The sequence below is a fragment of the Pelophylax lessonae genome, assembly GCF_965119305.1.
Source record: "Pelophylax lessonae genome assembly, chromosome: 4".
Taxonomy (NCBI): Eukaryota; Metazoa; Chordata; class Amphibia; order Anura; family Ranidae; genus Pelophylax; species Pelophylax lessonae.
Window position 1 is genome coordinate 193,767,994 of NC_138771.1, and position 140,361 is coordinate 193,908,354.

The window sequence follows — 140,361 nt, forward strand, 5'->3', positions numbered from 1 at the left end:
ATGTCCACACATCCTTTCTTACTATTAGCCATTCACAATACGGTAAGCACTCTCTCCTCTACGTTTCCTTGCACATTGTTTTCTCACCTACCAGAGGTGTTCATCTTTTTCACGTTTCCACTTCATTCATTTCCCATCTTCACCATTCATTAGCACTCCCCAGTAATTCATACATTCACCCTTCTGCCTTCTTTTATATTATCGGTTTAATTTCATTACATCAACACCATATCAGTATTTAATGAATATCGATTTATATTAACTACATAACTTCAATTATATTTATATATTTATTATACTATTTAATTCATAGTTCTATGACAGAGGTGGAAGTATACTCCACTCTCTATAGCATACTCCCCAATCCACCCACTTCAATTGCTGACTTACACTTGTCCCACACTTATTCCCATGTACTATATATCAACTTCTCTGTTGTATTAATTCTTCTTATTTTTATCCCTATCTTTACCTTCAATATCAACTATACTACATGTCCTTCCTTTATTGAACATATACTTTATCACTTCCATATGTGATAATTACATCCAGTATTATAAATTATATACATTACAGTGCCTTGTGAAAGTATTCGGCCCCCTTGAACTTTTCGACCTTTTGCCACATTTCAGGCTTCAAACATAAAGATATAAAACTGTAATTTTTTGTGAAGAATCAACAACAAGTGGGACACAATCATGAAGTGGAACGAAATTTATTGGATATTTCAAACTTTTTTAACAAATAAAAAACGGAAAAATTGGGCGTGCAAAATTATTCAGCCCCTTTACTTTCAGTGCAGCAAACTCTCTCCAGAAGTTCAGTGAGGATCTCTGAATGATCCAATGTTGACCTAAATGACTATTGATGATAAATAGAATCCACCTGTGTGTAATCAAGTCTCCGTATAAATGCACCTGCACTGTGATAGTCTCAGAGGTCCGTTTAAAGCGCAGAGAGCATCATGAAGAACAAGGAACACACCAGGCAGGTCCGAGATACTGTTGTGGAAAAGTTTAAAGCCGGATTTGGATAAAAAAAGATTTCCCAAGCTTTAAACATCTCAAGGAGCACTGTGCAAGCGATAATATTGAAATGGAAGGAGTATCAGACCACTGCAAATCTACGAAGACCTGGCCGTCCCTCTACTATCAGCTCATACAAGGAGAAGACTGATCAGAGATGCAGCCAAGAGGTCCATGATCACTCTGGATGAACTGCAGAGATCTACAGCTGAGGTGGGAGACTCTGTCCATAGGACAACAATCAGTCGTATACTGCACAAATCTGGCCTTTATGGAAGAGTGGCAAGAAGAAAGCCATTTCTTAAAGATATCCATAAAAAGTGTCGTATAAAGTTTGCCACAAGCCACCTGGGAGACACACCAAACATGTGGAAGAAGGTGCTCCGGTCAGATGAAACCAAAATCAAACTTTTTGGCAACAATGCAAAATGTTATGTTTGGCGTAAAAGCAACACAGCTCATCACCCTGAACACACCATCCCCACTGTCAAACATGGTGGTGTCAGCATCATGGTTTGGGCCTGTTTTTCTTCAGCAAGGACAGGGAGGATGGTTAAAATTGATGGGAAGATGGATGGAGCCAAATACAGGACCATTCTGGAAGAAAACCTGATGGAGTCTGCAAAAGACCTGAGACTGGAATGGAGATTTGTCTTCCAACAAGACAATGATCCAAAACATAAAGCAAAATCTACAATGGAATGGTTCACAAATAAACATATCCAGGTGTTAGAAGGGCCAAGTCAAAGTCCAGACCTGAATCCAATCGCGAATCTGTGGAAAGAACTGAAAACTGCTGTTCACAAACGCTCTCCATCCAACCTCACTGAGCTCGAGCTGTTTTGCAAGGAGGAATGGGCAAAAATTTCAGTCTCTCGATGTGCAAAACTGATAGAGACATACCCCAAGCGACTTACAGCTGTAATCGCAGCAAAAGGTGGCGCTACAAAGTATTAACTTAAGGGGGCTGAATAATTTTGCACGCCCAATTTTTCAGTTTTTTATTTGTTAAAAAAGTTTGAAATATCCAATAAATTTCGTTCCACTTCATGATTGTGTCCCACTTGTTTTTGGTTCTTCACAAAAAATGACAGTTTTATATCTTTATGTTTGAAGCCTGAAATGTGGCAAAGGGTCGAAAAGTTCAAGGGGGCCGAATACTTTTGCAAGGCACTGTATATACTATATCAATTATTTATTTACAGTGTATGACAGAATTGGAAGGTTCAATCTCCTTTTACTACACTCACCTGCCATCTATCTACCATGGGCCCTCATGTCGGCCTGGTCCAGTTGGACCCCTCAGCTCCCGGGTCAGGGACTTCCCACCGCCGCCCCAGTTAGCCCATTGCGACTCCAGGTACATTGGCCTGTAAGTATTTGGCACTCTTTTTGAGTCCCTCATATTTACAAAATATATTTTCTCATTATATTTTTGATTATTTTATATTATTATTTTTTCTTCTTTAATTGTTTTTTGTTTACTGTTTTTCCAATACAAGCATGTCTCTTTCGTTTTAGACATAGTTCTTATGCATTTACTCTGAAGATGCGAGTGTACAGCTCGCGAAACGCATCAGTTCAAGATGCACTATATTCATTTACTATGATATATGTATTTATGGCTATATTGATGAGACTGTGATATATTGTACCACTATAATGTATACATTTTGGGGTACACCATTATGTACTAGATGTATTTCCTATTTACTGCAATAAAAGCTACTCTTTTATTTATTTTATTTGGTTTCAGCTCCTCCTTTCAGCCACAGCTACACACCTCATATAAAGTCCCACAGGCCATTTCCCCTTTTTTCCTAATCTGTGTTAGGACATACATATTAAAGATTGCTGCTAACACTTAGGATATTACTCTGTAAATAAGCAAATATTGTCTATTATAATGCAGATTATTAGGTGGATAAATACTAATTAGTATTAGTAAAAATTAAAAGAAAAAGTTGCAACAAAGGCATCAGTGATGTAGAAGTACTCCCCTAGATACGCTTTTATCTGTAATTTCACAGCTTGTTGTCTAGGCAGAGGAGGAGATTAGCTAACAGCCAGGCAGGTAGAGCGAGACATTCCACTAGTCATTTCTGTGATCCTGTGATACTGTACACACACAACACAAGCTCTCAGGTGAACATGGTGAAAGTACGACTTCTCTTCTTTCTGCTGGGGGTTATAGGTCCTGGTAAGTGCAGTCCTTCCTACTAAAAATCCATACAATCAGTAGTGACTGTTTCTTAGTGTGATATCTGTTTATAATATAAAACAAGGAACTAAATCTGGTTATATTTTAATGTATGGCTGAATATTGAAGCATCAATCACAATCTTTTTTTTTTTCCATTATATTTTTGACACATTTGAAGATGTAGAACAGAAACTTTTGTTCTTTAAAAAATGGCTGTTTGTGAATTAGAAAATTGAAAGGTCAGTGCAATTTTTTTCTGTGTCTGGCATAAGAAAAGGCATGTAAGTAAAAGTTAAACACCTTGTAATTTTGTACAGAATGAGCAATCAGCTGGGGAATAAGGAGCAGTGGTAAGTATAACTGGTCCCCATGATAATATGATCATATAACAGTGCATCTTGCTCACCTCATTAGTAGTTCAATGAATAGAAATGCCATAATTAGAAAGCAATATGGCGAAGCTTATCCCACTAGATCAGCCTTTCCAAACTAGGTTTCTTCCTGAGTTGTAGCAAATTGATTTCCATCTATCCTGACCACAAAAGCTAGAGTGAAATTTTCCACTTACCACCTATGTAAGCAATCACTTCTATACTGACCACTAATGTTAGGGTATACTGAAATTCTCACTGATCATGCTAATGTACCTCAAGTTGTAGGTATAATACATTTTAGCAGGGGTTTCCGGATACCTAAAAACTATTTTAAGGGTTCCTCAGAGGTAAACTGCTCTAGACTTTTAATATAATTTAAAAAAGTAAGTAATAAAACAATATGAGCATGTTTTTAATCTGATTTTTATTTAGCAAAATTTGTGAAAATTAGTAAAATTTCAGTAAAATTAAAAAATAAAGCGAAATTCAGTTGTTTATTGGTGAAATCATTTTAGTGATCAAAGTAAGATTCTTGCTGTTTTATGCTGGGGCTTTTTATATACACAAAATCCTGAGCAGGGCTGCAGTTACCCCTCAGGTCCCTAGTTCTCCAGGATCATCACAGGTGGAGCAATTGATGACATTTTTATTGCATACTGGAAGTCTAGTTTATGTGTAATGGTAATCTTTCAGTGGCCCACCCTAATCAAAAATGGAGGCAAACTATAGGCTTTGTAGATTGGGCTCTTTACAGTATTTGTCCAGTTTATAGTTATATCCCTGTTACAGTTTTCTCATTAGTACTTAGACTAGTTAGCATTTACATTTTCTGTCATAGTAACTTCTGAAGCCTCTGTTTGCACATAACATGTAACTCATTTCTTTTATTGTACCTGCTAGGTAGATTCTGCATTTTTCTGATTGTTAGCTTCTTATCATGTTTTACTTTGTTTTACCACAGAAAAAATAAAATTTTAATTTGCTTTGATAAAACCTTCACTAGAATGTGCATTTGTGATTGCCTGGTAGAGGCGTTAGATTTTAAGCTGCATTCAGTCAAGTTCTTGTGTTAATGGCTAGGTGATATAATAGCTAGATAAAATAATAATACATTTTAAATTAATAAACTTGCCTTCACATTTTACCAGTTATTTTTTTTATAAATATTTTATTTTATTGCAGAGCACGAGTAGAACAGAGGCCACAAGGGTTGGTCTTTGAGTGGGTCATATAAATACAAAAATCCCGTAACATGAAATGATAATGCCAGAAAGACATTAGGTATTTATTGTTTGGTTGCCAGGTCAGTGGCTGTATAGATTAGATACAGTATCTAACTTTACAAAGAGGGGCAGATGACTCATATATTAAGGATAAATTAGGGGCTTGGCGTTCTTAATGGAAGATCAATTGCAGGATCATTTGCAATTATTCTAGTTAGGTACCATTTATTCTTTAAATTCAGCGGTAAGGGTTTAAATAAATGATTCACAAATGTCAAGGAGTTTTGTAAACCTGTATTTTTTTCTGTAGAGGGATGACTTTTCTAGAAAAATTTTAATAGGAAGCTCAGAGTAAATCCAGTTATGTAAATTCATCTTTTTTCGATTCTCGAGAGATAATAGTAAGAATCTGTTTGAAGCCTTTGGAAATCTTGATTCCAGGAATGTCTGTAATGCCAAAGAGTCTTCACTGAGGGATTATTGGTGGATAGTTGACTAGATATGCAGTAGAATATCATTCGATTGTGGTCAAGAATTATTTCATTTTAGGACATGCCCAAAAAGCATGGAAAAGGTCCACATCTATTTGGCAAGTGGAGCTTATGCCCATTACCTATGGCCAGTGTGGAGATGATGGTGATGGTAATAACATCTTTAGTGATGTGGGGAAGTCCAGAAAAGCAAGGCTTCCCGAATGAAACACAGTGAGATTGAGATTTGAAAGGAATACCATGACCCTGGCTAACAGTATTCTAATTTGGGAAAATCTGCTTTCTTTCTATGATATGTGTGCTCTGCTCAAGTAGTTATTAGAGAATTATAATAGTAAGTCGTAGGTACAAAAATTGACCTCCCATTATGTATAAAAAGTGTTTAAAGGAAGAATTGTCTCACAGTATGTGTATTCCTACAGCAAAAGCAAAAACACATTCTCCCTTTGTATTATGTGAGAAGAAAGCAAGAATAGAGTTGGCTGATGTGGGGTAATAGACTATCAGAGATACTTCCTACCTCACACATATTTATTAATCAGGCCCACTATATATATCCTGGCACTATATGTTCCCTGGTGTAAAATCAATATTGTTCAGGGCTCAGAGCAAAATTACTTTTCTTTTAGAAGTGTTAACACTATTTTGGTATTTTTTCATTTATATTGCTATAAGAGTAAAAAATATTTTAAAACCTAAATTTCACCAAAGGCAGAATATTCTTATTTATAGTATAAGTGGTAAAAACGGTTCCCTAAAGGATTATATACAAAGGTGCCCTTGGGGCAAATAACTTAAATCCTGTCAGGTTGTATTATACATAGCTATTTTATTGTCATTTATAGGCTAATGAATTAACATATAACAACCATCTAGAATTCAATGTACTGAAATCAGATCACTAAATGGGAAATGTTGATTGTTGTGCTGCATAAATTATTGGCGCTATGTAATTACCTGTAATAAATAATAAGTGATCACATTTTGGCTGGGTCTTCTGACTGCTGTCTCATGTCTTTGTTCTTAACATTGCTGTAGTCTGCCAATTTAAAAGTGTATTGGGCACAAACATTAGCAGCCTCACCAGGAATGTACTGAGTATACAGTATGTCATGTATGTAAGATTTTCACTTGAATAAGGACATTGTACAGCATAAGCAGAAATCATTACATTAATATTATATTTGAGATGATAAATGTCATGATATTTGTACGTATTTAAGGCCTTCAATGTCTACCTAGGATCTGTGAATCCTCTCTATTTGTGTGAGGTTTATAATCTGTATGTGAGGACCTGTGAATCATTTACACTCGTATGAGGCTCATATTGTGTACATGGGGATCTGTGAATTCTCTCTGTTTGTATGAGGCTTACACTCTTTACATTGGGATCTTCTCCCCAATGTTATAAGATTTTCACTCTCTACACAGAGATCTGTGAATTCTTTCCAACTCTGTGAGGAGTACAGTGTATACTCAGGGATCTGAAAAATCTCTATTCGTATGAGGCTTACATTCTGTTAATTGGGAGTTGGGAATCTTCTCCATTTGTATGAGGGTTACATTATATACCTGGGGAGACATAAATTCTCTCCATGTGTGTGATTCTTACTCCCTCTCAGGCCTACATTCTCTACATGGGAATCTGTGAATCCTCCTTATTTGAGATGCGTGAATATGCTCCATTATTATGAGGCTTACACTCTCTACATGGAAATCTGTTGATCATCTTTATTTGGGATCTGTGAAATCTGCCATTTGTATGAGGCGTGCATTCTCTACATGACGATTTGTGACTTCTCTCTATTTGTATGAGTGTTACACTGTGAAGATGAAGATTTGTGAATTCTCTCCATTTGTCTGATTCTTACTCCCTGTTCGTTTTGGGGGAACGGTTCAGGCCAAGGAAAAGTTCAGCCATTTGAGTGTTCTCCCATATTTTCTGTGTTCACACAGTCAATATGTTGTTAAGGAGCAGGGCGAGGAAGCTGGCCGCCGCATTCTGAAGAACGGATGAGTCATCAGCTGACAGCAGGGTTCCCCACTGACAGCTAAAAGAAAAAAAAATGCCTGTAAAAGAAAGAAAAAAAACGTGGGGTCCTCCCAGACCATACCAGGCCCTTTGGGTCTGGTATAAATTTTAGGGGAACCCCATGCCAAAATTTTAATAAAATGGTGTGGAGTTCCATAGCAGTCCTTTATTCGATCTGCATGCCTGGCAGATCAGGAAAGGGGGGGCGAGTGAGCAGCCCCCCCCTCCTGGACCATACTAAGCCACGTGCCCTCCCTCTGCTCCCGCCCCCCTAAAGCATCTTGTCCTCATATTGTCCCCCATATTCCCTTTAACAAGGTGGCCCCCAGATCCCGCCCCCCCCATGTATATGAGTAGGGGGTACTAATTAACCCAAAAAACTGTCAAAAATAAATAAATACACTAGACAAGTTTTTGACAAGTCCTATATTAAAACAATTTAAAAAAAATGTCCCCCAGGGGAGATCCATGGTCAATCACAATGCCCACTGCACTGCCTGACCCTGAAAAAAAAAAGCTTCGCCGGCTATGAAGGCTGACTGCCAAATGCCTTCTCCACCGGGTGACAGTTCTTAAAAAGGTAGGGGACGGGGCCATCTGGTGACATCACCTGGTGGGCGTGCCCCCCTGTGATGTCACAGACCGGTGCATGCTGGGTCGGTGATGTCACAAGGGTTGAGGCCACCAGCTGACATCACCAGGTGGCCCAGCTAGTTATGTATTTAAGAACTGTCACTCGGCAGAGGAAGCATTCGGTGGTCAACGAGTGCCGAGCACTTTTTTTTTTTCTTTTTGGGCTTCAGCTGTGCGGCTGGCATCATGATTGACAATGGCTCTACATCAGGGGACATTGGTTTTTATTTTTTTCAATTTTTTAAAATAAAGGACTTGTAAAAAACTTGTCTATTGTTTTTAATTTTCTTTGACACCTTTTTTTGGTGAATTAGTAGGGTTAGAATGTACCTGATACTCATTCACATAGGGGGGCCTAGATCTGCTGGCTCCCTTGTTAAAGGGGGCTTCCAGATTCCAATAAGCCCCCTGTCCGCAGACCCTCACAACTGCTGCTCAGTGTTTTGGGGCAGAGCCCCTCCGCCCCAAAGCACCCACCACCCCCATGTTTAGGGCATATGGTCTGGTATGGTTCAGGAGGGGGGGTGCTCGCTCGCCCCCCCCCCCTTTCCTAGCCTGCCAGGCTGTGTGCTCGGATAAGGGTCTGGTATGGATCTTTGGGGGGACCCCACGCCGTTTTTTTAAATTATGGCATAGGGTTCCCCTTAGAATTCATACCAGACCCAAAGGATCTGGTATGTACTGGGGCGGGAACCCCATGCCTTTTTTTTTTTTTTTTTTTAAATCTGTTGCCAGCTGGAAATTGCAACCATGAGGCAATATGAATGTGACTCTTTTTTTTCTTTAGAAATTTTATTTTTGCTGCATCATGTTCTATAAATGCTACAGATGCACCACTTTACAGACAGACTAAGGGGACACCCTAAGCACTATATTTAAAGGAATTTTGCATTTTTATTGTTTTACTTTAAGCATCATTAAAATGCTACTGTTTAAAACAATAGTTTAAAAAAAAAATGTTTGCATTAAGACATGTCCCCTCCCCCCCGGGCTGTACCGGTCCCCCATACCATTTTTATGGCCAATAACTTGCATATAAGCCTTCAAAATGGGGACTATTTATTTCTCATGTTTGGATCCCATAGACTTCAATGGAGTTTGCGGTTCCAGGCCGAAATTTTTCCCTGTTCAGGAGTTCTGGTGCAAACCGAACCGGGGGGTGTTCGGACCAAGTCTACTGCCTGTACACAATGATTTTAAATCTTCTTAATTTGTGTGAGGCCTACATTTTCTGTGAATCCTCTTAATTTGGGATTTGTGAATATTCTCAATTTATACAAAAAATACCAGTGCTATGGCAAAAAAAAAATGTGGTACCCAGCTGCTGCTCAAAAAGTGTGTCCCCTTTCTGCATGTACTATAATGTGTAAAAATAAATCTGAGTTGTGCTTTAAATCTCAACACATACTAAAATGATTTGGAGTTTTTTAGTATATTTCCAGATTTAAAGTGCAGCTCATATTTATTTTTACTCAATATCTTCCATTTGTCTGAGGCTTACACTGTCTACGGGGGGGGGGGGGGGATCTGTGGAGATCTGTGTGACTCCTACAATTTGTATTTGGAGATCTGTGGATCACTTAATTTGTGTGAGGCAAGGTTGACACTGTCTACACAGAGATCTTCACCTCCTTTCCATTGGTGTATAGAGGAATCTATAAATCCTCTTAATTTGCCTTAGACTTAGGCCGGCCAGAGATGGTTCGAATCTTGGCCAGTTCAGCAGGAACTGGCCGAGATTCGAACCATTACTGTGCAGGCTGAATGCACCAAGTTGATCGATCAACTTGGGTTTAACCAACCTGCTGGTTTTGGTTGTAATTATAGCCCCTGGTGATAATCACTGCCTTCTCTGAGTGGGGACAGCTTGCCCCTGTCAGGAGAAGACAATTGCTCGGCAGGGGGGATTCCCCTGACAGCACTGTCTGTGTTTATGAGGAAATCGTGCAAATGTCTTTCCTACAACCCATGGTTGCAGGAAAGAAATGTGCACTGTCTATGGATGGCCTAAGGCTGGGCATACATTTTACAGTTGTACACTGTTCCTTTACATTTACCAAAACCATATAATATGAGGTCAAACCTAAACACTTTCGATTTTTTGTGCAATCAGGCAGGCCCTTGCACTATATAGTTGAAGGCAAATCTAAAGGAAGTTAAATGAGAAAATTGTATAATGTACGACCAGCTTTACAGTCACCTACATGGGAACCTGTGAATCCTTTCTATTTTTGGGAAGTTATGAGTGTAGACAGTTGGCTTTGCCATAGGCTTTATTAATCTACAGCAAGAAAATAAAAATGTAGTCACTTGTAAACATTATTGTTTCCTGTACAAATATATTGTACCCTTTGTAGTTTGAATTATGCATTAGTTCATTGTGTATATACTGTATGTCGAGCCACTATCAGTGTTATGGAAATAATGACAACCCAAAGTTGCACGTCCTGTTACGTTCCAATATGTGTTCCTTTTGACACCTTTTCAGCAAATGACAAATGTAATTTAGTGGCAGCTTTAGTTCTCTTTACAAAGACTGACAAGGGTGAAATCAGCTGTCTTAGTGTGTACAGCTTAAGAAACAATATAGTTATGTGTGCATATAACTAGCTAATACTGTATATTGTATGGAAGCAGCAGAGAAGAAGACAATAGCTTTTATACATTGCATCCACCTGTAGCATAAGTAGTAGTGAAGTAAGCACAAGCAACATGTCACTTCAGCGTCATGCTTAGGCAACAGTATTCCTTCAAAATATGTGGGTTTTACTTGCTTTTAAGTGTAGACATACTTCCTAGAAAACAAATAACAAACTAGGTATAAAGAAAAGAGAAGGTTTCACCTCTGAGTAAATTGAGGGGTGATGAAAATCAGGCAGTTAAGCCTTGTTTTTAGGACCCCCCCCACAAGCTGCAAAAGCAGCCATATACACACGGGCACAAAGATTTGCATTGTGGCACAGAAAAAAATGATCCCCCAGTGTTATGTTTAACCACTTAAGCCCCGGAAGATTTTACCCCCTTCCTGACCAGGCCCTATTTTGCGATTCTGCACTGCATGACTTTAACGGACAATTGCGCGGTCGTTCGATGCTGTACCTAAACGAAATTGACGTCCTTTTTTTCCCACAAACAGAGCTTTCTTTTGGTGGTATTTGATCACCAGTGCGATTTTTACTTTTTGCGCTTTAAACAAAAAAAGAGCGTAAATTTTGCAAAAATAACAATATTTTTCACATTTTTTTATATGAAATTCCCAAAAAAAAGTAAAAATCTAAATTTTTTAACATTTAATGCCAATTTGTTTTCTGCTACATATGTTTGGTAAAAAAAATAGCAATAAGTGTATTTTGATTGGTTTGTGCAAAAGTTATTGCGTTTACTAACTAAGGGAAAGATTTTTGTCATTTTTGTTGTTTTTTTTTTAACGAGTAATGACGGCGATCTGCGATTTTTTTTTTTTGCTGGACTGTGACATTGCGGCGGACAGATCGGACCCTTGACTGACATTTTTGACACTTTTGGGGGTACCAGTGACATTACTACAGTAATCAGTGCTATACATATGCACTGTTACTGTAAAAATGACACTGGCAGGGAAGGGGTTAACTTTATTGGTGATGCAGGGGTTAAGTGTGTCCCTAGGGGCGTGCTTCTAACTGTAAAGGGAAGTGGCTAGTGGTGTAACAACAGAGACATACGATCCTACATAGCAGGACCGTATGATCTCTGTTCTTACACAAGGGAGAATAACAGGTGGCTTTGTTTACATCAGTCGCCTGCCTTTCTCCCTCTGCACTGGACGATTGCGAGTGACCGGCGGACATCGGGTCCACCAGTCACACGCGCGGGGATGTGCAGGAGCGAGCGGGGGCGGGAGCTCGCCTCCGGCGGCGCGCGCTCGCCTCCTACAGCCTCACAGGCTAGCGACGTAGCAAGTGGTTAAGCAAATGGGGCCACACTGCAATCATTTGCAACGCATGCAGTTGCAGGCTTTTAGGGGGTAATACAGGCAGTGAGGTGGCAACATAACGCCTCCTTACCGCCTGTCAAATGCTCTCCGAAAAGCGATCCACAGCAAATAACTCTTCAGAGGGTAGCATGTATAAACAATCCCTTTTCATAATGGTAATCAGAAACTATCCTGACCTCTGCAGCATGTGGGAGTAATCACTCCACGCTCTCATGTACAACTGCAAGATAACAAATTGATCAGCAGACCTCATGGCACAAAGTCAGGTTAGGATATAGTTCTTTGTAATGTTGAATTGCGCCACAGTTAGGATAGTGGTATGTACAGTAAGTTCTTGCTGTCCTCATGAGAAAACCAATTAGGCAAAACCTGGGTCGAGAGTATTCAAGGATGCTGGTAGCAGTAAACCCAATGTGAGTAAATAATTGGTGTGCACAGCCTATTGCATTAGTGCACCCTAGAGCACTAACACACATGCATGTGTATCAGCAGAGCAGTGAATGGTGTCAGTAGAGCAGAGATTGGTGTCAGTAGGACAGTGGACAGTATTGGTAGTTTCTATTTTTTTCTTTTTTACAATTTCATTTTTAATGATATTTTTTAATATTATTTTCTATTTTTTTTTTTACAATTTCTTTAGGAGTCTCATTGGGGGGCTTTAGTGAAATATCAAGGGTCTAAACATAGAAAAAGGGACTGAGAACAGAGCTCTGCACTGCACTGGTTAGTGAATGAATAGGAAGTGCTTTTTGCTGAGCGGCTTCTTGTTCATTCACAAACTGAAGCATAGTAAACATAGTTTGCTATGATTTGGTTAAGAATGCACACAGGAGCGATCGGTACACATCCCTCACTGTGTTCATTTATTCATCCATCCTGAAACAACCTCTGCAGCAGCCAGTGGGAGAAGAGAGAAGCTGGCAGCACTGCAGGGGGTAAACAAGGGACGCCAGGAAGCACCAGGAATTGGCACCGCACAGGGTAATTAGGGTGTGCCCAGGCACACCCACCACACCCAGTGCGCACACCTATGGAGTAAGTACATTATAATGGTACCTTTTAGTCCTGTACTATTGGGCTCTTTTCGTATGTCCCCAGAGTTTCCAGCGGATTACCTTTTAAGTATACCATTGGGGAAGTCTGCAAGACAGGGAAACTGAGGGGCCATAGTGACCATTCGGGATAACTACATGTGGAACAACGTTCCACATGGATTTCATATGTTCTGACCATCTAGATGGGAATATTTTGGTTCTATTTGTATCCACATGGACTTCCCATTGGTTATCTTCACCTGTTTTCCATGAGTGTTACAATGATACCCCAAGGAGAATAAAAATGTACTAATTGTGACACAATTCATCAGAAAAAGAGGAACTATATCCTGAATTTAGGCAGTGTGACAAAAAAGTGTCAACCGATTGATGTCTTGCATCTCATAAGTGGTTACTCTTACATGCTGCAGAGGTCTGGCAGGATGGTTCATGATTAGTGCGGCACTAAGGCCTCTTTCACACAGAGCATTTAGGGGTGTTTTGTGTTTCTTTTTTCTCTAAATGCCCCTCTATGTTAGCCTATATGTCCATGCACACATAAGCGTTTACAGGAATTTAAAGGCAGGAAAAAACCCAGGGCCAGTGTACTTAGGAGAGTAGCAATTTATGCTTGAAACACCTAAATGCGTGTAAACACATCTAAATGCTCTTTGGCATTGAACGTGTTTAGGCATGTCAAGCACTTGGGAATTCATTCCAATGACCAGAATAAAATATACTTTTGGCCAATGGAATGGATGAATGCCCAAGCACTTGACATGTGTACATGCAAAGCTTTGCTTTAAGCGTGTTTTTATTGCTGCTTCTTGCTCTCCTGAAGCATAGGCATCAGGGTGAGGAAAAAAAATGTCCTGTGTGCATAGGGCCTAAGGGGTGTATATTTATAAAATAATTGCATATAAATGTGTCCAGTGAAAGTGAATGGACATTCGTTCTGTGCAAATGGGGAAACATTTTTTATTATTTAGCTTTTTTCTAAATGTTTTCAGGAATGTTTTTTATTCATTTTTTAATCAATTTAAAAATATCTCATTTGCCCACCACTAGATGACTCTAGGAAGAAAAATAGGTAGAAATATCATATGATGCTTAGCAAGTCAAAAGATGAAAAAGTAGGTGAAGGACAAGCCTGAGTTTAGAAACAAAAAGAAAAGAAAAATGTAGGCCCAAAAAAAAGACTCACAGTGGATATCAGGATGCTAAAGCAGAACAAGGTAAGTACAAAGAGTAACTAAAGATCTGTAAGCAAGGGCCCAAGGAAGACTCCAGCCTACATAGAGTGCATTTGAACATTTTGCTCCTCTTGCATTCCTTGACGCATACTAGCATTCTTTACAAGCCCAATTCCAAAAACATTGGCATGTTGTGTAAAACATACATGAAAAACAGTGATTTGCAAATCTCATAAACCCATATTTTATTCACAATAAAAATCAGAACACATAACCAATGTTTAAAGTGAGAAAATGTACCATTTTAAGAAAAAATGTATGTAATTTTTGAAATTATCAGCAACACATCTCAAATAATTGGGACAGCACAAAAAAAGCTGACAAAGTAAGTGGTACTAACAAGGCAGAGCTGAAAGAACATTTTGCAATTAAGCAGATTAACTAATTTATTGGCAAAAGGTCAGTAACATGATTGGGTTTAAAAAGAGCATCCTAGAGAGTCAGAGTGTCTCAGAAACAAAGATGGGTAAAGGTTCACCAATCTGTGAAAAGTGGCATTTAAAAATTGTCAAATAATTTCAGAATAATGTTCCACAACAAAAAAATTGCAAAGACTTTAAATATATCATTATCATTCAACAGTACATTATATAATCAAAAGATTCGGAGAATCTGAAGACTTTTTAAGTGAAAGGGAGGGAAAGGTCCACTTTAAAGAGTCTAATAAATAAGTCACTGCATTTCTACAAAGCAACTTAACAAATAAAGGCGCTATAAGCAAATTTGCCAAAATATTGGCATGGATACCAAATCAATGTGGATGTAGACTGACACTCTCAACCTGTACTGAAAGGATGAGTAGAAACCAAACTTGCTGCAACATGCACAGGGTGAACAATGGAGTTTTAGGGGTATAAGAACCTGGGAGCAGTGAAGCGTGGTGTGCTTTTAAAGAAACAAACTACTGGAGAGGGTCACTGATAGGGTCACTTTAAGGAAACATATAGCGAGTTTGTACATAACGTATTTTCTGTTTATTATTGTCAGTGATGGGAAAAAATGTAAGTCAGTTTCAGTCAGTTTTTACATACATATTATTGCATATTTTTTGCATTCTTCTTTTGAGCCAGTTGTTGGAAGTTTGGGCACTGTTCTGCTTCTGCAATCTAAGCACTGAAAGTATGATCTGTATAACTAATCCAGTCGCGGAGAGATAGTTCACACTACTGTGATGCGCGATTCCAGTGCGGGTTCCCGCATCGCGATTCCAGTGCGGGTGCCCTATGCAAACCACTGCGGGTGGCAATACAAATGTTAATGACACCCCCAGATTGGTTTGCAGATTGCAGTGCAAACTGTCAAATGATGCAGGAATCCGATCGTATGGGTGTGAACACCCAAGCGATCTGATTCGAGTGCGGACCAAAAAAGGGTCCTGCATTGTTTTTGTTCGAATGTGACACAAATTCAGTCATACAATCTGTATGACTGAACTTGCATTGCACAGACATCACATGTGATCTGTACAGATGTGAATCACATACGATGTCTGTCATCGCAATAGTGTGAACCCAGCCTAAAGTGGTTCTAAAATCAGAAGGTTTTTTTATCTTAATGCATTAAGATAAAAAGCCTTCTGTGTGCAGCAGTCACCCCCCCCCCCCTCCTCATTGGCTGAGACAGCAGTGTGGCGCAAAAGGCTCCCGCTGCAGTCAATGAAAGTCAGACCGCGAATGAGGAGAGAAAGGGGTGGGGCCTGGTCATGGCTCCTTATCTGAATAGACACACAGAGCTGTGGCTTGGCTTGGGTGCCCCCCATAACAAGCTGCTTGCTGTAGGGGCACTCAATAGGAAGGAGGGGACAGGAGCACAAAAAGGAACCTGAGAAGAGGAGGATCTTGGCTGCTCTGTGGAAAACCACTGAACAGAGCAGATAAGTATAACATATTTGTGTTTTTTTTAGACTTTACTAACATTTTAATTTACAATCTCATTAGCTTGGCAGACAGTGACTCGATCCAAATGACATCTTTCATATCGTAGAAACTAGCTTTAATCCAAAACTTGTACAGATCATAGTAGATCAGGGTTGGGGAATCATTTGTTCCAGCCCCCCATGCCGCTGAGTCTGTGTCTGTCTCAGCTGAGCTGTCAGAACAGAGCCGAAGTTTCTTGTATAGTTCCGGCTCCATCCTGACAGTCTGAGTGACTCACAGGCACTCCACCTGTGAGGAGACTGACCAATACAGGAAGCATTGCCTTATCTTCCTCCAGCGTGGCGCTGCTCCTGAGTCTCTAGCCAGCATTTTCTTCTGCCAGCAGTACCCACAGCAGTACCAGCCAGCACTACCAGCCTGAGCCAGCAGTACCCACAGCATACCAGCCAGCATTACCAGCCTGAGCCAGCAGTACCCACAGCAGTACCAGCCAGCAGTACCAGCCTGAGCCAGCAGTACCAGCCAGCAGTGTACCAGCCTGAACCAGCAGTACCAGCCAGCAGTATCCACAGCAGTACCATTCTGAGCCAGTAGTACCAGTCAGCAGCACCCACAGCAGTACCAGCCAGCAGTACCCACAGCACAGTAGTACCAGCCAGCAGTACCAGCCTGAGCCAGCAGTACCCACAGCTGTACCAACAGCAGCACCAGTCTGAGTCAGCAGTACCCACAGCAGTAAAAGCCAGCAGTACCAGCCAGCAGTACCCACAGCAGTACCAGCCAGCAGTAACAGCCTGAGCCAGCAGTACCAGCCAGCAGTATGCAGAGCAGTACCAGCCAGCACAGCACAGTACCAGCCAGCAGTACCAGCCTGAGCCAGCAGTACCCACATCAGTACCAGCCCGCAGTACTCACATCAGTACTAGCCAGCAGTACCAGCCAGCAGTAACCACCAGCAGTACCAGCCAGCTGTACCAGCCAGCAGTACCCGCCAGCAGTACTAGTCAGCTGTATCCACCAGCATTACCCACCAGTAGTACCAGCCAGCAGTACCCATCAGCATTACCAGCCAGCAGTACCCACCAACAGTTATTTTCAAAACTTACATCCGCAAAGTGTCGACTGTGCTCCAGACTGACCGACCCAAACCTGGATAACCAGATGCGAGTAGCAACATCATCAATACCAGCTAACATCACACACCTCACCAAAGAGAAGCAGTTCCAGCCATCACAGAAGGGGTGAGTTAATTAAATGTTTGACCAAATATAACAGGCTAATTTTTAAGTTGATCATTTTGTACAGCCCCCGAATGATGTTATAAATATCCAAATGGCCCTTGGCAGAAAAAAGGTTCCCTACCCCTGTAGTAAATGAACATCAGACATGTCAAAAAATGATAGTGTGTCTAACTCCAGCAGAATACAGTACAAGTGGTGAATGGAGGCTAAAGCATGAAGACGAAGGGTAAGACTAATTACATAGAACATCCCCTAGCTACGGATTGAGGTAGGGACAAAATTATTTAAAGGCAAACAGACAATGTATGTGTACCATGATAGGCTCCTTTACACATTTTCCAGGCTCTCATGGGCTCATAAGCAGTGACCCATCTCTTATTGGATGGCTCAATCTGAGGTCTCAGTCAAGAAAAATGAGATAAAAGGCGGGCAATGGCAGCTATTACTAGCTCGTTCTGGTGTGTGAACCCTATGCCATGTATTAAAGCTGAACTCCAGATATAAAAGGCACAAATAATGTAACTATGCTAATAATGTTTCCATTTATTGCATATTTTAAATGCAAACAGTATAAGCATCTGCATTCAATGATGCATCAACATCTTGCAGACTACTGCAAAGAATGAGGAAGAGAGAAGCAGCACAAAGAGCCAGTCAGGTGTGCGTGCTGATGAGAGATGAGAGCAGATTGACAGAGATGAGGTCATCAGTCTGCTGCTTCTCATTTTATTGTCTAGCCACAGCTAGGCAGAGGCAAATCCTGTAAGTAAAAGTGATACTTCAGCAGAGAACATATGTAACATATGAGTAAAAGTAATCCGATCAGCTAAACAGCCACTAGATTACTTTTACAGGCGTCTTCCATGCAGGTATCATTCAGATATCCCCACTTAAAGGCCGGGATGTCATATGACGTACTGTGGTATGGAAGTGGTTAAGAGGACCTCTCCTGTTGTTCATCCCATGTGATAGCAAAAAAATTGACCAAAAAAATTTGAAGGTACAGCGTTAAAATATGTAATAAAATAAATAATAATAATAATAATAATAAAGTATCCCCCCCCCCCCGTGCTCACTTGCAAAGGCAATAGTAAGCATCGGTCCCACATGCATATGTAAATGGTGATCACACCACACATGTGAGGTATCTCTGCGAATGTCAGAGGGAGAGCAATAATTCTAGTGCCAGACCTCCTGTGTAACTCTAAACTGGTAACTTGTAAAGGCTTTTAAAGCATCGCCTCTGGAAATTTTTAGGTACCAAAGCTTGGCGCCATTCCATAGGTGTGCGCAATTTTACAGCGTGACATGTTTGGTATCTATTTAGTCAGCGTAACATCATCTTTCATATTTTACCAAACAAGCAGGTTTTACATTGTGTTTTTGAGCATTAAAATTTATTTAAGTGCTTTTTTTTTTTTTTTTTAAGTTGTGTTTAAAAAACCGCTGCAAAGATTTCATGTGACATACAAATATGCAACACCCAACATTTTATTGTTTAGGGTCTCTGCTTAAAAAAAAAATGTATAATGTTTGGGGGTTCTAAGTTGTAAAAAATACTGATTGTATGTAGAAGAGGAATGTCAGAACTGGCCCGGACTGGAAGTGGTTAGGCCTTTATCTTTCATTCCTTCCTTATTTTGGACTGTGAACTTAACAGTTTGGTATTTTCCACGTTGTGGTTTTCAGACTGTCTGGTGAATACATTTGCATTTCTTGGCTAGTTGACAAATGCCGATTTACCGCAGCCTGGTGTGAAATCACATATAGAATAAAACAATGGTGGAAGTTTTGTATACTACTAATCTTCAAGCATAATTCCCGCCAACACTGAAAGAATGTTTTGCACCTGAATACATCATTGTTTAATTATCTCTGTGGTTTTTTATATTTATATCTTCTTTGTCCATACTTATCCCACAATGTCCCTTCTGCTCATCCCATTACTATCTTGTTCTGGTTTATACAGAATGCAGCAGCTGTGCTGTTTTCCCAAACATTATATCTGAAACAACTTATATGTCCAACTTCCCAGATCTCAAGAGAACTTTATAAGGAACATGCAATCTAAATAACTGACCTTTTGTTGTACCTAACAAAAGCCCTGCCCAAGAATGACTCTGGTAACTGTTCAGCTCACCTATAACAAAGAGATGTAGTGAAACACCATCACCAGGGTATATTTTTTTCATTTTATGTTCAGTATTAATCACGGTTTAGATTATGTCCTTTTTTTTAACCACTTACCCACTGGGCACTTAAACCCCCTTCCTAACCAGACCAATTTTCAGCTTTCAGTGCTCTCACATTCTAAACGACAATTACTCAGTTATGCAACACTTGACTCATATGAAATCTTCGTCCTTTTCCTTTCCCACAAACAGAGCTTTCTTTTGGGGGTATTTAATCATCATTGGGTTTTTTATTTTATGCGCTATAAATTATAAAAGACCGAAAAGTTTGTAAAAAAAATGCTTTTTTCTTCGTTTCATTTTTAAAATTTTGCAAATTTAGTAAATTTTCTTCATAAATTTTGTACAAAATTTATACTGCTCCATATCTTTAGTAAAAATAACCCAAATAAGTATACATTTTTTGGTCTTTGGGAAGGTTATAGAGTCTACAAGCTATGGTGCCAATCATTGAAAATTTATCACACCTGATGCACTGACAGCCTATCTCATTTCTTGACACCCTAACAAGCCAGTAAAGTACACATACCTCCCCAATGACCCCTTTTTGGAAAGCAGACATTCCACTGTATTTAGTAAGAGGCATTGTGACTTTTTTGAAGTTGTAATTTTTTTCCACAATTCTTTGCAAATGAAGATTTTATTTTTTTCACACAATGGTTATATTACAAAGTTATTTCTCACCAGGACAATGGAAATGCCCACAAATGACCCAATTGTGGAAATAAAACACCCCAACACATAATCTAGGAGCTACAATGAGTCTTTTGAACATGTCATTTTTTTCCACAAGTTTTTTGAAAATCTGGAAAGAAAATGAAAACGCATTTTTATTTTTTACACAAAGTTGTCCATTTATAAGATATTTCTAACACATAGCATGCACATAGCAAAAATGACACCCCAAAATACATTCTCCTACTCATACTGAGTATGGTGATACCACATGTGTGACACAAAGCCTGGTCACATACAGAGGCCCAACATTCAGCACCGTCATTTCCTGACTTCCCATTACAATTTTGTGAGGCACTGTAGGGCACTGATAAGCACTGTAGTGGCACTACTACATGGATGAGCACTGATGTGGCATGGATGTGGCACGGATGAGCAATGATGGCATGGATGGGGAACGAATGAGCACTGATGTGGCATGGATTAGGCATGGAAAAGCAATGATGTGCCATGTATGTGACATGGATGAGCACTGATGTGGCACGGATGAGCACTGATGTGGCACGGATGAGCAATGACATGGCATGGATGTGGCATGGATGAGCACTGATGTGGCAAGTATGAGCACTGACATGGCATGGATGTGGCATGGATGAGCACTGATGTGACATGGATGAGCACTGACATGGCATGGATGCAGCATTGGGGAGCACTGACATGGCATGGATGTAGCATGGATGAGCACTGATGTGGCATGGATGTGATACGGATGAGCACTGATGTGGCATGGATGTAATAAGAATGACCTCTGACATGGTATGGATGTGGTACGGATGAGCACTGATGTGGCACGGATGTGGCACAGATGAGCACTGACGTGGCATGATGTGGCACGGATGAGCACTGATGTGGCATGAATGTGGCACGGGTGAGCACTTATGTGGCATGAATGAGGAACAGATGACCACTGACGTGGTGTGGATGTGGCACAGATGAGCACTGACGTGGCATGGATGTGGTACAGATTAGCATTGACGTGGCACGGATGTGGCACAGATGAGCACTGACGTGGCATTGATGAGCAATGACGTGGCATGGATGAGCATTGACGTGGCATGGATGTGGCATTGATGAGCACTGACGTTGGCATTAATTAGCACGGACATGGCATGGATGAGCCCCTACGTGGCATGAATGTGGCACGGATGAGCACTGGTGTGGCATGTATGAGCACTGTTGTGGCATGGATGAGCCACAGATGAGCACTGAGGTGGCTAGGGTGGGCACAGATGTGGCATGGATGTGGCAAGGATGGGCATGGATGTGGCATGGATGAAGCATGGATGTGGCACGGATGAGGAGTTTCTCTCCTCTCCTCGCACATTGTACTGATCGTTGTGTACAGTGTGTAAGGAGAGGAGAGAAATTAACCGGACATGCGCCGGTTTGTTGACAAGTGATCAATCTGTCATTGGACGGAGCGATTGCATGGTAAAGGGCCGCTTTCATTGGCCCTTTACCATGATCCGTGATGCGCCGAGTCCCCGGGACCCGGGGAACGCGGACACGTCCGTGTGTGCGCCACAGGGGGCGCGCGGGAAGTACGATTCTGGGAGGGCGTCGTTGTATGCCCTCCCAGAATTAGCCGACCGCGCTGTAGCCGTCATTCGGCTATGGCCCGGTCGGCAAGTGGTTAAAGTTAGGTAGATATTATATACATTGTTTCCAAAAATAGTGTTGCACTATTACATAAAACATAAATTCACGAAGAGTGCATAAATCATAATATTCTCGAATTAGAGGCCAGTAACTCAGATAGCCCAATGTAAATACAAACTCTTCACACCAAATGTGCACCAGCTACCTCATACATATAAAGATTACCAAACATTTAGACCCCACATCCTAAAAGGTCTAACCGTGTTTTAGAATGATCGATCCCACCTGAATGGATGGACAGCTCTAGCTCCCATTCTCACAGTTGTACTGTATGTGCCTCAAGCCTGTCACACTTCAGAACGGCATGTCCCACACAGCCACTGGATCGCTTTATATAAACTTGCCTCAGCGACATTAACACATAGCCAGAAAGAAGCAAGGAAATCCCATAATAAGGTAGTTAAAGCGTAACTCCACTTTTGTTGAGAAAAAAAAAACATTCCCCTCTGGGTAATCTATGTACATTGCAAGAATTATAACCTTTGTTGCAGATTCCTACCTATTGTTATTCTGAAGAGATACCCTTTAAAACAAATTTATTAAAAAACTGACAAGCAAAGCAATATCAGAGAGCATATTGCACGGCCGTCAGCTGTCCAATCAGACATGCCAATAGCACCGCTGAGCTCTGCCTTACATACGTTTCGTCTAACGGGACGTCTTTCAGGGGCAACGTACACAGAATTTTCAGCCAGCGAGTGGCATGTTCAAAGTAACCGCATAGGTTTTCTAATACATAATGACAGCTGTTATACAAAAGAGCAGGTGAGCTCAAACTACACACAGACAAGTTGGAGGAGGAACTACACATCCCTTTTTTTCCCTCTTTTCTAGCAGCAATAGGGCCATCCTTAAGATAATGTATAGTTTTTTTGGGGAATTTGTATATATTTAGGACTTTAAAAATGGGAAATCATTTTATTAAATGTATTTTATTCAGGGAAAAAATTGAATAATGCTTGTGAATTTTGTGAATATGAAACACTGCTTAAAAATGCAAATCTCACATTTACATACACAACTGAATTATCAGAGGAGTGTCCCTCTCCCCTCTCCTTTGAGGTCTCTTCAGGTGGCCCATACAGACTTTTAGTTTAATAACGTAGTTTAAAAGCAAACAGCTTTGTTTAGAAAACCCACAATGCATTGTCATGGCTGCACCCAATATTGAATTTTGATTTGTAAAATAAAGAATTTATAGAAATTAAAAAAAATCTATAAAACATTAGTTTAAAAAGTGATAAAACATGTTATTTACAGCATTTATGCAACAATTGGTGTTAACTATACACCATATACTGGAGGCATTTTTGTTACAAAGATTTTATTAATGTATTTTTAAAAAAATGTATAAAACCTCAGTTTATTAACTTGCAAGTTAAAAAAAAACCCTTAAGGTGCTTTGTACACATGGCTGTCTAGAAGCCATGCGTCCTTCACGGTTTTTTAGTGTACCCGGGGGCGAGAGGTGCAGTGCCTTGCTCCACTGCATGCAGCCTGTCATAATCTATGGCAGTCCGTGGCTGAACACGGCACCTTTATGAAGATATTTGCCAGCACACCAAGGACCCTCAAGTTGAGTCCAACCGTTTTTTTATTAAAGCATGATCACATCACAAAACAAGAGAGTGCAATGTTTAGGAATCACGCAGGACCCTTTCTTCAGGCATGTAAACACTTCTCCTGTCACTCCAAGGTGCACTAAAATGCCATGAGGGACACACTGCTCCTAGACAGTCTGTGCAAGGGGTCTTCTGCTTAGTTTTATTTGGAGATTAAATGTGACCCCCAAAGGCTTCAAGGTTGACTTGATCCTAAAAGTATAACTACAGTGGATATAGAAAAGAATCACCTCCTTATAATCACATTTTGTTGCTTTGCAGTCTGAAATGAAGACAGACACAATTTTTGTTTTATCCAGCTCTATTTACTCAGTGTAAGTTATAAGGTCCTTTCACACGAACGATCCGATCAGATCCGCCTGTCAGTTTTTTAGGCGGACTTGATCAGATCCTTCATGCATCCCTATGGGGCAGTGGATGTCAGTGGAGACACCCATATGGAAGAAAAATATATTTCCAATATATTTAGGAAAAACATTTTAGAAATATATTGAATATGGCCGAAATTGTAGCATTTCAAATATATTTCCAATATATTTGGGGGAAAAAATTAAGAATGTTTTTTTAAAATATATTTTAAATATATTTTTCTTCCATGTGGGCATCTCCGCTGACACCCGCTGCTATCCGATTCCGATCCTATCCGTGAAATCCGGACGGATGGAAACCCTATTTTCCATCCGTCCAGCGGATCGGATCTGATTGTATGAGAACAGACAGGCAGTCCGTTCTCATCCGATCCCCCATAGAGGACAGCAGAGATCTGACCGCTCCCTCTCCGCACACAGAGAAGAGACGGAGCTGCCATCCGCCTGCTCAGTGGGGATCGGCGGATCAATCCCCGCTGAGAAGCACGGAGTCCGCCGGCAGAGGGCGGACCGTGTGAAAGGAGCCATAACATCCAAGTAAAAGATATACTGTAACACCAACATGTCAGAAACCAAAGACAGAATCACCCACTGTAAAACCATAACTTGTTTTAGCTTTTAATAGAAATTAGAACGCTTGTCAATTGTGATTGCTGTCTATGCCCCTGTTAAGGAGATTCACCTTCTCTTTTTGGCCTGTTTACCATTATCATTGGACAATGAAAGTAAAAGAAAATTTTGGGTTGTCCCCAAAAAAGTAATAGAGGGGAAATGTTCTAATGGGGACACTAGTTCTCAGAGGCGGCTCTAGGCTTTGTGAGGCCTTAGGCAGAATTTAGACATGAGGCCCCACTCACCCCCTTTGCAGAGGTTAAGGAAGAACCCCAAGGCCGAGCATCTAATTACTGCTGCTTGTGTGGGTGGGATGTGTACTGTGGAAATCACATGGGATGAATAGGAGAGGGATGGGACTGGGAACCATGGGGTTGGGGAGAAAGAGGAGGGGGTAAATGATGAGGGATGGGTAGAGGAGAACTGGAGTGAAACTGAGAGATCCTGGTCTGTATAGTAATAAAAAAAAAAAGAAGGATTTGTGCTTGCATGAGGGGGAAAGACAGACAGACAGACAGGGGGACAGACAGGGGGACAGAGGGACAGACAGGGGGACAGAGGGACAGACAGGAAGACAGAGGGACAGACAGGAAGACAGAGGGACAGACAGGGGGACAGAGGGACAGACAGGGGGACAGAGGGACAGACAGTGGGACAGACAGACGGACAGACAGGGGGACGGGCAGACAGGGGGACGGACAGACAGGGGGACGGACAGACAGGGGGACAGACAGACAGGGGGACAGACAGACAGGGGGACAGACAGAGGGATAGACGGACGGACGGACAGACAGGGGGATAGACGGACAGACGGACAGACAGGGGGACAGACGGACGGACAGACAGGGGGACAGACGGACGGACAGACAGGGGGGCAGACGGACGGACAGACAGGGGGACAGACGGACGGGGGGACAGACGAATGGGGGGACAGACGAATGGGACAGACAGACGGACGCGACAGACGGACGGACAGACAGGGGGGACAGACGGACCGGGGGACAGACGGACGGGGGGACAGACGGACGGACAGACGGACGGGACAGACGGACGGACAGACAGGGGGACAGACGGACGGACGGACGGACGGACGGGCGGACGGACAGATGGACGGACGGACGGGGGGACAGACAGGGGGACAGACAGGGGGACAGACAGGGGGGCAGACAGGGGGGCAGACGGACAGACAGGGGGGCAGATGGACGGACAGGGGGGCAGATGGACGGACAGACGGGGGCACAATCGGACGGACAGGGGGACAGACGGACGAGGGGACAGGGGGGACAGACGGACGGGGGCCCGGGGGGACAGACGGACGGGGGGGACAGACGGACGGACAGACAGGGGGACAGACGGACGGACGGGGGACAGAGGGGGGGACAGAAGGAAGGACAGACAGGGGGACAGACGGACGGGGGGACAGGGGGGGACAGACGGACGGGGGGACAGACGGACGGGGGGACAGGGGGACAGACGGACGGACAGACAGGGGGACAGACGGACGGACAGACAGGGGGACAGACGGACGGACGGGGGGACAGACGGATGGGGGGACAGGGGGACAGACGGACAGACAGGGGGACAGACAGGGGGACAGACAGGGGGACAGACAGGGGGACAGACAGGGGGACAGACAGGGGGACAGATGGACGGACAGACGGACGGACAGACAGGGGGACAGACAGGTGGACAGACAGGGGGACAGACGGGGGGACAGACGGACGGACAGACAGGGGGACAGACGGACGGATGGACGGACGGGGGGATGGATGGACGGGGGGACAGACGGACGGACGGGGGGACAGACGGACGGACAGACAGGGGGACAGACGGACGGACAGACGGGGGGACAGACGGACAGACAGACGGACGGACAGACGGACAGACAGACGGACGGACAGACGGGGGACAGACAGGGGGACAGACAGGGGGACAGACGGACGGACAGACAGGGGGACAGACGGAAGGACAGACAGGGGGACAAACGGAAGGACAGACAGACAGGGGGACGGACGGATGGGGGGGACAGACGGACGGGGGGACAGACGGACGGACAGACAGGGGGACAGACGGACGGACAGACAGGATTGACGGACGGACAGACAGGGGGACAGACGGACGGGGGGACAGACGGACGGGGGGACAGACAGGGGGACAGACAGGGGGACAGACGGACGGACAGACAGGGGGACAGACGGATGGACAGACAGGGGGACAGACGGACGGACAGATGGACGGACGGACAGACAGGGGGACAGACGGACGGACAGACAGACAGGGGGACAGACGGACGGACAGACAGGTGGACAGACAGGTGGACAGACAGGTGGACAGACGGACGGACAGACGGGGGGACAGACGGACTGACAGACGGGGGGACAGACTGACGGACAGACGGGGGGACAGACTGACGGACAGACGGGGGGACAGACTGACGGACAGACGGGGGGACAGACTGACGGACAGACGGGGGGACAGACAGGGGGACAGATGGATGGACAGACAGAGGGAAAGACAGGGGGACAGGCGGACGAACAGACAGACAGGGGGACAGATGGACGGACAGACAGGGGGACAGACGGACGGACAGACAGGGGGACAGACGGACGGACAGACAGGGGGACAGACGGACGGACAGACAGGGGGACAGACGGGGGGACAGACGGACGGACAGACGGGGGGACAGACGGACGGACAGACGGACGGACAGACGGGGGGACAGACGGGGGGACAGACAGGGGGACAGACTGACGGACAGACGGATGGACAGACAGGGGGACAGATGGACGGACAGACAGGGGGACAGACAGACAGGGGGACAGACGGACGGACAGACAGGGGGACAGACAGACAGGGGGACAGACGGACGGACAGACGGGGGGACAGACAGACGGACAGACAGACAGGGGGACAGGGGGACAGACGGACGGACAGACAGGGGGACAGACGGACTGACAGACGGGGGGACAGACGGAGGGACAGATGGGGGGACAGACGGACGGACAGACGGACGGACAGACGGGGGGACAGACGGACGGACAGACGGGGGGACAGACAGGGGGACAGACAGGGGGACAGATGGATGGACAGACAGAGGGAGAGACAGGGGGACAGGCGGACGAACAGACAGACAGGGGGACAGACGGATGGACAGACAGGGGGACAGATGGACGGACAGACAGGGGGACAGACGGACGGACAGACAGGGGGACAGACGGACGGACAGACGGGCAGACAGACAGGGGGACAGACGGGCAGACAGACAGGGGGACAGACGGACGGACAGACAGGGGGACAGACGGACAGACAGACAGGGGGACAGACGGACAGACAGACAGGGGGACAGACGGACAGACAGACAGGGGGACAGACGGACAGACAGACAGGGGGACAGACAGACAGACAGAGGGACAGACAGACAGGGGGACAGACGGACGGACGGACAGACAGGGGGACAGACTGACGGACAGACGGATGGACAGACAGGGGGACAGATGGACGGACAGACAGGGGGACAGATGGACGGACAGACAGGGGGACAGACGGACGGACAGACAGGGGGACAGACGGACGGACAGGGGGACAGACAGACGGACGGACAGGGGGACAGACAGACGGACGGACAGGGGGACAGACAGACGGACGGACAGGGGGACAGACAGACGGACAGACAGGGGGACAGACAGACGGACAGACAGGGGGACAGACAGACGGACAGACAGGGGGACAGACAGACGGACAGACAGGGGGACAGACAGACGGACGGACAGACAGGGGGACGGACAGACAGGGGGACGGACAGACAGGGGGACAGATGGATGGACAGACAGGGAGACAGACGGATGGACGGACAGACAGGGGGACAGACTGACGGACAGACGGATGGACGGACAGACAGGGGGACGGATGGACAGACAGGGGGACGGATGGACAAGAAAGAAAGGAGGGGAGGGAGGGAGAAAGAAAGGAATGGAAAGAGATGGAGGAAGGGTGCCCCTTAGATCAGAGTACTCACTAGAAGGGATGGATGGATGGAGGGATCGGGATTCAGGCACCATCTTTCCTCTTCTTGTTCCTGGTCTGCAAATTCTTCCCGCCCATACCTCATCTTCTGAGATGAAAACTGTCGGGGAGTGTGGGCGGGGCAAGCACAGGTGGAGAGGTCGGGAGGAGGAGCAGAAGCAGCTCTCTCTCCTCCCCTGTCTGTGGTCTGTGAGGGAGAAAGTGTCAGCGCTGCGGCTCCAGTATTTGGCTGTGATCTGGAGATGTCAGTGAGCTCCCATTCCGCGGTGAGCTGCTCCTGATCACAGCCCCGAATCGTAGCAGATTCTCCTGCTTACAGACTCGGAGTCGGGACTGTACTGAACTGATGGCAGGGAGATCCCTGCTGCCAGCCTCAGAGGTGGCTCTGTAACTCGGCATATTAGGCGGCCGCGAGGCCTCTGTGAGTGCGAGGCCTTCGGCGACCGCCTAATTTGCCTAATTAGAGAGCCGCCTCTGCTAGTTCTGGTCACCTGGGGGTCTCCACGGAATTCCCTTACTATGGAGGGATTTCCTCTCGCTTCTTGTTTGGCTATGGGACAGGAAGTGAAGAGAAATCTCCACAATGGGACACCGATGGAAAAATAAATCTGAAAGGGATTATAACCCTGCCTTACTTTATCCAAAATAAAAAAAAAAAAGTTTTGCCTTTAGTTTATTCTTCTTAAATTATATACTGTAAAAAAGTTTTGCCTATAGCTTTATATTATATACTGTATATGTCCTGCTGTAGAACTGTAAGGCCTCTTGCACATGATACTCCTGTTTGAGCATCTACTCTTCAGACTTTTTTGTATACATTTGTGCGTATTTACGCACATTTTCACGTATATTACGTGCAATTTTGTGCACATACGTGCATTTTTGCACAAATGCGTATAAACTTTTTTCTTCGCGTTCTTGTTCCGCACAACGTGTAAATCGGTATTTGCGCACATTTTTGCGCATTTGGGCGTATTTGCGCATATTTGTGCACATTCGGGCGTATTTGTGCACTTTTGCGCGCATGAGGCGCAAATTACTGACCAACAAAGCAGATTTTTTTCTATTTTTTGTTTTTTTACTGAAGAATGCACGGCGCTTGTTTATGCGCCTGTGTGCATAGGCACCTTACAATTAATGGGCTGTATTTTAGCTCAGTAAAAAAAAAAACTTTACTTTTCAAGCTGCAGTGTGCAAGAGGCCTAAGAGCACAGTCTTGGAAACTATAAACATTGAATGAATGATATTAAAGGCTTGGCTTTAATAAAAAAGCAAAATACCAAACATGTTAAACTTACTTGCTCTGTACAATTGGTTTTGCACAGGGCAGCCTGATCCTCCTCTTCTCGGGTCCCCTGTCGGCGCTCCTGAACCCTCCCTCATGTTGAGTGCCCCCACAGCAAGCAGCTTGCTATGGGGCACCCGAGCCAAGTCACAGCTCCCTGTGTCCCTCTCTCTCCTGATTGGCTCTGGGGGCACCCGAGCATGCTCACTCCTGAGCCGCTGCTCTGTGCGCTCATTCACACACAGAGCGGCGGCTTGGCCCTGCCCCCTCTCTCTGTCATTGGCTCACTGGGTGATTGACAGCTGCAGGAGCCAAAGGTTCCCACTGCTGTCTCAGCCAATAAGGGGGGGTCCCCTGAGAGCCGAGGCTCTCATGCAGATCGCTGGAGGAAGATTGGGTTTAGGCAAGAATTAGCGGGCTGGGGGGGGATGCTGTACAACCCCCCCCCCCCCTCTACAATCTTTCATTTTCTTTGTTCCAGACTCTCTAGCTTCCTCTCTTCTTGTTTTCAGTCAATAAATCCTTTAGGTTTGGTTATCCCATAGTTGTTGTGTAAAACAGAAATAGCTTGCTCCTATATATCAGGATCTTAATGCTTTTGTACGTTTTAGGAGATGTTTTGCTCCCTGAAATAGGTTTACCAAGATTATAAGCAGAATGACCAGACTGAAACCCAGTTTTCTGTACCAGTTATTTTATTAAAAAATATTTATTTTTCAATAGATTGTTATTGGATTCTCACATACATAAATATCATAGTGCAAGGTTAGATGCAATAAAAAGACAATCTCCAGCTATACATTCATAACACACATACATGAGTAAGCAGGCATTGTATCCCCGGCAACAGGCAAGGAAGGTAGGTAAGAAGGCTACCAATTGCCTGATTGGGGCAAACAAAGCATCAAAACATTTCAATTTTATAATAATTATATAAGACCAAAAATCTAATGAAATTGATATTGCTCAAAGGCCCCAATCCGTTATCCCAGCTGACTGTCACAATGTCTGCAGGTGCTGGTTGGATTGAATACTGGCTCATTAGACACATTGAGGGCTACAACAAAATGCCACCTGGTCACACAGTGCCTCGGCATATAGTGAGCACCTCTTAGTAAAAGTTTATTTCAGCTTAGTATCCTACCTATGGAAGAACTGCCTCTAACATGTTTTGCGTACAATTTAGCCCCTTTTAGACAAAATGTGTTACAGGAGGTTCTCCCATGGGTAGGGGACTAAGCTGAAGCCATTCTTTACTAAGAGGAGCTCATTATATGGCGAGGCAGTGTATGGACGAGTACCAATTTGTTGTAATTATAAGAGATGTTTTTCAAAGGTAGGTGGGAGGAAGTGTTTGATCCAAGGTGCCCAGATCATGTCAAAGCTAACCATTCTGTGTAACCATTTCACTATCAATTTTTAAAAAAATCATGTTTTTTTAATCCTAGTCTTTAGTCCATGAAAGTTCAGGACCAGAAAACTTGATGCCCTAGCAATAGTTTGTTTAGTGGCTGTACAAATGAATACCAATGATTTAAACTGATAAGAGGAAATGTCAGTTTGTTTTTGGTCAAATAGGGCTTCTGGTGGGTCTGGAAAAAAAAGCCTAAAAGGAAAACTAAGGCAGTCATTATTGTATGATTATTAGTTCATCATCACATGGTGGTACTGGGGGGGGGGTTGCGCAAAAAGTACACCGTGCCACATCCTATGTCAAATATGAATAAAGGCAAAACATAGAGAAACATGGACTTTATAGGCACCCAATAGATTAAAAGTATATATTTTTATTGAACTGCGCATAGGATAGAATATAATTTCTTTAAACACAATTAAAAAGACAGGTATTTCAGAACATCAGGCTTGGAAATTGTCATTTAGCATGGGTCTGGTAAATCCTAATGTAACAAATATTAGATTGGTGGATGCTTGGGGTCCAGTGAGACCCAGACTGACTTGATGGAGTTTAGAACAGCCTGGTGTATCTCAACATGTTTTGCAAGTGATTGCTTCTTTAGGAGCTTGAATATAGTTTCAAATAGGTAAAAATACATATAATAAGTATAGACATATACATTTAGACTCACTAAGTGGGCGGTAACAAACAATATAAGACTTACAAAATATTCTTGGCAAAAATAGTAGAATAGGGGGGCGAAAAGCAGCATGGAGCGACACAATGGTGGGTACCAATGCAGATGTGGGTACATGTACATAGATGAAAACTTTTGTCTAAGGATTAAACATAGTACCTTATAATGCTATTGAATTGATACAAACAATACAGTTTTATATCAAGCATATGTATGGTAATTTTACTCAAATAGTACATTTGTCTAAGGGCTGAATTGGACGAGATTTGAACCGTGAATTAATCAATTTAGGTAAAACCAGTCTGCCAGATTTTACTTGTAATTATCGCTAGAGGTTGCTATAGCTGCTAGCAATGATCACTGCCCCGGTAGGGATGGCGTCTCCTGCTCCCCCCACCCCGCCAGGAAAATACAATGTCTCAGCAGCAGGGCACTGTCAGCACTGCTGAGGAAATCATGAGAATTATTTCTTGCCACCTGGGATTGCAGGAAAGAAATTTGTATGGTCTATGTCCTGCCTAAGGCCCCTTTCACACACTCCGTCCATCGGACAGAGTCCGTTTTTCTCAGCGGGGGATCGATCCACCGATCCCCTGCTGAGCAGGAGGATGACAGCTGTGTCTCCGCGCTGTGTGCGGAGACACAGCTGTCAGTTCCCCATGCATCTCTATGGGGGAAATCGGATGGGAACGGACTGTCGGTCCGTTCTCATCCAATCCCATCCGATCCGATCTGCTGGACGGATGGAAAATTGGGTTTCCATCCGTCCAGATTTGACGGATCGGATGCCAGCGGACATGTCTCCGCTGACATCCAATGCCCCATAGGGATGCATGGGGGGACCGTTCAGATCCGCCAAAAAAACGGACAGGCGGATCTGAACGGTCTGCCTGTGTGAAAGAGCCCTTAGAGTTTTGAAAGTGCTGGGAAAAAGAGCTGTAACATCGTCCAACACTGTTCCTAATGGAACATGCATATCCCGCAACAATTACCTAAAAGGGGCATATGAGGATCAGTGCAGAGATCTAAATAGGTCACTATCCACAAAAAGACTTAGGAAATAATATATAGAACTGAGGCTCACCTTAGGAAGGTGCAGTCATTACATCTAAGAATTGGTAAGCTGCAATATAATAACCTTCATTTTTAAGTTGTTTATTAAGTTCTTCTACAAAATAAAAAAATATACAGCACATACAATAAAAACAGCACATACAGCGTCAGTCAGTTCATGTGCCTTCACAGTATATAGCCAACATAGTTGCACAATTCCAGTATCGACCAATTTACATGTGTAATCAAATATTAAACAGCCGTGCATAAGCCAAGACTCCAAGGACTCATTACTGATCTCTTAGGGTTCAGCTGAGCGGAAGAATAAGGTTTGTTTTTTAGTATAGTGCAAACATATAGACCACCCTGTTTAATGGGGCAACTAAGGTGGGTTATGTTATAAAGAAATAACAGACCAGAAGAAAGGAGAGAGGAAGACAAGGATAGGAATTCAAAACTCCCTATATCTACGCCACCTTTACTGCCTGCTGTGTTTCAGCCATGATAATCATAGATAAAGATATGAGGAGAATGTAATCTTATTCCAGTAAAACCATGTTTTCCGGTGCCTCTCCTTTTTCTGTTTATTAGCCACTGCCAATGACTCCATAGTTTGAATTTCCTCAATTGCAGCAAACCATTGACTTATCAATGGGGGGTCAAGTACACTTCCACATACTCTGACTGCATTAATATAACAACTTTTGTTTTTTTTTTTTGTTTTGTTTTAATAGCGCTGTTTGGTTCTTTGCTACAGTAGCATTTACATCATGTACGCAAAGGAAATATTTCAAACGCTTAGATTTACAATCCTATTATTAACCAATGGTATCACTTTACCTAAATACACCGCTACATATATATACAAACGCATCTCAAAAAAACTAGAATATCATCAAAAAGGTAATTTATTTAAGTAGTTCAATTCAAAAAGAGAAACTTATATATTTTATATAGATGCATTACACACAGATTGATATATTTAAAGCATTTATTTTTTTTAATTTTGATGATTATGGCTTACAGCTAGTGAAAACCCAAAATTCAGTATCTCAGAAAATTTGAATATTACATAAGACCAATAAAAAAAAGTATTTTTAATACAGAAATGTTGGGTTACTGAAAAGTATTTCCATGTTCAGTATAGTATGCACTATACCAATACTTGGTCGGGGCTCCTTTTGCATAAATTACTGCATCAATCTGGCCTGGCATGCAGGCGATCAGTCTGTGGCACTGCTGAGGTGTTTTGGAAGCCCCGGTTGCTGTAAGTGCGGCTTTCAGATTATGGAGTTTAGGTCAGGGGAGTTTGCTGGCCAACCAAGCCCAGTGATACCATGATCATTAAACCAGGTATTGGTACTTTTGGAAGTATGGCAGGTGCCAAGTCCTGCTGGAAAATGAAATCAGCATGTCCATAAAGCTGGTCAGCAGAGGAAAGCATGACGTGCTGTAGAATTTCCTGGTTGAGGGCTGTGCTGAGTTTAGATTTGAAAAAAAAAAAAGTGGACCAACACCAGCAGATAACATGGCTCCCCAAATCATCCCGGACTATGGAAAATTTTGCATTTCATTTGGAAATCAAGGTCCCAGAGTCTGGAGGAAGAGTGGCGAGGCACAGAATCCAAGTTGCATGAGGTCCAGTGTAAAGTTTCCACAGTCAGTGATGATTCGGGGAGCCATGTCATCTTCTGGTGTTGGTCCACTGGGTTTTATCAAGTCCAAAGTCAGCTCAGCTCTCTACCAGGAAATTCTAGAGCACTTCGTGCTTCCCTCTGCTGACCAGCTTTATGGAGATGCTGATTTCATTTTCAAACAGGACTTGGCACCTGCACACACTGCAAAAACTGCCAATACCTGGTTTAATGATCATGGTATCACTGTGCTTGATTGGCCAGCAAACTCGCCTGACCTAAACCCCAAAGAGAATCTATGGGGTATTTCAAGAGGAAGATGAGAGACACCAGACCCAACAATGCAGCTGAGCTGAAGGTCGCTATCAAAGCAACCTGGGCTTCGATAACACCTCAGCAGTGGCGCAGGCTGATCGCCTCCATGCCAGGCCGCATTGATGCAGTAATTAATGCAAAAGGAGCCTCGACCAAGTATTGGTATAATGCATACTATACCCTACATAGACTTACTTTTCAGTAAGCCAACATTCCTGTATTAAAAATCCTTTTTTTATTGGTCTTATGTAATATTCTAATTTTCTGAGATACTGAATTTTGGGTTTTCGCTAGCTGTAAGCCATAATCATCAAAATTTAAAAAAAGGAAATGCTTGAAATATATCACTCTGTGTGTAACGCATCTATGTAAAATATAGGTGTTCCAGTTTTTGAATTGAATTACTGAAATAAATGCACTTTTTCATGACATTCTAATTTTTCGAAATGCACCTGTATATGTAACATAGAAACATAGAAACATAGAATGTGTCGGCAGATAAGAACCATTTGGCCCATCTAGTCTGCCCAATATATCTGAATCCTATGAATAGTCCCTGGCCCTATCTTTATGAAGGATAGCCTTATGCCTATCCCATGCATGCTTAAACTCCTTCACTGTATTTGCAGCTACCACTTCTGCAGGAAGGTTATTCCATGCATCCACTACTCTCTCAGTAAAGTAATACTTCCTCATATTACTTTTAAACCTTTGCCCCTCTAATTTAAAACTGTGTCCTCTTGTGGTAGTTTTTCTTCTTTTAAATATGCTCTCCTCCTTTACCGAGTTGATTCCCTTTATGTATTTAAAAGTTTCTATCATATCCCCTCTGTCTCTTCTTTCTTCCAAGCTATACATGTTAAGGTCCTTTATCCTTTCCTGGTAAGTTTTTTCCTGCAATCCATGTACTAGTTTAGTAGCTCTTCTCTGAACTCTCTCTAGAGTATCTATATCCTTCTGGAGATATGGCCTCCAGTACTGCGCACAATACTCCAAGTGAGGTCTCACCAGTGTTCTGTACAGCGGCATAAGCACTTCTCTCTTTCTACTGCTTATACCTCTCCCTATACATCCAAGCATTCTGCTGGCATTTCGTGCTGCTCTATTACATTGTCTTCCCACCTTTAAGTCTTCTGAAATAATTACTCCTAAATCCCTTTCCTCAGATACTGAGGTCAGGACTGTGTCAAATATTCTATATTCTGCCCTTGGGTTTTTACGCCCCAGGTGCATTATCTTGCACTTATCCACATTAAATTTCAGTTGCCAGAGTTCTGACCATTCTTCTAGTTTTCCTAAATCCTTTTCCATTTGGCGTTTCCCTCCAGGAACATCAACCCTGTTACATATCTTTGTGTCATCAGCAAAAAGACAAACCTTACCATCGAGGCCTTTTGCAATATCACTTATGAAGATATTAAACAAAATTGGTTCCAGTACAGATCCCTGAGGTACCCCACTGGTAACATGACCTTGTTCTGAATGTTCTCCATTGACTACAACCCTCTGTTGTCTGTCACTCAGCCACTGCCTAATCCACTCAACAATATGGGAGTCCATGCTCAATGACTGCAGTTTATTGATAAGTCTTCTATGTGGGACAATGTCAAAAGCCTTACTAAAATCTAGATATGCAATGTCTACTGCACCTCCACCGTCTATTATTTTAGTCACCCAGTCAAAAAAATCTATAAGATTTGTTTGACATGATCTCCCTGAAGTAAACCCATGTTGTTTTTCATCTTGCAATCCATGGGATTTAAGATGTTCCACAATCCTATCCTTTAATAGGGTTTCCATTAATTTGCCTACTATTGATGTCAGACTCACTGGTCTATAGTTGCTCGATTCCTCCCTACTACCTTTCTTGTGAATGGACACGACATTTGCCAATTTCCAATCTTCCGGGACGACTCCTGTTACTAATGATTAAATAGATCTGTTAATGGTTTTGCCAGCTCACCACTAAGCTCTTTTAATAATCTTGGGTGTATCTCATCAGGACCCTGTGACTTATTTGTCTTCACTTTAGACAGCAATCTTAGAACGTCTTCCTCTGTAAAGACACATGCATCAAATGATTCATTAGTCATCCTTTCAAGTGGAGGTCCTTCTCCTTCTTTTTCTTCTGTAAAAACTGAACAGAAGTATTCATTAAGGCAGTCGGCTAGCCCTTTATTCTCTTCTACATACCTTCCGTCCTTTGTTTTTAATTTAGTTATTCCTTGTTTTAATTTCCTTTTTTCATTTATATATCTGAAGAATGTCTTATCCCCCTTTTTCATAGACTGAGCTAGTTTTTCTTCTGCCTGCGCTTTAGAAGTTCTTATAACTTGCTTGGCCTCTTTCTGCCTAATCTTGTAGATTTCCTTATCTTCATTGCTCTGGGTTTTTTTATAATTAAAAAATGCTAGCTTTTTATTTTTAATGATTTGGGCCACTTTTGCTGAGTACCACAGTGGTCTCTTCCTTTTTTGCTTTTATTGACAAGTCTAATGCAATTTTCTGTTGCCTTCAATAATGCACCTTTTAAGTAGTCCCATTTCTCCTGGACTCCATGTAATCCGTTCCAGTCTGATAAGGACTCATTTATGACTAATTTCATTTTTGAAAAGTCTGTTTTTCTAAAATCTAAAACTTTTGTTTTTGTGTGGTGTGACTCTTTCATATGTATGTGTATATATGTACATATATACTGTGTATATATATTTATATATACAGTATATTCTTTACTTTTTTAACATTGTGCTTTTTTCTCTTCAAAGGCGGGGGCACATTGCTGTTTGATGGACTGCCTAACTCAACGACTGTTCAGGAAAACACTCCAGCTGGCACCAGGGTGTATTCATTCTCAGTAAATTCTACAATGGGCTTAGCTTTGCAACCTAAAATAATAAACACTAGTCCTCTCACTACAGCCTTTAGAGTTGATTCCAGCCCTCCCCTATATTATGTAAGTATTCCTGTGTAGCAGTTTTTTTCTATTCAACTAAATGTTAATGGGCTGATATTACTCATTCAATCATTTAAGCCATTGCCGATCCCCTTATAGGTTCTATAGGGCCCTAAACACATATGTAGATGATGTTTAATCTTTGTTAATCCAGCTAATCCAAACTAAATTAGCTCATGTTTTCAAAGTATTTGCAGAAATTCCAATATTTATCAAGAAACCCCTTAAACAAGAGTGTAGCTACAGTCAAAGCAGATCATCCACAGTTTTATGGGGCTTGGGGAAGGTTGATAGGGGGTCTAGGTGTGTAGTAGTAAGGTCACTAACATTACTGACTGCTAAGATTCAGTTATTGGAAAAAATGGGAGGGTAATGGGATACTTCACTGGGCAGCTCTACATATCATTAAAGTAGTATGTAAGGCAAAAAATAAGATCCTCTTTGCTCCCTTGTGGTTGTGAAAGTGTTTTGTTATATCTGTTCAAGTGCAAAAAATACCTGTTGACTTGATCAGAAACCCTGTGAGCTGACAACTCCCTGTACTCTCAGTCTGCGCACAAAGAGGGGTTATGGAGATGAAGAGGAGGGAGGAGATGTGTGTGTTCTTTGTAATCCAGGTATCAAACGCTGTGATGCACAGGGCTCGCTAGTGCACATGTGTTGGACCATGTACGGGTACGTCACCTAGACTGTAGTAGTAAATGTACTATGTTTTGGAGGCAAGCGGTTAAACAAAAGCAGCTATTACAACTTCCATAGTTCTACCATCATAGTTTCTCTTTAAAATACTCTTTAGCTTCAGTCCAGTTATGTTTAATACAGATCCTAAAGCCTCCTACTGCTACAAATATGGGATTATTATAACTGTATGTGTATAATACATGTAATAAAGCTAATGAGTATATTACATCCTTCATTAACTCACATGACTTGACTTTATATTTCTTCATTCTTTATCTTTATATTCATAGGAATGTCTTATTTGTTCAGCATTAAAAAATATAGTGTTGTATCTCCAGCTGCATATTAATAAATGCGTTAAAATGAATGTTATATTACTATATGTGTGCATGTGCTGTGATGGTGTGAGCATGCTCTCACTTTATTGCAGGTAGTCGTAACTGGCAATCCAGTCCTTGATTTTGAAACAATGCCTAATAGCTTTGAGTTACAAATATATATGGAAGACTCGTCAGGAACAACTCAAATGGAAATTTTAACCGTGCAGCTCACCAATGTCAACGAGCCTCCCGTGTTCCTGGGCAACCTGGCAAATCAAGGTATGTATTAGCTTTAGCACTCATTCATGTCATAACACATGCGGTAACGTTCACTGCCACGTGATTTTACATAACAGATCTCATTTAGTTGACCTAAATGGGACCATGTAGGGCAAGGTATTAAAAAAAATGCAGCATGTTTATCTTTTATATAAAAATACTGTATCTTCCTGCACTAAAAAGCCAAAATATATGAACTCAATAAGTGTGAGCTGTGCCAGAACTTTATGCATTATTCTAACACAAATAAATCAACCAAACAAGCAAAAATTAAGTGCAGTGTTCCCTATAGTGTTGAAAACATAATATATACTTAATTAACCAATAAACAAATAAACGCCTTAATGAAAAACATACATTAGTGCCATCACACCACAATAATAAATGAAACATCATAAAAGTCTTACATTATATGATACAGTCCCTTTTTAAAATGTGACCCAAGAATATGCAATGTGCTCTTCTGTGCTCCATGTGCTGTTCCACGTGACTCCCACGTTGACAATATTGACACCACCACTCTGTGTTCCTTTCACAATTTATAAATATAAGTACCATACCATTATGACCACTGACAGGTATAGGAAATATCTCATTACAATGGCACCTGAAAATTGGTGGGATAAATTAGGCAGCAAGTGAAAATGTTGTCCATAAAGTTGATAAGGTTAAAAAAAAAATGGGCATTACAGTTTGTTGTGTATGGGGCTGTGAAGCCCATAGTGACCCATGTCCACAGTCAAAAGCTTCTACAATGGTCACAGGAACATCGTAACTGGACTATGGAGCAATGGAAGAAGGTCGCCTGGTCTGATGAATCACATTTTCTTTTACATCATGTGGATGGCCGGGTGCGCATGCATTACTTACCTGGGGAAAAGATGGCACCAGGATGCGGTATAAGAAGGCAAGTTTTGCAGAGGTAGTTTGATGCTTTGGACAATGTTCTGCTGGGAAACCTTGGGTCCTTCCATTCATATGGATGTTACTGTGGTGTCCATGTCTCAATGGGTCTGGGCTGTTTTAACAAAAGTGGGCCATACTCAATATTAGGTGGGTTGATGTTATGGCTGATCGGTGTAAATATTTTAATCTATAAATAAGATGGACGCTCACCTAAGATGAAAGACTTTTATGATATTTTATTTTTCACGAAACATAGCAGCACAGAGCATTTGAGAGAATATGCTCCTTATGAAATCATTGCAATGAGTGATCAGCAAAGCGTCAAGAAGCCTATATGCATTGTATTTATCAATACGTTATTTAACATTGTTTTTTTTCTACCAATTAAAAAGAATAAGATGATTAGTGTAGACAATTGTTAAGTATAGAACATCATAGCACTTAGAACACTTAGCATTTAACGTGAAAGACATTTCAAGCAAAGAGAATGATTGGCAAGGGCTGTTTTCCTGATTTCTGAAATAGTTTCCACTTTGATTTTAGTCTAGATGTTTTTTTCTAACCATGTGCCACTTTTGCATATTTTTACTTCCAGTGGTTTTAGTAGAAATAAGGAGCTGTCCAGGCATTCATCAAGGGGGCGGAGCTTTCAATCCCCCTCTCATTCTCCATTAATGGATCCTGTTTCCATTAATAGAAGCTATAGTAACAGGTTTTATGAATGGAGGAGGGGTGGCGCATGGGCGAGCATAGTCAGGCACTCTTAATGAGACCCTGTGACATCTCCCTCAGTCCTGTTAACCTTCGCCACACCTGAAGATTATGGCAGCAGAGATGATTTCAGCAGAGCACAGGGGATTTCTACTAACTTAGAAGACAGAAATACAAGAAACAAATTAAGTTGAAGGTCCCTTGTGCCTATTTTACATAGATATATAATTTTGTAGGTAAACTTAAAATTGAAACGCTGACTGTAAACTGTTCGATTTCTTTTGTTCAGCCTGAATAAAAGAAAATGAACAGGTTCCTCTATTCACAATGAACAGTGAAGATAAACAAATTCCCCTGCTAGAATATAGTATACACCCGAACAGCAGCTGCATCCAATCAGATGCAGCCGCTGTCCAGCTGAAGATTCTTCAGCAGGCTTTTTTGACAAAGAATGAAGCTAGGCCAGCAGAGCCACCCATCAAGCAAATCTGGCTGGTTCATCAGGAATCAACCAAAATTTACACAGTGTATGAGCAACTTTATAAAGTCTGGCATTGGTTGTAGGATACTGGTGGTGGTTTTCAGCAGCACAGTAGCGTGATTAAAAAAAAAAGCCTCTCTTGGAGCAAAGTGTTTCTGTATGGCTGTGCATTGAACATTTGATTATTTACAGGGGAAAAAGGTACAATGCTATTATTTACTATATCTTGTACAAACTGTAATCCTTTTATATTTAGCGTACAATTCTTTTTTTTTGTAGTTGTGACAGTGTACATTGTAGAAGGATCACCACCTGGACTAATATATGAGGCCTTGGCATCTGATCCTGAAGATCTTAATTCTCTGAAGGCAAGCATCAGTTTGTTCACAATATGATGACACAGAGTAATTATTTGGTTTACCTAGGAAGTGGAAAACGAATAAAACATTATTTTGGAGTTAAGTGGAAATGAACACATTGTAAATGAAAAACAAAATGTACAGATACAGTAAGTACATAATAGAAATTATCCAGACATGGGAGAAAGTCACACATGTGCAAGTCACAAGCAAGTCTCAAGTCTTAACCTTCAAGTCTCAAGCAAGTCCCAAGTAAAGCCCCGTACACACGTATCGATTGTCGGCCGTAAATATTCGGCCGACGACCGATCGGCCGATTGTAGGCTTGTTAGTACGATGCTTCCGACAGCCGACAGCGCATTTTCGGCCGAACAGAATCGTATGTGCAGGCATTAAAATTTTTGTTGGCCAACACCAGAACGGCCGATTGTTCGGCAGTCAGTACAGAATTCGGCCGACAGACAGCAGATTAGCAAGACTGGGCATGCCCAGAAAAGAAAAAAGACAAGGAAAGTTAACCATCACATGACATCACTTCTGCAGTCGGCTGTTGTTGGCCGACAAAACTCGTGTGCAGTCTTTTGCAGTTTTCAACAGACACGACAGCCCTGGACAAAAGACGGCCGATCGTTTGGTACGTGTGTACAGGGCTTTACTGTGGCATCAAGCAAGTCAAGTCTAGTCAAGTCATTTATTTTGGTCAAGTCAAAAATCAAGTCAAAATACTGATCTACCCCAATTTTCACCTTTAAATCAGTTATGTGCCCGTTCACATACGAGCGACACTACTTCACACCGCGACCTCCGAGGTCGCGGTGCGAGCAGCGCGCCGCGACCTCGGAGCGGCCGCCACGGACTTCATAACATTGAAGTCTATGGCGGTCGCCTCCTGGTCGCCCCAAAGAAGCTCCGGACCCTTTTTCTAAGTCGGAGCGACTTGTGTCGCTCCTATTAGAACGGGTCCGCAGCTTCTCTATGGAAGGCGACCTACGGCGACCTGTGAGGCGACCAGGTCGCCTCACAGGTCGCCTCAGTGTGAACCGGGACTAAAAGTCAGTGGTCAGGAAAGGTTTTTTTATTTTCAACATTAACAAAACCGCTTAGTGATTTTTTCTTGGCATATTAAAAAAACACTTTGAATGCCCAAACAGCTCAAAATCCTTTGTCCGGTCATGTTTCAACACCACAGTCACTAGGTCGGTGCACCCTTCTCTTGTTGTTGTCTTTTAGTGTGTTTCGGATACCCTTGATCCTGGGAGGGCAGCAAGACCACAAGCCATACCTACTTAAGTCCACCTGAACATTCCCCCCATAAATACATCACTTGAGCGCAGGAGAATTGTTCTAAACTTTGGTTGTGGGGGTCTGTGAGTGGGGGGCTTATCAGAATCTGAATCTGGCCCCCAGATCCCGCCCCCCCATCTGAATGAGTATAGTACCCCTACCCATTGACCAAAAATGTATAAAAGTGAATAAAGATTATACAAGAGGTTTTGACAATTCCTTTATTAAAAATAAAAAAACAATGTCCCCCGATATAGATCCCTCACAACGATGCCACCACCGCCAGACCCGAAAAGGAAAAAAAAATAGCTTCGTTCGCCACGAAAGCTCCCGCGGTCTACCTGCTCCACCGTGTGACATTTCTTAAATAGCTACAGCTGTAGTCACAGCTGACAGCTGATGACTCATTGGTTGTTTAGGACGTGGCTGTCAGCTTCCCCCAGCCCACTCCTTAGCAACCAGCTATATTATAATTTTTTCTCAACTGAGAATGTGGTTTTTGTTAAGGAAAATTTGCACAAAGAATTATACATATTGTAATAAAACCTGTTTAATATGTCTGGGATGCCATTCAAATAGCAGGTGTGAATTCAATTTTAAAGTCTTTCAAATAAAATTGATTGACTCAATGATGGCAAGAAAGAAAATTCTTGCTAGAATTTTCATACAAACATTTGTATGAAATTCTACTAATGTATGGCCAGCTTAAAGTGGTTGTAAAGTCAAAGAAAGATTACTGTCAGCCCCTCTGTTCTACTAAGCTATAATACACAGTCTAAATGTTTGTATAAAAGTATGCCTCTAAATACCTTATATCAGATCATCTCTGTTCAGCCACATGACCTCTGGCCACTTTCCTCCCCCGATCTAAGGGCTATAGTGGGAGGGGCTGAGATCCCCCCCCGATGTCAGCCCAGAGATCACATGACTTCTGTGTTTCTACTCAGCACAGTCCCCCCCCCCCCGCGCTGTAGCCCTTCAATTGGGGGAGGTTAAAAGTCGGAGGTCACCTGACAAAACAAAAACGATCTTAAATAAGGCATTTAGAGGCATAATTATATACAAATATGTACACCGTGTAGTATAGCTTGGTAGAACAAAAGAGACTGGCAATAATCTTTCTTTGACTTTACTGCAAGCTACTAATAGCGGGAGGAGGGAAAGGAAAGAGATCACTCACACACAGACAGAGAGGGAGGGGGGAGAGAGGAGAGCAACAGAATGACAGAGGCACATAAACTGACCACAGTAATCATGAATCAGTAGCCATGATAACGTGGTCAGTTTACATTGGGGGACACAGGAACAGGCAAGATCAACCAGGTTTTTTTACAACATAGAAAGGGGCAGGTTAGGCACCACAAGCACTATGCTGTTTAACTTGTTATAAAGGAACAGGAGACCACACCACAATGGACAAATATTTAGGTTTACTTTTAATAAACCAATAAGTAATATGCTGCAAGTGAAATAAACAACTTCACCTTTTTGTATAACAAAATGAGTAAGGGTCCTTTCACACGGGCGTTCAGTTTTTTTCCTCGGATCAGTGACTTTTTTTTTTGCGGACACGGATGACACATTGGAGTTTCTGTTCTGTATGTCCGTTTATCATCCCATCCGTTTGCGGATGATAAACGGACATAATGTATGTCTATGTAAATACGGATGTCAGCGGATGACACCACTGACATCCGTTTTTGCATCCGTTCCGTTTTTTAAACGGAAGAAAAAATAGGGTTCTCTTCCGTTCAAAAAAAATGGAACTGAACGGAACGGACGCAAAACGGATGTCAGCGGATCGTCATCCGCTGACATCCGTATTTTCATAGACATGCATTATGTCCGCTTTTCATCCGCAAATGGATGGGATGAAAAACGGACATACGGAACACCCGTGTGAAACAGGCCTTAAGGACATGTATTATGTATTATCAGCAGGCAGATCGAGGACATTGCCTTGCTTGTATTATATCATATTTGCACCCATTCTCTTTGCACACTGGTGAAAATGTCCCAGTTGTGTTCTGAGAACACCAGTTGTGTTCTGAGAACACCAGTTGTGTTCTCCAACCTCTGAGAGGGTGCTTTTGGCCAGATAGAGTTGGTTACTACAGCTGGAGACCTTGAAGAGAGACGGTACTAACCTATGTGAGACCCTTATTCCCCTTACATACCCGTGGATAATACCCAACTGTAAGGATAGTGTGACGAGGACTCGGGCAGATCACCAGGTTACCGGATAGCACTCGTGTCCATAGGACCATCCAGGGAGACTAGAGGGGGACCCAGGATATTACCTATCTAAGGCTCGGTACCCCTGTAGGGGTGATTTACTCTGGTGAGTGTGGTCCAAGGGGTGCGGGGAGCACGGAGTGATCACCTGAGTTCTGGCACCTTTACAGGAATATTTAAAAGCACCTGCACAGAAGTCACCTTTTTTTTTTTTCCTGAAGATTGTTACTGCACTATTTTTCTATTTTTCTATTGTTCTATGGACTATTTATTATATAATTATTTATGGACTATTTATTGATGTGAGGTTCTGGAATTGCTGCTTGTAACGCTCCTGCGTTTTTAGTATATATGCGTACCACCTGAAGAGAAAGGTGGGACGCATTACAGAGAAAGTGGTGATTAAGGGTACCGGAGGTACCAGAATCTTACACTGCTATATTTATTTATTTATTTATGGTGGTTTCAAGTATTTATTTTTCATACACCCACTGTGAGGGTCAAATTATTCCTAGCTGGTATTTTTAGTACCTATACAGTACATTTTGGAGTTAGTATTATCCTATCACCACTCTTATCCAATTTATCACATGTCACCACGGATTTATTTTCTATTTTTTTGCTACTAATTTATGATCAGTTGTGTCATCATCACATTTTTTTGATTCTCATCATTTCTATATTGCACCTCGTTGGATATTACCTTTGTATACCCAGCATCACGTTTTTAATATAGACACTTACCTTTTACCTACTCGTATCACCTGAGGTTATTAATTACATATTACTATATTATTTCAATTCACCTATATTACTTGATTAAATATATCTTATTATTATTAGGTACACAATACAAGTACGTTGCATTTTGGCACTTTATATACCAGTCACTTGTGTTTATATCAACTCACCTATTCATTTTTATCTGTACCTTTTAATTGGATACATATTGCACTTTATTTATCACTTTCATATATTTTTTACACCTTCAAACCTTTGCAAGATATTTATTGAGTGGTAAGAACAAATTGGCAGCGCCACATTCCTTCCCATATTGAACCCCAACTACAGGGGATAACCTGACAGTTGAATGTTTGGTGTATGAGTGTTGAATTATCTTTAAATGAATAATCTGCTGGTTTTTAATGGTTAGAAATGAGAACTATTCTCAATAACCCAGGTCATAAATGACTGTTAATGACTGGCTTTACCAATGACAATAAAAGGTATTAACTTGAAATACGTATTTTGCAGTTCTCACTGGCTCCTGCTTCTGCCCCATTTACTCTGCCATCTGCTACCCTGGGAGGAATTCAGTCTACAAAAATGTTTGATTATGAGACTGACCCACACAGGTAAACACTCAGAATTCATTTGTTTACAAAAATAAAGGTTCAACCTGCATTCACACCAGAGCAGAGCTTATTCTAAGTGATTTTTATTTATTTTTTTTTATTTTTTTAAATTTTTAGGCTAGGTTTATTATGTTGCTCTCAGGTTTTCATCCAGTTTTTAGTTTGACTATGTAGTGCATATTGGCTGCAACTTGGTTGTGGTTTTCATATTTTATGGGGCCAAAATCTTGCTGATATCACACCAAAGTAATGCAGGAACCCTTTCTAAAATCATCCTCTGCTGAGTTGCATTGATGTGAATAGGCACCATTGAAAACAATGTGAATTCCATTGTCGGGCAATGCTGTGCAACTCAAGTCACCTCTGAACTCGTACTAGCGTGAACAGAACCAAAGTGTTTTTTTGGGTATTTTACAAGCATCTTACAAGCTTTGTGCAAGTGTTTTTCCATTTGTCCAAAGGTTTAGGAGGTTATTTTCTGGACTGGGCCAAGAAAAAAAATTTACAGGAGGAGAGGAATTTTTCAGGTGAAATTCATGTGTCCTGCGTTTTTAGACATATGCACTGAAGTCTATGGTGGGAAAATGCCTGAATATGCTAAACGCTCATGTACCTTTTTTTTTTAGCCTAGGCCTAGGGCATAGAGCAGAAGGTGGCTGTATAAATGTGAACAGGGACAATTTGAAAGAATGGGATTCTGCATGTTGATGGTAGTCAGCTGTAGGGAAACAAGCGGAAAAGTGTGAATGGGGGCTCATAGAAAACTATACCATGAATGAACACAAATAAACACAGTTTTGTTTTCAACAGTTATACTTTGACTGTGACAGTGACGGACTCAGGAGGATTGTCTGTAAATGGGAGTCTCATAGTCTATATAACAAACGTCAACGATGAAACTCCATACTTCATTACGTATGTACCTTGGAAAAAAGCTGATTTTTATAACTAAAAATTGTATTGTGGGATAGATATAATAAGAGAGACATCAACAGTAGTATCAGAAATGGCAACTCAAATATTTCTCTTAGTAAAAAGCCACTAGGCATGCTACATATCCCTGGAATCTGTAAAAAGCACCTAAGACACTCTTTGGAATTCCAATGCGCCTCCACATGACATGAGTATGGAGGCGCACTGAGAATGGAGTGTCCATACATACACTCTGACCTCAGTACAGTGGGGCTTGTTCCCCGGTGCTTCAACTTTCACACAGCACAGCGGTCCGGCAGTTCTGTACCTGGGGGAGCGAAGCCTGATGGGGATTTACAGACACTAGTTTTCCATCAGGTCCACTCCTTTTGTTATTGACAGCTGAGAGTGGGCAGATCTTTAGCCAATAGGCAGCCTGCTATTGGGTAGATAATTCACACACTGCTTGCTGTCAAATACAGTGTGTGTGCAGACCTGATGGGGAACTAAAGTCTCAGCTTTCCCATTAGGCTCCGCCTACTGCAGCATCATTGGTTGTTAGGAGACTGTCGGGTCGACAGTGCCATTAAAGCGGATCTTCACTGCATCTGAGCACCACAAACCAAAAACATTATCTAATTCATTTTTAATATCCAAAGCAACCCCCCCCCCATCCATCCATCCATGTCTCCATGTTATATTTTGGTGAGAAATTACTTTTTTTAAAACATCCCCTAGCATTTCTGGCTGTGGCCATCTTTAGTAGGGGCAAATGATTCATGTAGCATATGCTTTCTGCCCTTCGCTCAAGTATGCATGCAGTATGCATGTGAAAACTCTTCCTCATCTCCTGAAGACTCCTGGGAAGTATGACATCATTTGCGTAGGCATAAAACCCGAAAGTAACTGAAGAAATGTAAAAAAAAAAAAAATGTAAAACAAGTAAATATGATATACTTTCCTATCTAGTTACTAATGCTAGCAGCATGAGGATTACAAATAATCAATCTTGATTGGGAGAGTGAAGTTCCACTTTAACAACCAGTGACAGGGAGGGAATAGCAGCAGCGAATATGCTGCTCTGCTACACTGCAGATAGGGGATAGGCACTCTACCTGTCTCTGTATGCCAATTAAGGAGGAACTCCAGTCAAAATGTAAAAAATAAAAGAAAACCTGTAGCAGTTATGTATATTGTTAATTTGAATTATTTTAAACTATGCTGTGTTTACAAGTGAAAGTGTTATTCATGCAATGCTAAGCTATATTGTGAAGACGGCCATTTGTAGTAAGGGCAGGTGAAGCCAGTGGGAGGTCTCTTCCTGGAACAGCTAGACACATGCTGCAATACACAGTAAACTGCTTCTAACCCACTCCCCACACCAGCCGCTGCTACACACAGTGATTGCGTTTCCACAGCCGCTGCTATACACAGTAAACTGCTCCCCCCCCCTGCACTAACTACATATAGTGTTAAAAAACAGTCCATATTTCTTTAATAACCCCCCCCCCCCCCCTGTGTGTTTAAAGTGGGATTCTTTACTCATTTGAAGGTATGGTAACAGTTTTTTTTATATGGGAAAAAGAACTTAATTGTATGCTGTTTTTATTTATTTCAGAACAACCACATCATTTACCATTCCTGAAGAACAGAGCCCAGGAACTATCCTTACCAATATAACAGCAGTGGACCCAGATGCTGCTGGATTCGTTAATACTCTGTACTACAGCATCACCACACCAAACCCGTATTTCTCCATCAATGAACGTAAGATCCCATCTGCATGTCTTTCTCTATATAATACTAACAACTATTTCATCAAAGCGTAAATATTGTTAGGAATCAGGAATTCACAACTATAGCTAATACATTGTACATAGAATTATAAGGAATCAGCAATCCACCATGGCTATCAGATTGCGCATTTCTTTACTATTTGTGCTTGAAGAATGCCCCCTTATCTTATAAGAGCCATTTGTCCGAGGTAGCTAAGTAAAGTAAACTGGTAACAGGGGTCATTGAAAACAGTCAGCAAGAGCAGAGGTGAGGGCTTGATATGGTGAAACAATTCTAATGTAAAAAATTGATCCAAGTTCTTATATAAAGTCAAGAAAGCTGAAACAATTAGTTGTACATACAGTATTTGCTACTAAGGTTTGATGAGCAGCAAACAATCAGTTATGTAACCTAGAATGAGGCTATTTCAAGCAAACGAAACGGAAGATTAAACAGGACAGAATTAGGAACATCAAGTAGAACCTGAAACTATTTCTGTCCAAGATATAATAGAGATTGTTTAACCACTTCTGGACCGGAAGGATTTGCCCCTGAATGACGAGGCCATTTATTGCGATTCGGCACTGAGTTACTTTAACGGACAATAGAGATTTCTTTTGGTGGTATTTGATCACCTGTGCTATTTTTTATTTTTTGCGCTATAAACAAAAAAAGAGTGACACTTTCTGTATATAACATTCCCAAAAAATAATTTTTTTTTTTAACATTTTAGGCCAATTTGTTTTCTGATACATATTTTTGGTAAACAAAATCGCAAAATAAGTGTATTTTGATTGGTTTGCGCAAAAGTTATTGCATCTAATAACTACGGGAAAGATTTATGTAATTTTATTTGTTTTTAGTTTTTTTACTAGTAATGGCAGCGATCTGCGATTTTTTGCGGGACTGCAACATTGCGGTGGACAGATCGGACCCCTAACTGACATTTTTAACACTTTTGGGGGGACCAGTGACATTACTACAGTAATCAGTGCTGAAATATGCACTGTTACTGTAGTAATGGCACTGACAGGGAAGGGGTTAACACTGTGGGTGATCAAGGTGCCAAATGTGAAACTAGGGAAGTGATTCTAACTGTATGGGGGCGGGGCTTTTGAAATGACCATAGAGACCTCTGATCCTACATAGAAGGATCACAGGCACTCTGTGATCATTCCAGAGAGAAGAACGGTCAGCTGTATTTACAACAGCTGACTGTTCTTCTCTCTCAGTGGGGAGCAATTGCGGTTGGCAGGCGGCAATCAGAGCCGCCTGCCCCGTGCATCGGAGTCCCTGCTGACGAGCGGGGCGGGAGCGTGCTGCTGTCGGCGCACGCTCACCCCCTAGCTGCAGGTGCGCGACCGACGTAGACCTACGTTGGTTCATGCAGGAGGGGCTGCCTGCCACAGTAAAACTGCGGCGGGTGGTCCGGAAGCGGTTAAGCAGGGCTGGTGCAAGGATTTTTGTCTACTAAGGCCAATGTGCCAACCCCCCACTGATCTCTCATCAACCCTCCCCCTATCATCCTCCCACCACTCCCTCCACAACGGCAGTCTTGGGTCCATTTTTTAAATTTTAAGTTTACATGTTTTAAAAATAATTATAAGCCTGAAGATTACTTAAAACTTCCGTGAAAAAAAAAAAAACTTCCAAAATATTATTTTTATTTTTTTAAAAGCAGACACCCTTCAGCAGTGATGGCGAACCTTGGCACCCCAGATGTTTTGGAATTACATTTCCCATGATGCTCAACTACACTGCAGAGTGCAAGAGCATCATGGGAAATGTAGTTCCAAAACATCTGGGGTGCCAAGGTTCGCCATCACTGCCCTAGAGAATAAAATGTTGGTAGTTCAAATTTTTTATGCTACACGACATTAGCGGAACTGTTTATGACATTTCAGTGAAACATTAATCAAAGTACATTTCTGGACACATAAATGCAATTTATTACCTATTTTTGTTGGTAAACTATAAAAGATGAGGCTGTGCTGTGTAAATAGATACCCATGTCAAATCTGAAAATTCCGGGTGCCCGCAACACTTTAAAAGCCCCTACAGGTCATCAGTTTAGAGTTACACAGGAGCAACAGTGCTAAAATGATCGCTCTCACTCTGGTGTGCTCGCTGATTCATATAATATGTGTTAGACAAACGCCGTTTTAATACGCAGTTGCCCCAATGCACGCATTTTTTGTAGTTGTAGTATAGGTGTGTGGGGGGGGGGGGGGGCTCTAAAATTTTTACCATTTTTAAAAAAATGTTTATATCTCCTTGTATATTTAAAAAATTTTGGTTTATTTTTTAATTTATTTTTACATAACTTTTATTTCTATCACATAGGGGACCAATAGGCCACTATGAGATAGCATATAGGTGACAGGTTCTCTTTATGGAGACCGTCGGGGTCTATTAGAGTGTTGTTCAAGTGTTGAATCGTCAAAGTTTTTTGCCAACTGCTCTTAATTTAAACCTGAAACATGTCAATTGAGTCCACTGTCTTGTGAATGGCTTCAGCTTTCTTGATTTAAATTTTAGTGACTGGTACAATTCAGATTGCCAAGACAATAGACCGTGAAGCTGACCCATTCAGGCTTAATCCAGTTATAACATTGGGAATCAAAGTTATTGACCGTCCAGGTACAGGCCAGCAAAACATTACAACGATAACCATCACCATTCAGGACATAAATGACAACCCACCAGTTTGTGTGGCGTATGCATTCAGGTAAGACATCAAATAATGTATCATACTGCCTCTTGAACTAAGAAGAAGCACATGTGTTACTAAGTACATGTAGAGATATCTGTAACAATGTATCAGCTGCACTTTGCTCTCTTATTAATACAGTTGTTTATTACCAGACCTATTCAATAATATTGAAGAAAAAACTTTATAAATCTACGATTTTTAAAGGAGGATGGTGTGATGATATTGAGACACAAGACCCCTAAAAACGAAGTGGCGAATGGGATGCTGTTCCCTACACACTTCACCATTGAGAGGGATGGGAGGGGCCCACTAATTAGTACAATTAACTTTTTTGCTGTACAGAGTATATATGTGTTGGTGTGTTCTTGGTATAGGAAGTTATGAGTAAGCACTAAGGCCTAGTACACACGAGTCAAATGTTGGGAGACATTGGGCGGTTCAATAAAAACCGGCTGTCATTCAGCCTGTGTGTACTGGAGTCGGTCCAACAGAAGCTGGTTGTTTGGCCAGCTTCTGTCAGACGAGCATGCCAGAAAACCAGCAGCCAACCAACTCCCAATCACCGTTCTCAGCCAATGGCATAGAGCGCTGATCGCTGGGTTGACTGAAAAAAAACTCATTGTGTATACGAGGCTTAACTGTAATGCGAAATGTATTAACTTTCACTGTATCCCGCACTGTATTATCAGTGCAGGGGACAGTGCACCTGGTACCTTCACCTTGGTACTGCAGTGGGTGGATCACTGATTGCTCACCTGGAGCAGCTTTGCCAGTGAATGGGATTTTGTTCTGAGAATTTTCTCTGCCACATTCTATCCAATTTAAATCATAAAAACAAAAATAATTTGTGTGTAAGAACTCATTCAACTCCATCAGGCCTCTTGAATTCCATTACAGAAAATTGAGGTTTTGTAAACGTCAAAGGACCTCTGTGTCTCATAAAATTGGCCTTTTTTCATTTTGGATAGAGTAAGGAAGGGATAGAGTAAGGAAGGGTTATAACCCCTGTCAGTTTGTTTTGCCATCTGTATTCCACTGGAGAGATTTATCGTTACTTCCCTTTCCATAGCCTCCAACCCCTTGCGTGTCACTAGGGTCACCATACTTCTCTTTCCATAGCCTCCAACCCTTGCGTGTCACTAGGGTCACCATACTTCCCTTTCCATAGTCTCCAACCCTTGCGTGTCACTAGGGTCACCATGCTTCCCTTTCCATAGCCTCCAACCCTTGCGTGTCACTAGGGTCACCATACTTCCTTTTCCATAGCCTCCAACCCTTGCGTGTCACTAGGGTCACCAGAATTAGTGTCCCCTTTGGAAGATTTCCCCTCTATTACTGTTCTGGGGAACAACCAAAATTTGGGAATTTCTTTTACGTTACATTTTTGATGATAACGGTAAACAGGATGGGGGCATAGACACCAAAAAAAACCTTACAGATGTTCTAATCCCACTCCACTCTATCGAAAACTGAAAAAAAAGTTTTGTCTTTAGTTATTTGTAGCAGTAACATTACTAAGGCAGCATAGACATTAGTCATTTTTTGTATTCATTCAACCAGCAGGTTGAGAGAAAAAAACTGACCAGATTACCCCATCCACACATTTGAGATGGATGAGGGATTCCTCCCCGCTATGTCATTGTATTCTGACAGTGGGAATACTTCCCCTCTGTCAGAATACTGTACACTGATCAGCTTTGCAGGCTCTAGCTTGCAGTACTGATGGAGCGGGGAAAATCCAGCAGGATGTCCGATCAGTAGATTGACTTCTGTACAACCACAGTGCCCATACATGGATCAAAATTTGGCCTATCCTTACTGAATTTCAATCCATGTGTGGCCAGATTTAGCCAGAGCACACGCAAATTGTAAGGGCTAAATCTTTAAATGGCTAGTTGAATAAGGTTGCCAGGATATCTGGCAACTAAACACTGAAACATTTTAATGGCTAATTAACTGTTATAATGTCATTAAGGCCAACATATGTTAACCACTTCAATACCAGGCACTTTGACCTCCTTCTTGCTCAGGCCAATTTTCAGCTTATAGTACTCTCTCACTTTGACTGACAATTGCGCTGTCATGCAACACTGCAGCTATAATTTTTTTTTTTTTTTAATTTCACACAAGTAGAGTTTTCTCTTGGTGGTATTTATTCACTACTGTGTTTTTTATTTTTTGCTAAATAAACAAAAAAAGGCCAAACATTTTGAAATAAAAAAGTTTTTTCTTTGTTTCTGTTATAGAATTTTGCAAATAAATAAGTTTTCTTTATAAATGTAGGCCAAAATGTATTCTTCTACATTTCTTTGGTGAAAATAACTCAAACGAGTTCATATTATTTAGTCTGTAGGAAAGTTTGAGACCACAATCTATGGTATTTTTCTTGAGGCCTGAAAATGCCAGGACAGTACAAATATTCCCAGAATAACCCCTTGTTGGAGTAGACAGTCCAAGTAAGAGGCAATTTTTTTTAAACTGTCACCAGTGCAATATATAACTTGTGTGGCGGTGATCAATCATATAACTTGTGTGGCGGTGATCAGGGAAACTGGCTGGTGACTGTATGAAAAAAAAAATGTAATCATTTTCTTTTTTATTACATGTTTTTTTTCTTTTTTTACTATTTTTTTTTTAATATACCATGACCAGAGCAATACAGTGTTACCATAGTAACACTATACTACTCTGGGGTGGTGTTTAGGATTTTTCTTTTCTTTTTTTACACTCTATGATTGCTTAGAACACTGAATTTCACTGTTATAAACACCATGAAATCTATTCATTCAGTGTTTACTATTGTGATTACTATACTATCTGTGATTGGCCACAGCTAATCACATTGTACAGATGAACTGTGATTGACCCTATCTGTAGCATGTGATCACTGTGACCAATCACAGAGATCTACACAATAGCATACAATGAATGGCATGAATGGAAGCCATTCACTATGTACAATTGTAATGTGATCTGCTGTGATTGGTCACAGGTATCACATGGTATCGGCAACGGGCCGGTACACTGATATGTGGACACAGCAGGTGACAGATATCCCCGCAGCATTGCCCGTGGGGCATGTGAGAGGTGTTTTCTTGGGAGTACATCATATAATGTCCATCCAGAACAGCAAATGGCCTGTCATTTTACTACAGGCCGGGCAGAAAGGTGTGAAAAAAACAAGATCTCTTTTTTAATGGTATTGAAAATTATGTGTTTAAAACATCCTAGTTTACAGGCTTACATTTTTTACCTTAATGCATTCCCTGCATTTGGGCTGGTTCACACCACAAATTGCATTTCAGATCCATTCCGGATGCGTTTCTGCATGCGTGTTTTTAATGCATTTTTGGCGCGTTCTTGATGCATTCCAGGTGCTTTTTTTTCTAATTTTTTCCTATATTTTTTTTTACTGTACTGGGGTCCGGTGCGCTTTTTGATGCGTTCCAGTGCATCTTTTTACGCGTTTTACTGTGTTCCAGTACAGTCCAGTGCAGGAAAAAGGCAGCATGTTCTACTCATTTGGAGCTTGAAAGCCCTGGAACTGTCTGCACTGGTGTGAACTATGCCATAACCCATAAAACCAACTTTCCATGCGTTCTTGATGCAGAAAACAACACACTGGAATGTATGTGGTGTGAACGGGCCCTTAAGGCTAAAAAAGGTCTTAGTATTTATATCACACCCTCCTTCCTAAATACTTACCTGAGTCTTCAATTTGATCCAGCGCTTTGCCTGTCTGTATTGACTCTCTCCCTGCATTCACAAGACACAGAGGCAGCAGTGGGAGTCATTGGCTCCTGCTGCTATCAATCAAATCCTATGAGCAGGAGGTGGGGGCAGAGCTGAGCCCCGTGTGAGTGGGGATTACTGTGCTGATCCTCCTGCAGCAGCTAAAAGGCTGCTTCTCCTCCTCTACCTCTGCTGCTGCAGGAGGAAAATACAGAGAATGGTACCTCTAAATGCTGACGCAGCTGCTACTCCTGTTTATGCCCCTTTTTCTTCAGCGGAGGCCCCCCCCCCCTCCACTCCCCTGATCCCCCTGCATCAATTACCTCTTCTCCCTGGCTAGCTGTACAGTACACAAACTGGCTGAATAAAGGCATGATCCTTAGCATGGAGAAGCTCATCATATGATCAGAAAGACAGGCAGCCACACACTGTTGTAACATAACCTTCCACGGCACTCATTCTCCTGGTCTTTAACTTCCCCGCTCTCCATCTAGATTCCCCATGGCAGCAGACAGGATGGAGAATGGGGGAAGGAAAGACCAGGGGAACAAGTGCCGAGGAAGCTTATGTTACGACTTTGTGTGGTTGTCTTTCGGAATAGGGAAGAGACACACCCCACCTCCGCACAGCACACAGGAACAGAGCTGAGGCTGTCAATCTGCTGGAGGTCCCTCCTCTGTCACAATTTTTCTCTTGGTGTCAGGAAAGCTTGTCAGAAGTGACGTAAATATAATATCGAATTTGGTATAATATACTTTATGTGTAAACTTTAATATTGGTTAAAAAACACATTATTGTTTTTTGTTTTTTTTTTTAACAGTGTGGCAGTTCCAGAGACTGAAACAAATGGATCTCTTATATATGATCTTAGTAATAAGTGCACAGACATTGATGTGGAAACACAATACAATGTATTCAACTTTACTGGATTGTCAGGTCTTGGAAGCAACCAACGATTTCAACTTATCCCATCAGGATCTGGCAAAATAATGGTATGATTTGTTTTCATGTTATGGGTAGGTAGTGTTAAACAGGCACTGGTAATTAAACGTATGTTGTGGTAGATCCATTCCTGACTGATACACATTTTTGTGACTAAAAATGTATAAAAGAGGAGAATTCTTATAGAAAATATTTAATTAGGGTCAACTGTTTTTTTTTTTAGATTTGATGATCCAGGATAGGTAGTATGTAAAGTCAATAGCGGATTAAGTGTACCTTGGGTTATAGGCTGTTTTCATCTCAGGGTCCCTTACTGCAATGGCGGTGTTTACATCTGTCCTAACCTGAAGTGATGAAAATGCTCCTCGCCTCTGATCTCCTAGACCATAGAGGTGAACAGAGATGATTCGGTCTCCGAACACCTCCATTATAAACTTTAATTCTTCTCTTAGGTCATATACACTGTGTCCACAATTACAAACCTGATTCCAAAAAAGTTGGGGCACTGTACAAATTGTGAATAAAACCAGAATGCAATGATGTGGAAGTTTCAAATTTCAATATTTTATTTAGAATACAACATAGATGACATATCAAATGTTTAAACTGAGAAAATGTATCATTTTAAGGGAAAAATAAGTTGATTTTAAATTTCATGGCACCAATACATCTAAAAAAAGTTGGGACAAGGCCATGTTTACCACTGTGTGGCATCCCCTCTTCTTTTTATAACAGTCTGCAAACGTCTGGGGACTGAGGAGACAAGTTGCTCAAGTTTAGGAATAGGAATGTTGTCCCATTCTTGTTTAATACAGGCTTCTAGTTCCTCAACTGTCTTAGGTCTTCTTTGTCGCATCTTCCTCTTTATGATGCACCAAATGTTTTCTATGGGTGAAAGATCTGGACTGCAGGCTGGCCATTTCAGTACCCGGATCCTTCTTCTACGCAGCCATGATGTTGTAATTGATGCAGTATGTGGTCTGGCATTGTCATGTTTGAAAATGCAAGGTCTTCCCTGAAAGAGACGACGTCTGGATGGGAGCATATGTTGTTCTAGAACTTGGATATACCTTTCAGCATTGATGGTGCATTTCCAGATGTGTAAGCTGCCCATGCCACACGCACTCATGCAGCCCCATACCATCAGAGATGCAGGCTTCTGAAGTGAGCGCTGATAACAACTTGGGTTGTCCTTGTCCTGTTTAGTGCAGATGACATGGCGTTCCAGTGTTACAAAAAGAACTTCAAATTTTGATTAGTCTGGCCACAGAACAGTTTTCCACTTTGCCACAATCCATTTTAAATGAGCCTTGGCCCAGAGAAAACGCCTGCGCTTCTGGATCATGTTTAGATATGGCTTCTTTTTTGACCTATAGAGTTTTAGCTGGCAACAGTGAATGGCACGGTGGATTGTGTTCACCGACAATGTATTCTGGAAGTACCGTATTCCTGAGCCCATGTTGTGATTTCTATTACAGTAGCATTCCTGTATGTGATGCAGTGCCGTCTAAGGGCCCAAAGATCACGGGCATCCAGTATGGTTTTCCAGCCTTGACCCTTACGCACAGAGATTGTTCCAGATTCTCTGAAGCTTTGGATGATATTATGCACTGTTGATGATGATAACTTCAAACTCTTTGCAATTTTTCTCTGAGAAACTCCTTTCTGATATTTCTCCACTATTTTTGGCCACAGCATTGGGGCAATTGGTGACCCTCTGCCCATCTTGACTTCTGAGAGACACTGCCACTCTGAGAGGCTTTTTTTATAATCCATCATGTTACCTATTGACCTAAAAAGTTGCAAATTGGCCCTCCAGCTGTTCGTTATATGTACGTTTAACTTTTCTGGCCTCTTATTGCTACCTGTCCCAACTTTTTTGGAATGTGTAGCTCTCATGAAATCCAAAATGAGCCAATATTTGGCATGACATTTCAAATTGTCTCACTTTCAACATTTGATATGTTATCTATATTATATTGTGAATAAAATAAAATAAGTTTATGAGATTTGTAAATTAGTCCATTTCTTTTTTACCCACAATTTGTACAGTCCCAATTTTTTTGGAAATGGGTTTGTATTAGGCAAGTAAGTATTTTGACCAAATCATCATGTTTTTGCATATTGTCCAACTCCAAGCTGTATAAACTTGAATGCTTATTGGATTTAAGCATATTAGATTATGTGTTTTTGTGTAATAAAGGAGGGTGTGGCCTAAGGAGATCAACACCCTATATCAAGATGTGCATAATTGTTAGGCAGCTTCTTTTGCTCAGGCAAAATAGACCAAAAAAGAGATTTACTGACTCTAAAAAGTCACAATTTGTAAAAAGTCTTTCAGAGGGATGCAGCACTCTTGAAATTGCTAAGATATTGGAGCGCAAATACAGAACCATCAAATGTTTTGTTGCAAATAGTCAACAGGGTTTCAGAAACGTGTTGAGAAAAGAAGACGCAAATTTACTGCCAAAGATTTGAGAAGAATCAAAAGTAAAGCTACCAGGAACCCATTATCCTCCCAGTGCTGTCATATTCCAGAACTGCAACCTACCTGGAGTGCCTAGAAGTGCACGGTGTTCAGTGCTCAGAGACATGGCCAGGGTAAGAAAGGCTGAAACCCGACCACCACTGAACAAGATACATAAGTTGAAACATCAAGAAATATCTGAAGACAGATTTTTCAAAGGTTTTATGGACTAATGAGATGAGAGTGACTCTTTATGGACCAGATGGATGAGCCTGTGGCTGGTTCAGTAACGGGCATAGAACTCCACTTTGACTCAGATGCCAGCAAGGTGGAGGTGGGGTACCGTTATGTGCTGGTATTAATAAAGATGAGCTAGTTGAACCTTTTTGGGTTGAAGATGAACTCAAAATCAACTCCCAAACCTACTACTTGTTTTTAGAAGACACTTTCTTGAAGCAGTGGTACAGGAAAAAGTCATAATCTTTCAAGAAGATCATGATATTTATGTAGGACAGGGCTCCATTGTATGCATCGAAGTACTGCACTGAGTGGCTAGTCAGTAAAGGTCTTACAGATGAAAGAATAATGGCCCCCCTCCTCACCTGACCTAAACCCCTTTGAGCACTTGTGGGCCCTGGAGATTTACAGTGAAGGAAATGGTACACTTCTCTGAACAGTGTCTGGGAGGCTGTGGTTGCTGCTGCACAAAAAGTTGATTGTCAACAGATCAAGAAACTGACAGACTCCATGAATGGAAGGCTTATGTTATTGAAAAGAAGAGTGGCCATATTGGTCGCTGATTTTACATATTTTTTTAAATGGCAGAAATGTTTATTAATACATTTTGAGTTGTTTGATTATTAGTCTCACTTTAGCAGATGGAAATAAACAAGTGAGATGGGAAAATTTTCATTTTTCATTTAGTTGCATATTAATTCTGCTCACTAATAGTTGCCCAATCGTTGTGCACACATAGATATTCTCCTAAGAAAGCCAATACCTCACTTTTACTTTCCTAACTATTCAGGTTTGAGGTTTATTCATATTTTGGATTGAACGAGAGCAATGTAGTTCAATAATTAAATAATCCTTAAAAATTCAACTTGCCTAATAATTATGCACACAGTGTATTTTGCCACACTTGTGACAGATCTCACTGAGAAAACAGTGTGCAGCAAAAGTTTCAGCTGCTTGCCAAGCTCCATTAAGCAAAAACACTTCCTCATTGGGCTGTTGGTATTAGTAATATTAATCATGCCTTAAACATAAATGAATCACATTTAAAGCTGAATTTCAGGAATAAATTATAATTGTATAGTTGCATTGGAATAGCTTGGACCAATGTAAGTATACATATTCGATACCTGTGGGTTTTCTGTGGAAATCATTGTAGCAGTCACCTATACTAAAGTGGTTGCCATTGTTTTCCAGGTCTCATGCTGAGCAGCTGCCTACTGCATAAAAACCGCTTGAATTTTTTACAGTTTTTTCTGATTAGACTTTGCGGAGAGGTGGGGCAAAGCTATTACAATCTCCACTTTTCCCAGTCAGAGAAAATTTTGCATTAAATGAGAAAAAGACAAGGTGTTCTGGAAACGGCACCTGTGCCAAGCGAGTGACCCCCTGTGGTTACTGTGCAGCAGATCAGCTGCTAGGCACGGGACTCAGAAGACCACAGCGATCAATGCAGTACTGGTAACTACTACAGTGATTTCCAGCTTCTAAAGCGGTCCCACAGGTACCAAATCTGCAAACTTTTGTTAATCCATGCTGGACCGATATAACTCTGTAACAGGGTCACTGATAGGGGGGGCCACACAGGGAGGGGGATTAGTGATGGACAACAAATACAGAAATCTTCCTCCAGCAGTTGAAAGCTGATCTCTCTCCCTCTCCCAGCTGCCAGCTTTTATCTGCTGTAAAAGGGACACCTCCTCTCCTCTGCCCCCGGTTGCTGTGAGGGTTGTTTCAGGATGGAGAGCAGGGGTTAGTAAATTACTGTGTCCATTCATAATTGAAGAATAGTAAAGTGTGTTTACTATGCTTCAGTTTGTGGATGAACAGGAAGCCACTTAGCACAGACCAGTTCATTCACTGTCCTGTGCAGCTAAGGCTGCAGAGAAAGGCATGTGTGTTTGAGCTTTGGGGTGCACACCCTAATGCTGTAGGCTGTGCACACCTATGCTCACTAATCCCCATCCCTGTGAGGGCCCCCCTCCCAGCACTGGCTCTAATGTTAGATCTGTTCCTTAGTTTTTTATCTCTGTAACTTTGTTTCCCTCCCTCTGTCTCTCTGATCCTGGAGCTCCAACTGCCCAGCCTGTATATTTTTTTCATCTCATCTTCATTTAGCAGGAATTATGTGAGTTATGTTGTATTTGTGTCTGCTAATAATGATTCTATTGAAATTATAGCTAAATATATCGTTAATATTTCTTTGGAGGGGGCCTTTCAGGTAGACTGTATGGGGTTCCATGATTTCTATCAGTAGCCCTGCTCTGTAATACCATCTATACCTCGAATTCAGCTTTAATCAACTTCATATTGTCTGTCTAGGTAAATGTTATCATACATGAATGTCAACATTAAAATTTTCACATTATGTGTTTTTTTTCCCAGTTGATAGGCAACTTGGACTTTGAAAACCCAAATAATATTGCAGTTGGCAATGAATATAGTCTACAGGTTTCAGTACAGGACATTGCTTACCCATATTACAGTCGTACGTAGCATTATTTCTTTTTAAGATCTGGATTGCATTTGTACTGAAACATTGTAAATGATATACCTTTCTGTTTTTTCAGAAAATATTTATGTTTATGTGAAAACAACGCCAGTCGATGAATATCCTCCAGTATTCAACAGCTCTTCCTATGTGTTTAACATTTCGGAACTCTCACCAGGTAAGTGATTTGATTAAACCAATTTTAGCACAGTACAATAATTTAATATACGTTAAGATAAGTAATTGTGGAAGAAAATTAAAGAGGAATGTAAAGCATGTTTGCATATCATTTTCTTTGTTTAGAACTCAAAAAAATCAAAAACAAAATTGTATTTTTTTTTAATAAAAAAAAGAGAATTTTATCTAAAAAAAGTTTTGGTTAGCTGAGAGGTAAAATCCAACAGCTTTTCTATGCATTTTCTATGCATTCTAGATTCCGTGTTTTGGAAGACTTAAGGCCCGTACACACGGTAAGAAAATCTGAAGGGAAATTTTGTCCGACGACCGATCTGCCGATTTTCGGATTGTTAGTATGGTGCTTTCGACAGCCAACTCCGACTTTTTTCGGCTGACAAAATCCTGATGTGCAGGCTATAAAATTTTTGTTGTCCGTAATACAACATCCGATTTTCGTCTCATTAGTACAGATTTTGACAGAAAAAAATCTTAAAGAGCAAGACTAGGCATGCTCAGAGACGAAAGAACACATACAAAGCAATCCAACACATGACATCACTTCTGAAGTAGAATTCTGTCGTACGGGAAAATTCGTATGAAAAAAGCCTCTTCACTTTCCACATCAGACTAGCATGCCACAAAAAACGGACGACAGATCGTTCGATAATCTGATCGCGTGTACGGGGCTTTACTCTCTCCTTTTTACATGCTGAATGGTTATCTCCCTACAGAATGCTGAAAAAAGCTTCCAGTGAGACATTTTATTCTGATATGGCTCAACCTTAGCTTTTAATCAGATAAACACGTTGGACCTCATCATTAAAATAAAATAAGACATGTCTTCTTATGGGATTGATTTTTCTCACTAGAATGGAAGTGATACACTACAGTACTCTACGCATCTAACCCGCTCACCCACCTACAACACTAAAGCCGGGTACTCACTGAATGAATGTCGGGAGACATCTGTTGTTTCAAAAAAAAAAGGGAGGCATTTGGCACGTGTGTATGTCGGTCTGTCGAATGTGCATGCTGGAAAACCAGCAGCTGACCAACTCCTAATCAGCGTGCTCAGCCAATGGCAGAGAGCACTGATCAGAGTGTTCCGGCATGGGCTGCCCCCCTTGTCAGAACACAACAGCTCAACATGGGAGATTGCTGTACTAACTTTGCATTGTTAATACAGCGGCTCCGACCAGTGCTGACAGTTTTTTTTCTTCTCTTCAAACCGCTGGGCTGAACAGAAAAAAACAGAAAAACTGTGTGTACCAGGCTTAAGACTTATTTCCATTTAGTATATTAAAATCGTCCCATATGTTTCTCAAACAACAAAAAAAATCCGAAAAAAATATTTTTCTCTTCTCTTTGTGTTCTACTACTACATGTGATATTAAAATGTTATTGTATTTTCTAGAGGAAATATTACTCCTTGCTCTGGAGAAAAATACTTTCTATTTCATTGTTTACATATATTGTCTTTAATTTGAGCTTAACCACTTCAATATAGAGCACTTTCACCCCCTTCCTGCCCAGGCCAATTTTCAGCTCTCAGCGCTCTCACAATTTGAATGACAATTGCGCAATCATGCTACACTGTACCCATATGAAATTTGTATCATTTTTTTTTCACACAAATAGAGCTTTCTTTTGGTGGTATTTAATCACAGCTGGGTTTTTTATTTCTTACAAAAAAAAAAAGAGAGAAAATTTTGAAAAAAAAATGTTTTTCTTATTTTCTGTGAGTAGATTTTGAAAACAAATTATTTTTCTCCTTCACTGATGTGTGCTAATGAGGCGGCACTGATAGGCTGCACTGATGGTCACTGATGAGGTGGCACTTATGGGCACTGATGAGGTGGCACTTATGGGCACTGATGAGGTGGCACTAATGAGGAGGTACTAATATGCCGCACTGATGGGCAGTGATAAGTGACACTGATAGACGGCACTGATGAGCACTGATAGGCGGCACTGATGGGCACTAAGAGGTGGCACTGATGGGCACTGAGAGGCAGCACTGATGGGCGGCACTGATGGGTGGTACTGATGGGCACTGACAGGCAGCATCATCAGTGCCCACAATCAGTGCCCATAGTGCTGCCAGTCAGTGCCCATTAGTGCCTAGATGAGCAGGCACAAATGGGCAGTGACTGGCAGCACTATGGGCACTGATTGTGGGCATTGATGGTGGGCACTGATTGGCACTCTATTTCAATTTTCTGTAATCAGGGCACTGATGATCAGTGCCCTGATTACATGTCCTTGTCTCCCCTGTGAGGAGGAGCCGCTTATCGGCTCCCCTCGCCTGACACTTTGACAGTGTGAGGCGAGGAGAGCCGAATAACGGCACTTCCTCATTTACATGTGACCGGCTGTGATTGGACACAGGCGATCACATGGGTAAAGAGTCATGTCATTGACTCTTTACAAGATCGGGGGCGTGCCGTGTCCTAGCGGGCACGCAAGAGAGGCAGTACTGGTGCGCTATCATATGACAGCGTCCCAGAACAATAGATGCAACGCTCGGCCGTCATTTGACGGTGGGCAGGTAGGAAGTAGTTAACATTCTATCTTTATAATCTGCTGTATCTCCACATATCTTTTTCCTCTAAATCTTTCCTTCTTTTTTATTTCTCTAACAGATCTCCCTCATCATCTCCTCTGTCTTGCTCACTATCTCCATAAACTTTCATAGTTCTCACAAATCTGTATTCTGACTTTTCATATTCTCTCCCTGCATTATCTTTCCTCTACTACTGTATATTAACTCTGTTAGTTTTTCTACCCCTCTTTAAGTATCAATTTTCTGTTTTCTGCTAACAAGCAAAAAGTTCTATTGTGCTCCAAACAACCCTGTACCCAAAATGATTACCCAAATATTATGGCTCTATCAGAGGTTGTGCTTTGTAAAGCTATACATACATTAGGCCCCTTTCACACGGGCTTTCTGTTCCTCTCCATTTACCCCTATGGGGCAGACTGACGCTGACACCCGCTATCAGATCCGTTCCTGTCTGTGAATTTCAGACGGATGGTAGCACTATTTCCCATCCGTCTGTCGGATGGGATTGGATGAAAACGGACAGGCCATCCATTTTCCTCCGATCTCCCCATAGAGGAGAGGGGCAGTCATCATCATGAATTACAAACAGAAAATACCTTATGCACTATGCAATATAGACTTTAAAAAGCACATTTTGATTGCCAAAATCCACAGCTAAAAGGTGAACAGAAACACATTCTGAAATTGAAATCTCATTCAGTCGTTATAATGCTACAAGAAAGATTACAAAAATATGCTCAACAACATAAGGATAAAATCAAAGCAAAAAAAACCCAGCAAATATTAGTGATCCACAGGATTTCCAAATTAGTAAAGTTTATACATAGTTCCACAAATGATTGGAGACCAGTGCAGTATGAAGCATATGATACATTGATGTTCAATGATTTGTAAACTCAGAAAACAAGGATGAAGGTGAGAGGTTTAATACAGTATTTGAGAATCATGTGGGGCAAAGATCAAAGATGCGTAGAAGGTGGGGGAAAAGAATAATACAAATTGAAGGGGTAATACTGACTGGAGGGATTTTTTTTTTTATCCTAGCTAAACCAATCACTGAGAGATTGAGGTTAGTGGGTATACCCAGGAACACAGTGAGGCAGACAAAATCATATGAAGGCTGATAGCTTGTTAGAACAAAACAAGGTAATGGTAAAGGTAAAATCGTGGTGGAGGATAGGTTGACAGATTTCCCAACTTAATGCTCTAAAACCTAAACAAGCATTTGGCACAGTTAAAATGAGCAAACTGTACAAAAAGAGGAGAACCCTTTTATTACACATTCACATGTTTGCAAGGAAATATTGCCATCAAGAACTAAATATATATCATAACCTATCTATTACAATGTATGACAACCTAACATATAACTTTTCAGTGTTCAGAAAAAAAAAAACTTCAACTAAGCAGCTGTAAATGGGTTGTAAGGCCCTTGTCAAATGGGTTAAGGATTATGGATTATCACTTTATGATTTGGTCCCCTTAGTCCCTTTACCAATGATGTGTTACTTCTCCTTTGCCAGTTAATAATTTTCAGTAGCATTTCAAGCCGAGCAGGTCTGATTAGCCCCATAATGAGTATAATATAGTGTTTAATAACCTAGTAAACTTAACTTGTTACCATTGCAGCTTCTACAATGGTTGGACAAGTCTATGCTACAGAAGCAGACTACCCCTACATCGGTATCACATACACACTTGTAGCTGGTGGCAGCACACAGGGCGCTTCAAGCATCTTCTGGTTGAATCCAACAACAGGTCAACTGCTGCTTTCTGATTACGCAGACTATGAAACTACTCCAAAATATCAACTTACAATACAAGCTACAGATTCTGCATCAAAGACTTCTACAACCTCAGTAAGAAATTGTACATTGTAATGACATAAATTGGATTGGTAGATGTTTATTGATCATGGAAATGAGTGCTTGTTTTAATTGTAGTTCCATTATTTTATTAAGGTTTCATAACAGTTGTTTAGTATGTTCAACTGTATCAAGACTGCTGTAACAGGCTATGACAATAAATTTAAATGTGCTTTACCAGGGGTGGCAAACTGAATGTACAAGTTAAAGGTAGTGCCACATCCTCATGAGAAATGTTTGGAAGTGTATGTGAAAAAACATGGACCTTATAGGCACGTATATAGAAAACAAAAAATACCAAAATGTATTAATACAAAAAGGAAATACAATTAAAAAAAAAAATTAAATCATAAATTGTCACATGAACACAACATAAAAACATAAGCCTTGATAATAACCACGGTCATATAACCAATTCCGCTAAGGGGATAATGATAAATACCAGAAGCCCATCAGGGGATATTGGCATGGCTGTGGCATTAGGTGGTGGTAGATCAAATGTTAGCTCAACATGTTTCACAATACCACTTCTTCAGGAGCATGTCTCACCACTGAAATTGTAGAAGGCTGGTATATGGAGATGGTGGGTGCATAGAATGTGGATCCAACAGGATAAATATCTGGCAAAATATAATATCAGGTCAGGTGTATCATAATAAACTGAATACATATCCTGTGGTACAGGGCCGATGTACCAACCCCTAATGTATATACCTGTAATTATGCACTTAGAATATGTAGGAATTCTTGACAAAGGAAGAGGGGAGGGAGGGAGGGGAAAGGAGTTTTTCCCCATGACATAGAAGATATTAGATGTGGGTATTTATAGAAGCTCCCGGATAGAGATAAGTTCCACAAACACAGGAGGGAACAATCTTGGTAGTCAGGAGGAGCTTCCAATCAGAGGCGGCTCTAGGCTTTGTGAGGCCTTAGGCAGAATTTAGACATGAGGCCCCACTCACCCCCTTTGCAGAGGTTAAGGAAGAACCCCAAGGCCGAGCATCTAATTACTGCTGCTTGTGTGGGTGGGATGTGTACTGTGGAAATCACATGGGATGAATAGGAGAGGGATGGGACTGGGAACCATGGGGTTGGGGAGAAAGAGGAGGGGGTAAATGATGAGGGATGGGTAGAGGAGAACTGGAGTGAAACTGAGAGATCCTGGTCTGTATAGTAATAAAAAAAAAAAGAAGGATTTGTGCTTGCATGAGGGGGAAAGACAGACAGACAGACAGGGGGACAGACAGGGGGACAGAGGGACAGACAGGGGGACAGAGGGACAGACAGGAAGACAGAGGGACAGACAGGAAGACAGAGGGACAGACAGGGGGACAGAGGGACAGACAGTGGGACAGACAGACGGGCAGACAGGGGGACGGACAGACAGGGGGACGGACAGACAGGGGGACGGACAGACAGGGGGACAGACAGACAGGGGGACAGACAGGGGGATAGACGGACGGATGGACAGACAGGGGGATAGACGGACGGACGGACAGACAGGGGGACAGACGGACGGACAGACAGGGGGACAGACGGACGGACAGACAGGGGGACAGACGGATGGGACAGACAGACGGACGCGACAGACGGACGGACAGACAGGGGGGACAGACGGATGGGACAGACAGACGGACGCGACAGACGGACGGACAGACAGGGGGGACAGACGGACCGGGGGACAGACGGACGGGGGGACAGAGGGACGGGGGGACAGACGGACGGGACAGACGGACGGACAGACAGGGGGACAGACGGACGGACGGGCGGACGGACGGGCGGACGGACAGATGGACGGACGGACGGGGGGACAGACAGGGGGACAGACAGGGGGACAGACAGGGGGACAGACAGGGGGGCAGACGGACAGACAGGGGGGCAGATGGACGGACAGGGGGGCAGATGGACGGACAGACGGGGGCACAATCGGACGGACAGGGGGACAGACGGACGAGGGGACAGGGGGGACAGACGGACGGGGGCCCGGGGGGACAGACGGACGGGGGGGACAGACGGACGGACAGACAGGGGGACAGACGGACGGACGGGGGACAGACGGGGGGGACAGAAGGAAGGACAGACAGGGGGACAGACGGACGGGGGGACAGGGGGGGACAGACGGACGGGGGGACAGACGGACGGGGGGACAGGGGGACAGACGGACGGACAGACAGGGGGACAGACGGACGGACAGACAGGGGGACAGACGGACGGACGGGGGGACAGACGGATGGGGGGACAGGGGGACAGACGGACAGACAGGGGGACAGACAGGGGGACAGACGGACGGACAGACGGACGGACAGACAGGGGGACAGACAGGGGGACAGACAGGGGGACAGACGGACGGACAGACAGGGGGACAGACAGGGGGACAGACGGACGGATGGACGGACGGGGGGATGGATGGACGGGGGACAGACGGACGGACGGGGGGACAGACGGACGGACAGACAGGGGGACAGACGGACGGACAGACGGGGGGACAGACAGACGGACAGACAGACGGACGGACAGACGGACAGACAGACGGACGGACAGACGGGGGACAGACAGGGGGACAGACGGACGGACAGACAGGGGGACAGACAGGGGGACAGACGGACGGACAGACAGGGGGACAGACGGAAGGACAGACAGGGGGACAGATGGAAGGACAGACAGACAGGGGGACGGACGGACAGACAGGGGGACGGACGGATGGGGGGGACAGACAGACGGGGGGACAGACGGACGGACAGACAGGGGGACAGACGGACGGACAGACAGGATTGACGGACGGACAGACAGGGGGACAGACGGACGGGGGGACAGACGGACGGGGGGACAGACGGACGGGGGGACAGACGGACGGGGGGACAGACAGGGGGACAGACAGGGGGACAGACGGACGGACAGACAGGGGGACAGACGGACGGACAGACAGGGGGACAGACGGACGGACAGACAGACAGGGGGACAGACGGACGGACAGACAGGTGGACAGACAGGTGGACAGACGGACGGACAGACGGACGGACAGACGGGGGGACAGACGGGGGGACAGACGGACTGACAGACGGACTGACAGACGGACTGACAGACGGGGGGACAGACGGACTGACAGACGGGGGGACAGACGGACTGACAGACGGGGGGACAGACGGACTGACAGACGGGGGGACAGACTGACGGACAGACGGGGGGACAGACTGACGGACAGACGGGGGGACAGACTGACGGACAGACAGGGGGACAGACAGGGGGACAGACAGGGGGGCAGACGGACAGACAGGGGGGCAGATGGACGGACAGGGGGGCAGATGGACGGACAGACGGGGGCACAATCGGACGGACAGGGGGACAGACGGACGAGGGGACAGGGGGGACAGACGGACGGGGGCCCGGGGGGACAGACGGACGGGGGGGACAGACGGACGGACAGACAGGGGGACAGACGGACGGACGGGGGACAGACGGGGGGGGACAGAAGGAAGGACAGACAGGGGGACAGACGGACGGGGGGACAGGGGGGGACAGACGGACGGGGGGACAGACGGACGGGGGGACAGGGGGACAGACGGATGGACAGACAGGGGGACAGACGGACGGACAGACAGGGGGACAGACGGACGGACGGGGGGACAGACGGATGGGGGGACAGGGGGACAGACGGACAGACAGGGGGACAGACAGGGGGACAGACAGGGGGACAGACGGACGGACAGACGGACGGACAGACAGGGGGACAGACAGGTGGACAGACAGGGGGACAGACAGGGGGACAGACGGACGGACAGACAGGGGGACAGACAGGGGGACAGACGGACGGATGGACGGACGGGGGGATGGATGGACGGGGGACAGACGGACGGACGGGGGGACAGACGGACGGACAGACAGGGGGACAGACGGACGGACAGACGGGGGGACAGACGGACAGACAGACGGACGGACAGACGGACAGACAGACGGACGGACAGACGGGGGACAGACGGACGGACAGACAGGGGGACAGACGGAAGGACAGACAGGGGGACAGATGGAAGGACAGACAGACAGGGGGACGGACGGACAGACAGGGGGACGGACGGATGGGGGGGACAGACGGACGGGGGGACAGACGGACGGACAGACAGGGGGACAGACGGACGGACAGACAGGATTGACGGACGGACAGACAGGGGGACAGACGGACGGGGGGACAGACGGACGGGGGGACAGACGGACGGGGGGACAGACAGGGGGACAGACAGGGGGACAGACGGACGGACAGACAGGGGGACAGACGGACGGACAGACAGGGGGACAGACGGATGGACAGACAGGGGGACAGACGGACGGACAGACGGACGGACAGACGGACGGACAGACAGGGGGACAGACGGACGGACAGACAGACAGGGGGACAGACGGACGGACAGACAGGTGGACAGACAGGTGGACAGACAGGTGGACAGACGGACGGACAGACAGGTGGACAGACGGACGGACAGACGGACGGACAGACGGACTGACAGACGGACTGACAGACGGACTGACAGACGGACTGACAGACGGACGGACAGACGGGGGGACAGACGGACTGACAGACGGGGGGACAGACGGACTGACAGACGGGGGGACAGACTGACGGACAGACGGGGGGACAGACTGACGGACAGACGGGGGGACAGACTGACGGACAGACGGGGGGACAGACAGGGGGACAGATGGATGGACAGACAGAGGGAAAGACAGGGGGACAGGCGGACGAACAGACAGACAGGGGGACAGACGGACGGACAGACAGGGGGACAGACGGACGGACAGACAGGGGGACAGACGGGGGGACAGACGGACGGACAGACGGGGGGACAGATGGGGGACAGACAGGGGGACAGACTGACGGACAGACGGATGGACAGACAGGGGGACAGATGGTCGGACAGACAGGGAGACAGATGGACGGACAGACAGGGGGACAGACAGACAGGGGGACAGACGGACGGACAGACAGGGGGACAGACAGACGGGGGGACAGACGGACGGACAGACGGGGGGACAGACAGACGGACAGACAGGGGGACAGATGGACGGACAGACGGGGGGACAGACAGACGGACAGACAGACAGGGGGACAGACAGACGGACAGACAGACAGGGGGACAGGGGGACAGACGGACGGACAGACAGGGGGACAGACGGACTGACAGACGGGGGGACAGACGGACAGAAAGATGGGGGGACAGACGGACGGACAGACGGGGGGACAGACGGACGGACAGACGGACGGACAGACGGGGGGACAGACGGGGGGACAGACAGGGGGACAGATGGATGGACAGACAGAGGGACAGACAGGGGGATAGGCGGACGAACAGACAGACAGGGGGACAGACGGATGGACAGACAGGGGGACAGATGGACGGACAGACAGGGGGACAGACGGACGGACAGACAGGGGGACAGACGGACGGACAGACGGGCAGACAGACAGGGGGACAGACGGGCAGACAGACAGGGGGACAGATGGACGGACAGACAGGGGGACAGACGGACAGACAGACAGGGGGACAGACGGACAGACAGACAGGGGGACAGACGGACAGACAGACAGGGGGACAGACAGACAGACAGAGGGACAGACAGACAGGGGGACAGACGGACGGACGGACAGACAGGGGGACAGACTGACGGACAGACGGATGGACAGATAGGGGGACAGATGGACGGACAGACAGGGGGACAGATGGACGGACAGACAGGGGGACAGACAGGGGGACAGACAGGGGGACAGACGGACAGACAGACAGGGGGACAGACGGACAGACAGACAGGGGGACAGGGGGACAGACAGACAGGGGGACAGACAGACAGACAGAGGGACAGACAGACAGGGGGACAGACGGACGGACGGACAGACAGGGGGACAGACTGACGGACAGACGGATGGACAGACAGGGGGACAGATGGACGGACAGACAGGGGGACAGATGGACGGACAGACAGGGGGACAGACAGGGGGACAGACAGGGGGACAGACGGACGGACAGACAGGGGGACAGACGGATGGACAGACAGGGGGACAGACGGACGGACAGACAGGGGGACAGACGGACGGACAGACAGGGGGACAGACAGACGGACGGACGGACAGGGGGACAGACAGACGGACGGACAGGGGGACAGACAGACGGACGGACAGGGGGACAGACAGACGGACGGACAGGGGGACAGACAGACGGACGGACAGGGGGACAGACAGACGGACAGACAGGGGGACAGACAGACGGACAGACAGGGGGACAGACAGACGGACAGACAGGGGGACAGACAGACGGACGGACAGACAGGGGGACGGACAGACAGACGGACGGACAGACAGGGGGACAGATGGATGGACAGACAGGGGGACAGACGGATGGACGGACAGACAGGGGGACAGACTGACGGACAGACGGATGGACAGACAGGGGGACAGATGGACAGACAGGGGGACGGATGGACAAGAAAGAAAGGAGGGGAGGGAGGGAGAAAGAAAGGAATGGAAAGAGATGGAGGAAGGGTGCCCCTTAGATCAGAGTACTCACTGGAAGGGATGGATGGATGGAGGGATCAGGATTCAGGCACCATCTTTCCTCTTCTTGTTCCTGGTCTGCAAATTCTTCCCGCCCATACCTCATCTTCTGAGATGAAAACTGTCGGGGAGTGTGGGCGGGGCAAGCACAGGTGGAGAGGTCGGGAGGAGGAGCAGAAGCAGCTCTCTCTCCTCCCCTGTCTGTGGTCTGTGAGGGAGAAAATGTCAGCGCTGCGGCTCCAGTATTTGGCTGTGATCTGGAGATGTCAGTGAGCTCCCATTCCACGGTGAGCTGCTCCTGATCACAGCCCCGAATCGTAGCAGATTCTCCTGCTTACAGACTCGGAGTCGGGACTGTACTGAACTGATGGCAGGGAGATCCCTGCTGCCAGCCTCAGAGGTGGCTCTGTAACTCGGCATATTAGGCGGCCGCGAGGCCTCTGTGAGTGCGAGGCCTTCGGCGACCGCCTAATTTGCCTAATTAGAGAGCCGCCTCTGCTTCCAATGTAGAATAATTTTGGATCCGTAAAGTAATGATACAGATCTATGGTGAATCCACAGACGCATCTGCCATCTCATGCTATGGGGGAACCGCGCCATAACTGATTGTGAAACTTATCTCTCTATTCATGGGGGCTTCTATAAATACCCACATCTAACACCTTCTACCTTCTATACGTGCCTATAAAGTCCATGTTTTTCCACATACACTTTCAAACATGCTGTAACAGGATGCCTTGGACTACACAGGTGACTTTTAGCCCCGGTTCACACTTATGCAATGCAGGAGGGCTGCGAATTCGCAGCCTGTTCCCGCATCGCAAACGCACCCCTGGCAGTTCACACTGCCATATGCGATACGCTGGGGGTGTCAATGTAATCTTAACGACACCCCCAGTTTGATTGCATATCGCAGTGCGATCTTGCAGTTCACACAGGATCGGATCGCACAAGTGTGAACCGCTGTGCGATCCGATCCTGATGCGGCTGCAAAAAAGGATCCTGTGCGTGTTTGCTGCGGGTGCGGTGCGAATTTAGCCATACAAAGTGTATGGCTAAACTCGCACCGCACAGCCGATCGCATGTAATGAAGGAGCAGTGCGCTCCGACATTACATGCGAACGCCGCAGCCGCATTAGTGTGAACCGGCTCTTAAAGTGGTGTTAAACCAAAAAAACTGTGTTCTGTATTATTTTGCAGCTTTTTCCCCTTTTGTTTTGGTCTCTTGTTGCCTGCCAGTCTGTTATTTATAAACATCCTCTAACAGAATAAGCTGTCTAGCAAAAGTGGAAGATAGACAGTTGAGGCAAACTGTTGAACATGGAATGTGGTGCTTACAATGGTCATCTTTTATATATTTATGTACAACCTTTAGCCCAAAAGGAAAAAACGGTTACTGTAACTGCTTTAAAATTGTTAGCAGGAGTTTGACTTTTATTTAGTTAATCAAGTCCATCTAAATCTGCTGGTGCATCTGACACAACTCTCTCCCCAGACTGACAATGCTGCTGTCCAAAAGTGTCTCTGTTACTCCTCCATCCAAAATGGAGCCACCCTTAGGACAGGAAGCATGTTACTGGGCAGATCATCAAGTGAAATAAAAAAAATAAAAAAAAGCCTAAAAAACTAATGCAGCCACCACAATTAAAGCTTGGTAAGCTCGCAGCAATATTTTACATTTTTTGTCTCAGTGACTGAAAAAAACTCCTAGAACAGAAACTGCTCTGTAGCACGATTGCAGGAGATTGTTGAGTAAAGTAACATTATACAACCTAAACTGGCAGTGCACCAGAGTGACTAAAATTGACTATGTAGCCTTAGCCCTAAAGTGGAGCACTGTTAAGTGAGAAAAACTGTGTGCTAAGTGGTTAACCTAATATTGGGCTCAAGGCTAAGGTTAGGGGAAGAATTGGGTAAAATCTTCAGATCAAGTTAAACCTAGGATTTAGAATTGTAGAATAGAAGTGTTAGAGCGGAAGTATTAAGAGTCATTTTTGTTGTTGTTAAGTTTTGGGGGCTTATTGTACAGTGTAGAATTATATGATACTGTAAACATAAACACAAAAGAGGGGCGCACCAGCCTAGTGCATTATCCTCAGTAGGCTTTTATTGATAAATTTAAAAAAATGTCTACTCACAAACAAGTGATGTAAACCAGCATATCAATTCCGACTAGCAATGTCCATGGTGTTGGAGTCCAATATCTTGTCAAGATTAACGGCTGATGCGTTTTGAGGCGGTGCCTCTTCTTCAGAGCCTCTAGTCGGAGTTGATATGCTGGTTTACATCACTTGTTTGTGAGTAGACATTTTTTTAAATTTATCAATAAAAGCCTACTGAGGATAATGCGCTAGGCTGGTGCGCCCCTCTTTTGTGTTTATGTTTACAGTGTTTTGTCGGCCGTAGAGGGCAGCAAGGTTTAGCCATTTGTGGATGCCAAGTGCGAGTCCCGGGACAGAGGCAGTCTGAGAACAAGGTTCTGAGCACAGGAGCAAGGTGCTAAGCATCGCATTTTCCTTTTTTAGAATTATGATATCCTGACTAGACATTTAATTTTGGGCAAAATTAAAATCTTTAAGGGTTTTTTTTTTATTATTTTAATGGTCAAAACAGAACAGTGGACATATTCTACAGTTATAGCTAGCTCTACATTTTACCAGTATTCTTAGTGGCTAGAGGATATTGTTGTGTAGGCACATCGGCCATCCATAGTTAGTGATGAATCCTTATGTTCTGATCCTATAAATGGATATTACATATTTTAATGGTCAAAACAGAACAGTGGACATATTCTGCAGTTATAGATAGCTCTACATTTTACCAGTATTCTTAGTGGCTAGAGGATATTGTTGTGCAGGCACATCGGCCATCCATAGTTAGTGATGAATCCTTATGTTCTGATCCTATAAATGGATATTACATATGTCAACTTGACCTATCTTTTCTTGACCATCATATGTTCCTCAAATTCCTCAACAGTGGGTATAGTTGATAAGTCTCATGGTCAGAGGAGGGGTGAGTGATTAAAGAATGAGTGGAGGGAGGTAAGGTAGGAAAATATAATTGTATTGGAAATTGGCAGGTGGGGTGGGGGGGGGGGGTGGATCAGTGAGCTTTTAATCACAAAAAGTCACTAAATGCAACCTTTCAGCAACAACTTCTATTACCAACTTGAAAACTTTTCAGAAAAATGTGAAACTACATTGCCTTGATTTATTTAAATGTTTTCATGAGTTAAATCTGATGGCAAGTAGTTAAAAGTCATGTTTTTTTTTTGTCCAGCATTAGGGACAGCTGAAATTAACTGTGTAGTGTACAATTCTATTATTTTTTGTTTAAAGCCCAGGTACATTTGAAATATTACATATTAACATTATACATTCTTATTATCTACCCGCTAGTGGAGCTATGAACCTGTTTTTCACATTTTCTGTTGCTCCCTACCCCATGCTATAATAAGCCAGTTTGGGCTGCTTTGGACTTATGTGTCTTCCTTGTGAAGACAACTGCCAGTATTTGCCAAGAGGTATGGCTGGTAACTAATATTAATGGTGTGTAGAATTGTAGAATGATATATCCTTCTGTCGGTTATTTCATACCCTCAACATTTCTTATATTTCAATTAATGTATAATGACTTTGAGACATAACTGATGCCTGTACTGTTTAGGTAACAGTGAATATATTAGAAGCTAATGATGAAAAACCCATATGTAAACCAAATTTCTACACATTGTCTGTACCCACGACTCAAGCAACAGGAACAAATATTCAGAATTTTAAGCTGACTTGTGAAGATCGAGATTCTAGACCCACGTCATTCCAGTATTTCATCAATTCAGGTACATTTTTTGCCAATTAGTGTAAAATGACCCCATACTGTGAGTATACCATATGGTTTTCTACAAGTGTGAATAAAATAGGTCACATTTTTTAATTAGTTCCCACCTTTGTCAGCAGTGCCATGGACAGAACATTCCAGGTTCTTCACTTAATGTATCACTACCTTGAATTCATGTTTGTATATTCTTTTACTTTAACTGCATCATTGCCTTTTCACATGGCTGCTTGTTTTGTTTTCTTCAGATGTTTGCTATTGCTACACATTATAATTGCTGTCTTTTTTTTGTCTTCTTATGTTATTAAAAATAAATTCTTTCATTTATGTATTACATAAAAAAGCAGTTCTAGTCTTTTTATGTTTTTAGATTTACATTCAAAATCACTTAACTTCAGGAATCACTGCTACTTTGCCTCTTCAGATAATTTAATGGTGTCTGTTTATAGACTACCCCCTGCCCACTTTATACTCACTTTTTCAGCTATACCCTGATGTTCCCCACTCTTTTCCAGCTGTCAATAAAATACCTGGTAGTCACCCTCTCTGCAATTTGACCTCATTAGCATCTATGAGCATTACATCATGGCAGGAGCTTGCATGATTCCCCATATCCAGAAGCACTGGGCCTATTGCAGTGGTAATGACAAACAAAGCATTGACAGGAAATAGCTGGAGAGGCGAGTATAAAATGGTCTGGGATGGACATTATACAGACACTGTCTAATCTTTTTAAAAAACATTTAAAGTTGTTAGAGGCAATAATGCAAAACAGGGTCAGAATGGCAAAGTACAAGCATATACTGCAGAATAATATAAAACACATTAAAACAAGGTTTCTTCACAACAATATCTCTGTGCCTCAATCAGGGTAACATGTGGCAATCAATACCTTACTAAAACAGTGCAGAACACAGTGACTTGCAATTATCCTCAAAAACAGCCTCCCTCAGAGTGAAGTCCAAGATAGTTCTGGTAACACAGGTGAACAGCTGGAGGGATTCAAGGACAAGGACACAGGGTCACCCCACTGGAATTGCAGTACTCTAGTAGCAATCGGGGAGGTGCTCCCTACAGTAGTTGGATCTTCTTGAGAAGCTGTGTGCTTTTAGGCTCCTGTCCTACTGCTTACCTGCCTGTCAATTATGACAGTGAGTGAAGAGTCTCTCACCTGACTGAAGGTGACTTACCTGGCTACCTCTGCCTCATCAAGTATGGCCTCTTAGATCTGTTGAGGGTGAGAAACAAACATATCTTCGCTGGGAATCCAGAGTGTTGTGGGAAAAAAAGTTCAAAGGTTTTGTGCCCACATCTGAATATGATGAGTAAATGGGCACTCTACAGATATATGTAATTTAATATATTTATATTCTATTTGTATTGCTGCTGGTTAGTTTCTGCTTTATAGTAATATATCAGTTAATAATTCTGTTTAGCTGGTGAGTTATGGGCCATTCACTCAATCAATACATCTAACTTTATACAGTATAGACTGTACAGTCTTCTTGTATGTCTGGTAATACCACAAATGTCTGCGTAATATGCACCCGTGTTTATGTTAATTACAGGTAATATAAACAACCATTTTGCTTTCTCACCTACGGCTGGGTCCAACGTCTCCCGCCTAATCCTTGCCAACCCATTTGATTACACCAATGGTGGAGACAAAACTTGGAATTACAAGTTGCTGGTTTATATTACTGATGGCAATTTAATATCTAGTTCACCTCAACCAGTAGGCCTTATTCAGACTGGCACCGTGACTTTATACATTAATGTCTATATTCCTGGCTTGACTACCACTACAACAACTACTACAGTAAGTATTCAACTATTAACAATTATCAAAATCAGCATTATTAATTTCAGTGCATGTATCAGTGACTGCAATAAAACCTATAAAAGTATACAGAAAACTGAAAAGCCAATAAGTGGAGATTAGCAAAAACACTGAGCCTGAAAAAGACATTGTTACACATAGATAAAGTATATACTAAGATGAGTGTACAAGGAAAAGGTGTCCTTTTCCCTCTACCACCTGTAAGCATAGGCTGAATGCACCTGATTAATTAAATAGAATCTACAGTATATGCTTAGGGCTTTCGTTTTTCAAAATGTTCACTTTTTTGAGTGTTCCATGGCACACCACTGTTTGGAATAAGCAGTGTTCTGAGAACATGTGAGTCTAAAACTATCATTCTGCACAACAAAGATTCCAGACTCTTCCCATCAAGATCTCTCTGTAGTCTGATTATGCATACATCAGTTTATTCAGAAAAAAATATACATGTCCCTAACATACTAATTGTATATGGGATGTGTTATATACAGATGAAAGTCGATCTCTGGGAAAATGGTTGCCGAATAGAAGGTGCACAGACTACATGTCTACCTAGAGATAGTATGCATTGTTTAAACAAAAGATCTTGGAAAATTGATATTGAAAAACTGATTTACAGTTACAGTATATATTTACTGCTTTGGTTTTGTAGAATGGTAGGTAAAAAAAATCATATACAGTATCTCTTGAATGAGTTGTAATGGAAATATGACTTATACCGCAAAAAAGATACAAAAATAAACTTAAAATGGCTGACAACATAAAACATTAATATGTTGCTTTTTGGCACCAACTCTGGTTGTTCTCAGCACAGACCTTTTTGTGCTGAAGGGCTTCCACTGTTAAATGATTATAATAGTGCAGCCTTACCTCCCAGGCAGGATTTAGGCCATTTTTATATATTCTCTCACATTAAGGGAAGAAATGGCAATTTTCATGTGTATGGCTCCCACAGAGGGTCTAATATCTTGCCTCAGCTCATTGCTCATAATAGACACTCAAAAAACAAAGATGCTGTCAGGATTACAAGAAAGGAAGCTAAAGACTTTTGTTGATTTTCCTCCATTACCAGTCAAAAAGCATTTTGGTTATCAATCTGAGCTGGGGCAGGTGATAGGACAGCTTCTCCAGAGACCTTGCAGCCTGACAATAATTTGACTCTTGTGCTGTGAGAGGTAGAGAATACAAGTGAATAAGAAGACAAACCGCTCTTCTTGACAGGTGGGGAAAAGTAAAGTGTATGTGTAAAGGAAAAATATAGTGTACTTTCAAATGGTGCATATTTCGATTTATTGTTGAAGGATTACCTTAACTGCCCTGGTTGGGCTTCAGAAGCAAGGAAGATTTAGATGCATGTCTAAGGGCTCATTCACAACCTCTGCACCACCTCTGCAAGACACACATGAAACAATTGTCTTGTTCACACCAAAACACAGGTCTGATGTCCTGTACAGAGCAGTGCAAGATTATGCAGCATGTCTGCATTTTTCCTCACAGCTCCACACTGGAAAGCAAACAAAACTGACAGCTCTGCTCTGCATGACCATGTGTGACAGGAAGTGGGAGGGAAAGTAGAGCAGGGCTCTGTGTCTATACTGCCTGCCTACCTTGCCTCATATTGGATGTCAGCTGGGAAAATGCTGCTGCTCGGGTATGTCTGTGGCAAGGGGAATGTTGCCAGACTCTGATGGCAGTGGAAAGAATGGTGCCCACTGATGATGAGGAAAGAATGGCAAGCACTGATGAGATGGACAAAATGGCGAGCACTGATGAGCTTGACAGAATAGTGGGGGAACAGAATGGCTGGCACAGATGAGGAGGAAAGAATGGTGGGCACTGATGAGATGGACAGAATGATGGGCGCTGATGATGAGATGGACAAATTCGCAGGCATTGAAAACTGATGTCAACGAGCATAAAAACACATGCATGAAAACTGATGTAAACTTGTGTCTCTGTGCAGTTTTTCCATCTGTTTTTATGTACATATTGGGGTGAACGAGGCCCTAAAGTATTTTTTCAGATGACTTTCACATGCTAGCAAGCATTCCTTGTCATAATTATTAAGGTTAAACACAATAGGCTAGGTGGGACTTTAAGTGAGACCCCAGCAGGTAGTGCACGGTGTCTCCATCCCTGTATCAAGAAAAAAATGAGGTTGAAGGATTATAAGAGGTGCATGAAAGTCAGCCAGCCCCCAGTCTGTCACCAACCAAGTAGACCTGTCTCATGATACAAAGAACAGGGGTTTAGTTGACACACATTTGCAAACGCATGTGTAAGCTGCAGAGCCACTACACGGCACCCTGTTTTATCTGCAGTCCTAACACTTTCTAATTTAGTGTCTCCACACTGGGAGCACATGTCTGCTAATGGATGGATGGGGGAACAGGTGGGAGGGAGACAGGCCAACCTCCCCCAACCCACACCCATCCATGACTGGTCTGTTGTCTAAAAACTCAAATAACTAAGTTGTAACGATGGTACAAACTGGAAAGGACCAGCTGAGAAGCATTACACCCCCATCCCCTTGGTGGATGCAGTATAAAGACAAATAGGGATTTTATATATGGGGCATGGCCTGTAAAGCACAATGCCTTTCAATCCCTAATTTCCTTGGGACTTTGTGTGAGACAAGCAGGTCATGCTATTGGTCTCCATCCCTGTTTACGGAAAAAATAAGGTCAAATCAGACTGCATCCACCAAAAACGCACGAAAATCGCACGGTGGGACTTTATATGAGGCACCAAGCTGTGGGCAAGGCGTCTCCATCCCTGGTTGCTTAAACACGATAGGCTACGTGGGACTTTAAGTGAGACCCCAGCAGGTAGTGCATGGCGTCTCCATCCCTGTATCAAGAAAAAAATGAGGTTGAAGGATTATAAGAGGTGCATGAAAGTCAGCCAGCCCCCAGAGTACATCAGACTGGGGGCTGGCTGACTTTCATGCACCTCTTATAATCCTTCAACCTCATTTTTTTTCATAATTATTAAGGTAACCACTAGTGGCTTAATGCAAATACTCTCTCACACACAAACAGAATGTTTTTAAGGAATTGGCCTACTCGTAGATGTGCATTTTGATAAGAAGCAGTAAAGCCCAAACATTGTGTAGCACTGCAAAGCAGGAAGCAAATTAATACAAATACCCAATAATGATGCCAGGCAAATCATTGGCCAGCTGAGCATCAAGAAAACTTCTTGTGTATAGACACAGCCTAAAATGTAAAGTACTTTCACCCACTTTCATAGTTTAATGTTTATTTTCTTCTGCCAGCAGTTTGATTTCATGGAGTAGGGCTTGGCAGGCAACATGGCAGACAATATTAACTGTAAGGCCCAATTCACACCTGAGCGTTTTGTATCTTGAAGCTTCAAAATGCTCAACATCAAAAATCCAATGGTTTTCAGTTGTGCTTGTTCACACCTGAGCATAATGTTGCTTTAAGCTTCTAGCTCTAAAAAGTACATGAGCTTCTTAAGAGCTGCAAGTGTCAGGTGTTTTCGGTCCCGTGTCCCAAAATGAGAGCGCCTTAAAAAATGTGCAAACACACATAAAAATGCACAATTTTTTCACCTAGTAACTAGCTTACCATTGGCTAAAATAATAATAAATATAATAAATAAAAAAAAAAAGTTCTAGCTTTAGACGCCCATAAAAACACCTGCAACCAAAGATACTCAGCTCAAGTGTGATTGCAGCCTAAAGTTATATAAAAAAAGAAACCAGTATTTACATAGTTAGTGTAAATAGCTGGCTTAAAAATTTCTAAAGACATTTTTCTACTCTGTCACCTCTAATGTTTTTAATGGCAATCTTTAAATTGCTTACATTTCCTTCCTCCATTAGAACAAAGACTGTTTCTTTATCACCACTCACAACATCGCACAATCACATATTGTCTATGACTGGATTAAAGCTTTACGATGTGTATCTGCGGACATGCATGGAAACCTGATACAGTGCATTTGTTACTGATCTCTCTAGGTGACAAGGTGATTAAGCTTTTAGCAGAGATCTTACTCACTAAGACATGATCAAAGGGTGTGCAGCTGTTGCAAGGCTAACAAGTCCAGTACCGAGCCTGAGCATTATTGCTGATCCACTTTATTTATCAGCTGTGTTATGATGATATTGCTGAGAATAAATCAGCATTTCTTTTTACTGCGTGTGTGTTTTGCCTTTCTGATTACTAGATCACAAGTAGGCAAATTAGGAATAAAAAAGTATACTAAGTTTAATTCTAAATTGCCTGTAAGGCAGCCCATGCATTGGTCATTTTTTTTTGTTCAACCAGCAGGTTGAATGTGAAAAAATGACCCAATTCCCCCATCCAAACACTCAATATGGATGAGGGAATTCTTCCGGTTGAGTTATTGTATTCTGACAGTGGACAAATTTGCTGCTTTCAGAAAACACTAATCAGTGCTGCCGCCTATAGCCTGATCGATCAGAAAAAACCCAACAGGGTGGTTGTACATTAGTCAATCGGCAGATCAACTCCTGTACAATCAGCCTGCCCCATACATTGATTGAAATTCGGCCAGTCCCTGCTGACCTGGACGAATTTAGATTCATGTATGGCCAGCTTTAAAAGGCTGATCAGCACTTGGCGGTTTATGTACCATACACAATAGAACGCTTCTTCAGGTCCTTAACCGGTTGCATTTAGTTATATCTCTACATATCAGGTAAGTATTTAAAGTTGTTGTGAAACTGCAATATACATATTTCAATATTTAAGTTAACAATTATCACTGGAAAAAAAATTGAATAATGAGCTGTGGAAGTACTATTTGGTAAAGTGGAACTAAACTGATCAATTTAATAGGTTTCCTAAAACTGTTACATTAAAGGCATGCAGTGAATGATAACTGTCACAGTTACTTGTCCTCTCAACTGAACTGTCAAACCATCAATTGTTGGTGTCATGATGGATCACATGTGCAGCACCATGGCAACTGCAGATCAAATAGATTCTAAAAAGGCTTTTTTGGCTGTAAAGGAGAGGAGGGTTTAGTTACACTTTAAGCTGAATTTCTACATAGCTTATTTAAGTATGCTGAGCTGAAAGAAAGTAAAATCTGTAGTAATAGGTCCCATAAAGCCTTGCCCTAAAGCAGCTCACTGCTCCCCTCTGCGTGGCTGCCACAAACTTCCCCCCTTATTCAATCTAATTAAATATCACTAAAGGACACTTTTGTTTTGCAGCAGCCCCCCCCCCCCACCCCCTCCCAACTTGCTCCCCAATGTAGTCTGTCTCATACCATGCAGAGAGGGGGAAGAAATCACTTATTGCACATTTTATTAAATACTTATATTTTCTGGTTATAGATTGCAAAAATCATTTATTCAATCTAAAGTTCAATAATAATAATGCTAATAATAATAATAATAATCGGGCATGATTTTAATCATTTCTGTTTGTATGTTTCCAGCCTAGTGTTATCTATGTAGTGAATACAGAAAATGTGTATTCAGTGGCTGCATGGTATGTGCCTTTTGTGATCACAGTTGGATGTTTGCTTCTTCTTGGCTTGCTCGGGCTCTTGGGTTACCTCATTGCAAAATACTGTCCATGCAGGAGCAGTCCCAAACCAGATACTGAAATGCTGTGAGTATTCAGATCAAAACTTCATCAAATTTAAATGCAGTTTTATATGTCTACAGCAAGATTTGGTCTATCATTTATCATAGACAGAATGTGTATCCATTCAGATAATTTTGTGATCTTCGCAATGAAAGAAAGGTTTAAAGTCAACTGACAGAGACACTGGGTTAATTTACTAAAGGCACATAAATTGGTAACTTTGCAGGGGGAATTATCTCCAGAAAAGAAGTGAATGAGGTGAGGCTCTGTTTCCTTTCATCATCCAATCATGTACAAGCAGAAATGTGGTTTCCCGTGATTGGGTACTCTTTTCAAAGTGACATTTCACCACATTTACAAAGCCCTGCTCCTGTGCACAGTGCAACTTTCTTTGCAAAGTGAACAACCAATTTGCCTTTGTTAAATCAACCTCATGATCACTGGGGCCTGTGGCTTCTATATAAAAAAAACTTTAGATGTAATGAAAGTTTGCAGGCTCAAAATGTAAAAGTCATTGGCACTAAATCTGTGAGCAGCTTAGAATTAACCAACCAAGTTCCTTTAAAAAAAAAAAATAAATGCAAAAATGACATTGTTAGCGCGAAAAAATTATTTCCAATAAGTGAACCCCTCCATATAGTATTGTGGCGGTATCTCTCTTTGCAGACGCCTTCTTTTCCCTAGCTTTCCTGTTATTCTAGTTGTGTCAGCAAAAGAGTCTCATCACATTTAAAAGGAAAATCGTGCCCACATTCACGGCAAACAATGTGAGTTGGTCATTCACATTTTATAGTAGCAAATGAGGGAAGTGTGGGAGAAGGGGTCCCCAGAACTGTTAGCTGGAATGGTCTCAGAAAGGGATGATCTTTTAGATTAAATTAATTTGCCCATAGACAGATTGAAATTCAGCCAGTTCGGAAGAGACCGCTGATCATTGTATTCTGACAGCCCACACTCTCAGAATATAATGTCCTGGGGGAAGTGCCATTCAGTGATCCAATTTGTTTGCATGAAAGAATGACCCAAGTATGGCCAGTTAAAGTTTCTCAGTAGATAAAGGCAATATTTGTAACCTGCACAATGCTACTGTTTCTTTAGCAATGCTGAAAGTGGTTACTAGATCTAATCATGTGACAGTAAATTCCTTATTCATATACAGTATATGAAAATGCTCTTTAAGCTTTTTGGGAAATATGAGAGTGCTGTGTTGTATAAGCCATTTTAAGATATTGTTTTAGACACTGTATTCCCATTCAGTTTGATTCTATGATATAATATTACTAAGCTAGCAAAAATTATTCTTCTGAAAATTTGAAATTCTAAATTCCACATATGAGTATTTTTTTAATGTTTTAACTGGTTATTTGGACATTGTTCCTGTCACATGTAGCATTTTTCTAACATGAATATATTTTTCTTTTTTTCAGAATAAAACCAGTTGGTAAGTACACTGATGATTATGTATGTTGTTGCAAGTGCCTTGTTTCTCTTGTGATCCATAAAATTTGTCCCATCACTTCTTAAAAAATACATTCTAAAAGCAATGGGTTCAGCAGAAAAAGATTTTCAAATGAACATCAAGTGTAGTTTTAAAAATGCTCTGATGAGCTGATGCACGATGTGTTTACCAGGATAAAGTTCCAAAATACTAGGGATCTTGCAAATTAGCTTACATTTTACTAGTCTATAATCTAACTCTGTACAATTTTTATATATGTCAACTATTATGTAACGCATAGAATGTTTTGTAAGATTTCAGAATGTTGTTTGATCTGCAGTATTTTGTATGTTAGTGACATTGACACTTCCATATTAATTGAATATATTAGTTGAATATCAAAAGATTTTGGTCAGTCTCATACACAAGCACCCATAAAGAACTAACCACGTTCTTAAAAAGAAACTATAGTTTACTAGTGAAGTCTGTGTATAATGTGAAAAGCTGCTAATTTGGATAAACTAGAGAGAGAAAACAAAAAAAAAACACTAGAGCAAATTTAAAACAGGCAAATAGATAACATTAAAATAGATAAACATAATAATAAACAAAGACAATAAAGAAACCTAAAAAAGTGGGGAAAATGGCTTAACATTTAAAGGGTATATGCATATAATAGAAGAGAAATACAAAGTGTTTTTTTTTTTTTATTATTTGGTTCTAACAATCCATTAAGTGCCGGTTCACACTAGGGCGACCTGTGAGGCGACCTGGTCGCCTCACAGGTCGCCGCAGGTCGCCTCCCATAGGGAAGCTATGGACCCGTTCTAATAGGAGCGACACAAGTCGCTCCGACCTAGAAAAAGGGCCCGGAGCTTCTTTGGGGCGACCAGGAGGCGACCGCCATAGACTTCAATGTTATGAAGTCCGTGGCGGCCGCTCCGAGGTCGCGGCGCGCTGCTCGCACCGCGACCTCGGAGGTCGCCACCTAAAGTAGCGTCGCGGTAGTGTGAACCGGCGCTAAGTCCTAAGTTCCCAAAATAAAACATCTAATAATTACAGAGTACATATATAAACATGTTTTATATTTTCTTTCACAGAAAAGAAAAAGGTTAAGCAAGATGTTGTGTGGGTAAGTTGCCATCTCCATAGACTACTTGACCTAAATACTAAACCATTTAGTTATCAGAACCAAACTAGAAGTTATTCTTGATCAAGATGCTATAGAGCTATAAGTAGGATCTCAGAGATCACATGGGTTATGGGTCATTTTACATTGTAAGGCAACCTAACTGTTTGGAAGAAGGGGGGAAAATGTATGGAATACTGGGAATTAATAGTATAGCAGAAACAAAATTAGCTGCAGACCTTGAGATAATAAAAAACGGTTGGGGATCAAAGGGTTTGTGATGATGCAATACGCCACAGACAAAAAGAATGTGCCAAACCTCCTAAAGGAGAGTAGTTTCAGCATTTTTCTGAGCGTTGTGTACTTAAAGCAGACCTTTTTTCCCTTTCCCTAAAATTCACATCAGCATGCATGTTAAATCATTCAACACCTCTTTCTTAAAAATTGTTTTACACTTCCTGGTTCCCCTAAAGAAAGTAATGACGTAGCTCCGGCTGCACAGATTCCTTCTGGGAAGGCAACATCACCATTGACTTCACAGAAATTATACGGCGCATGCACAAGATGAAGCGCATGAAATTATAAGCCTCATTTCGTGCTTGCGCAGTACACAATTACAGTCAAGTCTTGGATTGTGAGCATAATTTGTTCCTGAAACATGCTTGTAAATTCAAAGCACTCTTATGTCAAAGCAAATTTCCCCATAAGAAATAATGCAAACTCAGATGATTCGTTCCACAAAGATTTATTCATAAGTCCTTCAGTTTATAGTCCAAATAAAAAAATTATAACAATGTGAAAGTGTTGCGTAACCATAAAATGTCCATCCACAAATGGCAGCCTCATAAGGGATTAGAAGCAAAATCCTGCAGGAGCTACAGAGTATAAGGCCCCTTTCACACTTGTGCGACTTGTCATGCGATTTGGCAATTGAAAAGCAAGATGGGAAAAATGAAGGTGTGTGAAAAACAGCCGGTCCCTAGTTTGAAATACTTACCCACCAGTCTGCTAACAAACCAAAATAAACCTGTCTAACAATATAAGTTAAAAACAGGAGTTTAGTTAACACACATTTGCAAATGCATGCGGAAGCTGCAAGGCCAACAACAAGGCATCCTGCGTTTCTTGCAGAACCTAACACTAAATGACACTACTCAACCTGAGTGTCCAAGTGTCTTCACAAAAGGAAGTACATGCTTGCTAATAGATGGATGGGAAACAGATGGGATTGGAGACCGCCCAATCCTCCCCCACCTGCTCCAATCCATGACTGGCAATGAAAAACGCATGGCTGTATAAAAAACCATGGGGTGCAAACTAAATGTGATCAGCTGGGAAACACACACCCCCATCCCTTTAGTAAAGATGTTATAGGCAAATGGGGACTTTGAGTGAGACACCCGCCTGTAAAACAAGCATCTCCATCAGTAGTAAGATACAAGAAATGGGCAATTTGGGACTTTGTGTGAAAAACAGCCGGTCCCTAGTTTGAAATACTTACCCACCAGTCTGCTAACAAACCAAAATAAACCTGTCTAACAATATAAGTTAAAAACAGGAGTTTAGTTAACACACATTTGCAAATGCATGCGGAAGCTGCAAGGCCAACAACAAGGCATCCTGCGTTTCTTGCAGAACCTAACACTAAATATACTGCGATTTGGGACTGCAAAATCACATGACAAGTCATTCTCCATTATTTCCAATGAGCCCCATTCATATCTGTGCGACTTGAAGTCGCACCAACTTCAAAGTAGTCCCTGCACTACTTTTGGCATGATTTTGATGCGTTTTGAGGAAAAGACTCGCATCAAAATCACGGCAAAATCGCGGCAAAAAGGCGCGACAAAATCACGGTAAAATCGTGCGACTTTGAAGTCGCACAAATGTGAAAGGGGCCTTAAAGAGAAGAGAGGCACCTCTAAGTGTAGCAATATGGTTACATTGAATGACGGTTCAACATTTAGCAACTCACATACATGGTTGATAAATAAAAGAGGCAGATCTAAGTATGCATGCATCCGGGGGAAAAGCTGTCCAGATAGACCATCTTCCTCACCGCCGGCTCTCCCTGCTGTCAGTCTGACCGGGAAGACTACCCTGCAGTAGAGCGATCTGAAAGCAAGGCTTGAAGCGCTCGTGGAGCGTAGCGTGGAAGGGATGACATCAGTAGCGGTGCGGAGGATGGTCTATGTCAGAGATCCTCAAACTATGGCTCCAGCTGTTGCAGAACTACACATCCCATGAGGCATTGTAAAACTCTGACATTCCAAGGCATTACTAGGCATGATGGGAATTGTAGTTCCTGAACAACTGGAGGGCCATATTTTGAAGACCCCTGGTCTATGTGGACAGCTTTTCCCTGGATACCTGCATACTTTGATGTGCCTGTTTTAATCATCAACCATGTGAGTTGCTAAATGTTGTACCTTCATTAAATGTAACCATATTGCTACACTTAGAGGCACCTCCCTTCTCTTTTATACTCAGTTGTGACATGACGCTGCTTGTATATCAAGACATCGCTTGTTTATCAATTCAAAATTTATCAAAAAATGTTGCCTGTCTTGGAAAACGCTCTCCCACCAACTTACTCTCAATCCAAGGTTTTACTGTTCACATTCATTTGTTGAAAAAAAAGAATCTCCCAAAAATCTTGCAAGTTTTCAGAGAAAGGGATTTGTTTTATTGCAGCAGAAGCATGTAGTGTCGTATGGCAGATGCGTGAGATGAGGCGCATGATGTCACAAGCTTCATCTCATTCATGTGCAGTATGAAGTACATTTTTCAAAATGGCAGCATAGGAATTGGAGCCCAGGAAGCAAAGACGCAGGACAAAAACTAGTTAAAATGAAGAAAAAGTCACATGGACATAGGTAAGTATACCTTTTTATATCCCCCCCCCCCCCCCTTTACATACTGTTGCAAAATTTTATAGAGTGATAAGGAGGGAAAGGTCCTCTTTAAGGGAAACTTACAGTATAGTTTGTTCTTAATTTCTTTATTTATTACCGTAACAACTAAAAAGAATAAATTTTAAAAGAAAGTGATGTAGGTCAGATACATATTATTTATAGTAATTAGCACATTTTGCATTCTCTTTTTGAAACAGTAGGTAAAGTTCTAGGCTCCCTTTTACATTTTTATGGACCCTATTGGCCTATTTGATTAAAAAGGCTGTGAAAAACCAATTGCAGTGATTTATTACTGATCAGACAGCTCAGCCCAAAGGTTTCAGTCAGACAAATGAAACCTCAAAGCAGTCAGCCTTGTTGTGCAATCTCTTTAGCTAGCCCGTAGTGCTGTAGAAAGCCTGCATCATGTACTAAATGTTTGCAAAGTAATTTTATATACACACAAACACTATACAGTGTATGAACTTAATTGATACAACAACCGTGTTCTGCTTTTTCCACAGGAAATGACTAAAATGAACACAGTCTTTGATGGAGAAGCTATAGATCCAAGTAAGTTTTGCTTTGAATTAAACTCAGCTAGCATCAGTTAAATAGAGAAAATAAGCAACATACTGTATGTATGAACTATTTATATTTTTAGACATTTAGAGTGCATGAATCTCACTTGAATGTAAAAATTGTACATATATTTGACATAATAATGTTTAAAGCCTGAGTGCTGTCAAAATAAAAAACACTAAAATCAGCACAAGGAACATGATTTACAGTCAGTAAGATGTGTTCCTTGTGCTGATGCTTCTTCTGTTTGAAATTCTCCTCCATTCATGCCCGTCAAGGGTGTGCTAAAGGCTCTCTTCAAAAGTGTCCAATTATGCCCGTCCTTTCCACTTAGCTCTATATGAATTGAGGACAGGCAAGGTTTTTCAGGAAGGATGGGGACAAGCATCCATTAGCTCATCTGTTGACCCCAAATTATGTTACAATTTAAGAGTATGAGGGAAAAATGTTGCTGTAAAAAGTATGTACATACATGTTTGATGAGGTACAATAAAAGACGTTAAATATTGCAAAAAGATTTATTTTGTTGTTGTTATTGTGCAATCAACACCATTGCTTTATGAATGTATCAACTAGGGAGATTATTTTCAAAGATTCTTAAGGTTACCACTCCTTCTGTAAACATGCAAGGGAACCACAGTTGAGTTAATGCATTAGTAAATGGATAACAAGAGCATAGTTCTTCTATCTCCATTCACAGGTAACTGGCATTCTTCTGTATCATTGCAAACAACTTTGCTAGTAAACAAACCACAGCTTAGTCACGCAATTATCTAAGAGTTGTTCACGTAGCAAAAGTGAATGGGACTTTTCCTAGGGGTGTCTTAGTGTCAGGGTGCTATCTTGGCACATAATTCTGTTGGCACAGCAGTCATAGAAAAGGCATCCTGTACTGCAGTGCACATTCATCTGGTATTGAGATATGTATTGTATGGTATTGGCCTGTCAGTGTGTAATCAACCAGTCAGAGGGGGGCAGAGTGCTTTGCCTCAGCTTAGAGGAAGCACGTAACCACTGAGGGGAAGTGAGTGTTGTGGCTAGGGCTGGGAATAAATGTGTCCTTGGAAGATGGATATGACTATACTGTATAGTAGTGTTGGGGTAAGAATATGCCACACCGCTACGGTTGGAAATTTACATACTGTACATACCTACTGTTAAGGTAGTAGAGAGAAGTATTTATGGATCTGTTGGCAGGGGTACTGCTGTATTATATGGAATATTCTTGATGATGTGGGAGTTATTGGCATCTTCGTTTAAGTGTGTGAAGTAAGGATCATGGGTTTGAAAGCTGTAAGCCATAGCAATCCTTAGCGGAGGTAGAGTGCAGCACATTCTTTATATCTAACTCAAATCCCATCTAACCATGCACAATTTGCCAGGGTCTGTTTTAGAACCACTTTAGGATACACCACCCTCTAATCCAGTTAAAGTGATTGTAAAGTCTTGTTTTTTTCTATTAAAATAGCAAACATGTCATACACACCTCCTTCTCTGCAGTGGTTTTGCACAGGGCAGCCCGGATCCTCCTCTTCTCGGGTCCCTGGCTGGAGCTCCTGGCTCCTCCCTCCTGTTGAGTGCCCCCACAGCAAGCAGCTTGCAATGGGGCCACCCGAGCCAAGCTGCAGCTCTGTGTGTCTATTCAAACACGAAGCTGCCAATCAGCCCGCTCCCTCTGACTCCTGATTGGCTAACTGAGTTTAATTGACAGAAGTGGGAGCCAATGGCGCCGCTGCTGTGTCTCAGCCAATCAAGAGAGAGAGTCCCAGACGGTCGCTGGATAGAGTTGGGCTCAGGTAAGTATTAGGGAGGCTGAGGGGAGCTGCTACACACAGAAGGCTTTTTATCTTAATGCATAAAATGCATTAAGATAAAAAAACCTTCTGACTTTACAACCCTTTTAAGTATTAAAGCTGAAGTTTAGCTAAAAAAAGTGTCACATTCCTTACCTATAAAGAAGAATATCTAACATGGACAAGGAGGCAGCTGGATTCTGGAGAAATCTTCACTTCAGGGATGCCAGTCCTCTTCCTGCTTCTGAACTTCTGGCACTGCAAAGGATTACCTCCCCCATTCACAGATAATGTTAAGGGCAGTGTAATCCATAAAAGAACTTTTTTCAAGGGAAGAGTAAGGATGGGGAGAGTCCTTGTTGGATCCTCAGTACTGCTTTTCTGCCTGAAGACCGGAAGCTGTTAACCACTGCAGCACCAGGAGTTCAGAGAGAGGAAGAAGTCTAGCATCCCTGCAGTGAAGATTTCTCCAGGATCCAACTGTCTGCACAACGTGGTACATACTTCACTACAGTTAAGTGATGTAAAGATGTAGAGATTTGTTTTACTTTATCTAAACTATTACTTAATCTATTACTTACTATTTACTTAATCTATTTAAAGAGTATTAAATGGGTTCAAAATACTCTCTGTGCAGGTATCTAAAACCTGTCTTTCAGCTTTCTGCATCTCTGTGAGCGTTTCAGGGCAAAAGGTTGATAATCTAACACTAGGAATTTCCCTAAAGATAGGTAGAGCATAGGGATCATTTTTTAGTGTGGTCTGCTCTTTGATTGTCCAATCAGTCATCTGGAAGTTGGTAAGTAACCAAGCTGTTTTGCTTAGATCACCCTCTTGTTTGTAAGTTTGTGGCAAAGGGGTTAACTATGTATTTTGACTGTGTAATTGACTGACTGACTGGAAATTAGCTTTAAATACTAAGGTAATAGAGGCCTAGAACTAATTTCACTTATCACATTTTTTCTCACGTGTTACCATTCACTCACATTTTTAACAAAGCATAATACTTCTGCTAGTACAATCAACATGTTCATTTCATTTTCAAAATGTTCATATGTTTAATAGAATTTTCCATTTATAAGATACTAAAAACATACAGGCTTATACTAAGGAAAGAAGTAGTATCCCAGGAACGAACAAAACATCTGTCATTGCATACTGATTAGCACATATAACTGTTCTTTAAACAGTGTTCATAAATGAATCTCTTTTTTGTCACATATACTTATAAAAATACTTGCACTATAAAGTCAGGTTTTATATCAGGATGCAGTCCTATAATGATCAATGTGACTGTGATATTTAGCAACCATTTTAGGCAATAAATCTGTATTAAAATAGTATATAATTAAGGGTTTGTTACTTCAGTTATTGTATCTGTGCAGACCTTAATACCAAAATAACTAAAAGGCATAGTTGTTTCAGCATAACATGTCCTATTTAGTATCAAATGTGTTAGACTTCTTCTCTTGGATAGGCATGCTAAAAGCATGACATGTAGGCTGTAGGCTATGTTCATCAATACTGAATTGAGCATTAAAATGGCATAGCACCAAAAGGCAGAAACTCACTAGCTAGAAATACAAATATTAGATGCGGGGTAATACAAGAAATCCCTCATACAAGGGTGCATGTTTAACACGTTGAATCATATTGATGAGTGCACCTTCTACATTGCTGTGTTAAACCTTTTCTGTTAAGCCATTTATGTTTTCATATGTGCTAAAACTTATGAGCTCTCTCTCGGTCTTCTAGTTACAGGAAATGTTTATGAATATAATACCAAATCTGGTGCCAGAAGATGGAAAGACACAAAGCAGCCTATAATAACACCTCAAGGTCCACAGCAAACAGCAGTAGGTCCCACTGATCCTACAGCCCCACCACCAACATTACGTGGTACCCCCAACAAGACAGAAAAACCACCCAAGGAAGATGAAGGAAAAAATGCTACAAAACCTGCAACACCTAAGAGACTTCAAACTCCTAACCAAACATCACCCATTATGGAGCCTGGAAGTAAAAGTCCTGCCAGCAGGGCTCCAGTGTCACCAAGGCTCTCTCCAAAAGTGTCTCCAAAGATACCCCAAACTCCTATACAGTAAAATGAGCAAAGGATATTGCTAAATTATAGAAAAAAGGAGAAAAATGCCCTGATAGCGCTCTGTAGGTAAACTGCTTGCCAGAAACCACATGCTAAACCTCTTTTCATAGGAAATTCAATTGTTTATTTGAGCGTACAGAAGAAAAAAGAAACAATACTTTGTAAAAATGTCCACAAACAAAAACAAAGTTAATCTCAAGGTTATGCCCAATAGCTTAATTTAAATGAACTGCCACTACAATATAAAGTCAGGTGCTGCTAACTCCAAATATGGATGGGAAATCCAAGTGGATCTAGAACAACATAAAGGTGCAGAAGATTCCTGATAGTTTATTGGGTGTACAAAACAATATAAACACTAAATAGAAATTGCACTCACGAGTGAGTTAGAGAGGTAGACAACAATGTATGTGCTCTGATTAAGGGATCATGGGAATACCTGTTACAGAGAAATTCAGCCGCTTGCCTACATGTGAAGCCACCCTGAGCCTCACAGCCCGTCCGTCTCTGTATTTAGGAAAAAAGCTGTCCATTCTTCTCCTCTACTCCTCACTGCAATGACAGATTGGACAGGTTTCGGGGAAGAACTCCCTTTCCTTAGTAGTAGCTGAGGAAGGGGGGCTTTCCTTGAAACACGTCCCATCTGCCACTGCAGTGAGGAGGAGAGGAGCAGAATGGAGGGCCGTGTTCCTGATTACAGGGACTGGCAGGCTGTAAGGCTTAGGGCAGCTTCACATGCAGACATGTGGCTGACACAGACTCTCTGACCCTACATGCAAATTCTGTGTTTGGAACATCCCTTTTAATGAGGATGAACAGATTCAGCCTTACTTCCCTAGAACTCTGCTCTGTGACATATTCCTTTTAAAGACTTATATGGCAATGCTATGAACTCTTTGAGCACTTGGTACAGGTATTTGTTTCCATTTTTCAAGCTACTGAATATGTTATCATTAATTTATATGGAATCAGTGAGAAATAAGAATACATCTTTTCTAATTTTTGTATGTATACGTTAAATAATAAGTGTTAGCTAAGCTATACTGTATGTGTGTAAATGATAAAAAATATATCAAATCAGGATATCACAGTCAGAAAAACTATTGACATACAAATTCTAAAATGAATAAATATAATACACCACTTCATAAAGCCCAGTCTTGCAAATTTAAAGCACAATACAAAAATGTAATTTTAGCTTTTCAAGCCAAAAGTCATTTTTTAAATTGATTTGACTTAAAGTGGAACTTCACTCTCTCAATCAACATAGACTATTTCCAATCCTTATGCTGCTAGCATTAGTAAATAGATAGGAAAGTATATCATACTTACTTATTTTGCACTTTGTTTTTGCATTTCTTAAATTACTTCCTGGTTTCCATGCCTAAGCAAATGATGTCATACTTTTCAGGAGTTTTGAGAAGGGGAGGGAGGGTACTCAGCTCAGCCAATGCCTGGTGTGGATTCCAGGAAGTAAATGTTACATGAATCATCTGCCCTTACTCAAGATGGTCATGGCCAGAAATGCCAGGGGACATTTTTCTAAATTAGTTCTCAGCAAAATAAAGCATGGAGACATGGATGAATGGGAAAGTTTGCTTTAAATACTAAAAATACATGAAATAGCGTTATTGGTTGGTGGTGCCTAGATGCAGTGCAGTTCCACTTTAAGAGCTTCAAAACAAATATTGTAGATTTCTTCTCACTTCATGAGTAACATAAAATGTTCAATGAGGCACAAAAACAACAATAAAACACATTTTATAGTACAGTGAAGTAGGGATATAAGTTATTATTGTTGTGTGTATTCCTACCTGGATGTTCCCTATGGCACCCCATGTAAGGGTATGAGAGAGTTTCACAGAGGCACTAAGGGCCTAATTCACAAGGAATAAGGAAAATAAATAGTGTAGTCATTCTACATTTAATTACTCCCAATTAACACAACTGAGACCTCAACTAGGAGAACATGTGAACGGAAAAGTAGGAGTACAAATAGGCGAATATGCATTGGTGAATTCCAAATCGGCATAGTCACAGTTCCATAACTGGCAATTACCAACGAGTTTCCTATATGAAACTGCACTGCAGTATTTAGCTATGATCATGTGTGTACATGTATGCCAATAAATATGGGGTGTGCTCAACCTCGTGTGTGGCTATTTATTTAAATTACAATTATTGTGCATAGTTTGTTTTCTTCTTTTGCTAATGAATGCTGTTCTAAAGTATTAATACAGAGTAATGTCTGCTATTCCATGAGGTTACATGTATTTATCATTCACAGTTACATATTTGTTATATGTTAATTTTTTTTTTTATTCATGTTACATACATTTATTTTTTAGGAGACTATAGAGTTCTAATTAGGTATGTTCATTCTTCAATCATACTAAACTATTATGCAATCCTAATTGTACTTGGCATATTGGCTTAGTGGTCTGTGCTCATAAGCAAAAAGCTCTTAGGTCATGAGTTTAAATCCCAACCATGCTAACACCCTGTGTGTTCACTATTGTTTGATTATTTTATTTCCACACAATAATATTTTTGCTAAATAACATACCATTGCATGCAATTATGGAAACAACCATGCTGATGTGGCAGTGGCAATTAGATGTTCGCATATTTTCAGCATACTCTACTGTTTAAAATTTAAGCAGGTGATTCCATGATTGGGATTTGAACCCATGGTCTGAGTCTTTCTAGGTAGGAGTGCTGCCAACTGGGCCATTGAGATGAGCACAATTATGCTTAGAATATACACTAGTACTATGATTAATGAATGAACTTAAATCAAGAGAATCTATATTCCCTTAAAATACAAATGCAAGATCAGTGTTAAATCGTAAAAAAATTGTAAATGTGACTTGTTCTGCTTTATTTGCTGATATATTATTAACTTTGATGTAAGAGTTATATCTCTATTCTATATATGTCAAACATTTTTTATGTCTAATTCGTATTTTATGAAAATGTTGAGTTCTATTTATATATGTTCATTCTGTAATCATAGTACTTCTTTATATTCTAGGTATAATTGTACTCAGCACAGTGGCTTAAGCTTTAGCCCTCTTAGCTAGCAGCACTTAGGTCACAAGTTCAAATCCCACCCATGCTACCACCTCCCTGGAATTGCAATGGCGAACGCATCAGTGAGAAAAAAATTGTAACACACTGATGGCAAATATGCTTTAACCTACGCTTATATCCATTCGCCGATGAAACTTTAGGGAGGTGATAGGTAGCATAGGTGCGATTTGAACCCATGACTGTTGCTAGATCAGAGCGCCAACCACTAAGCCACTGTGTTGATCAGATTTATACCTGGAATATATAGTAGTACCATGATAAAAGCATAAACATATATAACAAAAAGTCAACATTCTAATAAAATTATATTTAGACATTACAAATATTTATCAAATAATAGAGACCTAAGAGCTTGGTTTGGATTGGGGGGACCCCCCACGCTGATTTTTCTTCCAAATAAATTTGTATTGTTACATCCACTTGTGGCAGGCAGCACAATTCCACTCCACAATTATCGCACATGTGCAATGGTTACCAGCTTTCAGGGTATGCACATGCTGGTATCAATTAACTATCCAATTATCTTCTGCCTGAATGCACCTGTCCCATTTAATAATGATTTCAGTTGCATATATAAATGTCCTTTTACCTCCAGCGGGTGGAGGTCTGACGAAGGAGCTGAGCTCCGAAACATGTAACCGCCCACCACCCGCTCTATTGGACACCAGCCGCTGCGTCCACACCCTGCCTTCAGGAAATCTCATGCCGACCAGGCTGAGACACAGACGAAAGGAAGCATCTACAGGAAGCGGATCACCGGATGTCCCCATTGCAACCACTCAGCACAGCGGATAGGAAGACTCCAGACAGATCTTTGCTATGCCCATGTCATACTTACCAAATGTGAGTGCTTTTATGCTTTTAATCTAATAAATACTCAGAGCCTACTGCACTTAGAGGCGCCTTGTCTTTTTATCTTTATCACTTTCAGAGCAGCTTCTCCTCTCCAGTGCTGCCGAAGTGCAGTGTCTCACCTAAAGCCTGCTGTATTCCACGGAAGCGCCCATACAACAAACCCTTTTCTCTGACTTACATGTGGGTAGAGCTCATTATGACTATACAGGATTTGATTTTAGCCAACAGTTTGTGGAGCACTTGCTAAAATGCATACACACATTCCACACTGTATTTAAAGGAACATGTAAAAATGCAGGAAGTCTACTGTGCATAGAATCAGGAAGTGATGTGTGTTCTGAGGATCACTAAACACAAAATTCCAACACTACATCCCCCTAATCCCTGGGAACACCAAGACATCTCCCACACTTACCTTGCAAATCAGGAACATCTCATGATAAACAAAAAGTGATCTTACCATGTTAACTTGCTGACAACTCTGAGTAGCACCAACACTTGCAGAACATCCTTCCACACACGAGGATGCATTTCCAGGCCAGGAGCCGGCCCGGGCAACAAGTTGTGTGCCATTGCGAAAATGTGTTCAATATGCTTATTTCGCTAAATACATTTTTTAAAAATGGTGTTTAAGGGGTGGGCAACTGGTGAAAAAAAAAACATAGAGAAAATGAATACCTAATTTGACATGTTCAATAGTTTACTTAAAGCATGGCAAAAATCATTGGAACCTAAAAATCAGCATTGGAGCTGTTAAAAGCTTGCTCTTTTAGTTTTGGATTTATACTTTCTCTATTTAATGACTTGCATGTGTGCAGAATAAAATTATTTTGTAGCAAAGTAGATTTAATAGAGATTGTAAGGTGTGTCAACAAGACATTCCACTTCTAAAATATTGTATTAAACCTCAACAACAACAAAAATATGGACAATAGGAGCACTATTTTGTTCATTCAGTTACTTTGCCCAAAAAATTGACTGGCATTTTTTGTTGCAACATTTTTCTGCTACTTAACTGACCAGATCAATATCCCAGGAGTTTAATTGACTTGATGCTATACTCTGTTAAAAAAGTGTTTCTTTAATTTTTTTTGAGCAATTTCTCTCCCTCTCTCTCTCTCTCTGCTATATGAGATGAGAATCAATGGTTGGCACTTGCATTTATATATAAATATTACATAGTTTGCTAGCTCTTACAAATTCACGCTTGTTAGGTATTCACACATTTTGGAATTCACTGTAGCATGAGGCTAAAACAAAATGAGAGTAGGTTTGTGACTAGTTTTCTAGTCTGGGCATGCTCAGTTGTGTCAGTACAGAGTTCTAAAAACAGGGTGAATTCATCTCTTCTCAGACTTTCAAGCATATTTCTGCTTTCACAACAATATTTGAGGAAAATTAAAAGCAAATCATCTCCAAACAATATACCACATGCTTAGGAACCATTTAATCTATGAGATTGTACAATTCACCTGCTTTTAGCATGACTACTGATTTAGATGGTTACTGATTTATGTGACCTAAAATTAATTTTATTTTGTGAGTAAATATTCACCGCATGCTATAGTGAATACCGTTTCTGACTAGCTTTCCCCATACTATCCAAATTATAAAAAAAATTATAAAAAAAAGTCTGATATAGGCTTTAAATTAATTAATGTTACCATAAAATTACTCCTTACAAAAGTCCATAAATTGTTAACTTTTTTATGCTTTTAGTATTTTTAAAACAAATAAAATAAAACTGCACTCTTATTTTTCTGCCATGGATAAATACAACTTCCATTCCTTTTTTAGCAGCATTTCTACGGTACAAAAGCCACTTTTCAGCATTTAATCAGTACTTAAGAATAGGGCATACAGGTTACAATTTAACCACGTGCCGACCGCCGCCCGACTATATATGGCGGCGGTCAGCCCCTCCAAGGCAAAAGTGACGTACCGGTACATCACTAGCCTGGGAGGGAATAGGGGGCGAGTGCGCCGCCGGAGGCGCGCTCCCGCCCCCGCTCGTACCCGAAGAAGCCGGCGCGTGTGACCGGCGGACCCGATGGTCACTCGCGATCGTCGGGTGGAGAGGGAGAAAGGCAGGCGGCTAATGTGTGAAAGCACTGACAACTCGGTCCTGCTATGTAGGACCGTTGATCTGTGCTGTTACACACAAAGCCACATCCAATCACAGTAAGAAACACGCCCCTAGGGAAACACTTAACTCCTCCCTCTCCAATAAAGCTAACCCCTTCCCTCCCAGTGTCATTTTTACAGTAACAGTGCATATGTATAGCACTGATTACTGTAGTAATGTCACTGGATGTCACTGGTAACCCCAAAAGTGTCAAAAATGTCAGTCAAGGGTCCGATCTGTCCGCCGCAATGTCGCAGTACCGCATAAAAAAAAATCGCAGATCGCCGCGATTACTCGTTAAAAAAAAAAAACAACAAAAATTACAAAAATCTTTCCCTTAGTTAGTAAATGCAATAACTTTTGCGCAAACCAATCAAATCACGCTTATTGTGATTTTTTTTTTACTAAACATAGGTAGCAGAAAACAAAGCCAAAAATTTAAAAAAATTGATTTTTACATTTTTTGGGGGGAATTCCATATAAAAAAAATGTGAAAAATATTGTTATTTTTGCAAAATTGTCGCTCTTTTTTTGTTTATAGCGCATGATCAAAAAATTGCACAGGTGATCAAATACCACCAAAAGAAAGCTCTGTTTGTGGGAAAAAAAGGATGTCAATTTCATTTGGGTACAGCATCGCACGACCACGCAATTGTCCGTTAAAGTCACGCAGTGCCGAATCGCAAAATAGGCCCTGGTCAGGAAGGGGGTAAAATCTTCCGGGGCTTAAGTGGTTAAAGATTGATCATTTGATGCACTTCATGCTAATCTACATTTATTTACTTCAAATCTCTTCTTTGTTATCATATGAATAGAAAGAAGCACAACGTTGTGGATGGCTTTTCTCTCTGTAATGTCTATTTGCTTATATACTTTAAAGTCATGTCTCCATGATGATCAAATAATTGGGATATACTTAACCTTTTAAATTACTTGTGCATCACCCGTAAATAAATAATAGTATTAGCTTACTGTCTTTTGATTCATCCTATTCTAAGCGTAAGTAGCTATTTGCCAATCCTGAACAAAGCATTGCAATCTGTGCTAGAGTGAAGGCATTTTGTTTAGAAGAGGTAATTAGTAATAATGAGATCAGGTTACCAAACGCACTGATCTATACAGCTAAGGACAGGCACATTCAGTTTTGTATGACAACCTTTTAACACCTTGCACACCTTGTTACATACATTTAGGATTTACCTCTTAAGCTGCCCATAAACAGGAAATGGTGATCAGTAAATTTGTCAGAATAATGACTGTACTGGAATAAACATGTGCAATAATATCAACCAAGTGTCCGATTTCATTTTCTGGTGTTACCTTTTTCTTAGAGGAACAACAGCGGTTAGGCTGGAAGATCCATCCTGGTTTATTCACTGTCCCCCGAGGAAATAAGAACATTTCCCAATCCAGCAATCCCAATGATTAGCAAGATTGGATAACAATCATCTAAAGTCTATGGGCACCTTAACTCTAGACTTCTAGTACTACTGTATATATGTGAGGTTCAACATATGCCATAGCACTGGTAAAGATTGTTGCTTGAACCATACATATATAATCTTAAACTTTGTCTGTATCCACATTATATTGAATTAAATTTATAGTTTTTATAATTTACTTGTAACTATATTTGTAAAAGAGATCAGCTTGATGTAAATCATTTTATGACCGTACACCAGGGCCACTGATAGGGGAGAAAGAACTGGCCCTCCTGTATGGGTTCTGGGCTAATGAGTTCAGCAGGGGGCCCGGGGCAGAGCAGAGAATCTTCAAATACCTTTGGACACAAGCACAGTAATTCCAGGGGCCATGCCTCCCAACGATTAAAGCAGAACTCAACTGTATCTGAGCACCACAAACTGAAAATGATATTAAATTCATTTTTACTATTCAAAGCAAACTCACCCATCCATCCTTTTCTACATGTTTTATTTTGTTGAGAAATCACTTTAAAAAACACCCCTTAGCAACTGCTTTGGTTTCAGCACACATCGGCCATCTTTGGGATGCAAGCTTGCATTTCATATACTGGCAGTTGGTCCCGGGTGGCCACAGAGCACAGGAAAAGAGTCGGAAACAAAACACATCTCCAAATAAGTGCCAGCCTGCCCTGACATGGCCAGATAGCCCAAAAAGGCCAGCCAAAGTAATACAAGGGAGTGCCACACATGCCAAGCACTACAACACGCCCTCACGTGTACCCCAGAAGCTGGTAGGTTCACAGGCTGGAGTAAATACGACAATACATTGTCAAAATAAATACAAATTGCAGGAATACATATATACATAACAAAATACACAAACCTAAACCCAAAATACAAATTAGCAAGAATAAAAATACATAAATATTATCACAAGTACAAAGGCCAAAAAAAGTTACCATAAAAGGTGACCAAATGTAGTAGTAAGGTGTAGAAAATGTGCATCCCTATGATAATTCTGCACAAGGTTGGTAACCGGAGGGAGGGCAAAGCCTTTAAAAAAAAGTTGGAGATTCATAGCATCATTCAAACTGGGGGCAGTATTTGATTTAAATCTGAAGATCCACCTTTATTCACATTGTAGGAGGACCTTGTCCCAATCTTCCTCATGAAAATCCTGGTGTAGCCCTACATGTCTTCCTAGAGGAAGATATAGGTTCCCCACTACACCTTCATGATGTACGTGTGATCATAAATCCTTCTCCAAAACTTGCCTACATAACAGCAACCACATTGTCATGTCATCAAGTAAATGATACCTATGCTGTTACAGTTTTCAATATGGTGTAGTTTAAAGCATTCTCCATTGGGCAAAATGAATTTTTTTTGTGTTTATAAAATGAATATAAGTGCAATTCTAACACTGGTAAGTACCCAGTAGAGTACAAGGCTTTTTTCTCAGTTTACCTCAGTATCTGCTATATACTAGATTATCTTTAATGGAGGAAGCCCTCCTCAAAGTGTTTTGGGGCATATCCTGGATACATCTCCTGACTATTTTGTCCGAGGTAACAAATGCCAATGCTTATTGATTTTATCCTGTCTGTGTTGAGGTAAAAGTTCTAGAACAGGTGGTAATAATTCTAGTGATATCCTCAACTTTCACACTTTTTGATTAAGTTTACCATCAATGAATTGTACTAGATTAAGTTGTCCCTGGGTTGGGAGACGGCTCTCCAGAAGGCCCTCTTAAGGCAGGACTGGCTATAGCCTCTTGCTGGTAAGCGCTTATGAATCGAGTTTTCCTCTACATGGAAATCTTGCTCATCTGAGCAATAATGCCTCAACCTCAGAAACTGGCTATAGAGAATCAACGCTACCAAAAGGGCAAGCAGGAAGCTTTTGGCATGAAAATATTATTGCCATCTTTTTCTTAATTAACATAAATTTCAGTATAGAAGAATGTAATATTGTATTTCTTTTTTAGGCAGGTATCTGAGTGAGGGCCCCATCATGTAGGCTGTATGGGGCCCCATGGCTTCTAACAGTAACCCTGAGGAGAGAAGTGGGGTAGAAGGAGCGGATAAAACCTTCACGCATGAGGGAAGGGAGATGACAAAGGAGGGGAGGGGCAGCAAGTGGGGGAACAAAGAGGGGTGGGGACAGGAGGGAATGAGCAGCTGGGCAAAACAAAAAGGACAAAGAAAACCTGACAATCAAGGATCTGCACCTGAGCTAGGTGGTGGCATAGACACCAAGGGTCTATCCAATCGGACCAGATTTTTTCAAACTCATGCGGACAGTTTCCGTTTGGTATATGTGAGCCTATACAATGGTAAAACAGAGTTGAGAGTGGCCTGCCATGCTGAAACAGTCGGGAGTGTTGGAGCCTCCATCTAAGAAGTATTTCTATGTTTGCATATGTGGCATTGGAAATTAACAGTTTAGTATAATGTCCCACAACGGGATCATCAAAAATATTCAGCAATAAACATTTGAGGTCAAGCTCGAGGGTTGAATCAGCACCTTTAATAGCTGCCAAAACAAATGGATTGAAGAACAGGACCAGACCATATGTAAAAATGATGCCTCCAGCACACCACATCTGGGGAAAGGACGAAGAAACATTAGGATATATAGCTGCCAACTACAGGGGTATAGTAGGCTCTATGTAAAAACGTTAGATGTATAAAGCAATCCCTGGCCGAAATCATACTTGTGACATAAGAGAACCAACGGTCCTCTTAATCCTCCTCGGTCAGGGCAGGAATATCCTGTTGCCATTTAAGGAAGGTCTTAAATGCATTAAAGGAATGGGCCAACAAAAGGAGTAAATATAAGGAAGAAAGTGGTTTAGTCAGTACTTAAATAGTTGACAAATGCTCCACCGGGTCTGAAACTGCCAGCGGTAGTCATTTCGCACCTGCAGGTATCGGAAAAGCATCTAATTTGGGAGATGAAAGGCTGCCTTTAGGTACAAGAATGTACAGTCTACCATCTGCTACAATATGTTTCAGTCCCACAACCCCCTAGAGATGCCCAAACCTGAGGATCAGAAACACTAATCATATGTCGAAAGGCTGGATTCCCCCACAAGGGGATATGAGGGGAGAAAGTCGTTGGGGAGCGATATACAGCTTTAGCCCTATGCCAAATGGATACGATGGTGCACATCAGCCCCGTGATCCCAGGGTAAGATTTAGATCCTCAGAACACCAGATTGATCAGAATGGCATAGGAGCCCATTATGGCGGCCTCTACAGTCACCACTGGGTTATCTCAGGGCTGAGAGAAAAACCACCTCACTGTGACAAGGATTGCCACCCAATAATAAATCTGAAAATTTTGGAGTGATAGGCCACCCTGTGTGATGGGTAACTGTAGAGTAGACAGTGCCAAATGGGACACCCTTCTGGCCCATACAAAGGATGTAATAATAGATTTTGATTTCTTAAAGAATGACATTGGGAGCAAGTACAAACAATTTCTGAAAAAATCTAGAAATTTAAGGAGAAATATAATTTTGACCAAGTTCACCGTCCCCACCAGAGTAAGAGGGAGAGATCTCTAGACCATACATCTGTGCGAAAGCAATTTCAGCAGGGGGAGCACATTTAAATCAAAATACTTGTATACTTATATATTTTTCTCCAGGTATTTGGACTTGTAAACCCAGGACAGGTGAGAATTTGTGGGGGGACAGGGATGGGAGGGGTGCAAAGGAAAAAGGAGGGACTTGCCTCAATTGACCCTAATGCCAGAGTAGGAGCCAATCACATCAATGATCTGCAGTGCAGCCGGTAGTTAGGAGAAAACATCATTAAGAAAAAATATTGTGTCATCTGCATACTAGAATATCTTTTCCTCCACCACTCCTGCTTGAATATCCTTGACAGCAGAAGCCACTCGTATCTGCCCAGCCAAAGGTTCCACAGCCAGTGCAAATAGACCCGGAGACAGTGGGCACCCCTGTCTCGTACCTCTACCCAAGGGAAAAGGCAGAGACAAGGAATTATTGGTTCTCACCCGGGTACTAGGAGGGGTGCAAAGCATACATATCCATTTATTAAACTGGGGTCCAAAACTGAATGTATGGAGGACAGCCCAGACTTAGGGCCATTCCACTGAATCAAAATCTTTTTTTTAGCATCAAGGAAGACCACCACCCCTGGACTGTCCTCAGTTGTTCTATCCACTTGTGTAAAGAGCCTACAAATATTTATATTTGTTCCCCTGCCCAGCATGATTCCAGACTGATCTGGGTGATCACCTTGTTCAAACGCCCTGCCAGAATTTTAGCCAGGATTTTCACATCCACATTAAGGAGAGAAATTGGCCGATATGAAGCGTACAAGTCTGGATCCTTACCCGGCTTAAGAAGAACCACTACAACTGCCTCAGCCATAGAGGGAGACAAAGAACCAGCCTCTAACATCTTTAGGAGAACCGCATGAAACGTGGAAAGCAGGTCTTCGGCATACGTTTTGAAAAACTCATCTGAAAGGCCACCTGGGCCCAGAGTTTTCCCCGCCTAAAGAAATGATATCGCCAGCTGGAGCTCTTTCGGAGTAATAGGGCTGTTTAAACTGTCTCTAGCAGAGGAGGTTAGACAAGGTAAGTCAACATTTTCAAGATAGGTAAATAAGTCTACCTCTGTGTGCGCCTCTCGAGATGGATAAAGTTTCTGTTAATAGACGGCGAACCGGGTGTTAATATTGCCAGGGTCAGTCAGGGGGACAGAATGCAGAAGATAGACACAGGGGAGGAGTGTTCCCTAGACAACGGCGCGAGAAGGTGACCATTCCTTTTCCCCTGCTCAAAAATATGTTGACTCTGATGCAGGAGATACCAAACTGAATTTACCCTCACAGATTGAGTGGCTAAATAGCACTTTATAGGAAAAATCCCCAGGCAGCCTGGTCAAATATTGTTTCTCCATTCCTAGGTAGGTATTAAACTCATTGAGAATAAAGAAAGAAACAATCTCATAGTGAAACAGTAAAAAAATCTGTATAATAACATTTAAAATAGCTATTTCATAATTTTTAGTTACTTATTTTGTTAAGGGCTGCAGATTGAGACTTGATAAGGTCATTAGACTCCTTATTTGCTATAGACAGAGATTTAATTTGTTTCACCACTTGTTGAAGGAAAATAAATACATTTGAAATTAGTAGTCAGTGCAAGTTATTTGTGTGACTTTGTCTTCAATGTATCTGTAGCTAGTGTGCTACTATGACCCGCCATTTTGGATATCACATCATAAATTGTTCTCTCTATATGTGATATGTTGTCAGTGCATAACTTGAAAACAATTTTTTTGTTTGTTTAGTGCAATACAGGGGAAGGGTGACATCCACATGCAATGCATTATCATACTTGAGTTAATTGCCTTATTGCATATGTCACATAGATATAAATGTTCTTTATTTTCCCTGATTTTCCCTGATAAGGATCTAATTGAAAAGCATTGGACTGGGCTTCCTTCCCAGACAGAATCTTATGGACACTACTGTGTACACATCTTAACTACAATATGGTCAACATTCAGTGCTATTGTTTTGTAATCGGCGATTAATATATTCTAGTTTTTTTTTATTGGTGTAACAATAAAATTCTGGAGGTTTAATATATGTATTTCTTTGTTGTTAAGATTGGTGCCTATAAAGTCCCAGATACACAGCATATGCTTTATGTCATAACCTCTCCCCTGATTGATAATGCTGCTGTCCAAAGTTGTCTCTGATGCTCCTTCTCCATCCAGAGTGGAGACACCCTAAAGCAGGCAGTGTGTTACTAGGTGGATCACCAGGTAAAAAATAAAAAATAAAATGAATGCAGCCACCACTTTTAAAGAAAAACTAAAGGCATTTAACAAAAGACTATGAGCAAGCAGGCTATTATTGTAGAAGAGACATGCACGTCACTTCTGCAATAAAATATACCTATCTGCCTGCTTGCAGTCTTCTCTTCTGCGGCATGTAAACCGAGCTACACATGTGCAGGAGTTACATCATCCCACACCAGCCAATGGAGATACCTGAAGACTAGCACCCAGGGAGAAGATGCCGACGAGGAATCTGGACCATTAGAGAGGATGTAGGTAAATGCCTTTAGTTACACCTTAAAGATTGATAAGCTGCAATTACATTACATTTTTATGTTTTATTGTTTAATATAATTTTAACTTTCCATTTTGACTTTATTTTTTAGCTCAAAGTGGAACTAAACCATCCCCTTACAGTCAAAGATGGTGCATCTGTATTTAGACCCGCAGTTGCTATGCTGCTGCACACATGACCAGCTATGACACCAGCCATTTGAGGGCTGGAAACACAAACATTGGCAACTGTGAAAGTTCCAAAAGCGTGACTGGAATATAACATACATTGTGCATGTGCCCATAGGCATAATTTACAGTCAGGTCCATAAATATTGGGACATCAATGGATTTGAAATGAAACAAACAAGACGTGCTTTAACTGCAGACTTTCAGCTTTAATTTGAGGGTATTTACATCCAAATCAGATGAACGGTGTAGGAATTACAACAGTTTGTATATGTGCCTCCCACTTTTTAAGGGACCAAAAGTCACGGGACAGATTAACAATCATAAATCAAACTTTCACTTTTTAATACTTGGTGGCAAATACTTTGCAGTCAATTACAGCCTGAAGTCTGGAACGCATAGACATCACCAGATGCTAGGTTTCATCCCTGGTGATGCTGTGCCAGGCCTCTACTGCAACTGTCTTCAGTTCCTGCTTGTTCTTGGGGCATTTTCCCTTCGGTCTTGTCTTTGGTTCTGTCTTTGGTTGCTTTCGCAGTATGCTTCGGGTCATTGTCCATTTGCACTGTGAAGCGCAGTCCAATGAGTTCTGAAGCATTTGGCTGAATATGAGCAGATAATATTGCCCGAAACACTTCAGAATTCATCCTGATGCTTTTGTCAGCAGTGACATCATCAATAAATATAAGAGAACCAGTTCCATTGGCAGCCATACATGCCCACGACATGACACTACCACCACCATGCTTCACTGATGAGGTGGTATGCTTTGGATCATGAGCAGTTCCTTTTACTTCTCCATACTCTTTTCTTCCCATCACTCTGGTACAAGTTGATCTTGATCTCATCTGTCCATAGGATGTTGTTCCATAACTGTGAAGGCTATTTTAGATGTTGTTTGGCAAACTCTAATCTGGCCTTCCTATTTTTGAGGCTCACCAATGGTTTACATCTTGTGGTGAATAGAGATGGCCTTGCGGTTCACGCCGAATTTTGCTTGTTCGCTACCCGCCAATTTTGTGAACACACAGCGTTGTTCGCAGCGGTCATATTAGTTTACATTGGGGGGAAATTTGACCCAAGAAACAGCCGTCAGGTGGAACGGGAAAGCCAATTGAAACATTTCAGCACAAGGACATGCCCCCTACCTTATAGATAGACCAGAGCAGGCAGCCATTTCATATTCTGCTTTTTGTCAGCGTAGGGAAAGGTCTGCTGTATGCATCAGGGAGAGATTGCCAGACACAAATAGCCCTGTTAAGGTCCACAAAAGTCCTTTTCAGGGCTGGTATTTCGGTATAGGTCTACAACAGTCTCTTTTCAGTTTAGGGACAGGTATCCAGTCTGTGCTCCAGGGATATTTAGAGATCAGCAGTGACACAAATTGCTCTGTTAATGTCCACAAAAGTCATTTAAAGGGCTGCAATTTATTTGGTATAGGTGTACAGTTTCTGTTCAGTTTAGGGACAGGTATCCAGTGTGCTCCAGGGACAGAGATCAGCAGTGACACAAATCGCTCTGTTAATGTCCAAGAAAGTCATTTAAAGGGCTGCAATTTATTTGGTATAAGTTTACAGTTTCTGTTCAGTTTAGGGACAGGTATCCAATGTGCTCCAGGGACAGAGATCAGCAGTGACACAAATCGCTCTGTTAATGTCCACAAAAGTCATTTCAAGGGCCGCTATTTATTTGGTATAGGTGTGCAGTGCACTATATAGGGGTGTAATCCACGGTATAATATACTTTGTAATATAGAAAGCATATTATAGTGGATTTGTATTGTGCACTGTGCAGCATTGTGACTGGTGTGGTGACTGAGCGTTGCTGCAGCAATACTACAAACAGTGACAAAAGCACTTTTAATGTATTATAACTGATGTGATAGACCAGTGGCCCCCCAATACCACATATTGAAGTGGGGTGTTATCTGAGTATATTTTTAAAAGTCTATTTGTGTCCTGCAACAATATTGCCTCTTTTGCTGTGTTAACTCTGCTACACACAGTGCCAAACTCACTGGCCAATTTTTTGAACAACTGGTGTGATAGACCAGTGGCCCCCCAATACCACCTATTGAAGTGGGGTGTTATTTAACAGTATACTTTTCTAAGAGTGTATTTTAGTCCTGCAAAAATGTGGCCTCTTTTGCTGTGTTAACTGTGCTACACACAGTGCCAAACTCACTGGCCAATTTTTTGAACAACTGGTGTGATAGACCAGTGCCCCCCCAATACCACATATTGAAGTGGGGTGTTATCTGAGTATAATTTTACAAGTGTATTTGTGTCCTGCAACAATATTGCCACTTTTGCTTCGTTAACTCTGATAGACACAGTGCCAAACTCCCTGGCCAATTTTTTGAACAACTGGGGTGATAGACCAGTGGCCCCCCAATACTACATATTGAAGTGGGGTGTTATCTGAGTATACTTTTACAAGTGTATTTGTGTCCTGCAAAAATATTGCCTCTTTTGCTGCGTTAACTCTGATACACACAGTGCCAAACTCCCTGGCCAATTTTTGAACACCTGGTGTGATAAACCAGTGGCCCCCCATTACCACATATTGAAGTGGGGTGTTATCTGAGTATACTTTTACAAGTGTATTTGTGTCCTGCAACAATATTGCCTCTTTTGCTGTGTTAACTCTGCTACACACAGTGCCAAACTCACTGGCCAATTTTTTGAACAACTGGTGTGATAGACCAGAAGCCCCACAATACCACATATTGAAGTGGGGTGTTATTTAACAGTATACTTTTCTAAGAGTGTATTTTAGTCCTGCAAAAATTTGGCCTCTTTTGCTGTGTTAACTGTGCTACACACAGTGACAACAGTTACTGGCCAATTATTTGTAGAACTGGTGTGATAAAACCGTGGCCCCCCAATACCACATATTGAAGTGGGGTGTTATTTAACGGTATACTTTTCTAAGATTGTATTTTAGTCCTGCAAAAATTTGGCCTCTTTTGCTGTTTTAACTGTGCCACACACAGTGACAACAGTTACTGGCCAATTATTTGTAGAACTGGTGTGATAAACCTGTGGCCCCCCCAATACCACAGATTGAAGCGGGGTGTTATATACCTTTTTCCAGATATACTGCGATTCTCTAGAGACTTTTGTCACAGGGTAATTTAAAAACATGACAGGCAGAGGAAGAGGCAGACACTTACGCAGGGGTGGTATGGGTAGGGCAGGAGTAGTAGGCCTGAGCCAAAGTGTGAAGTTTCAGAAGGCGCGTTCGATTACGTCAAAGGACGCACCAGACTTGGTTGAGTGGCTCACTCAGCCTTCCTCTTCTGCACCCTCCTCATTCTCTCTATCTGCACCCTCTCCACTCTCTGCTGTGTGCACCCCCAAAGACACCACCACAAACACCACCACCAACACATACCGTCCGCTTGAGTCGCTGGAATTATTTTCCGATCCATCACAAGACATTTGCGATGCTCAGCCATTGTTGGCATCGGATCAGAAAGAGGAGGTAGCAACAGCCACCACTCAGCAGTCTGACGACAGTACCCAGATCAGCCCAAGGAGGTTGGTCCCCGCTGTTGCTGCCTACTCCGAGATTTCGAATGTTAGTGGTGGGGAAGGTGATGTGGATGATGACCTGTCTATGGAGGTCACGTGGGTGCCCACAAGAGAGGAAGAGGAGGGGAGTTCAGAGGGAGAGACAGACCGGCAGATAGGGAGGAGAGGCAGGCAGAACTTGCATTGCACAAGAGGTACAAAGCAGACTGAAAATGTATCAGGAGCGAGCCATCAACCATGAACAGTCACATCTGGCGCTCCAAGGGACACCGGCACATGGCTTCCGCAGTGTGGGCTTTTTTTAATGTGTCAGTTGCTGACAACAGTGTTGCCATCTGCAGCCTTTGTAGTGAACGCATAAGTCACGGTAAGCCCAACACTCACCCAGGGATGACCGCCTTAAGAAGGCACCTGAACTCCCATCACCGAGCCCAGTGGGAGCAACACCGTCAGAACCCACAAAGCCACACTCCAGGCTCTCACCGTCCAGCCTCTTCTTCTTCTCCTCACTCCTCACAATTATCCTCCACTCCACCTTCCATCATGCCGTCGTCACGTTGTTCTGGAAAAAGGCAGGCTTCTGTGGCCCACATGTTGGAGCGGAAAAAATCGATGACGCCAGATAACCCTCTTGCCCAACGTTTGACTGCTGGCTTGTCGGAACTGATAGCCCGCCAACTACTGCCATATCAACTGGTGGACTCGGAGGCCTTTCGGAAATTTGTGGCCATTTGAAAACCACAATGGAAGGTTCCAGGCAGGAAATATTTCTTGCAGAAGGGCATTCCAGAGCTGTAAGGCCATATTCAGCAGCAAGTGAATATATCTCTGGCACACAGTGTTGGTGCCAAGATACATCTGACCACAGACACATGGTCTAGCAAACATGGGCAGGGAAGGTATATCACTTTTACTGCCCACTGGGTGAACCTTCTGATGGCTGTCAAGCATGTAACCTGTGGCACCCGTGTAGATTTGGTTGTACGGCCACGGATTGCATGCAGGCCTGCCTCCTCTTCCCCTTCTCCTCCTCCTCCTCCTCCTCCTCCATCCTCCCTCTCCTCCTCGGCTGACTCCTTCTTTTCCACTGCTAACATCTCTTCCGCTGTGCTGCCCAAGATCCCCAGAACCTATTCCACATGCCAGGTGAGACGTTGCCATGCTGTGCTGCGTCTGTTGTGCCTGGAAGCCAAGAGCCACATTGGCCCTGCACTCCTTTCAGCTTTTCGTTCACAGGCAGATCAATGACTGACACCACTGAATTTGACAGTTGGTAAAGTGGTGTGCGACAACGGTGCCAATCTGCTAAGCGCGCTGAAACAGGGCAAAATAACACACGTGCCATGCATGGCACACGTCCTGAACTTGGTCGTGCAGCGATTCGTTGCCAAATACCCTGGGGTCCAGGGCGTCTTGCGGCAGGCCAGGAAAATCTCGGGCCATTTCAGAAGATCTTACACAGCCATGGCTCGCCTTGCTGACATTCATCGGCGACACAACCTGCCCATCAGGCATCTTCTTTGTGACTGCCCGCCCCATTGGAACTCAACATTGCATATGCTTGATAGGCTGCTCACGCAGAAACGTGCAGTTAACAACTACCTGTACGAACTCTGCGGCAGGACAGGTTCTCGGGGGCTTGGTTTTTTTTCACCTCGCCAGTGGCTGCTCATGCGCAACGCATGCAGACTTCTGCGGCCATTCAATGAGATCACCAAACTGGTCAGTCACGGCCAGGGTGCCATCAGTGACATCGTACCTTACACCTTCTTTCTGGAGCATGCATTGCGTCGTGTCATTGATCAAGCCGTCGAGGAGCAGGAGCAGGAAGATGAGGAAGTCGCAATGTTGGATGAATTCCCAGTGGGTGCTACTCCATCTGAGACAAGTCAACAGCAGGAGTCTGCAGAGGAGTCAGAGGAGGATGGTGCCGGGGGGATGAGGTGGAGCAAGAAGAGCATGCTTTAAACCTTTCTGGGATCCCTGGTGTTATCCATGGGTGGGGGGAGGAGAACGAGGATGACATTATCCTGAATGATGAGCTGTAAGCAGGCCACAACACCGCTTCCAGTTTAGTGTGAATGGAGGCCTTCATGCTCCAGTGTTTTAAGGGGGACCCCCATATAAAAAGCATAAAGGCCAAGGACCAGTGCTGGGTGGCAATGTACTTAGACCCCCGGTACAAACAAAAAGTGGCAGAAATGTTACCACAATCACAGAGGGCGGTCAGAATGCAGCACTTCCAGGCCTTGCTGCGGGAAATGCTGCATTCTGCTTTTGCGTGAGCTGGCAGAGGAATTTCCAGTCACAGAGAGACAGTTGCGGGTAGCAATCCAACAGCGCCTGCAAGAAGAGGGCGGTTTGAAGATGTTGGTCACTTCAGATATGAGGTCCTTCTTTCAACCAACCCATCGACAGCTGTACTCCGGATCCAGCATCAGGGAACACCTAGACCGACAGGTGTCCGACTACATCGGGTTAACGGCCGATGTGGACGCTCTGAGGAGTGATGAACCCCTGGACTACTGGGTGGGCAGGCTTGACCTCTGGCCAGAGCTTGCACAATTTGCAATGGAAATGTTGGCTTGCCCCCCGTCCAGTGTCCTGTCTGAAAGGACGTTCAGCGCAGCAGGGGGGATCGTGACCTATAAGCACACTCGCCTAGCTCATGACAGTGTAGACTACCTCACATTTATAAAAATGAATGAGGCATGGATCTCTGAGAAATTCAACACATGTGACCAGTAGACCATGTTTCATTGAAATTCCTCATGCCAGGCCACAAATATCTGTCAGACCGCCATCCACCCACAACAATTCCTGGTTCTTGTCTTCGCTAAATACTGCGGCATAAAAGGCATTTCATGTCCATGGAATGACAAATTTTTACGACCTTTCAGGGCCGACAATTATTTTTTATGGGAATGCCTAATGTAGCTCCCGCCACAGAATACAACTTTCTTTGCTGTCAGGTAAACCCATGTGGGCTAATTTTTGGGGCCTTTCATGGCCGACACTTACTTATTTATCCTGTGAATGCCTAATGAACCTTCAGCCCCAGAATACAACATTCTTAGCTGTTTGGTAAACCCATGTGGGCTAATTTTTGGGGCCTATACTGGCCCGACACTTACTTCTGTATCCTGTGAATGCCTAATGTACCTCCAGCCACCAAATACTGTTCTTAGCTGTCAGGTAAACCCATGTGGGCTAATTTTTGGGGCCAATACTGGCCGACACTTACTTCTGTATCCTGTGAATGCCTAATGTACCTCCAGCCACAAAATATTACGTTCTTAGCTGTCAAGTAAACCCATGTTGGCTAATTTTTAGGGGCCTATACTGGCCGGCACTTACTTCTGTATCCTGTGAATGCCTAATGTACCTTCAGCCACAGAATACAACATTCTTAGCGGTCAGGTAAACCCATGTGGGTTAATTTTTGGGGCCAATACTGGCCGACACTTACTTCTGTATCCTGTGAATGCCTAATGTACCTTCAGCCACAGAATACAACATTCTTAGCTGTCAGGTAAAAATTTTTTTTGCTGTAAAAAAAAATAAATACATTTTTTAGGGCAACTTTTCCAATTGCAATACTTCTGTTATGACATTGTCCATGTACTGGGACTATTTGTGCACAGCTAGTAAGTCTTTTGTGGCTGCAAATATGACCTAAAGGTTTTTAAAGTTCGCCTCCCATTAAAGTCAATGGGGCCCGCCGCGAACTCGCGGTTCGCGGACTTTTGAGAAAATTTGCGGCTGACGTTCACGAACCGCCCCGGCCGATGTTTGTCCATCACTAGTGGTGAACCCTCTGTATTCACTCTGGTGAAGTCTTCTCTTGATTGTTGACTTGGACACACATACACCTACCTCCTGGAGAGTGTTCTTGATCTGGCCAACTGTTGTGAAGGGTGTTTTCTTCACCAGGGAAAGAATTCTTCGGTCATCCACCACAGTTGTTTTCCGTGGTCTTCCGGGTCTTTTGGTGTTGTTGAGCTCACTGGTGCGTACGCCTAATGTTTTTGCTATCTCTCTGATGGGTTTGTTTTGTTTTTTCAGCCTAATGATGGCTTGCTTCACTGATAGTGACAGCTCTTTGGATCTCATATTGAGAGTTGACAGCAACAGATTCCAAATTTAAATAGCACACTTGAAATCAACTCTGGACCTTTTATCTGCTCCTTGTAAATGGGATAATGAGGGAATAACACACACCTGGCCATGGAAGAGCTGAGCAGCCAATTGTCCCTTTACTTTTGGTCCCTTAAAAAAGTCGGAGGCACATATACAAACTGTTGTAATTCCTACACCTTTCACCTGATCAGGTGCTACACAGTAAGCCGCAGAGGTTTAGGCCCCTTTCACACATACGGTCCGTTTGTCCCTTTTTCATCCATCTGGTGACGGATGAAAAATGGACATCAATGTATCTCTATGTAAAAATGGATGACAACAGATGATCATTTGTTAACATCAGTTTTCATCCGCTTCCGTCAATGTCCGTTTTTTTGAATGGATGAATGCCCTATTTTTCATCCGTCAAAAAACGGATTGGTTGAAAACTACGGATGACAACGGATGAAAAACGGTTGACAACGGATGAAAACAGATGACAACGGATGAAAAACAGAGAAGGCCCCTTTCACACATGCTGTCCGTTTGTCCGTTTTTCATCCATCCATTGACGGATGAAAAACGGACATCAATGTATCTCTATGTAAAAAACGATCACAACAGATGATCATCCGTTAACATCCGTTTTCATCCGCTTCCATCAATGTCCGTTTTTTTGAATGGATGAATGCCCTATTTTTCATCTGTCAAAAAAACGGATCGGACAAAAAAACGGATGACGACGGATGAAAAAGGGATGACAAAGGATGAAAACGGATGAAAACGGATGAAAAACGGATGACAACGGATAAAAACGGATGAAAACGGATGAAAACGGATGACAACGGATGAAAAACGGATGAAAAACAAATAACAACTGACGAAAAACGAATGACAACTGACGAAAAACGGATGAAAAACGGATGAAAAACGGATGATAACTGGCGAAAAAAGGATGAAAAACGGATATGAACTGAGATGAAAACGGACGTTGACTGAAGACAAAAAACGTGACTGAACTGATGAACTGAACAGACCGTATGTGTGAAAGGGGCCTTACTGTGCGGCAGCTGTCTGTTCTAGCTGCAGAGAGACAAAGATAGGGGCGGTGTGGTACGTGATTCAGCGCATCACGCAGCCCACTTTTGTTTCCAACTTTTTTCAAACAAACTTTATTTATTGAAGTGCACACAGGTGACATGGTAATCATGTCACTGTAAAGCAGTGAGGTGCGTTGCGCTGCTGAACAATGACATGTTATCCTGTCCAGTGCTTGCAAACTGTTTATTTGGTGGGTTTAGCTCTTCTTCATTGGAGTCTGTCTCCTGGATATTTTTCTTCCCAGAAATTTCCTAAAAACAGAATTCAAGATGATATGTCTAGATTTTCATCTTTTGCAGCATACCATAATAAAAGTAAAAGTCTGTTTCACATATTTTTGATGTCAATGCTAGAGCTACACATTCAGGAGGGTTGAATTTGCACTAAAATGTACACAGCTGTTTTCCAACATGGCAGTCTCATACTACAGCCTCTTCCCATCCGGACAGTCCAAAATTTGACAGTTGCTCTCTAACGTAGTGGTCAAGTCAAGCAAGGGAACAGTTTCCCTCTAACACAGCAGTCACCACAGTCTCTCTTCATCATGATATTCTCACAATATGACAGTTTCCCCCTTATAAAACAGTCAGTTATACTGCAGTCTCTTCCCATCAGGATAGTCTCATAATAGAATAATTACTCAATTATAAGGAAGTCTCTACCATGGTAGATCTTATCAAGAAGGGCAGTATCTTACATGGTGATCATTCTCTATCAGGGTAGTCTATTTTTCCCTGTTAGTTAACCCCAAACGTTGTCATGTATACTGATGATCACCCACAAACACCTCTACCTTCAGACAGCAGATAACCACCCCCTGCCTGACTGAACAGCACCCATAAACTGCCCCAAAGACTGATAACCACCTGCAACTCTTTCCTATCCAGACTGCAGAAAATCATTCCCTGATAATGCAAAACCATAACCCACTCCCTTCAACCTCCTCTGACTGATGATCACATGAGAACTGTCAGACAATTATTAGAAACACATACGGTATACACACCATTCATTATAAATTACAGATGCAAATTTTTCTCATCATATTCACAGTATATTCATTTTTTATTCTATTTTTGTCCCAAAAAAAAAAACATATAAATGTATATTCAGTTTTTTTTTTTTTTTTAGTAAATGCAGAAATGCACCTGCATACACTTTTTTGCCCTTTTAAACTTCTAGGTTAGAGGAATTAGGCACACTTTAATCAGGTTTGAATAGCTGTAAAATAAAACAAGATTGTACTGCTTTATTATTAAAATCTGCAAGCAAAGTGTACACTAGGCTAACACTAGTTTACTTAAATCTGTTGGTTACCATGGCTGGTATGATGCTTTGATAGTAACTATGCTACAGTTATTTACAGCATGACGTCTTTGACAAACCTTTATTTACTAGTCTGAAACCTTCACACTCCTACACCACACGGAAAAGAGACAAACTCCTTTTTGATTTATGACTTTATCTTGGACTATTGTGTCACACAAAACCATTTCTTACTCATACCGCAAATGAAATTTAAATATACATACAGAAAGAGCATGCTTTATTGTTGTTGACACTCCTTGTTCAGTTCAGTTTCTGCAAATCGTCTGGAATTTTAACTTGCTCAAATAGTATAACAATAAAGAGAAATTCCGGGTTCTATCCAACTAATCTTACAACTGATACCACCCCCCCCCCCTCTTCTAGCACCTATACCGTGGTTTGGCAACCTGTTGTTCCCGATCTTCCTGTTGACCATGGCCATCAGGTAGATCCCGACCTGACATGCCACCAGCTCCTGACTGCTGCTGCCACTCAAAAGAAGCCAAGCTAAAATAAGTACTAAGAAGGGGCCAGGGAAGAGAATGGGAATGGGAGATGGTTTTTGTGCTAAGGAAACCACAGGAGAGACTTGTGGAGCACATGCTGCAACACAAACTACTAAAGGATGGCTATGGGTGAAAAGGCAGCAGGAATCGTTGCCCGGAGGCAACAGGATGTATTGAAAGGTCCTTAGTGCAGACTTGCAGTATTATGCAGTTGCCTACAGTGCAGATGTGTGTACCTGCCAGACATCAACATTCTTAAAACAATAGCTGGCTGAAGGTAGAAAACAGTTAATGGCCAGGGCTGTGGATACAAACGGGCAGCTGCTTGTTACACACCTCTGCTTACATCCCACTGACACTACACTCTGTTTTACTACTTACCTCTGAACTCTGACCACTGTCCTCTGCCCTACTGACCCTGCCTTGTGCTCTGCTGACCCCTGTACTCTGTCCTACAAACTACTGATCTCTGTACACTGCCCTACCTACTACTGACCTCTGTACACAGCCCTACCTAATACTGACCTCTGTACACACCCCTACCTACTACTGACCTCTGTAAATTGCCCTACCTACTACTGACCTCTGTACACAGCCCTACCTACTACTGACCTCTGTAAACTGCCCTACCTACTACTGACCTCTGTACACAGCCCTACCTACTACTGACCTCTGTACACAGCCCTACCTAATACTGACCTCTGTACACACCCCTACCTACTACTGACCTCTGTAAACTGCCCTACCTACTACTGACCTCTGTACACAGCCCTACCTACTACTGACCTCTGTAAACTGCCCTACCTACTACTCACCTCTGTACACAGCCCTACCTACTACTGACCTCTGTAAACTGCCCTACCTACTACTCACCTCTGTTGACTGCCCTACCAATTAATGACCTCTGTATATTTGCCTACATTCTCCAGCATCAGACTTGTGGGAGTGACCAATTACTCTCCAAACATGAAAAACTGTGAATGAAAGCAAATGACAAGTTTATCACTGAAGCTATCTTATAAGGTAGGCAAAGTATTTATTTTTACAGTGGGGTTTGTTTACTATATTTTTATACTGTAAGTTTTTTTCATACCATCCTTTTTATTGGTGCCTTGCTAGTTAATTTCTTTAAAAAAGCTGCTGTCGGAGTACTCTCTCTTTTACCCTGTAGCAGGGGCCAGATCAGAGTGGCCTGAGCACAGATAAGTATATGGATCTTTCTTCCACAGGGTAGTTAGTATAGATGTTAGAAGAGGGGTGGGAACAGTTCTAAGATAATTTAGCTAAATCTAGGAATTCTACTTTAAAGCGTTACCCTACATTCACTATATCTGGTCTCTGACAGTAAACAGAACATGGAAGTGCAATAATTTTAGTAAATATAAACTAATAATTACCTTTTCTCATCAACAGTATATAGCAGTCTTGTGACGTCTATCAGTGCCTGGTTAAAGCTTGTAGGAGGAGTTTTGTACTGCACTGTACCTCTGACCCTCTGTCTGGACATGCTGATTGGCCATGTGCTGATCACATGCACTCTCCTAAGAAAAAAAAAAACTCTCTAGCAACACACACCAAACTGAGCATGTGCAGCCCGGCTCCAGTAACTCTGTCTTATCAGGACATGTTATGGGGGCAATGCAAGAAGAGGAGGATCTTTGCATACAGGACCAAACAGCCTTTTTACACAATGCAGAGGGTAAACCTCTTAGGTTCCACAGGGAGTATAACAAGCATGCTTTACTTCATATACAGACTGATTTTACTGTTGTGGGTTTAACAAGTTTTGTTATCTGGTGACCTGTGACATTCAAAACAGATCAAAGTAAGCTACAGTTATTTTAAATATGAGCTCTCTGTTGTCTTTTGTCCAGTGAAGTATATAAATTACCAGTATTCTAAGGCTATCCATACACATTTAGATTTCTCTCATTCAGCCCCATGGGAGAAATTCAATGATTCCCCGCCTCCTCCTGTCTACACTAAACAGCAAAAATGGAAGAATCTCCCCTGCTGGCTATTGTATACAGAGAGCCATGGCACCACTGTTTGGCTGACATATTTACATCCAACTGCTTGATTTTTTTTCCATTGACCTTTGTAGAGCTGGATGGTGCCAATAGGGCCCCCTGCAGCAAGAATCAGATTAAATTTGAGTTGTGCATAACCATCTGAATACAGCCTTGGTTTTACAAGAAATTACAGAAATAATAAAACTTACTGAGATCAACAATCAAAGTTCTGTAATAAAAAGATTGGCTTCAATGAAAAACTGTGCGTTGTGTTATATATATATTTATATTTATTCAAGCAGCATCTCCATTATACAGAACAATTCACAAACACATATCTGCAGCATCCATGAGTGCAAGGTTTACATACAAACATGTGCAACAGTTTTGGTCCTCAAAAGATTCTTCTTCACGTATAGCAAATGTGAAAATTCCAACAACAAACATTAAGTTAAAGGCATTATAAACCTTCCTACCTTCACCTTGTGTTTTTCACCTGCATACGATTTGCATTGAGCACATAGTTTCATGTTGTCATTTGTTGCCCCACATGCACAGCCTATAGTAGAGAAAAAAAATCATAAGCCAGTGTCAGAAATTTCTGTTTGTTTGAAACATGAGGCATTCAACATGGCACTACAGGTTAATGCATATCCTCTGTGTGTAGTCTAAGAATTGACACTTCCTGTGAAGAAACTATACATCCCACAATCCCTGGGTCTCTCAGTCTAGTGATTTGCAGGTGAGAGCTAAATAGTTATTAAATTTGATGCAGACACAAACAGGCAGAGCAATTAACAGCTCACCATGCTGGAAAAGAGATGTTTTTTTTATCACATTAGCACTCCCACATTTGTGATGCAAGACAGAGAAAATTTAAAGGTATGTACTGGATTCTGTGTGACCCAGAACAAGAAGTTGCCTGTCCCTAGGGACAAGCTAGGTTAATGAATACATGGGCATAGGGGAATTAATCAGCCAAGACACAAACTGCAGCCCCAAACTATGAGCCTATCTAGCATCCCCAATGAGGGCAAAAGATTCTGAAAACATCTGTTTCAGGGACCATTCTCTTGGGTTCAGCTAATAAAAACCACCAGAAAATGTTCAATGCACGATGTAGTACACATCAGAGAGGGCTGCTACATCTTCTGCAGAATAAATACATTGACTCTGGCCATAGTGAGACTTCTTGTTCCTCTCCAAAGGTTAGGATAAACTACAGTGTCAGCTGGGATCGGAATCTGATGTATATCAGATTATTGTTCCAGTCCCCATGGTTCCAAAATGTTAATTAGAAGCTGGGACACAGAGGGCTGGTATTTACGGTCAGGATATTTCAGAAAAGAGGGAAAATTACTTGCTGGGTCCCAAAGTCACTATTATTATAATACAGGATTATATATCACCGACAGTTTGCGCAGCACTTTACAAAATAAAGGGAGACCATACAGGGGAGGGTTATGGCTGGTGACAAGAAGGTTCCCATGTTACAAACAACCATTGGAATTTATAGTGCTATTTGTAATACCAAAAATGATATGCAAAACACAAGAGCAAAATGTAATAATGCATTGAAGTGTTTGTTCATCAGAAGTCTGCCAAGCAAAATAGGTGAGTTGGAGGTTTTGGTGCATGGACAGAAGTATGATTTAATCGGTATTGCTGAATCTTGGCTTCATTCTTCACATGACTGGGCTATTATTAATCCTGGCTATGTACTCTTTCGGAGAGACAAGGATAAAAAAGAAAAGGTGGCAGTGTCTGTGTCTATGTGAGAAATTATCTCAAAGCGAGTGTGAAAGAGGACCTAGCGGATGGAGAGTGTGATGAGGCTGAAGCATTAGGGGGGGGGGAGCTGCATATAGACATGCGTAGATCAAAGTTACACATTGGAGTTTGTTATGTGGCACCCAGTGTTAATGAGGAGGTGGAGATTTAGCTCTTTGTACAGATGGAAGGGGCTGCAAGGGCTGGGATGGCTAGGTGGATGAGTCTAACAGAAGCATTCATGATATAATGAAGGGGGGATAGTCTGTGTAGAGGTAGGTTCAACAAGGGGGAGTTGCAATAACTGAGGTAATAGATAACAAGGGAAATTGATTTGTTTTGTGATGTCCATTGTTAAAATAGAACTAAAGGCAAAACTTTTTCCATGGTGGATAGAGAAAGAGGGTTACAACCATTGTCAGTTTTTTTTTTTTTGCCATTTTTGCCGTTTTTTTTGCCGTTTTTTTTGCCATCTTTGCCATCGCCATCTGTGTACCATTGGAGAGATTCCCTGCAAAGTGAGGGAATCCCTACCTGTCACCAGATCCAGTTACCCATCGGAAGATTTCCCCTCTATTCCATTCTTGGGGAAAAATCTAAATTTGGGATTTTATTTCCGTTGAAAAAAGAAAAGAGAGGTTTTCTAATCTCTCTTACTCTATCCAAAACTGATAAAAAAGAGTTTTGTCTTTAGTCATACTTTAGGAGATCCATATTTTGTAAATGTTGTGAAGATGTAGGTGTAGGGTTGCCACCTCATCCTTTAAACCCAAACACGTATTAATTACACAGGTTCGCACATGCGGACTTGCTCCTGAGTCAGGCTGTGTGTTGTCCATAGACCCACACAGCACTAGTAAGGCCCCACCCCCCTCTACACAAGTCAGTTTACACCCAACAGGTCGATAGGAATGCATGAACCTTCCAATCAGGTCTCCCTAAAAAACTGGCAGGCGGATCTGATCTGATCACCCATGTGATAGGGCTCTTCAGGTAAAAACCATGTTAATATCACTTCAAATTGCATGGTAAAATGGTACTGTTGAAGAATACTGCCATCTAGTGTTCCTTGGATAAGAAAACGACTTATACTCACAAACCCTTTAGGGTTCAAGTTAATGCAATAAAGGAAACCTGTTTGAAGCAACAGCTTGAAGCAGCCATCTAAATAATATTTTCAAAAAAAGTTAAGTAATGGTAACTTGCAATTTTTTTCTTGCAGAACTAAGCCCACTGATATACCTGTTTCCCAAAACAGTTACATTGAAGGCATGCCGTAAGGAATAAAACTGTCATGGCTGCCTATGCTGTCATAGCTGATCACATAAGCGGCACCATAGCAACTGTAGATCAAACAGAGCCTAAGATTGAAACTTCCTTGTCTGTATAGGATGAGAGGGTTTAGTACTGCTTTAAATTATTTATTCTCCCACACGTTCACATAAATGAGGGGCTTTTGCACTTCTTCATTGTACCTGTCCATTAAAGTAGAACTGTGAGCAAAGCTTGTTTTTCCAAATTTGGAGTAAGGATGGATTATAACCCCTGTCAGTTTTTTTGCCATTTGCTTTTACTTCCTGTCCCATGGCCACAACAGGAAGTTAGAGCAAATCCTCCAAATTAAGAAAAATGCCTAGCAGTCACCAGAACTAGTGTCCCAAATGGAAGATTTTGCAGTCCTTTTCTGGTGACCACTCAAACTTTGTGAATCTCTTTCACCTTTACTAATAAAGGCATACCTCCCAACCATTCCATATTCCACAGGACTCTCCTGAGATTTCAACTAAATTCCAGCATCCTGCAAATCCGGACTGAATCATGGGGGTCAATTGGTGGAACAAGTTTCACCACAGGGCGTCCCTAATATACCTGGCAAGGGTGCGATGCCATGATTGCACCCTCCTATTACAGCCGGCATCTCTCGTGTTGGAGAAATTTTTGCTAGGAGGGGGTATTGGGGGAATAAGCATTAGTGCAGGGAGGAATTGAAGGAAGGGGGAGAAGGGTTTGTGCTGGGGTGTGAGGGAAGGCTGTGCTTGGAGGGGTGATTTGAGGGGTGGAAGAGGATTTGTGCAGGGAGGGGGCTTTTGTGGGTGAGGATTTGTGCTAGAAATGGGGGGGGGGTTTATGCTGGGAGGAGAGATTTGTGAGAAGAGGGGATTGTGCTGCAGGGGGATTTGGAGGGATGTGTGCAGGGGTGAACTGGGCCGGGAAGACAGGGAGGCAATTGCCACCCATAGTGCTCTGATGCCCTGTAAAAAGGCCGCACCGCTTCTGCCAAAAGTGATCAACCAGGAAGTGGGGAAGATGAAAACAAAATACTGCACAGGGATCACAGGGAGGAATCAGGAGGAGAGCTGGCTGGATCACACAGAGAGAGGATCTCCCGCTGTAACATAGCTTGGATCTGAAACATCGGCCACTGTCAAAGTCCCGCCTCCTGGACCAGCTTCTATGATAGACAGCACACTGATTTAACTTCCCAGCACTGGACTGGTGTGCTGTCTGAGGAGCCAGTCCAGGAGGCGGGACTTTGTTTGACAGCGGCCAGTGTTATAGCTCCAAGCTGTGTCACAGTAGGAGATCCCCTCCCTGTCTGAGGCTCTTCTCCCGATTCCTCCCTGTGATCCCCCTGATGGGCACTGATGAGGTGGCACTGATGAGGCTGCATTGATGGGCACTGATAGGCTGCACTAATGGGCACTGATGAGGCTGCACTAATGAGGCGGCAACTCCACTTGAATGTTCCCGCCTACTCAGCAGTCTGCTAAGCCTGCATTCGACTATAGCATCTGCTACTCTACCAACCAGTTCCCTGCCTGTCATCCTCCAGGGAGTGTTCATATATCATGAGACCTATGGCTCCTATTCATCTGTTCAGCAGGGCACTCATGTCACACCTTGCCCTTGCGTTACCTGTTCACCATATCAGGTGCCCTGGGCTAGAAGTATGAGAGGCCACCCCCATCTCATCAGGTTCCCCTGCCAGGTATGTGACAGTACAAGTCATGTTAGAGCCTGAAAGTGGGGCCCCTCTGCTGGAGGACTTATGCTAGCATCTTGGTACATTGTCTCAAACAGTCAAGAACCTCCAAGAAGGTTATACTCAGCTGGAAGGGCGCATTTAGTTACTTTTTGCAAATGTCACTCCACCTGCACCAGCTCCATCAAAAGCATTGTCAGCTTCGCCTGAGACACCACTTTGAGACACCACTTGTAAATACAGTCATAATGTTACCCCTTGAGCCAAGGGTACCTACTCCTGAAAGTTTTCAGTTGATAGAGGCAAATCAATCGGATCCGTGTGGCCATACAAATTGACAGGCAACTGAGAGAGAGTTGAGCTGAGAGGTCTACTAGTTAAGTCCTGTCTTTTGTGGATGTTACCAAAAGCTGCAGTTCCTCTATGGCCTGTGTCTGCAGCTGCAGTCATTATCTCCTGAAGAACGCCAATGTCGTTGACAAAATAACCTCTGTATATACTGTAGGGATGATGGCCATTACGTACAGGCCTTTCCTGACAAGTTCTGTCTATTTCACCTGTTGGCCAGTTATCTGTGCCTATTGGATCTTCTCAATTAGGCAGGTCTGCCTGTCAGATTGTATCTGTGTGCCTGTACGATGTACGAGCACACAGATACCCTGACAGGTCTGCAGGAGATCTGCATGGCACCAGCAATCTGCTGATTGCTGGGGCAATGCTTTAGAGACTCCAGAAACAAAAAATAAATGCCCATTTTTTTTAACCCGGAAAAAATGTTCATTTATTATTTTTTGTTAAAAGGTGATCTTATCCTTTAAGGCAGTGGTTCTCAACCATTGTTCAGTCAGGACACCCTTTAAAAACTAAAGAACAATCTTGAGGCACCCTTTAAAAATCATAAACCGTCTCGAGGCACCCCATTCCAAAATGTAAAAACTATTCTAATAGTTTTACATAATACCGAAACATACAAAAGTCCAAGTAGAACACTCAACGTTAAAGGTGATTTATTCTTCCAAAGCAAATACACTTTTGCAAACTGGTACTGACTGGTATTCCAAAGTTTCTCTTCTCCCTCTCTTTCTCCATCATTCAGCTAATGTGACCCCATCGCTGATGGAGAGGGACAAGGATGATATGCAGGCAACTGACATCCTCCTTATCAACTGATGACGCAATTGGTCGTTAGGACACCAGCAGTTAGAAGGTTGTAATGGTCCACAATTAAAACCTGTGGCTTATTGTAACTAAAAGGTAACCTTCATCCACACGCTGGCTTGTATACAAATTGTTGGACAATTTTTAGGGCATTTTGGTAAGGCACCCTGAAGAAACCTCAAGGCACCCCAGGTTGCCTGGGCGCACTGGTTGAAAAAAGGCTGCTTTAAGGCCTTGAAGGAATACATTGATAACAACCTTAGGCAGGGCCGGTGCTAGACTATTCTGCACCCTAGGCAAGACCAGCTACTTGCGCCCCCCCCCCCCATAAATAAATTAAAAAAAAACATCAAAATTTCCCTATGTTCCTATATTCGCAGCACTTGCATCAATGGATTCTCCATACTCCCCCCTACACTTGCATTACTCATAGTGTCACGAAGGGGGGGAGAGCAGTGTGTCCGGATGGGGGGAGAACAGTGTGTCAGGTGGGGGGGTAGCAGGGTATCAGGTGAGGGGGGTATCAGGGTGCCAGGTGAGGGGGGGGTAGCAGGGTGTTAGGTGGGGGGGTAGCAGGGTGTCAGGTGGGGGTAGCAGGGTGTCAGGTGAGGGGGGTAGCAGGGTGTCAGGTGGGGGGACCGTGTGTCAGGTGGGGGGACCGTGTGTCAGGTGGGGGGGTAGTAGGGTGTCAGGTGAGGGGGTGGAGCAGGGTGTCAGGTGGGGGGACAGTGTGTCAGGTGGGGGGTAGCAGGGTGTCAGGTGAGGGGGGGTAGCAGCAGGGTGTCAGGTGGGGGGACAGTGTGTCAGGTGAGGGGGGTAGCAGGGTGTCAGGTGAGGGGGGGTAGCAGGGTGTCAGGTGAGAGGGGGTAGCATGGTGTCAGGTGGGGGGTAGCAGGGTGTCAGGTGGGGGGACAGGGTGTCAGGTGAGGGGGGTAGCAGGGTGTCAGGTGGGGGGTAGCAGGGTGTCAGGTGGGGGGTAGCAGGGTGTCAGGTGGGGGGACAGGGTGTCAGGTGAGGGGGGTAGCAGGGTGTCAGGTGAGAGGGGGTAGCAGGGTGTCAGGTGGGGGGGTTAGCAGGGTGTCAGGTGGGGGGGTTAGCAGGGTGTCAGGGGGTGTCAGGTGAGAAGGGGTAGCAGGGTGTCAGGTGGGGGGTAGCAGGGTGTCAGGTGGGGGGGTTAGCAGGGTGTCAGGTGAGAAGGGGTAGCAGGGTGTCAGGTGAGGGGTAGCAGGGTGTCAGGTGGGAGGACAAGGTGTCAGGTGGGAGGGGGTAGCAGGGTGTCAGGTGGGGGGTAGCAGGGTGTCAGGTGGGAGGACAAGGTGTCAGGTGAGAGGGGGTAGCAGGGTTTCCGGTAACATAAGGCACAGCACAGGTGCAGCACACAAAGGTCTCTATGCACTAATCTTACCTCTCCCCGAGCAGCCACAGCACCGCCTCCTCCTGGCTCAGCATCCTGTGTTCTCTGGTCTTCGGGGCAGCCAGTCCCGCCGCCAGCACTTCCCTTCCTGCCGCCCACGGCTCCATGTGACGAAACCCGGAAGTAGCCGTGGGCGGAGCTGCACATCACGGGCGCTGAGAGAGGAGGAAAGCGCTACGGGGGCCAGCATTCTTGGGGGGGCGCAGCGTGAGGGGGGACAGCATCCACGGGGCACGCGCAGCACGAGGGGGCCAGCATCCGTGGTGGGAGAACTGCATCTGTGACTGCGCCACCTAGGCAGCAGTGCGCCCTAGGCGACCGCCTAGCGGGAGCGCTGGCCCTGACCTTAGGAAGAGATTTATGCATCCCTGTACCTCTTTGTGGAACAGAAGGATTAATAACTTTGGCTATGCTTGGATTACTGGGAGCTTAATAAATTATCTGTATAAAGAATTATATGCACTTCCGATGGTGCATTTTTTCTAGAGTCTTCAATCAACCAAGGATTTGACTAAATTGGACTTAAATGGTGATTATAATTTGGACTGTATAATGCACCTGCCACATTTCAGTGCTTCAAAAACATTTTCAGACTTTCTTGATCTATTTTTTTAGTTTTCAGAAATTTTTATTAGTTAAAAAAAAGGGGGGAGGGGTGTGATGGTGCGCCTCAAGGTGACATAAATTAGATTAAAAATCGATTGGGCTTGATTAAACTCTATTGGGTGATCAGGTGAATTCTCATAACTTTAAAATACAAATGTGTTTATATGCATAAATATAAAACCGTGATGCAAATATTTGTTCTAAAGTGCTCAGTGCTTGAAATGATGTGTTCAAATAAAATAAATATAACTAAATACTGACAAATAGTGATTATTCAAATCTGCATAAATATCCAATAAAAGTCCAATAAAAAGTATACTCCAAAGTGCTCAGTGCTTGTGGTGATTTGTTAAAATGAACTAAATGCTGACAAATAGTGATAATTCAAATCTGCATAAATAATTGTCCAAAAAAAATGTGTGTGTATCTTCAATCCAATAAAACAATTCACAGGTGCCATATTGAAAAAAATGTTGTGACTTGTTTCCTCCACCTTGTGCCACTTCTAGGTGCACTAAATTCTCACCTCAAACACAAGGGTTAAACGCCTGTGTTATATGCCTTTTTTCCAGCTTAGTATCCTATGGCTCCTGGGTTCTTTCCTAAGGGATCCTGTGTATATTCCCGGTCTATGCTTTCTATCTGGGGTTTCTTACAGAGGATTCCTTGTGATGCGGGTTCCTTCTTTGGTAACTCCACCTCGGGGGCTCATTAAACAGATAGGACCATCATGGTGCAGTATTACAAACTTGCTTTATTGAAAATAAGGTAATAGGTACCCAAGGAGGTACCCAATTAACCGGAAGTGACGTATCGGACGGGACGGAGTCCCCATAGCGCTGTTCTGACAGATTTTTGCTGGAAACAAGAAAGTAAATTGTAAGTGTATTACCTTATTTTCAATAAAGCGAGTTTGTAATACTGCACCATGATGGTCCTATCTGTTTAATGAGCCCCCGAGGTGGAGTTACCAAAGAAGGAACCCGCATCACAAGGAATCCTCTGTAAGAAACCCCAGATAGAAAGCATAGACCGGGAATATACACAGGATCCCTTAGGAAAGAACCCAGGAGCCATAGGATACTATGCTGGAAAAAAGGCATATAACACAGGCGTTTAACCCTTGTGTTTGAGGTGAGAATTTAGTGCACCTAGAAGTGGCACAAGGTGGAGGAAACAAGTCACAACATTTTTTTCAATATTGCACCTGTGAATCGTTTTATTGGATTGAAGATACACACAAATTTTTTTTGGACAATTATTTATGCAGATTTGAATTATCACTATTTGTCAGCATTTAGTTGTATTTAGTTCATTTTAACAAATCACCACAAGCACTGAGCACTTTGGAGTATACTTTTTATTGGACTTTTATTGGATATTTATGCAGATTTGAATAATCACTATTTGTCAGTATCTAGTTATATTAAGTTTATTTTAACACATCATTTCAAGCACTGAGCACTTTAGAACAAATATTTGCATCACGGTTTTATGATATTTATGCATATAAACACATTTGTATTTTAAAGTTATGAGAATTCACCTGATCACCCAATAGAGTTTAATCAAGCCCAATCGATTTTTAATTTAATTTATTTCACCTTAAGGCGCACCATCACACCCCCCCTTTTTTAACCAGTTCTGTGCTGTTTCGTAGTACCAGCAATTGTGGTGCAGCATCAAAGAGAAACCAATTACCCAGGATAGCGCAGGAATCATATATATACACATATACCTTTTTATTAGTTTCATTTACAATACAAAAATGTTATACATCCTACACTTACTAAATATTTTTACATACAGACATGACACCAAAAGGGAGAAGAAAAACTAACAGGGAACATACTGTATCCAAATAACCCTTTATATCTTATTTAATCTAGCACTCACTACTTATTGATAAACAAAAAAAATCAGCGCAGACAGGTAGATATGACAAAAATGTATATAGATGGAAATGCTGGCTGAACACCGACCCAGGACACAGCAGAAATCCCAGAATAATAATTCATGGCCCACTGGGAGGAAGCTGTGGTGTTCCATCAACACCCAGAGGAACTCGTCTGTTACCATCGGTACATAGATGATGTATTCCTTATCTGGCAAGGCAGCTCTGATAGTCTCAATACATTTATGGAACGTTTGAATTCCAATGATATGAACATTGTTCTCTCTTGGAACATCGATCCGGAAAAAATTGTTTTTTTGGATCTGGAGATTTTTAGAGAGGGGAATGCTATCAAGACACGTAGCTACTTCAAGCCGACTGATAGGAATGGATACGTTCTGTTGAGCAGCTGTCCCCATAAGTTATGGCTTTCTAATATCCCCAGGGGGCAGTTCGTCTGACTGAGGAGGAACTGTTCCTCTGAAGTGGATTTTTTAACACAATCTGCACAGTTATCTATCAAGTTTGTGCAGAAGGTTGACCAAATCCCGCTGAGGTTCCGCAAAATAGTAGTTAACATACTGCTCGCAACCAAAATTAATATTACTAGGAAATGGAAAGATACACACCCACCATCCATTTCTGAGGTGATAGCCACTATCCAAACGCACAAAACATTTGAATTGCTCATGGTACCTACCTATGACCGCTATCAAAGAGAGATGTCCTGGTGGCAACCGTGGACACAATGGTATTCCTCACATTTCACCTTATGATCTCACAGATTGTAGACAATACTATATTGCGCCACTAGATGGCACCCTAGGTTTTTAAATCCTATCAATTTAAATGGACTGTACTGTGTAACATATTGTAAGTGACTCTTGTTATAGATGCTAAAAGAACTGTTTCTCCTTCTTTTTTCTCTAAATGCATACATATGTGTTATGCCTGCTCGTTTCTTTACCCTATTTGTTTGAAAAATCTAATAAAAACTATTTAAACAGAAAAAAAGTTTGTGCGGAAGGGTTATGACAAAGCCGATCTTGATAAAGAAATTACTCGAGTGGCTGATATGGATAGAAGTGTCCTTGTTTCTGGTCCATCTAAGAAGAAAGAAAATGTTCAGGATTTCAGGAAGATCCTGGACTATAGTGTCCAATACAAACAATTTGAAAAAATAGTGGCAAAACATTGGGACATTCTGTTGAAGGATAGGGAGTTGGGTCCAGTATTACCTCCTCGTCCCCACTTCATTTACAGGAAGGAGAGAACGTTGAGAGATGTTTTGGCCCCTGGAGTAGTGGACCCTCCAGTGGTAAAAGAAAACAAATTGTTCACCTTTTTGTCAGGCTTTTACGCTTGTGGTCGGTGCCGAGCTTGTACGCATTCCAAGTGTAATGTTAAAAAGCGGAAGGAATTTTCGGCATCCGCCACAAATAAGGTCTATCCAATACGGGAATTGATTACATGCCAGACGCAGGGGGTTGTTTATATGCTGGAGTGCAATTGTGGCCTCCAGTATATCGGCAGAACTTCCAGGGCATTGCATGTCCGTATTGGCGAACATGTTAATCAAAAAATGCCTTAAAACCCACAGTGTGTCTAAACATTTCAGGATGGTACACAACCGTGAACCTAGGGGTTTGCGTTTTTGGGGCATAGAGAGGGTGAACAGGCATTGGAGAGGAGGGCATTATATCAGATTCCTGAGCCAGAGGGAATCATATTGGATACACGAAACCAGAGTTTCCCATCTGTCTGGCCTGAATGTGGAATTTGATCTTAACTGCTTTATTTCAGACAGATGATGTACTCCTTTTTGTTTTTAATATAGTTTTTAATATTGCTGAATTATTTTCTGGTTTTTATATTGAGTTAGTTTATTATTACATTTGTTATGTGATATTTACATTTATATACATATATATAATTTTATGTGTATAACAACGGTGTAATAGAAAAATCCAAAGCTTATAGATAAAACCACCACACTAGCAGCGCTAATAAGTATACATATTAATATACTGTATATCATTAAACGTCAATTCTGCAAGGAAAGGATAATACAAAGTCTCTTGGTAAAATCTATTATGAATCCAGTGAGGCTCAGTCCAATAAAATTAGGGAAAAGGTGAAGGATCTCTCAAACATCCACCAAATCTCCACCACCACCAGTGCTCCCCCCTCTTTCTGTACACTCACCAGATCACAGATTAAAACTCTCCTTTACACAATGTATCGGTCCTCAAACGATGCGTCTCCAAACTCTTAGGATCCCAGATTCCATGTGACGTTTAACAGCCTTCCCAAAACACTCCATTTGTCATACCATGAAAATAAATAGAGTTGGGGCACATAGCGTAATTCCGCAAAACTTTAATAAAGTAAAAGAAAATATACTTGCCCCCTCTCCCCTCCAGGTACTACTTACAAAACTGAGCTGTAATGAAGGAATTTAGCAATGCATGCACACTCTAAGACCTCCGCTGCAATGGTCCCAAATCCAGCAGGAACTCGTAGCGTGGCCAAGCGTGGCACCAAGATTGGCAACCGCGCACACACACGCTGACGCGTTTCGTCGTAAAGGACTTCCACTGAGAGCACACACTGTGTAAAGGAGAGTTTTAATCTGTGATCTGGTAAGTGTCCAGAAAGAGGGGGGAGCACCGGTGGTGGTGGAGATTTGGTGGATGTTTGAGAGATCCTCCACACCTTTTCCCTAATTTTCTTGGACTGAGCCTCACTGGATTCATAATAGATTTTACCAAGAGACTTTGTATTATCTTTACTTGCAGGATTGACGTTTAATGATATACAGTATATTAATATGTATACTTATTAGCGCTGCTAGTGTGGTGGTTTTATCTATAAGCTTTGGATTTTTCTATTACACCGTTGTTATACTCTTTTTTACTATAGGAGCAGCTGTAACCCTTTCATTGGGGTTCCTTTTCATTTATAATTTGCGTCTCTGGTGTAATTTGAGCGCTGGGTGAGTGAATTTTGCATACTTGTAGCGCCTATTGTGCATTCTTTTCACTCCATTTTACTATAATTTTATGTGTATTTTTAATATTTCAGCAGTGGTTGATGTCAGGTTTTATTATTGAGTAATTTTTAATTGATCATGAGATATTTTACCTTTCTCAATCCCTGAGGCCTTGTGGTTCCTTTTTTAGTTTCTTGGGATGTAACACTTACAAACGACCACTAGATGTCCCCATCAGTGCGTCTTTTTTACTTCCCAGGGATTTTTGTGAAGCAGCGTCCTGTTATATAAGCTATGGTGACTGATTGACTCCACCCCCGCTGACACCACCCCCGCTGACAAAGTCCCGTTGGACGTAACGCCGCGTACGGGAGGTGGTTATGGAGTCGCATCCTTCGGACGTCACCCGCTGCTGCTACCTCGAGCGCGTGTGGCTGGCTGCTGGTAAGCGGAGCCCACAACGCTGATGTGTCCTATTGATGTGCCTGTTTTTGTCTTCTAAAATGTAAGTGCAATTCTACATATTAAACGTTTTGTTAATTACAGTCTGCACTTAGTGGTCTCGTTTCTCTTTTATATGTACTTTATGGAATCCCTGTGTATGCCATTACCTTGAGCATTTGGCCTATAAGTTCTACCTGGTCTTCAGTTATTAAGAGGTGCATGCCTCTATACCTTAAAGCCAGCTGACTGAAGTGGATTTCACTGCTTTTTCTGGCCTCTGGTAACACAGTGGCCATGATATGAAGTGAGGGCATATGTGTGCTTCTTGGTGGAGGGAGATCACTGTGTGGAGTCGCTGTCTCCTCTATTTCCTTTCAACACCGATTGGACTTAATTTATTCATCTTTTTCTCCATGTGTTATCAATAGGATGTGCGCTGCATTAATTTGTTTTGCTATACTCACTACTTATTGACCCCATTTTACTTCAAATCTTTTTTCTTTTTGCCATTCCATTCTTTTTCCTTCTTGTATTTTACCTATTGGTCTCTTCCACCATGCACCACCATCCCTTTCTATTCACCCCCCCTTCACCATCTAAATGTCCACTTCCTCACCCCCCCCCCCCCCATCTTATCCTGTGCAAAATATAATTAATTTCAAATATACATTGTGTTAAAAAAAAAAAAAAATGGGGGAGGGGGAACGGGTCTCTTATTCCTGCCTCCTTGCCATTTCCCTTCCCTCCACGCCCCACCCCTCTCTAGCTATGTGTTTTGTGATCAGTGCTCAACCTATTACAAGGAATATATAAGAGGGAAACTTCTTCCCTCCTTTCTCCTCTTTAGGCTCCATGTACATGGGACGTTGTAAATGGCCGTTTAGGAGCAGTTGGGCGTTTTTTTCAGAAGCCCCAGAACCCACCTACATGTTATCTTATCTGTCCATGTACACAGGGTTGTTTACAGTCATTTGAGTTCAGGGACGTTTTTTGGAACGTAATTATTTAAGTTCGAACGTGTGTTTCCCGGCGTTTCAAACGCAAAAACGGGACCGAACGTGATGAAGTACGCTCAGCCACGTTATATGGTTTTTTTTCCGACTTGCGGTGCGCTGTGAGAATCTTGAGGGGGAACTCCACGCCAAAAAAGGGAATAAAAACTGCGTGGGGGGCCCCCCCCCCCCCGGTTCCAAACCAGGCCCTTGGGGTCTGGTATGGAATTTAAGGGGAGCCCCACGCCGAAAAAACGGCGTGGGGTCCCCCCCCAAAATCCATACCAGACCCTTATCCGAGCATGCAGCCCGGTAGGGCAGGAAGGGGGGGGGGGGAGGGGACGAGCGAGCGGCCCCACCCCCCTGGACCATACCAGGCCACATGCCCTCAACATGGGGGGGGGGGGGTTGGTGCTTTGGGGCAGACGGAGCTCGTCACCCCCCACCCCAAAGCACCTTGCCCCCATGTTGATGAGGACAAGGGCCTCTTCCCCACAAACCTGGCCAGTGGTTGTGGGGGTCTGCAGGCAGGGGGCTTCTCGGTATCTGGAAGCCCCCTTTACAAGGGTGGCCCCCCCCGATCCTGGACCCCCTATGTGAATGGGTATGGGGTACACTGTACCCCTACCCATTCACCCCATAAAAGGCAGTGTATGTAAATAACGACAGGAGACATTTTGCAAAGTTTATTAAAAATCTTCATCCGGTCTTCTCCACTCTGGTCTTCTCCCTCTCCGCTCTTCTGCCCTCGGCTCCTCTTTTTCCTCAGACAATGTCTGTGACATGAGGGGGCGGGGTCTCCTGATGACCTCACCTGGCAGCCACGCCCACAATGGCTATATAACAAGCTGAAGAGACCGGAAACCGGCATAATCACCGGAGACATCGTCTGAGGAGGACCGGAGGAAGAAAAGGAGCCGAGGGCAGAAGAGCGGAGAAGACCGGATGATTTTTAATAAACTTTGAAAAACGTCTCTTGTTGTTATTTACATACACTGCCTTTTATGGGGTGAATGGGTAGGGGTACAGTGTACCCCATACCCATAGGGAGGGGGTCCGGGATCTGGGGGGGCCACCCTTGTTAAAGGGGGCTTCCAGATACAGAGAAGCCCCCTGCCCGCAGACCCCCACAACCACCGGCCAGGGTTGTGGGGATGAGGCCCTTGTCCTTAACAACATAGGGGCAAGGTGCTTTGGGGTGGGGGGTGCAGAGCTCCCCCTGCCCCAAAGCACCAACCCCCCCATGTTGAGGGCGTGTGGCCTGGTATGGTCCAGGGGGGGTGGGGCCGCTCGCTGGTCCCCTCCCCCCCTTCCTGCCCTACCGGGCTGCATGCTCGGATAAGGGTCTGGTATGGATTTTTGGGGGGGGACCCCATGCCGTTTTTTCGGCGTGGGGCTACCCTCAAATTCCATACCAGACACGAAAGGGCCTGGTTTGGAACCTGGGGAGGACCCCCACGCAGTTTTTCCCCCCCCCCCATTTTTGGCATGGAGTTCCCCCTCAAGATTCACACAGCGCAAGTCGCACCGCAAGTCAGATCATCCTGATCCACTTGCTGTGCGACTTCCATTCAAATCAATAGGCTCCCATAGGGAACCATTGATTTTGAATGGAGGCAGAAAAAACACTGCTAAAAGCAACGTGGCCAAACGTGCAATAACGCCAATGGAAAAAGCTACTGAAAGCACGTTTAACAGCTGCTTTTTCCCAGCGTCAGAACTAGATTTGCAGCACGTTTTTTCTAACGTCTCGTGTACATGGAGCCTTAGTGTTGCGTATTTCTAATGAGCAGTAAAACCAGAAAAGACACAAACTTCCACATTGTGTATTTCTGAGATGCAGCCAGACCAGGCATACAGTCATTGTGAATTCAACAAAAGAATAATCAGATGGCAAGCTTTATAAAGGCATAGCTTGGACTCCATTTGGAATTACCCTGATTCTCCTCTGGTGGAGGAAGGTTTAGTATCTAATGGAAGTCTAAGGTGGGTGCATACACCACAGTAGTAGTATCTGTTAAGCCCCGTACACACACACAGATCGTCGTCATACAAACGTCGGCGGACGAAAGATCTGCCGATTGTACGCGTGTTAGTATGGTGCCTCCGACAGCTGTCTGCACACAATCCGCGGACAAGAGTCTTTCTTGCAAACATGAAAATTTTTGTCTGCAGACACCAGAACGGACGATTGTTCGCCTGTCAGTACAGAAATCAGCCGACAGACCGCAGATTTGCAAGACTGGGCATGCTCAGAAAATAAAAAACACAGGGAAAGTTAACCATTACATGACATCACTTCTGCAGTCAGCTGAAGTCTGCGGACAAAATTCTTGTGCTGTCTTTGCACTTTTCAACAGACACCGACATCCCGGGGAGAAAAGACAAACATTTGTATGACGACGATCTGTGTGTGTGTGTACGGGGCTTTACCCTACTATTGTATGAGTAGGTGTAGTTAGCCCACACACAGGTGGGAATCCAAGTCTCCCAGCATCTAAGGTCTTAACGAGCACAGACCTGGAGATCAATTAAATCAGCCTCAGAAAGAGGCAGACACAGTTTTAGCTTGGAGGCAATCAGACACCTGAAGGGCTTAACAAGAAAACATTAAATACAGGTAATATATATATATGTAGCTCTTGTATAGAGGTTTTGCACCCAGAAAACCACAAATCAGAGTTGCAGAAAACAATGATTCTAGTTCATCAAGGGGTGGGCAGTAGCCAAAACCACCAGGGGTCCCAATTAACTCTAACACACCAAGCGATCTAACAGCAGTGTAAGGAGGAAACCATAGATTGGAGCTTGTTAAGTTGTTACACATAGCATGTTTAAACATAGCAAGAAACTTCATAAGAAAAAGTTCCAAGGGTACCCCTTTCTGTGTCTTTCCACCATAAGTGGAGAAATTTTTAGGATGCAGGCTTTAAAGAGCAAGAAGACTCTCTACATGAACCATCTTAGGGATACGTACCAGAATCATAGCAGCTGGCCTAATATATTCAGATTATCTGGTGTGCTTTGCTAACCAGGGAAAAATCTGTGGTATTACTCATGGAATCTCCAGGTTCCTGAAAACCACCTTACATTCCAATCGACTAACCCTTTAGAAATGTCTAACTTGTTCAGTGGCAGAAATAGCCTGTAAGAGACTCTGTGTCTAACAGGTATCACTCCTTCACTAGATTTACCCTTATTAGATGTGCAATAGGGTTTATAGTGGGAGACTGGCAACAATGTTGCAATAACCACAGCATCTCCTGAATTAAAAGGAAGCTGTGGACATTGGTCTAGCTGAAGCTTCTGGGTTACTTGTTCCCAAGCCTAAGGGAAAATATAGTAGTACCCTCATTAAAAGGGAGGGAGTACTATGACAAGCCCAAGAAAACATCTGGTGCTATAAGGGATACTGCTGCTAAGCTCCCAAGGCAAAGGGAGGTACTCACCACTGTTTTCCTTTACCACAGCCACAGGGCTTGCTTTTCTAGCCTCATGATCACATGAGGATAGCTGCTAAAATTACCCCTTTGCAAGCTGCTGTCCCGACTGAGGAGCTGCAAAGTTAGGCTGTGTGCTTCACACTGCTGCAGCAGCAGCAGCACACACCCTCTGGTATCCCACCTTATTTGAAAAGGGGGTGGGGCGCTATCAGACAGCAGCCTTTCTCCTCTTCTGCTATCCTAAGGCATTCTGCTGTTTTCTGGACTCACCTCAGAAAAAAGGCACTTACCTGGCCCCCAATTTGCTTTGCCTGCAGAAAATTGTGCCATCTTTCTCCCTCCTCCTTAACCATGAGGTGGGTCCAGACAGGGTTCACACTCTTAGCAGCCTTCTGGCTTTAGTAGCTGAAGAGCCTGTTACTTCACGCCGCTATACGGGTCCGGCGTCTCCTCTGTGCCTTACAGCCATTCCTGGGTCGCGCTTGGCGTTTTTCCTGTTCAGACGGGAAGTTCTAGTTTCAGAATGCAGCTTGGAGCGTACTGGAACCTCCCTCATCGCTGCTGTTATGCGGCTGGCCTTTTACAGCATGGTATCCACTGTTTGCAGGGAAGGACCAGGAGGAGACCCAAGCTGCTGAGTGGGGCAAAAGCAGAGGGACCACCACACTGTTTCCGACTTGCCTGTGCTACAAGAGGCGACCTGTGAGAAGCCTAAAAGGCGTGCACGTAGAGTGCAGCCCTCACCGGCATTCCTTAACCTGCCTCACAGGAGTATCATCCGACTCTCTAGGTCTTCTGGTCAGAGCAGAGGAAAAAAAACAAATGTAGGAGAAACACAATAAATACCGAGTGACAAGGGGGAAGGGTGGGGCCTTTTAACCGCTGTGAACAGATTGTGCTTCCTGTAAGGTGGGGAGTCTCATGTGTTGCCATTCTGGAAGGGGAGAGGAGAAATCATGCCTTTCTAGCACTTTAGCAACATTGGGTCGGGCACGCCTGGTTTTAACAGGGAACATTCACCATTGTGCAAGCTAGCCACCAAGGTGCCAATGCGTTCTAGAGGTTCGTATTCACAGCCTGATTCAGATAGTGAGGCTTCACCTTAGCGCTCATCTCATCTGTCATGCTCAGAATCCTGTATGCTTCCACACTAGTGTATCCCATTTTGGACACTAACTTAACAGGTACCCAGTGTCAACTATGGGGTGAAAAAGAGCTCCTGGCTAGCAAATTACATTTCCATGTTCTGTGTACTTTGGGAGACCAGATATAGTGAATGCAGGGTCCAGGGGGTCGTAACACTTTAAAACCATCAAATTAAGACTTTTTTTTTTTTTTAGCTCAACTGCCAAACATATGCATACATTTAAATCTTTGTACCAGCTTTATTTTGGTTTCTTCACAGGAACTTTCAGTAGCAATTTCATAAGATTTATTTAAAACAATACCCTGTTAAGTTTTTGGCTACAGTAATGAACACAAACCCATAAGTACAAAGCATTTTAATATGGTGCAAGTTGGAACAGATAACTTTAAAGGAGTCATAACAAATCATACAAGAGCCAAAATAAAATTGTGAACATTGGTTTAAATTTATAAAGCACCACTCACGAGGGCAGAAATGTTGTATTTTAATACCGGTGTTTAGTTACATACATGTAATGAAAATATTTGTATATGAATTTCTATTTTATCTTTTTTAATATGCCTTTACATTTGTATTCACCCACAAACCAAGTTCAAGTTTGTCAGGGACAGACTACCAAAGATTCTTACAACAGCCATTAGTCTGTTCATATTTAAGATACTGTAGTAACTGTTAGAGCAGCCAAGACAGTGTTAGTTTCTCCTATGTCATGGTCATAGCTTGGTGGAAAAAAAACAAAATAGAGAGGAAATCTATACTAAATGCTATAAAATTACATGTATTAACAATATACAGTTATCAAAGTTACAATATTGTTTTCTTTACATAGCTTTTACAATATCGGTGCTGTCAGGTAGTTGATGTTGGACTTCCGTTTGTGAAATAAACTCAAATATCCTTCAAATGAGTAATTGAACTGAACACACTCTGCTCCAATGGAACAGGTATGACAACAACTTTCATAAACATACAACATGGCAACGATGCATAGCTAGGCTTAGCATGGTAAAATACAAAAC

The 140,361-nt window shown here is 42.7% G+C and overlaps 1 protein-coding gene across 1 annotated transcript; it reads left to right on the forward strand.

Moving 5' to 3' along the window:
• Nucleotides 1-3,138: 3,138 nt before the first annotated feature.
• On the forward strand, nucleotides 3,139-94,162 carry CDHR3 (cadherin related family member 3). The gene is made up of 19 exons (XM_082253528.1): nucleotides 3,139-3,225; nucleotides 37,715-37,902; nucleotides 39,014-39,182; nucleotides 41,560-41,648; nucleotides 46,392-46,513; nucleotides 47,324-47,428; nucleotides 49,044-49,192; nucleotides 51,740-51,929; nucleotides 56,467-56,638; nucleotides 61,675-61,777; nucleotides 61,860-61,958; nucleotides 66,150-66,379; nucleotides 76,593-76,764; nucleotides 78,329-78,579; nucleotides 84,040-84,215; nucleotides 85,619-85,632; nucleotides 86,730-86,761; nucleotides 90,177-90,225; nucleotides 93,783-94,162. The coding sequence occupies exons 1-19, from the start codon at nucleotides 3,177-3,179 to the stop codon at nucleotides 94,130-94,132; spliced, it is 2,709 nt and encodes a 902-aa protein (XP_082109654.1). The 5' UTR covers nucleotides 3,139-3,176; the 3' UTR covers nucleotides 94,133-94,162.
• The last annotated feature ends 46,199 nt before the right edge of the window (nucleotides 94,163-140,361 follow it).

Excerpts from the sequence above, each read along its gene's own strand:
- CDHR3 (XM_082253528.1), top strand. The coding sequence starts at position 3,177 with ATGGTGAAAGTACGACTTCTCTTCTTTCTGCTGGGGGTTATAGGTCCT. Across the intron at positions 49,193-51,739 it reads GTATTTCTCCATCAATGAAC|TGACTGGTACAATTCAGATT; the intron begins GTAAGATCCCAT and ends TTTAAATTTTAG. Across the intron at positions 51,930-56,466 it reads TGTGTGGCGTATGCATTCAG|TGTGGCAGTTCCAGAGACTG; the intron begins GTAAGACATCAA and ends TTTTTTTAACAG.